This window comes from Hippopotamus amphibius, chromosome 3 (assembly GCF_030028045.1).
Source record: "Hippopotamus amphibius kiboko isolate mHipAmp2 chromosome 3, mHipAmp2.hap2, whole genome shotgun sequence".
In the NCBI taxonomy this organism is placed as follows: domain Eukaryota; kingdom Metazoa; phylum Chordata; class Mammalia; order Artiodactyla; family Hippopotamidae; genus Hippopotamus; species Hippopotamus amphibius.
Window position 1 is genome coordinate 124456203 of NC_080188.1, and position 121896 is coordinate 124578098.

Sequence of the window (121896 nt, forward strand, 5' to 3'; positions counted from 1 at the left end):
GAAAACTCATTAAAATGTGTGTGTAGTCTAAGATATTCCTGGAAGGATATCAGAAATTGATAAGGTTTCTTCCAGGGCAGGGATCTGGGTGGCCACAGGCTGGGGTTGGGGAGTATAGAGGCTTCTCTTTTGTTTTATATCCCTTTATAAATTAAAAAAATTATATATACATAAACACAAACACATTTAAGACCAACAGTGAATGTCTTCCAGGCTGTGGTCCAGCTTCCCAGCTGGCTGGTGTGTGGCCTGCCCCTGCCCCACTCGCTGCACTGCTCGGGGGCACTTGGGCCTCTTTCCTGCCCAGCAGCTTCATGGAAGGTACAGGGACAAGCAGAATCCCAGCCCACCCGCCCTTGCTCTGATGACTGTCATATGGCCCTTGGGTCTGATTTTCTGACACCCTGAACAGATCGGATGAGGTGAAAAGCCACCAGCCCCAGCATGGGGACAGTGCTGCTTCTTCCTGTCTCTACCATGCACGACTGGGTTGCTCACTCTGCCAGCCCCATCTGAAGTCTCTTTAGCTGACAGGGCACAGCAAGTCCTCCTGCTCAGGGAAGCAGGATTGTGATGTCATAGAAAGAGGGCGGCACTGATTGGATGAACCAGGGTCACGTGACTCAAGGCTGGCCACTCCAAAGGGGTCCAGCATCTTCAAGTTGGGGCTGGCCCAAAGGGCTCTGGCCAATGGTCCAGGAGGTAAGTAGCGAAGCCACACTCTCTCCTTCCAGAATGGAGGATGAGGGATACTTCCAAGATTGTCCCCTGAAACCAGAGGAGAATGGAGTAGAGATGCTGAGGGAGGCTGGGTCTCCATGGGAGCAAGACCATGTGGGCTGTGAGAGCAGACGGTCTGCAGAGAGGGGCAGATCCTGATACATGGTCCAGTCTCAGTTCCAGTCCACCTGCCTCCTGACAAGAAAGCCCCCCTATTTGCTGAACGTCTGGAGAATGTAGGTTCCTGGTCCTTGCTTCCCTGCCCACCTTGCTTCCCTGCCCACATGCCCCCCTGTGAGGATGCTAAGGGCCCGCACCCCCACCCACCCCTGCCCAATTCACCCCGGGTGTTACAGCCCACACGTGCATGTCGCATGAGAGATACTCATTTGAGGCTTTGGGTGCGATAGCATTCTGGAGCCTTAAAGAGCAGCCCCTCCACCCCCAGTCAGTCATGGATTCGGGGTTCCCATTGGTCTAGAATAGGTGTCTGAACTGTGGGCGGGGAAAGGGGAGTGCTCTCCCGCCATGCTTGTGGCTGAGCAGGCTCGCGCTGTTTCCAGTGTGTGGCGGGGCAGTGCCTCTGATGACTTGTATTGTCTTGTTCCATCGGCTTTGAGGTTGGTGGAAAACAGTCCCAGTTTTGGGGTCTCCTTGGGGCTCCTCCTCCCTGGGAAACTCCTGCGCTCGGGCCCCGCCACTGTGTCCCGCCTGCCCCACACCACGGGGTTTGGCTAGTAGCCCTACTCCCGCTCCTCTCTGCCCTGAGACTTGGTGAGTGTGGACCGTGACCCTGACCTCAGCAACCACCAGCTGCTCCTGAACCTACCTCTCAAACCCCGATGGCTCTCCTTCCAGGCCTGCTTGTCTAGCCGGCACGTACCCTGGTCCTGCGTAAAGACAGACCAGTTTTCAGGTGAACGTTGATTCATGTTTCGAAATATCTGTGTGCCTGGGCAGCATCAGAGGGAAAACCAAACTCCTAAAGCGATAAAGCCTGGACATCCAGGCAGCAACACAGAGACACCATCTTGACAGAAGGATGGGCTTGGTCAGTCCATCCCAACTTAAAATAAGCTTTTGCTTTAAAAATAGCTCTGTGCTGGTGATGCTGTGGGGTTTCCCTGTTGGTCTTCAGCTCTGGCACAGAGGGGCGTGGGCACAAGCTGAGGCCCGAGGGTCCGCGTGGGGTGGGGAGCGCTCCTCTGGGCCGTCCTGAGGGGGCAGGAGTGGTGGGCTCGGGGAGGGCAGCCTCTGCCCAGGGCCCAGGCCCACCTCCTCAGTCTCACTGTCCTCGTCGGTGCGACCCGGAAAATGGTTCACGGCGGTGGGCCCTGGTGCGGGCTGTCAGAAGGCATCCTTGTCCCGCTCGCCTCTCCAAACATGGCCCGCCCTCCTGCTTGTCCCTCCCTCCCTTCATCCTCCTTCCACATGTTCCTTCTGCCTCTGGCCCCCAAATAGCCACGCTTCCGGAGGGCTCACCGCAGCCAGGGGCATTTGAGAAAGGCTTTTATAGAATCTTTGCAACAACCCTGTGAAGTAGGAATAATTACTCGCAAACGTACACGTGAGGGCACTGATGCTCTGGTAAAGGAATTTCCCCAAGTGGCAGAGCAGGGATCTGAACCTAGGGGTGTCTGACTCCAAAGCCCTAACTTCACAAAATCAATTTCTTTGTTCCCACAAGAAATATGTGAATACATTTTCCTTATTAAAAACAACAACAGTATGGTACTGGCACAAAAATAGAAAGGAAGATCAATGGAATAGAATAGAGAACTCAGAAGTAAGCCCAAACACACATGGGCACCTTATCTTTGACAAAGGAGGCACGCGTATACAATGGAAAAAAGACAGCCTCTTCAATAAGTGCTGCTGGGAAAATTGGACAGCAACATGTAAAAGAATGAAATTAGAACACTTCCTAACACCATACACAAAAATAAACTCCAAATGGATTAAAGACCTACATGTAAGGCCAGACACTATAAAACTCCTAGAGGAAAACATAGGCAGAACACTCTATGACATACATCAAAGCAACATCCTTTTTGACCCACCTCCTAGAATCATGCAAATAAAATCAAGAATAAACGAATGGGACCTCATGAAACTTAAAAGCTTTTGCACAGCAAAAGAAACCATAAACAAGACTAAAAGGCAACCCTCAGAATGGGAAAAAATAATTGCCTATGAAACAACGGACAAAGGATTAACCTCCAAAATATACAAGCAGCTCATGAAGCTTAATACCAAAAAAGCAAATAACCCAATCCACAAATGGGCAGAAGACCTAAATAGACATTTCTCCAAAGAAGACATACAGATGGCCAACAAACACATGAAAAGATGCTCAACATCACTCATCATCAGAGAAATGCAAGTCAAAGCCGCAATGAGGTATCACCTCACACCAGTCAGAATGGCCATCATCACAAAGTCTGGAAACCACAAATGTTGGAGAGGGTGTGGAGAAAAGGGAACTCTCCTGCACTGTTGGTGGGACTGTAAGTTGGTACAGCCACTATGGAAAACAGTTTGGAGGTTCCTTAAAAAACTACAAATAGAACGACCATATGATCCAGTAATCCCACTCCTGGGCATATACCCAAAGAAAACCATAATCCCAAAAGAAACATGTACCATAATGTTTATTGCAGCACTATTTACAATAGCCAGGACATGGAAGCAACCTAAATGCCCATCAGCAAATGAATGGATACAGAAGATGTGGCATATATATACAATGGAATATTACTCAGCTATAAAAAGGGATGAGATGGAGCTATATGTCATGAGGTGGATAGAACTACAATCTGTCATACAGAGTGAAGTAAGTCAGAAAGAGAAGGACAAATATTGTATGCTAACTCACATATACGGAATCTAAAAATGGTACTGATGAACTCAGTGACAAGAACAAGGATGCAGATACAGAGAATGGACTGGAGAACTCGAGGTATGGGAGGGGGCGGGGGGTGAAGGGGAAACTGAGACGAAGCGAGAGAGTAGCACAGACATATATATACTACCAACTGTAAAATAGTCAGTGGGAAGTTGTTGTATAACAAAGGGAGTCCAACTTGAGGATGGAAGATGCCTTAGAGGACTCGGGCGGGGAGGGTGGGGGGCACTCGAGGGGGGGGAGTCAAGGAAGGGAGGGAATACGGGGATATGTGTATAAAAGCAGATGATTGAACCTGGTGTACCCCCCAAAAAAATAATTTAAAATAAATAAATAAATAAATAAAGAATGTACAGGTTGACCAAAAAAAAAAAAAAAAAACCAACAACAACAACAGTAACAACACAACCAACCCAAACCAAACCCAAATCGAAACTTAGCATTAAGGCCAGAGTCTCTTTCCACCATCCTCCCCGATGTAGGTAGTTTCTCCTTTATACAGCTTGGTGTGTGTCCTTTCACATAATTTTTCTCTTCATTTGCATACATTGGTATGGCTACATTTTCAGTGTTGTTTTGTGGCTTTGGGTTTGTTGTAGTTTTTAATTTGGTTCCCTGAGTATAGTTTGTTTAGGAAATGCTTGAATCTTCTCCTTTGTTTACCAGTTTTTGAAATGACACGGTGAGTATTTTGCGTCTGCCAAAGGTGACAAATATATAAACAAACAACATTATGAACACATAGATTTCAATATATTGGATGTGTTTCAATCCATGTTTAGCTATTCTTTTGGATGTTCAAATTGTCCCATCTTTGGCCAGATTGAGTCTTGACTCCCATAGTCAAAGGCTTTACTTTCAACCATGTCTCTCCACTAGTCAGCTGGCATCCTCTCTGCCCCCAGCAGCAGCTCGGCCTCCTGGACAGGGTATGGTTGGCTTACCTGAGTCATGGGGAGGTGGGGTGCTGGCTGGCCTCAGAGTGTTCCTGAAATAGAACTTCTGCATCAAGGGTGTACCTCCCATTCTGAGTGTGCCCGGGGCCACATACCTCCTACTCCTGCAAACTCCAGAAAGGCACTGCCTCACTGCCAACTCTAACCACACTGTGATCCCCAGCGCAGACCTTGGCCTGGAACCCAGACTTGAGCTGCCCCAGGATTGCCTACAATGTTCTAGGATCATTAAGGGCATAATGTTGGAAGTGTTCAGACCTAGGTTTCAGTCTTGCTCTTCTACTCACAGGTACATATCTTTGGCAACTTACTTAACCTCCCTGAGACTCAGTCATCTCATCTGTCAAGTGGGGTAGTGACAGTTCTTACTCCAAAGAATGATGGATAAAGTGGGTCAGGTGTTGAGTACCATGTCTGGCATATTGGGTTTTGCAAGTTGGAGCTCCATCCCGCACGAGAGTCACTCGGGCCCGGGTATGAGGCGGGTGGCCCTTTAGGAGGCATTTTAGTCCTCCTGGGAGTCAGAGATTCACTCCCTGACACACACATGCTCTGTGCATACAATGCACTCACACCCAGCTTGTGCACTGCACTCTGACTCACTCCTGTGCTGCACGCCCACCCACACCGCCTCCTGGACCCCTCTCCTTCTCTTCTTCATCCTCAGAAGAACTCCTTTCCAGCCCAGCCAGCCCAGTAAAGAGAGGGGCTTCTGCCCAATGTGAGGAGAGCGCCCTCCTCCCTCTTTCCTGCAGGTGATGAACAGAGGGAGCCTGCAGGCTGCACTGGGGCTTCTTGAGGGTCAGGTTCTAGAATGTTCCCCGCGAGGGCTCACCTCGGCCTGTCTCTGGTTTTCTTGTCTCAGGCCAAGTTGAGACCGAGACTTGGAGCCCTGATTGGGATTTCTGCCTTTGGCTGTGAGCACTGGGCCTTCTCTTTGGGAAATGGCTGTGTGGTCCATCTCGGTCCCTCAAGTAAGGACAGGGGCTCTGTCTAATCAGCAGGGTTGAGCCGGGGCGTGGGAACGGTTGTACAATCGTGTGCTTGTTCTGGCTTCAGTTCCTGGCACAACGGGCAGCAAGGCCCGTTTGCCGGACGCATCATGCGCCCCCTGCAGGGGCACCAACGGTGAGTCTTCGTCAGCAGTGAGTTCACCGAGAGCCGGTTGACCTTTAGTCCATCAGAGCGTGGGGTTCAGTTCCAGACCACCTGCTGTATTTGGGAAGCATCCCTTCATGGGTCTTATCTGCTACGTATTAGTGTCTCTGGAGGGACACAGAAGACTGAGAAACAGCTACTTCCTTCAAGTAGTTTACAACTGGCTGCACAGTGTAAGGAAGGAGCCTGGGCCTCCCAACTAGACAGAACCAGTTTGGAATCCTGATCTTCTGCTCACTGACTGTGGGACTTGCACAGGTGACTTCCCCTCACGAAGTTCAGCTGCACCCTCTGCAGAGCAGATAAGACCCCCTACCACCTGGGCCGTGCAAGGATGGATTGAAGGAGTGCCTGGCAAGACACTGGCACAGGGCTTGGCCAGGTGGTGGACCAATCCCCCTTTCCTTCTGGATCATCACAGCATTAAAGAGATGCCCGAACCCTGGAAACTACTCAACAGAAGAAAATTGGCCAAATAAATTAGATACCTGCATTTAAGTGCATGTTATGTAGCCATTAAAAGAGCTGTAAACAGCAGGTGTGTGAATACATATGTATGCATATGTGTTTGTATAGATATGTTTACATGCAGATTCAGTTTAAAAATTAGGCTTATTGAGGAACCATTTACAAACAGTAAAATTTCCCCTCTTTCGTATGCAGTTCTTTGACTTTTGACAAACACATACAGTCATGGAACCATCGCCACAACAGAGATACAGGAGAGCGCCCTCACCCCTCAAGTTCCCCCATGTCCCTTTGTTGTCAACCAACCCCTAATCCCCAGCTGCTGTGATCTTTTTTCTGTCCCTGTAGGTTTGCCTTTTCCAGAATGTCATACAGATGGAATCACACAGAAGCTGGCCTTTTGTGTCTGGTTTCTCTACTTGGCAGAACGCGTTGGACGTTTATTTACACTGTAGCACAATGTAGCAGCGACAGGGCTTTGTTCCTTTTTACTGCTGACTGGTATCCCCTTGTATGCATGTCCCACCCTTTGCTTATTCACCAGCTGAAGGACACTTGCATGGTTGCTGATTTTTGACAATAATTCTTACAGCCACTATCGATATTGCCTACAGGTTTGTTTTGTATGCAGGAACACAGAGTTGAATTTCTTTGGGGTAAACACCGGGGAGTAGGACTCGGAGTAGGACTCACATGGAAAGTGAACGTTTACCTGAAGGAATTGCCCAGCGGCGGTCCACGCGCCTCGCAGCCGTGTGGGGGAGGGCGCCCTCTACCGGGGAAAGCACGAAGCCCGTCGCGGAGAGGCGGGGGCTGGGGGGGCGGAAAAGCGAAAACGAACCCAGAAGGAAGAATGGGCGTTGGGGGATCCTCGGGGCCAGATGGAGGAGACCATGTTTTCTCCCTCATGAAAACGAATACATTCTTGGCGACGTATTTCCATGCCGATGTTAATCTTGTTTCCTCCACGCTCCCCTTCTCGGTGGGATCTGCAGCCCCGGCGAAACTTGGTCTCCCCTTCCCGGTTCTGACCCAGCAGAGGGTCTCTCTGCCCCCATTCCCGCTACTATAGCTGGAGCGAGCTGGGGCAGCGACGTTTCGAAACGCCCTTTTGCAAAGAAAAGAAGACCTGTGAACTAAAGTGTAAACACACACACACACAAGTGAATTTAGAAGCTGGTCACTAGATGAACTGGCTGTTCAGAGACTGACATTACACCACAGGCTTCCTGTGAGCCCGGCTGCTTCCAGCAGGTCCAGCGGCCCCTCCCTGAGGATTCCAGGTGACGTCACCTGGCCATCTCATTCCAGCTTCCCGGAAGCCTGGGTGAGGCAGGAGGCCAGGGTCCCCTGTAGAGTTGAATCGGCGAATTTAGAGCTGGGGGAACATGGACAACACCAGGCCCAACCCCTTCAATTTACACACGATGAAAGCAGGTGAGAAGAGGAGGGGCTTGCTTGAGGCTGCGCAGCCAGTGAGCCCAGAACCTCAGGGGACGGTGGCCGGGCATCGTGGGCTGCGGTGGAGACAGAGGCATAAACAAGGCAAAGTAGCAGAGACAGAACCCCTGCCTTTGATGTCACAGTAGGCGTGGGGGGGGGGGGGGCACTGCGGCTGGGGGCGTGGCCGAGGCCGTGAGCACCGCCAGGACTGTTGCTGCAGTTGCCAAGCCCTCCTTGGCCACCAGGCCCTGAGATGGGCTCTTCCTGCAGCCCCAGCGGCAGGGTTTACTATCCTCCCTTTACAGATGGTGACGCACAGGCTCACAGCACTGAAGCAGCTTGTCCACACTCATTCCCTAAGTAGGTGCTGAGTCTCTAGAGCCTGATGGCCACGGTTCAGAGGTGAGATGTGAGCCCAGGTGTGTTCTGCTCCCAAGGCCTTGATCAAGGAAGGCTTCACAGGAGACCTTAACATCTCAGGTGCGTCTATTTAAGTCTTTCGATTAATCTGAAACTGGAAAATGAGCTGGGGATTACCAGGGAACAGGGGCGATAGGACTACAGGCTGAAGGAACTGTGTGAGCTGGGAGGAGGAAAAAGCCTGGCTCATGTCAGCAAACTCTTCGTGTAAAATAGTCAATATTTCAGGGTTTGAGGCCCAGATGGTCTCTGTCTCTGTCTCTGCCGTTGTAGCTCTGTAGCCCCCAAAGCAGCCATGGACAATACGTAGTGCAATGGACAAGGCTGTTTTCCAATAAAAGTGTTTTTTTACAAAAACAAGTGTTGGGGTTGATTTGACCCGCATGCAATAGTTTGCCAACTCCTGGTCTAAAATAATATAAAAAACCACATATCCCTGCACATGTTTTTAGGTGATGTCAAACATTTAGAAAATCATAAATACAGAACATTACAATGATGACATTTTGGTATATTGTACATCGCATACAGGCTTTATGTATATATTTTCTTCATATCCTTGGAGTTGCATATTTAGCTCATTCAATTAATGAAAAACATTTGCTATGTAATTTAAATAACCAGGCCAGACATTACTGTCAACCAATTGGCCACATCAGACTTGATTTCTTTTAGAAGAAAAGCTGACACTTTTTCAACTCAAAGAAACAGAACGTTAAAGCGCATTTCCATGACAACCATCTCCCTTCAGAATTCTCATCTAAAGCAGTAGATAGGTAAGCAGAGAGCCTCCTTGGAGGTGGGTTTGTGGTTACTTATTCACTCCAGAAGTCCTGTCTGCTTGGAAGCTAGGCATTAATATCCCTATTGGTGTCCAGGAATGTTTACACCTTAGGGCATGCACTCTAGATTCAGCATGAGTGAAGATGAAGCTCTTCTTTTGTAAAGTAGGAGAAGGGTTCTGGTGAAAGGGGAGGTGGGCACGGAGAACCCTTACCTTCTGGGAAGGAGGACCCAGGCTGGAGCCCAGGCTGTTAACTGGACATGAGAACCCAGAATGGAGCCCAGGCTGTTAATTGAGGCCCTGTTCCTGACTCTGGGTCCCAGTGGAAACTGCTCCGTGGTGCCCGGCAATGACCTTGCTGATGGGGTCTCCATCCTTTGAATTGAGGAAGTAGACCTCTCTCTAGCTGGGAGGGGTGGCAGGCTGTGGGGCAGAGGCATCTGCCTTCAAAGCATGTCCAAAGGCTGTGCTGAAGCCCCAGGACCAACATGGGAGACCCCACTTTTAGAGAGTGGTTGGCCCTCTTTATGATTCTTAGGGGTTAGGCCTCGAGATTTCAGGAGGGACTGGGGTGTGTGTGTGTGGTCCCTTCATCTGTTAGTTTTTTCTGGCCCTGGCACCTCTCCTTTTTAACTCTTTCCACTGAAGATAACTCACTAACTTGTCTTTCTTTCTCCCTCTCCCCCCTTCCTTGTCTTCAGACTGTTTCTCTAGAAACACTCTCCTCTGTCTCTTTCTCTCTCAGTAAGAACGTGGGCTTGTGAGAACAGCAAAACTCAAGGCACAGAATGGACACATCCCACCTTTTGCACCAAGGGACCATCAAACTCCAGCAGGGCTCTGGCAACATGAGGCCATGTCCCCAGGATGACCCCCTTAGATGCCTGCCTGAAAAAGCTCAGTGCTGCCAGGACCTGAAGCCATCCCTTTGAATGTGATCACCACACGTGTCCCTCCCAAAATTCATGTTGAAGCCCCAACCCCCACTGTGATGGGATTTGGAGATGGGCTTTGGGAGGTAATTAGGTTTAGATGAGGTCATGAGGGTGGCCCCCCCCATGATGGGATTAGTGCCCTTATAAGAAGAAGAGACACCAGAGCTGTTTCTTTCTCTCTTCTCCTTGTGAAGACACAGTGAGAAGGCAGCCATCTGCAAGCCAGGAAGAGGGTTTTCACAGGAACTGAATCCCTGAGCACCTTGATCTTGAATTTCTCAGCATCCAGAACTGCGAGAAATCAGTGTCTGTTGTTAAGCACCCAGTCTGGGCTGTGTTGTTATGGCACCAGAGCTGACTGATGCAGGCTGCTTCCCAGCTGCACTGAGGTGCATCTTGGCTGTTCACTGCTATTCTCAGGTTTCCTCCTGGAGGGCTGTGTTCTTTTTATGGTGTGAGGATACATGAGGGGCAGGGGAGACCTGCCTGTAATGTACAAGAACCAGAACCATCGCCTGCAGGGCCTGGGACCTCAGCAGCTGGAATTGTCTGAGGATTCTCCACCATGAACGTGACTCAGCCACCAGTGACTGCAGGCTCCCAGTTCCTCCTGGAACTCCTGGTTCCTCTGGATTCCAGGAACCATCAGCATGATGACCTCCCTCTTCTCTCCGCATCCTTCCTCTTCCTTGTTGCTTCCACACCTCCGCACTCCTGCTTCCTCACCACTTGGGTTTGCCACGACCCCCCAAGGTCTGATCCCGGAGCCCCTCTTGTGGCTTCTTTTCCAGCATCCACTCAGTTCCACCTCTCAAGCTGCCTGTGACTCCCAGTGCAAGTTCCCGAGAGAGAATCTGATTGGTTCTGCTTGCCACATCCTAGCACCACCTACTGATTGGCTGCCTTGGGGTCAGGTGATCCCATTAGGCCAATCAGCTCTGCTGGCTGCTCGTGGTCACATGGCTCAAACCAGATGTCAGAGGTAGTTTCTTCAGAGAGATTTGTGGGTGAGGAAAGCATTATTGCTGCCGGGGCATCGAGGGGAGAGGTGAGGGCCGGCACCATTGTGTGGCCCCCTCGAAAGCTGCTGGGGGCCTGGGTCTTGTCCAAGGGGACATTTACTGACTGGCATTAGAGACTGGAGCTCACATCTCTCATAAGATCTGATTCTCCAGTCTACCACATTTTGGAAAATAAAATGTTTGATTCCAAATCTTTTGTTTTTTTTCCATGTCTCAAATGTCTGTTTCCTTAGAAACCATCAGGAGCAGTGAGAGAGAAGCAGGAGGGCTCTGTCCCCACCACCTCCACCCCTCACCTGGCCAGATGCCCTGTCTGTGCTGAGGGCCCACAAGGTGAAGAGGAAGAGCTCCAGCACCTGTGAGGGGCCCACTGTAGGTGCAGGACCAGTTCTCTGAGCAAATGCAGCTAAGCCATCAGCTCAGGCACAGCTCTTGGGCCTTCTGTGTGGTCAATAGTGGAAACCACTGGAATGTTCACATGAGCTCACGTTAGATACTCCCCCAAGCCTCACACTCAGGTTATAATGAAAGCAAATCTGAGATCAAATTCCATCGCATACCGAGATATTTTTTCAACATGTGTTCACCAAGGAGGCACTGAGCCATCCATCCAGCCTGTTCGGAAGGCAGAGTGAAGACATGTTCCCCTGTCCTTTCAGGGACTGTGACCACACCTTGCATGAAAGGCTCAAGGCAGGATTCTGGTGCCCAGACAGCATCGGGCAACCCGAAACCCCATCCAGAGCCGGGCACAGGCACACTGGGGATCAAGCTCCAGGTGCCAGCCCTGGAGAAACGGCTCCAGGCTTCTCCCTCAGGCTCTGCGCCTGCCAGGGTGGGGAGGGGCTCTAACATATTTTAGCCAGTTCACATCTCATGAATGGCACTCAGTTTACCAATGAGAGATCCTTTCTAGCCCCTGTTATGCTGATTCTTAAGTCCTTAAGTTTTCCAAGGAAAAACCATTTCCTACATTCAGTGGGCGCATTTGAAAAACATCTCTTGATTAGGGTGGAAGGTAGGTAAGAGCAGCCACCTCTTTCAGACATGCTGCCAGCCTACTGCCCCGGGGTGTGGTTTCTTGCTTAGAAAGCTGACAGAACCTGGGGAGCTCTTGGCAAACACTAACCTCTATGCCTTTTGTTTTTCAAGCAGCAAGAAAATGTGCGTAGGAACTGAGCATGATTCTTTTCTGGAAAATCTCAAGGAAAGATGCTGGCTAGAGTCTCCCAGAGAGCAAAGGCAAGAGGAATGGTGTGGAGAGAGAAGTCTGATGGTGCCAACATCTTTCCTGAGGGCGGGCACAGAGCCCTCTGCCTCCCATGCCTTCCCAAATCTCCCAGGGAAGCTGACCCTCTTGACCTCCCCCACCTCCCACTTCAGCATCCCACTCCTGACCTCCTACTGCCTCCCCCATTCCCACCCTGGCCACTTATTTCAAAGAACCTAGCCACCACAGCCACTCCCAATACCACCCAACAACCCTGGATCCCACCTGCACAAGCCCTCTCACACACACACACTCACACCACAACTTACCCATCCTAAGCTCCATTTCGTCCATGCCCTCCCAGAGAGCTGAAAGCCATGGTAGGACTACTTTCTACAAAAATGCCAATGGCTTTAAAAGAGACTGAATGCAAATGTTGTTTGGGACAGCACCTCAGATGGGACGAAATGCTGAAAACAGAATTCAATGTGGCAAATTTCAGGCCCCAGGGTGGCTATTGACATAGACTGGGGTTGGGGGCCTTCCACCCAAACCTGCGGGGAGACTGATAGGAGTGTCCAGTGATGACGTTGGCGGCTCTCCAGGTGCCCTGGATGTGAGGACAATGGTCCTTTCCCTGCAACAGACGAGATCTCCAGGTGCCCTCAGCATTGCTGTCCCCCTGGCAAGTGGCTCCCCTGAGTGCCTGTCCTCTGACCCCAGGGAGCACAGGGTCTCACCCTGGCAGATAGCTCCGGGGTGCGTCCCGTCGGCTGGCAGCCCTGAGAGTTCCCTTCCTCCTCCCATGTCCCTGTTGTCTCAGGTCTCAACCCCCTTCAGAATTTTCTGGTTATTCTCAGACTTAGAGAACAAACTTATGGTTACCAGCAGGGAAGGCTGGCGAGGAGGGATAGATTGGGAGTTTGGGATTGACATGTACATGCTGCTATACTTACAATCAAATGTCTTTCCATGAAAAACAAAAAACATAGAACATTCTAGTGATTCTGGTGGATGCACACAGAGGGAAACACCCAGGCATCCACGAGGCAGAAGGGACAACGTTGAGGACTTCTCTGTGACCTGCCAGCTCTCCCACAGTTCCCAGAGAGGGGCCGGACATACTGTCTTGCAAAAGTGACAGAATGACGTCCAAAGGGCAACCCGAGTCATACCACGCAGTCCCCAGGATTGCTGTTTCTCCAGCACCAATCACCGTGTTCTTAACCTTTCCCTGAGCTAAAAATCAAGCCGTGGAATACATGGACGCTCTCAAGTTATAGTCCTAAAAACAGGTTTTGCTGAGACCAGGATTGTCCAGAGACTATGAGCTTATTATGAAAAAATAAAGTATGTTTTTATTACTTATATATACATATAGATTTTTTTCAAGCTCTTTATTGGAAAATAATTGCATTACACTCTTATACCAGCTTTTGAGGTACACCAAAGTGAATCAACTGTATTTATACATATATCCCCATACCCCTCCCTCCCGTGACTCCTTCCCATCCTCCCTGTCCTGGCCCTCTAAGGCATCACTCATCATCAAGTTGATCTCCCTTTGTTTTACAGCAACTTCCCACTAGCTATCTATTTTACAGTTGGTAGTGTATATATGTCTATGCTACTCTCTCACTTCGCCCCAGCTTTCCTTCGCCTTCCCCACCAACCCTGTGTCCTCCAGTCCGTTCTCTGCATCTGCATCCTTATTTTTGCCCTGTCACTGGGTTCATCAGTGCTATTTTTTTTTTTAAGATTCCGCATATATAAGTTAGCATACAGTATTTGTTTTTCTCTTTCTGGCTTACTTCACTCTGTATGACAGACTCTAGGTCTATCTACCTCATTACATATAGCTCCATCTCATTCCTTTTTATAGCTGAGTAATATTCCATTGTATATATGTGCCACATCTTCTTTATCCATTCATTTGTTGATGATCATTCAGGTTGCTTCCATGTCTTGGCTATTGTAAATAGTGCTGCAACAAACATTAAGGTACATGTTTCTTTTTAGATTATGGTTTTCTCTGGGTATATGCCCAGGAGTGGGATTACTGGATCATATGGTAGTTCTATTTGTAGTTTTATAAGGAACCTCCAAATTGTCTTCCATAGTGGCTGTACCAGCTTACATTCCCACCAGGAGTGCAGGAGAGTTCCCTTTTCTCCACAACCTCTCCAACATTTATTGTTTCTAGATATTTTGATGATGGCCATTCTGACCAGTGTGAGGTGATGCCTCATTGTGGCTTTGACTTGCATTTCTCTAGTGATTAGTGATGTTGAGCATCTTTTCATGTGTTTGTTGGCCATCTGTATATACATATAGATTTTTCATATTTTAGTGGAATCCAGTTCATGGAAGTCAGCCCAGTGGGCAGGGGCCTGGAACCGGTCCAGCATATTTTTAAGTTTCACAGCAACACACATCTACTGGATGGTAACCTTTATAATGATGATTTCAATTTTTTTAATTTTCACATCAAAATTTTTCTCATAACCACAGAGAGTAATTGTTTCTCATGTATTTGTTAATAAATGTATTAATGAAGTAAACAACTATTTATTGAGCATCTACAGTAAGCCAGGCATCATGAGTGATGCTGGGGTTTGATGATAACAAGCTTGGACAGTCCCAGCTCTTGGGGTACCCACAGTTGTAGCCGGGAGTGGGATATTAATAAAATAACCACATGGATCAGTGTTCAATGGTAACTGTGAGAATCGCCATGAAGGGCAGATACATGGACACTTGAGACTAAACGGGGATGTGACCTGGTCCTGCAGACCAGGCACACCCTGCCCATGACGCTGGAACAGTAGATCCTGGACAGGACATGAGGTCTGGGGAGGTGAGCCTGAGACTACAAGCAAGAAAGCCTCCTCCTCTCTCTGTCATCTGGTTATTGGGCCTGGACTCTGCACAGAGCAGCAGGGCCCATTGAGCCAAAGGGAGCCCTGAAACAAGGTAGGCATGGACCTTTCTGGAACCCCCAAATGGAGGCTGACCTTTCAGCCTGGGAATCGGAGCAAGGCCCCCTTTGGTAAGCAGCCACTGTAAGTGACTCCCCTTGTTCTTCAACCTTCTCATAGTCCTGACTTTCCAGGGGAGTCCTGGGAATTGTTTCAGCCTGGTCTCCACTGTACTGGGGGGATCAAGGGACCTGAGAGCGTTTGCAGGCTTGCAAAGGTAGAGCCCAGAGGAGGAGCATGTCCCTAATCCTCAGCCAAGTGGTAGTGGCTGTGGTGACACCATGGAGGGTGGCCAGATGGAGTGGCCATTCAGGAGGGTCCCTGGTGGTAGAGGTCACTGAAGAAGCAGGAGCATGTGGGGACTGGGCCCTTCTGAGACCACATCCAGCGCTCTCAGGGAAGAAGCAGAGAGCAGACACATAGTCTGAGGCAGGGAATACAAATTTTAAAAAAATTAAAAGAAACAGCTTTATTTTTTGTTTAGATTCACAGCAAAATTGAGGGGGAGATACAGAAATTTCCCATTCATCTCCTGTCCAGCCTCCCAACATGCATAGCCTTCCCCATTATCAACATGCCTGGCCAAGACAGTACATTTTTTTGTTTTGTTTTGTTTGTTTGTTTTTGACACACGGGCTCAGTTGCTCCGCAGCATGTGGGATCTTTCTGGAGCTGGGATCAAACCCGGGACCTCTGCATTGGCAGGCAGATTCTTAACCACTGCGCCACCTGGGAAGCCCCAAAATGGTACATTTCTGTGACAACTGATGAAGCTACACAGACACATCATAAACACGGAAACTCCATAGTTTACCTTATGGTTCACTCTCGGTGTTGTACATTCTACGGATTTGGACACGTATGATGACATGTATCTGCCATTATCGTGTCATACAGAGTCGTTTCACTGACCTCACAGTTGAGGTGGGTAATTCTCAGCACTCAAGGCAGGGGCAGCTGAGCCATGGCAGTTTGAGCAGGAGAGATAGTGTCATCCCATCTGGCAGTGCCAGAGGGGCGAGGACTAGACCTCAGGCAGGATCCTGTGTGCTCGTCCCTCCCTCCCCGCATCTCCAGCGTCCAGTGAGGGGCCTGCCTTGGAACAGGAGCAAAGCAATTTACAGGGAGAGGGCTGAAGGCTCTGCGGGGCCAGGACTCCTGCCCAGCTCCTCTGCTTTCTCATCCCAAGGTGCCCCATCAGCCAGGGCAGGGCCAGAGATGGTCTCCATCTGGAGAACAGGTAGGGACTATTCACTCCATCCCTAAATGTCCCCGGATGTCTAAGACCACGGCCAGGGCACTGACCACAGCAGCCGTAGAAAGGCTAAACGTCTGCTGTGTCTCTGCTTGGAAAGGAAATGGGGCTGGATGCAGACACAGAGCAGACACAGCAAGGCTAGATGACTCCTCCCCACACTTCCTGTGAAATCTGACACACCTCTTCCCGGAACTGGTTGATTTTCAGTAAAGGCAGGAGTCTGGCTTGTTCCCTTCCAGCTGCACACCAGCTAAGGAGCCTGCCCCTCACTGAACCTTCTCTCATTCAGAAACAGTGGGCTACTTGGGAGGGGAGATTTCAGACTCAGAATACTGAAATGCAAGTGCACTTTATAAGGCAAAACAAATGCCCTGGGGAAAGGAGGAGGCACCAGACCCCAGCAGCTGAGGCAGACAAGGTGGGATGCACTCACTTCCCACGTCCCAGGGTCCCCTCCTCAGCCCCTGCCCCAGCTTCTTCCCCATGCCCCCCGGAACACCCACCACTCCTCCCCATGGAGGTCCCTGCCACTCACTGCCCTGGATACAGAGAGGAAGCTCACTCTGCCCAAAGACCTCGCAGTCCTGCAGGAAAAAGAGACTTTCAAACAACAAATACATTTTCCCATGAAACTTTCTCAAAACAGGTTCTGGCAGTCAGACTGAGGCCTTCATAGTAGGGGAGCTGCCCTCTCACCACAGGGTCAGTGATGGAAAGTTTGAGGGCACTCACCACAGCCATCAGGAAGCTAGGGCTGAGTCTGGGGTTCCTCTGTTCCTGCGCCCCGTTTTAAGTTAAACACTAAACATTTTTTAAGAGAGACTAAAGATTTGCTCTAACTGGAAAGGTCAATGATTACCTACCTCAAAATATGGGATCACCAGGGCTTTAAAGCCACCTGGAAGCAGTCAGAGTAGGAGGGAGAGCTTAAAATCTGCCCCTGATGGAGAAACCCGTGAAAAGAAAAGAAAAAAAAAGCCTCAGTGATCACAAAACAGTGACGTTAATAAGCTAAACTCCATGACTGCTGGCTAAGCAAGATTCCTCTGTGCTAACTGGCTGCTGTCAGGACAGTTCCTTGAACTTAACTGCTTTTCCTGGTGGCTTCAGGGTGTCAATGAGCTGGCGGCCAGGCACCTGCTGTCACGCCTACAGTCATGACCACACGAGGGACCTGCCGCAGAAGAGAAGGGGGTCACACTCAACAGCAGGGATCCGAGCAGGGACACATACATACACCAAGACCCTTCAGCTCAGGAAAGCCCCATCCGGCCCTTGTGCTGTTCAGAGCAACCACCGAGGAAATAAATATTGGCAGGGAGGGGGCCATCCAAGAGGGCAGGCCACCCACGAAAGAGGGGAGAAGGTGGCTGGTGGGGAAAGCATGAGTGGGAGGAGGAGCTGTAGGTGTGAAATGCGGGGAAGGGAGGGATCAAAGGCAAGATCAAGGAGGGAAACTCAACGGCCCTGTGGGTGTAATACACCTGCAGGGGGTGGGTGCCCAGATGATGTAGGTCAGGTCTGACCAACTGGGAGCCTGGAAGCCAGTGTAAAGTGGGGGAAACCACCCTTGTGACCTCTCACTACCAGAGCTTGGGGGCAGGGAGCTCGCCTGGACTGTTCTGGGTCCTTGGTGCTCAGCCACCTCCAGGTACATAGTAAGTTCCTGATTTATCTGCTGAACAAATGTCTTGACTCTGAGTAGCACTGAAGCTCTCCTTTTATGAAGTGCAATTACCTCGTTTGTGTGCTGTTGGGGAGGGGGAAATGTCCCCCTGTATCCTTCTTGAATTCTTGTGGCTGAACTAAGAATAAAATTGACTCAACATAGACTCCCAGAGAAAAAGAAAGAAATTTTAATGGGTACACACAGAGGCCTCAGGGAAATGGGGCACCCCCCCCAGTCCCTCCTGAAATCTCGAGGCCTAACCCCTAAGAATCATAAAGAGGGCCAACCACTCTCTAAAAGTGGGGTCTCCCATGTTGGTCCTGGGGCTTCAGCACAGCCTTTGGACATGCTTTGAAGGCAGATGCCTCTGCCCCACAGCCTGCCACCCCTCCCAGCTAGAGAGAGGTCTACTTCCTCAATTCAAAGGATGGAGACCCCATCAGCAAGGTCATTGCCGGGCACCACGGAGCAGTTTCCACTGGGACCCAGAGTCAGGAACAGGGCCTCAATTAACAGCCTGGGCTCCATTCTGGGTTCTCATGTCCAGTTAACAGCCTGGGCTCCAGCCTGGGTCCTCATTTCCAGTTAACAGCTTGGGCTCCGTTCTGGGTTCTCATGTTCAGTTAACAGCCTGGGCTCCAGCCTGGGTCCTCCTTCCCAGAAGGTAAGGGTTCTCCGTGCCCACCTCCCCTTTCACCAGAACCCTTCTCCTACTTTACAAAAGAAGAGCTTCATCTTCACTCATGCTGAATCTAGAGTGCATGCCCTAAGGTGTAAACATTCCTGGACACCAATAGGGATATTAATGCCTAGCTTCCAAGCAGACAGGACTTCTGGAGTGAATAAGTAACCACAAACCCACCTCCAAGGAGGCTCTCTGCTTACCTATCTACTGCTTTAGATGAGAATTCTGAAGGGAGATGGTTGTCATGGAAATGCGCTTTAACGTTCTGTTTCTTTGAGTTGAAAAAGTGTCAGCTTTTCTTCTAAAAGAAATCAAGTCTGATGTGGCCAATTGGTTGACAGTAATGTCTGGCCTGGTTATTTAAATTACATAGCAAATGTTTTTCATTAATTGAATGAGCTAAATATGCAACTCCAAGGATATGAAGAAAATATATACATAAAGCCTGTATGCGATGTACAATATACCAAAATGTCATCATTGTAATGTTCTGTATTTATGATTTTCTAAATGTTTGACATCACCTAAAAACATGTGCAGGGATATGTGGTTTTTTATATTATTTTAGACCAGGAGTTGGCAAACTATTGCATGCGGGTCAAATCAACCCCAACACTTGTTTTTGTAAAAAAACACTTTTATTGGAAAACAGCCTTGTCCATTGCACTACGTATTGTCCATGGCTGCTTTGGGGGCTACAGAGCTACAACGGCAGAGACAGAGACAGAGACCATCTGGGCCTCAAACCCTGAAATATTGACTATTTTACACGAAGAGTTTGCTGACATGAGCCAGGCTTTTTCCTCCTCCCAGCTCACACAGTTCCTTCAGCCTGTAGTCCTATCGCCCCTGTTCCCTGGTAATCCCCAGCTCATTTTCCAGTTTCAGATTAATCGAAAGACTTAAATAGACGCACCTGAGATGTTAAGGTCTCCTGTGAAGCCTTCCTTGATCAAGGCCTTGGGAGCAGAACACACCTGGGCTCACATCTCACCTCTGAACCGTGGCCATCAGGCTCTAGAGACTCAGCACCTACTTAGGGAATGAGTGTGGACAAGCTGCTTCAGTGCTGTGAGCCTGTGCGTCACCATCTGTAAAGGGAGGATAGTAAACCCTGCCGCTGGGGCTGCAGGAAGAGCCCATCTCAGGGCCTGGTGGCCAAGGAGGGCTTGGCAACTGCAGCAACAGTCCTGGCGGTGCTCACGGCCTCGGCCACGCCCCCAGCCGCAGTGCCCCCCCCCCCCCCACGCCTACTGTGACATCAAAGGCAGGGGTTCTGTCTCTGCTACTTTGCCTTGTTTATGCCTCTGTCTCCACCGCAGCCCACGATGCCCGGCCACCGTCCCCTGAGGTTCTGGGCTCACTGGCTGCGCAGCCTCAAGCAAGCCCCTCCTCTTCTCACCTGCTTTCATCGTGTGTAAATTGAAGGGGTTGGGCCTGGTGTTGTCCATGTTCCCCCAGCTCTAAATTCGCCGATTCAACTCTACAGGGGACCCTGGCCTCCTGCCTCACCCAGGCTTCCGGGAAGCTGGAATGAGATGGCCAGGTGACGTCACCTGGAATCCTCAGGGAGGGGCCGCTGGACCTGCTGGAAGCAGCCGGGCTCACAGGAAGCCTGTGGTGTAATGTCAGTCTCTGAACAGCCAGTTCATCTAGTGACCAGCTTCTAAATTCACTTGTGTGTGTGTGTGTTTACACTTTAGTTCACAGGTCTTCTTTTCTTTGCAAAAGGGCGTTTCGAAACGTCGCTGCCCCAGCTCGCTCCAGCTATAGTAGCGGGAATGGGGGCAGAGAGACCCTCTGCTGGGTCAGAACCGGGAAGGGGAGACCAAGTTTCGCCGGGGCTGCAGATCCCACCGAGAAGGGGAGCGTGGAGGAAACAAGATTAACATCGGCATGGAAATACGTCGCCAAGAATGTATTCGTTTTCATGAGGGAGAAAACATGGTCTCCTCCATCTGGCCCCGAGGATCCCCCAACGCCCATTCTTCCTTCTGGGTTCGTTTTCGCTTTTCCGCCCCCCCAGCCCCCGCCTCTCCGCGACGGGCTTCGTGCTTTCCCCGGTAGAGGGCGCCCTCCCCCACACGGCTGCGAGGCGCGTGGACCGCCGCTGGGCAATTCCTTCAGGTAAACGTTCACTTTCCATGTGAGTCCTACTCCGAGTCCTACTCCCCGGTGTTTACCCCAAAGAAATTCAACTCTGTGTTCCTGCATACAAAACAAACCTGTAGGCAATATCGATAGTGGCTGTAAGAATTATTGTCAAAAATCAGCAACCATGCAAGTGTCCTTCAGCTGGTGAATAAGCAAAGGGTGGGACATGCATACAAGGGGATACCAGTCAGCAGTAAAAAGGAACAAAGCCCTGTCGCTGCTACATTGTGCTACAGTGTAAATAAACGTCCAACGCGTTCTGCCAAGTAGAGAAACCAGACACAAAAGGCCAGCTTCTGTGTGATTCCATCTGTATGACATTCTGGAAAAGGCAAACCTACAGGGACAGAAAAAAGATCACAGCAGCTGGGGATTAGGGGTTGGTTGACAACAAAGGGACATGGGGGAACTTGAGGGGTGAGGGCGCTCTCCTGTATCTCTGTTGTGGCGATGGTTCCATGACTGTATGTGTTTGTCAAAAGTCAAAGAACTGCATACGAAAGAGGGGAAATTTTACTGTTTGTAAATGGTTCCTCAATAAGCCTAATTTTTAAACTGAATCTGCATGTAAACATATCTATACAAACACATATGCATACATATGTATTCACACACCTGCTGTTTACAGCTCTTTTAATGGCTACATAACATGCACTTAAATGCAGGTATCTAATTTATTTGGCCAATTTTCTTCTGTTGAGTAGTTTCCAGGGTTCGGGCATCTCTTTAATGCTGTGATGATCCAGAAGGAAAGGGGGATTGGTCCACCACCTGGCCAAGCCCTGTGCCAGTGTCTTGCCAGGCACTCCTTCAATCCATCCTTGCACGGCCCAGGTGGTAGGGGGTCTTATCTGCTCTGCAGAGGGTGCAGCTGAACTTCGTGAGGGGAAGTCACCTGTGCAAGTCCCACAGTCAGTGAGCAGAAGATCAGGATTCCAAACTGGTTCTGTCTAGTTGGGAGGCCCAGGCTCCTTCCTTACACTGTGCAGCCAGTTGTAAACTACTTGAAGGAAGTAGCTGTTTCTCAGTCTTCTGTGTCCCTCCAGAGACACTAATACGTAGCAGATAAGACCCATGAAGGGATGCTTCCCAAATACAGCAGGTGGTCTGGAACTGAACCCCACGCTCTGATGGACTAAAGGTCAACCGGCTCTCGGTGAACTCACTGCTGACGAAGACTCACCGTTGGTGCCCCTGCAGGGGGCGCATGATGCGTCCGGCAAACGGGCCTTGCTGCCCGTTGTGCCAGGAACTGAAGCCAGAACAAGCACACGATTGTACAACCGTTCCCACGCCCCGGCTCAACCCTGCTGATTAGACAGAGCCCCTGTCCTTACTTGAGGGACCGAGATGGACCACACAGCCATTTCCCAAAGAGAAGGCCCAGTGCTCACAGCCAAAGGCAGAAATCCCAATCAGGGCTCCAAGTCTCGGTCTCAACTTGGCCTGAGACAAGAAAACCAGAGACAGGCCGAGGTGAGCCCTCGCGGGGAACATTCTAGAACCTGACCCTCAAGAAGCCCCAGTGCAGCCTGCAGGCTCCCTCTGTTCATCACCTGCAGGAAAGAGGGAGGAGGGCGCTCTCCTCACATTGGGCAGAAGCCCCTCTCTTTACTGGGCTGGCTGGGCTGGAAAGGAGTTCTTCTGAGGATGAAGAAGAGAAGGAGAGGGGTCCAGGAGGCGGTGTGGGTGGGCGTGCAGCACAGGAGTGAGTCAGAGTGCAGTGCACAAGCTGGGTGTGAGTGCATTGTATGCACAGAGCATGTGTGTGTCAGGGAGTGAATCTCTGACTCCCAGGAGGACTAAAATGCCTCCTAAAGGGCCACCCGCCTCATACCCGGGCCCGAGTGACTCTCGTGCGGGATGGAGCTCCAACTTGCAAAACCCAATATGCCAGACATGGTACTCAACACCTGACCCACTTTATCCATCATTCTTTGGAGTAAGAACTGTCACTACCCCACTTGACAGATGAGATGACTGAGTCTCAGGGAGGTTAAGTAAGTTGCCAAAGATATGTACCTGTGAGTAGAAGAGCAAGACTGAAACCTAGGTCTGAACACTTCCAACATTATGCCCTTAATGATCCTAGAACATTGTAGGCAATCCTGGGGCAGCTCAAGTCTGGGTTCCAGGCCAAGGTCTGCGCTGGGGATCACAGTGTGGTTAGAGTTGGCAGTGAGGCAGTGCCTTTCTGGAGTTTGCAGGAGTAGGAGGTATGTGGCCCCGGGCACACTCAGAATGGGAGGTACACCCTTGATGCAGAAGTTCTATTTCAGGAACACTCTGAGGCCAGCCAGCACCCCACCTCCCCATGACTCAGGTAAGCCAACCATACCCTGTCCAGGAGGCCGAGCTGCTGCTGGGGGCAGAGAGGATGCCAGCTGACTAGTGGAGAGACATGGTTGAAAGTAAAGCCTTTGACTATGGGAGTCAAGACTCAATCTGGCCAAAGATGGGACAATTTGAACATCCAAAAGAATAGCTAAACATGGATTGAAACACATCCAATATATTGAAATCTATGTGTTCATAATGTTGTTTGTTTATATATTTGTCACCTTTGGCAGACGCAAAATACTCACCGTGTCATTTCAAAAACTGGTAAACAAAGGAGAAGATTCAAGCATTTCCTAAACAAACTATACTCAGGGAACCAAATTAAAAACTACAACAAACCCAAAGCCACAAAACAACACTGAAAATGTAGCCATACCAATGTATGCAAATGAAGAGAAAAATTATGTGAAAGGACACACACCAAGCTGTATAAAGGAGAAACTACCTACATCGGGGAGGATGGTGGAAAGAGACTCTGGCCTTAATGCTAAGTTTCGATTTGGGTTTGGTTTGGGTTGGTTGTGTTGTTACTGTTGTTGTTGTTGGTTTTTTTTTTTTTTTTTTTGGTCAACCTGTACATTCTTTATTTATTTATTTATTTATTTTAAATTATTTTTTTGGGGGGTACACCAGGTTCAATCATCTGCTTTTATACACATATCCCCGTATTCCCTCCCTTCCTTGACTCCCCCCCCTCGAGTGCCCCCCACCCTCCCCGCCCGAGTCCTCTAAGGCATCTTCCATCCTCAAGTTGGACTCCCTTTGTTATACAACAACTTCCCACTGACTATTTTACAGTTGGTAGTATATATATGTCTGTGCTACTCTCTCGCTTCGTCTCAGTTTCCCCTTCACCCCCCGCCCCCTCCCATACCTCGAGTTCTCCAGTCCATTCTCTGTATCTGCATCCTTGTTCTTGTCACTGAGTTCATCAGTACCATTTTTAGATTCCGTATATGTGAGTTAGCATACAATATTTGTCCTTCTCTTTCTGACTTACTTCACTCTGTATGACAGATTGTAGTTCTATCCACCTCATGACATATAGCTCCATCTCATCCCTTTTTATAGCTGAGTAATATTCCATTGTATATATATGCCACATCTTCTGTATCCATTCATTTGCTGATGGGCATTTAGGTTGCTTCCATGTCCTGGCTATTGTAAATAGTGCTGCAATAAACATTATGGTACATGTTTCTTTTGGGATTATGGTTTTCTTTGGGTATATGCCCAGGAGTGGGATTACTGGATCATATGGTCGTTCTATTTGTAGTTTTTTAAGGAACCTCCAAACTGTTTTCCATAGTGGCTGTACCAACTTACAGTCCCACCAACAGTGCAGGAGAGTTCCCTTTTCTCCACACCCTCTCCAACATTTGTGGTTTCCAGACTTTGTGATGATGGCCATTCTGACTGGTGTGAGGTGATACCTCATTGCGGCTTTGACTTGCATTTCTCTGATGATGAGTGATGTTGAGCATCTTTTCATGTGTTTGTTGGCCATCTGTATGTCTTCTTTGGAGAAATGTCTATTTAGGTCTTCTGCCCATTTGTGGATTGGGTTATTTGCTTTTTTGGTATTAAGCTTCATGAGCTGCTTGTATATTTTGGAGGTTAATCCTTTGTCCGTTGTTTCATAGGCAATTATTTTTTCCCATTCTGAGGGTTGCCTTTTAGTCTTGTTTATGGTTTCTTTTGCTGTGCAAAAGCTTTTAAGTTTCATGAGGTCCCATTCGTTTATTCTTGATTTTATTTGCATGATTCTAGGAGGTGGGTCAAAAAGGATGTTGCTTTGATGTATGTCATAGAGTGTTCTGCCTATGTTTTCCTCTAGGAGTTTTATAGTGTCTGGCCTTACATGTAGGTCTTTAATCCATTTGGAGTTTATTTTTGTGTATGGTGTTAGGAAGTGTTCTAATTTCATTCTTTTACATGTTGCTGTCCAATTTTCCCAGCAGCACTTATTGAAGAGGCTGTCTTTTTTCCATTGTATACGCGTGCCTCCTTTGTCAAAGATAAGGTGCCCATGTGTGTTTGGGCTTACTTCTGAGTTCTCTATTCTATTCCATTGATCTTCCTTTCTATTTTTGTGCCAGTACCATACTGTTGTTGTTTTTAATAAGGAAAATGTATTCACATATTTCTTGTGGGAACAAAGAAATTGATTTTGTGAAGTTAGGGCTTTGGAGTCAGACACCCCTAGGTTCAGATCCCTGCTCTGCCACTTGGGGAAATTCCTTTACCAGAGCATCAGTGCCCTCACGTGTACGTTTGCGAGTAATTATTCCTACTTCACAGGGTTGTTGCAAAGATTCTATAAAAGCCTTTCTCAAATGCCCCTGGCTGCGGTGAGCCCTCCGGAAGCGTGGCTATTTGGGGGCCAGAGGCAGAAGGAACATGTGGAAGGAGGATGAAGGGAGGGAGGGACAAGCAGGAGGGCGGGCCATGTTTGGAGAGGCGAGCGGGACAAGGATGCCTTCTGACAGCCCGCACCAGGGCCCACCGCCGTGAACCATTTTCCGGGTCGCACCGACGAGGACAGCGAGACTGAGGAGGTGGGCCTGGGCACTGGGCAGAGGCTGCCCTCCCCGAGCCCACCACTCCTGCCCCCTCAGGACGGCCCAGAGGAGCGCTCCCCACCCCACGCGGACCCTCGGGCCTCAGCTTGTGCCCACGCCCCTCTGTGCCAGAGCTGAAGACCAACAGGGAAACCCCACAGCATCACCAGCACAGAGCTATTTTTAAAGCAAAAGCTTATTTTAAGTTGGGATGGACTGACCAAGCCCATCCTTCTGTCAAGATGGTGTCTCTGTGTTGCTGCCTGGATGTCCAGGCTTTATCGCTTTAGGAGTTTGGTTTTCCCTCTGATGCTGCCCAGGCACACAGATATTTCGAAACATGAATCAACGTTCACCTGAAAACTGGTCTGTCTTTACGCAGGACCAGGGTACGTGCCGGCTAGACAAGCAGGCCTGGAAGGAGAGCCATCGGGGTTTGAGAGGTAGGTTCAGGAGCAGCTGGTGGTTGCTGAGGTCAGGGTCACGGTCCACACTCACCAAGTCTCAGGGCAGAGAGGAGCGGGAGTAGGGCTACTAGCCAAACCCCGTGGTGTGGGGCAGGCGGGACACAGTGGCGGGGCCCGAGCGCAGGAGTTTCCCAGGGAGGAGGAGCCCCAAGGAGACCCCAAAACTGGGACTGTTTTCCACCAACCTCAAAGCCGATGGAACAAGACAATACAAGTCATCAGAGGCACTGCCCCGCCACACACTGGAAACAGCGCGAGCCTGCTCAGCCACAAGCATGGCGGGAGAGCACTCCCCTTTCCCCGCCCACAGTTCAGACACCTATTCTAGACCAATGGGAACCCCGAATCCATGACTGACTGGGGGTGGAGGGGCTGCTCTTTAAGGCTCCAGAATGCTATCGCACCCAAAGCCTCAAATGAGTATCTCTCATGCGACATGCACGTGTGGGCTGTAACACCCGGGGTGAATTGGGCAGGGGTGGGTGGGGGTGCGGGCCCTTAGCATCCTCACAGGGGGGCATGTGGGCAGGGAAGCAAGGTGGGCAGGGAAGCAAGGACCAGGAACCTACATTCTCCAGACGTTCAGCAAATAGGGGGGCTTTCTTGTCAGGAGGCAGGTGGACTGGAACTGAGACTGGACCATGTATCAGGATCTGCCCCTCTCTGCAGACCGTCTGCTCTCACAGCCCACATGGTCTTGCTCCCATGGAGACCCAGCCTCCCTCAGCATCTCTACTCCATTCTCCTCTGGTTTCAGGGGACAATCTTGGAAGTATCCCTCATCCTCCATTCTGGAAGGAGAGAGTGTGGCTTCGCTACTTACCTCCTGGACCATTGGCCAGAGCCCTTTGGGCCAGCCCCAACTTGAAGATGCTGGACCCCTTTGGAGTGGCCAGCCTTGAGTCACGTGACCCTGGTTCATCCAATCAGTGCCGCCCTCTTTCTATGACATCACAATCCTGCTTCCCTGAGCAGGAGGACTTGCTGTGCCCTGTCAGCTAAAGAGACTTCAGATGGGGCTGGCAGAGTGAGCAACCCAGTCGTGCATGGTAGAGACAGGAAGAAGCAGCACTGTCCCCATGCTGGGGCTGGTGGCTTTTCACCTCATCCGATCTGTTCAGGGTGTCAGAAAATCAGACCCAAGGGCCATATGACAGTCATCAGAGCAAGGGCGGGTGGGCTGGGATTCTGCTTGTCCCTGTACCTTCCATGAAGCTGCTGGGCAGGAAAGAGGCCCAAGTGCCCCCGAGCAGTGCAGCGAGTGGGGCAGGGGCAGGCCACACACCAGCCAGCTGGGAAGCTGGACCACAGCCTGGAAGACATTCACTGTTGGTCTTAAATGTGTTTGTGTTTATGTATATATAATTTTTTTAATTTATAAAGGGATATAAAACAAAAGAGAAGCCTCTATACTCCCCAACCCCAGCCTGTGGCCACCCAGATCCCTGCCCTGGAAGAAACCTTATCAATTTCTGATATCCTTCCAGGAATATCTTAGACTACACACACATTTTAATGAGTTTTCTTTAATCTTATACTTCTATAGAAGAACAATCATAAGCATAAGACATAAGAAATGATAAAATACCCATGCACCAACACCCAGATGAAGAAAAAGGAAAAAACCCATTTCTTAAATAAGCTCCATGACACAAAACGTCTGCACACAGATGTTCACAGCCACATTATTCATGATTGCCCAAAGGTGTCCCAAATGCCACCCACCGATGCGTGGATAAAAATCTTGGGTATAGCCATACAACGGAACATTACTTGGCCATAAAAAAGAAGGAAGTAATAATTCCCGCTACAATGGGGAGGAAACTTACAAGCATGCTGGTGAAAGAAACCAGTCAAGAAATGTAAGGTTCTGTTTATATGTAATGCCCAGAATGGACAAACGTATAGGGATGAAAATTGTACTCATGAATGTTTAAGACTAGGGCCCAGGCAGTGCTGGGAGATGACAGCTAAAGGGTATGGAGCTTCTTTTTGAAGCAGTGAAAGTGTTCGGAAACTGATGGTGGTGATTGTTTCACAACTCAGTGAATATACCAAAACCCACGGAGGTGTAGACTTTAAATGGGTGAACTCTGTGGTATGTGAATTCTATTTTAATAAAGCTGTTATTCAAAAACTTAATCCCATGTTCCTCTCCCTCCTCATACTCTTGTGGCCACTCTCCTGAATTTTGTGCCCATGAATGTCTTGCTTTTTCAAGTTTTTTACACACAAAATGGTATCCCTTGACAATATTTCTTTTAATTTGGTAAAATCAGAATCAAACAGCATACCTTCTGCAGCTTGATGATGTTTGCTCACAACTGGCTTCCGTGTTGATGGCTTGCAGCCGTCGTTCATTGGTGTTCATGGTCTTCCCTCTGTAGAAGGCAGCACAGTTCGCTCTCCTGTCTCGTGTCAGTGACATGGGGCGTGCTCCCAGGGTGTCACCGTTACCGACATAAGTGCCTTGAGCATCCTCACGCAAGCCTCCTGGAGCACCTGGAGGCCCTTCTCCAAGACAGGCTTTCCACCCTACTTGACCAAGACCCACAGAGAGAAATCCACTTTATAAGGCATCAGGATATATATACACACTTGAGGTGTATGTCAACCATAAATTGGCACTTGCTGTGGGCACTTGCCATCTACCTCTACTACAAGGACTAAATCACACGTGCTGCTGCAGCTGCTGACTTGCAACTTCCCCTGAAGGGAATGCAGGGTGGAGACTAGGAATGAGGCACTCTGTGCTTTGGAAAATGGGTGGGACAGGTCTTCAGATAGTTAGATGTTTTCAGGAGCTGATTTTATGAGCCCAACCCTTGCATCTCCTCATATCTAGAAAAGCACTAAATCCCCACATGGAGACCTCTGCTCCTCGTGACTAGCAGAAACCCCCTACAAAAATATGTGTTTGGTTGCAGGTACTTCTCCTTCACCAAGATTGCATATATGCTGATTTTGCCCCCACCTCTTTGGAACAGTGTCTCAGAGCTCTCTGGGATGGAGTCTCCCGGGCTGCAGTCCTCATTGTGCCCCAAATAAACTCAACTCGCAACTCTCCTGTTGTGCGTTTTTTTAAGTTGACGGTTTTGGTGACCATGAATAAGGGACCCCGAGTGGACTTCTCTCCTTCGCCTGAACTCTACCAGGAAGCGGAGCCTTGGTACCAGCGGAGGCCCCTCATGCCCATCCAGTTCCTCGGAGAGTCCAGGCGAATTTGGGCTAGTCTCTCTTGGTTCTCGCATCTTGCATGTTGGTTGATGATCCTGAGTTTTATTTGGTCATGTAGCAGATATCTGCCTCCTCCAGGCTGAAATATATGGGGTGGGGGGGGACTCGCTTGAGTGACATGGGGAATACCCACCCAGGTGAAAGACCTTGAGGGGGACTGAAAGATCCGAGGGTTTGCTGAGTTGTAGGAGACTGAGTGGTCTTGGCTGAGTGGTTAGGTGAGAGACATATGACGCTTTTCCTCAATTCAGCTGCCTTAACTGAATTTGTCAGGATAAAAGTGAAGCTATTACATGAGAGCTTTGTTCTGAGACAAGGAACAAGAATTCCTCCCGGCCAGTACAGCTCTCTCAGGTGGCAGAGATTTACGGGAGCGGCAGAAGCACAGTCCTCATACCACGCAGTGCTCCCATAGGGAAACCCACTCATTAATTAAAACACTTGCTCGCCGGGGGTCGCAATAAGAATTGGCCTTTCAGCTGTCCGAGCACCCGCGGTGGTCTTAGACTACCGAAGGGAGGACCGAGGCACGTAAGAGAGCTAAAGTGACTCTGGGGTGATGCCTACAGAAGTTAAGCTCACAAGCAGCACGCTGGCCCACCACACAATTTCGCTAGTGTTTTTTATCCCAGACAAATTCAACTTTAAAATGGGCAATAGAGCCTCTCACAGAAGCATGGGGTGTCAGAAGGCCAGCCTCTTTCTAACACCCCAGCCAGCTTTATGTACGTAGAAAACCTTATACTTGCAAGTACCTACTTAAGTAGGAAAGTTAGACTAAGGGAGCTCTCAACCTAAAATGACCAAATTGGGGTTCGTTTGATATTCCAAAAAAAATTTTTGCTTGCACAGTTATGAAAAAAAAAAGCCGGCTGTAAGATCAAACAGACGGAATGGAATGCTTACTTTGATTGCTATCTAGAAGCTTCTAAAAGTGGAAATCATAGAGTAACTTCTTTGCAGGACACCAACAATTAATTACTTGAAACTATATCAGACCAACTTTTCAAAACCATTAGAAACAAAACAAAGGAAAACGGGGTATCTGTGAAAATTACGAACCTTCAATTGCGTCAGTTGAGTACACAATGCCAGTCAAAGGTGTAATCCACCCTCGTTTAATTCCCAACCAGTAGAAAAAGCTAGCTTGAAAGAAAAAATTCTCTGCAGAATTCTGACCCTAAGGGAATAAGTCCTACTTGGGAGGACCTGATTTTCCCTCCCTCCACCTTGAGACCAGAGTTCTCAGGAACAAATATCTTATCTAAACCATCTCTAATTCCTGAGATTGAAAAGAAAAAACAAAACAAAACTGGAAGAAGCCCTTTAAAAATTTTTTTATTCCAACTGTTTATAAACTAGTGAGATTTTAATATCGTAATAGCTAATTCATGACTAAGTTTGGAACATGAAGCTTGGAGATCTCTCGTTGTGTCTGTCTGGATAGATGTATGTCTCAGTGTGTGTGTTTATCTTTGGATACTGTTGCTGAGGTTAATTTGTAAATGAGCTCTATTTGATTGGCTTCAGGAAAAATAGGCACTTACAAATCCAACAGTTGTAGGTACAAGAGCTAAATAAATTTCAGGTTCACGTGAACTGGGAAATATTTAGCATCAAATTCATACCTGGTATTAATGTTTGTTTGTTGATCCAAAAACAATCCAAAGCCCACCAATTCTTTTACCACTCCCAGAACCTTCCCTATTTATCTTAAGAGGCTTGTAAGTATTAAAGGGGAAACAAAGTCGTCCTAGGAGGAACTTGCTGGTACCTTGGCGATGCAAATGTCTTATCTGCTCATCTAGGGAACACTTATCACTGCCATCCTTTTAAATGCTAATTTGAAAAAAACAATAGGTAAAGTAATTTAGATCTTGACTTCTCAAGGATAAATAGAAATCCTAAGTGTCTGTTTTGCAAGCAGCAGTAAGAGGGTTTAGCCATCTAGATAGGTGACCTTGGTTTGTCCATCTGTTAGAAGCCCATTTGAATCCAGCCCCTTGTAAGGGATGGCTTTTATGTTGTACCTGACTCAGTGCTGAAATTTTGGAATGGGCACTGAAGCCTCTGTGTTTGTGTGTTCATGTGTATCTATATGTGTGTTGTAGGTGTATGGTATTGCCAAAACGAATTCGTAAAAGAGCTCTACCTAACTGGCTTTAAAAAAAAGTAAGTGCTTCTATAAATATTCAGAAATAGAAAATAATCTGACCAGAATGAATTTCAGGTTCATGTCATCTGGAAAATTCAGTACTAAACTGATATCTGGTATTGAAGGTGGCTTAATCTTGTTGGCTGATTAATATAGACATGTTTCAGAGTCATCAACATTAAGTATAAGTTTTTTTTGTTTTTTTTTTGGCACACGGGCTTAGTTGCTCCGAGGCATGTGGGATCTTCCTGGAGCAGGGATCGAACCCGTGTCCCCTGCATTGGCAGGCGGATTCTCAACCACTGCGCCACCTAGGAAGCCCCAAGTATAAGTTTTATATATATATTTTATTGTGCCTAGGTGTAATGTAAGCTGAATAAAATTGTCATGGCTCGAGTGTGGGCTGGAAAACAATTTCCAGACACAAAGCAGTGTAGGAAAAAGTAGGTTTATTGGAAACAAAGGACAGAGAGAGTGAGAAAGACGCTGGAAAATCAGCGGGATGACTTCCTGGAAGACCAAGGAGAGCTGACTCATTCCCCGGCTGGCAGCCAACTTTTATAAGCCCTAGGCAAAGAAAATTCCTGCTGGGAGAATGGCGTTAATCCATTGGTCCGTGTGCCAAAAGGCAAAGGGTGTCATGACGTGATAGGCCAGGATCCTATATGTTGAACGCCTTCCCTAATATGGGGTCGTGTCGTCAGCTCGCCTAAGTCAAGAAATAGAGCCTGAGTTAGGTTACCAACGTTGCTGGGGTGCAGGGGTTGAGCCAACTCTGGAATTGGGTTGCTAGGCCATAAATTAACTCTGACTTTGGTTTAGGGCTCCACAGACTGCCTATATTTAAAGTGTGCAATTTGATATATTTTTTTTTTAGTAATGTATATATGGCAATCCCAGTCTTCCAATTCTCAGAACCCCTTTTCCTTAAGATCTGCTTCCTGCAAGCAAATGTATCTCATAGGGGCAAGGAGTGCCTGAGCCCCACACGCTCCAAGGCACCCACCTCCTGAAGACTTGCCCTGTGGAGTGCAGCACCTCACCTGCCCTGCCCCATGGCTTCTGGCCCAATATTTCCTGGAGCTGTTACAGCGGCCTAGGTGGTGCACCGGGGGTTGGCACCTCTGTGCCTGTAATGCCCCCCTTCATGGAGCAGGAACAGTTGTCCAGGTTTTTGTTGAGAGACTCTGGGTCTCTCAAGCAGGAGCAGATCACAAGGACTCCCTCTTACTCTGACTGCTCCCTGGTGACTTTAAAGCCCCGGTGATTCCATGTTTTGAGGGTGTAGTCACTGACCTTTCCAGATAAAGCAAATCTTTAGTGTCCCTTTAAAAATTATTTAGTGTGTGATAGCTTTTAGTGCCGGAAGGAAAGGGAAAGTGAAACTCTTAACTTTGACATAAAAGCTCCTGGAAGAGCAGCAGAACCCAGACTCAGCCCTGGCCTCGCAATGGCTCCGGTAAGTCCCCTGAAACGTCCATCACTGACCCTGTGGTGGGAGGCAGCTCCCCTCCCAAGAAGGCCTTAGTCTGGCTGCCACCGCCTGTCCTGTGAAGGTTTCATGGAAAAGTGTATTTGTTGTTTAAAAGTCCCTTTTCCTGCAGGACCACCAGGTCTGTGGGCAGAGTGAGCCTCCTCCCTGCATCCGGGGCCGTGAGGGGCAGGGACCTCCGTGGGGAGGTGGTGGGTGCTTTGGGGGTCAAGGGGAAGAAGCTGAGGCGGGGGTTTGGGGGGGACCCTGGACATGAACCGTGAGTGCATCCCACCTCCTCTGCCTCAGCCACTGGGGTTTGGTGCCTTCTCCACCCCCAGGGCATTTGTCCGGCTAGATAAAGTGCACTTGCATTTCAGTATTCTGAGTCTGAAATCTCCCCTCCCAAGTAGCCCACTGTTTCTGAATGAGAGAAGGTTCAGTGGGGGGCAGGCTCCTTAGCTGGTGTGCAGCTGGAAGGGAACAAGCCAGACTCCTGCCTTTACTGAAAATCAACCAGTTCCGGGAAGAGGTGTGTCAGATTTCACAGGAAGTGTGGGGAGGAGTCATCTGGCCTTGCTGTGTCTGCTCTGTGCCTGCATCCAGCCCCATTTCCTTCCCAAGCAGAGACATAGCAGACGTTTAGCCTTTCTACGGCTGCTGTGGTCAGTGCCCTGGCCGTGGTCACAGACATCTGGGGACATTTAGGGATGGAGTGAATAGTCCCTACATGTTCTCCAGATAGAGACCATCTCTGGCCCTGCCCTGGCTGAGGGGGCGCCTTGGGATGAGAGAGCAGAGGAGCTGGGCAGGAGTCCTGGCCTCACGGAGCCTCCAGCCCTCCTGCTTGCACAATTCCTTTGCTCTTGTTCCAAGGCAGGCCCCTCACTGGCTGCTGGAGATGTGGGAAGGGAGGGAGGAGCACACAGGATCCTGCCTGAATGGAGCTCCAAGTGCAGAGGGGGTGCAGACAGGCACAGGGAATCCCAGCATGCCATGACCATGGGGGCGGTCCCTGGAACCTGGGGACCCAGAGGGTGGCAGCTGACCAGGCTGGGGCTGTTGCCATGATAAAGGCTACTCTGTGCACCGAGGCCTTATAGGAATACGGAGACAGAGATTTTGGAGGAAGAGAGAGATGGCTTTATTTTTCTGCCAGGCAGAAGGGAAGACACAGCAGGCTAGCACCTCAAGAACTGTGCCCCTCTCCCTGGGCCTCGGGAATCAGGGAAGATTTTCTATGTGGGGCTCGCCGTCTGGGTAAATAATAAGAGTCCTGGTGGTGAGGATCTTGCATTCTTTTCTTCGGCAAATTCATGGCCAAAGCTGGCATCAGCAGCACAGTAACCGCGACTGGTGTCCCTGAAGTTATGGGCCCATGACCTTCTTTCTGAAATGAAGAGTGTTACCAAGGAGTGTAGGGGGGAAGAAATGCCAGGATCAAGGTGTAATTCGTATGGCGTTAGTGAGTAATCAGCTTTGTGGAGGACAAGTCTAGCTACAAGTGTTTGTTAGTAGTAACAGCTAGAGAATAATCAAGAGTGTTTAACTCTCTCAGGCCAGGTTCTCTTTCTCCTGTAGCTTGTTGATAGTTCTCTTCATTTTCCTTGCTCTCAAGAGGAAGAAGAAAAATCACTTCTATTTGCATTGCAACACTTATTACTTGACATCATATTACTGATTTCCCAAACTGTCTCCTTTTCGAATCAGTAGCCTCCCTGAGGGCTGGGTCTCTGTCTTGCCTTTATGTCCTGGCTTATTCATGGAAACACCCAGTGAAATTCCCTTTTGAAGATCCTAGGAGACCCCCTAGGTCTCACCAAACAATTAATAGATATCTTTTCCTTTGTTCTGGAAAACAAATGGGATTCATAGGTTGTCACCATGGTGCAGTGTTCTGAAACAGCTTCTCAGTAAGGTCTGGGCACTGTCTTCTGGGAAGATAAATTATAATTACTGCAAAAAGACAGTATGATTATTCTGTAAAATTCATTGAAAAGATTTTTTTTCCTGCCATAGGAGTCGCTTGTTTGCAGTTTTAGTGTTTGTATAAATAGAAATGAACTGCTATAGACCCTATTTCATACCACTGTAGAGTTGTGATTGGCTCTTCCCACTACCCATCATTTTTATCCCAGGGGCTGCCATACGTCGGGCAGTCCACTCTCCCCCCTCATCTTTGACAGAATATCCCAGTCAGGCCCACAGAGTTTGGCGCTGGGATGTGTGGAAAGCCCTATGGGTCTGTTCCCTAAGAACAAGCAGGTAAGCAGGAAAGGATAGAGGGGCTGAAACAAGCTCTGATGGGCTCTGTCTCTAGGTGTTCTAAAGAGATTTAAGGTTGGTTTGGACCAGAGAAGCTCATCACGCCTGATTCTGGTCCAAGTCAGAGTGACCCCCACCTGCAGCACTTAGCACAGTGCCTGGTACCAGGACCTCAGTATGTTGAATGAAAGTGATCTTGAACCTCCCTGAGTTTTCTCTGGCTCTGGGCCACTGTGCTCCCCTAACAGGGCGGGGCTCTGAGGAGTATTTCAGCACCCTTCCCACCTTCCCCTAGGCACGCACGCACACTTCACTCTCCCACACACTCGTAATATGATGAGAAATGTATATTTAGCCTTGGTCCTGGGTTCCTGCCACAGAGCTCCTAAAACTCGAGGAATTTCCTCGAGTGATAGAGGCAAGAGAAATGTCATTTGTCATTCAGTATAAGACCCTTTCAACCTACCAGGTGATCAGAGGGCTGGGGGTTGCATTAATCACCAATGGCCAATGGTTTAATCAATTGTGTCTACACTGAAGCCTCCATACAACCCCTAACTAGGGTGTAGGTGAGAGCATGGAGGTGCTGGAGAGAGGTGGTCCCCGGAGGGGGCACGGCAACTCTGTGTCTCTCCCCCCACAGCTCGCCCTCTGCATTTCTGGTTGTTCCTGCCTTGTATGTTTTCTAGTAAACTGCTAATCTAGCAAGTACACTGTTTTCTTGAGCTCTGCAAGCTGTTTCAGCAACTATCGAACCCAAGAAGAGGGCTGAGGGAACCCCTAATTTACAACCATTTGTTCAGAGCACAGGTAACAATCTGCAGCTTGCAATTGGCGTGGAAAGTGTGTGGGGGCTGAGTTTTCTGGACTGAGCCTCTGGGGTCTGCACTAACTCTGGGCCATTAGTGTCAGAATGTGTTAAATTGAGCGATGCCCAGTCCGTGTGCACCGAGGACAGAATTGCTTAGTGTGGGAAACCCACACATCCAGTGCCAGAAGTACTGGTGTGAGCACAGTGCAGAGGAGAATTTTCCTTCGCTTGTCATACAGACACACACACACACACACACACACACACACACACACACACACACCCTCTCATCCTTGGGATGAGCAGCCGGGGGACATTACTGCCAGAGGCTGACACCAATTCTCTGCCAGGCCCTGAGCCAGGTCAGTGAGTGTCTGTGTGACACCCCCCTATTTGACCTCCCCTGGCAGGATCCCCAGATGGAAACTGATCAACTAACCCGTAGCGTTTGCCTGATGGTCAGTGTGGTGGTCAGGACACTGGGCCTGGGTATCAGGCAGCCTAGCATTGAGTCCTGACCATGTCACTCAAGGGCTGTGTGGCTTTGTGAACATTCTTTTGCATCCCTGAGCCTTGATTTCTTCACTCATAACATGGGGTTTACAGCAGTGCCCACCTCATAAGAGGGTTGTGTGAGTTTATTCAGCTGCGCCTGTAAAACCCTGAGCAGAGTGCTTGGCTCAGAGTAAGAGGTCAAGAAATCATATTCCTAGAAAGAGGAACAATAAGGCAGAAACCCCAGCTAATGAAGAAACTCTTCAGGTGTGCACTTTGCAAGTTGTAATGACAGGTGGGCAGGCCCGTAGACCCTGCAGGTGTGGGACACAGCCTTGTGAAGTGGGACTGGCATTGGACTGGCCGGCATGGCTCAGGAGGATGCCCTGGAGCGCTGTGAGCTGGAGGCCACTGAGCTGCCCCCTTCTAGCTGAGCCTGGCCCCTGGTTCCAAGTCCTGGTATCACCTCTAACAGCCCTCTTCTTGGTTTTGCAGCCAGAGCCCCAGCCTGGAGACCTGATCGAGATTTTCCGCCCTTCGTACTGTCACTGGGCCATCTACGTTGGCGATGGATGTGTGATCCACCTGGCCCCCCAAAGTAAGGGCACCCAGGGCTCCACTGTGCTGGGTGGGAGCAGAGGGAGATGGGGGAGCTTTGGTTCACAGGGGACCCCTACATTCTTCTTGCACCCACCCCCGCATTTGGTTCCTGAATGCTTGCTGTGGGGCAATAGTTTTCAAACTGTGCACCTCGGAACCCCAGGGCCATGCAGAGAGACTGAGTTGGGCTTCCAAGAAGGCAGTTCTGCTTTTCATGTATTTTATATATTATGACTTTGTATAAAATACCTTTGATCCTTAAGTGCCAATCTCCTGGGAAGAGCACAGGTGTTTGGGCAGCAGACTTGGCTGTGAATCCAGCTTCACTTTCCACCCTTGGTTTCCTCATCTGTAACCTGAGGTTAAGAATCCTTGACTTGGAGAATTGTTGTGAGAATTCCCCACCCCTTTTCTCAAACTTTTTACTTCAACTGAAGTATAACCTAAATACAGTAAAGTGCACAATGTAGTCAAGTGTATAGTCAGTGAATTAAAAAGATGTATCCATCCATGTGACCATGACCCTATCAAGATCTAGAACATTTCCCCTCCCCAAAGAGGCCCCCTCGTGCCTCTTCCCTATCCTCTCTCCCTCCCTAGAGGCAGCCACTCTTCTAGGTTCTCCTGCTGTAGGTTAGTTGTGCCTGTTCTAGAAGGTCAGGGCAGAGGAATCACACAGCCTGTGCTCTTTTGTGTCCGGTTCTTTCACTGGCCCGTGAGGCCGTCCCTGTTCTGAGTTTTCCACTGCTGTGTGTCTTCGGTTATGTGAATACCCCTCAGTCTGTTACCCATTCTTCTGCTGATGGGCATCGATGCTTCCAGCTGTAGGCTGCTCTGTGAGCAGCTGCTCTGGACATTCTTGGGTGTGTCTCTTACTGACTAAGAATGGTAGCGAAACAAGAGAACTCATCTGTGTTTACAGAGAAAGCAGAAGTACCCTGAGTAGATGTCACCGTCCCTACGTGATCACCCAACCCACCACCATCTGTAACCACATAATCTGCCTTTTCTTCTGTTTCAATGCAAATGTGCCCCTGCCCTTACTTAAAAAGCCAGCCCCCTAGGAGTGTGCCCTGGACACCCTCCTCTTACTTTCACAAACACTTTGCTGTCAAATTCCCCTCTTCCTTCTGTACTATTCTTATTGGCCTATAAACCACTGGACTATCTCCCACTGATCAAACAAACACCCCTTCTCCCTCACATCCTCCCTGCCTAACTTCGGATAGAGCAGATCTCCTGTTTTCCATGGCCTTTGCTGGTTCCTCATTTCCCATCCTCTCTCCTGTTCCCTCCACCAGGGAGTATTTCTCCCTCCTGGAGCAGCTCTTATCAAGGCTACGTCAATACGATCAATATGGTGGTCGCAGCTTATGGGGCTTCTCTGCAGCATTTAACAGGAGGACCTGTCTCTGCTCTTGCCCTGGCACTGCCTTTCTTCCTTTCCTACTGGGCCCTTCTTTCTTGGTGTCCTGTGGAGGGGGGCTCCTCCTCCTCTCCCATATGCCTAATTCTTACTCTTCCCTCATCCGATCCCTTGGCTTCTAATGCTGGCTCTTTGTCATTGTCTCCCTAAGGACATAAAATTAACTTAGGACTAACCCTGCTCAGCTTCAGACATGTGTAACCTGTTGACTGCTTGGCATCTTCACTTGGGTGTCTAATTGGCATATAGAACTTGATACATCCCAGATGGAGGGCTTCAGTGGACAATACCATCCAGTTGCTTAGACTAAAAGTCTAGCATCATCCTTGATCCTTTTTACCCCATGTCTAATCCATTCGGAAATTGGCTTTATCTCCAAAACAGAGGCCCAATCTGATCACTTCCCAGCAACTCCACGGCTGTGTCCTGGGGTACGCTACCATCTTCTCTCACCTGATGCTACTGCAGCTTCTGGTTGTTCTCTCTGCCTCTTGTCCACTTAGACTCAGTCCTTCCTTCATTGGGCATCCAGCATGATGATTCTAAAGTGTAAATCTGACTGTGTCACTCCTCTGCTTAAAATTTCGACTGGCATTTCCATCACACGAAGAATAAATTTGAAATCTGTGCTGTGGCCTGTGAGCCTGGTGTGGTCTGGCCTCTGCCTGCCTCTCTGACCTTCCTGAAGCTTCCTCTTCTCTCCTCCTGGGTCTCTAGACTTCAAACACTTTGCCCTCCTTGCAGCCTCAGGCACGCCACGCTCCTTTCTTCCCGAGGTCCTTGCCTTTGCTCTACATGCTGCTTGTAATGCTCTTTCCTGGCTCTCAGCACAGCTGCCTCCTCTTCATCATTCAAGTCTCAACTCAAATGCCCATTTCTGGGTGTTACTTTCCCCAACCCTGAGTGAGAGCAGCTTCCCCTGGTCATGCTGTCCTCTGGACTTCACTTAATTTTCTCCATAGCATTGTCAGTACCTGAAAGTGTCTTATTTTTTCTATTTGTTCCTTGTCAGTGTCCTTTCACTAGAGTGTAAACTAGTTGAGGGCAGGTGCACTGTCTAGTTCATGTCTGTCTTCAGCACCTTGGACAAGGCTGGGCACCTATTAGGGCCTCAGTATTGTTTGGCTGCACAGAGTGGGTGTAATGGCTGCCCAGGAGGCAGGGAAAGGCATGACAGGGATCTGGGTGGACAAGTGTGACACCCTTCATGGGGTGAGTGATATACCTGAAAGGGAAAAGATGCTTCCATCTTCATCTTCTCATTTGCGCATCCCAGGAATCTCCTGAAATATATGGAGCAAGGGGGACTGACCTGCTGCTGAGAAAAGGGTGGAAAGTAGAGTTGGAAGGAAGCTTCGAGAACCACCCAATAATAATGAGAGTGGACAGTTGCTGGGCACTCAGCCTGTGCCAGGCACTGGTGGAGGCTCGTTACCTAGTCAGTTTCTTTAATTCTGTCAGGTACCAGTTCAGTACTGTATGCACAGGTCGAACTTACTGGCCCCATTCTACGAGGAATTGGGGACTCAGAGAGTTAAGCAACTTGTTGTGGAGGTGGGACTCAAACCCTTACTCTCTCTCTATTCCTTGCCTTGAAACATGATTCTAAAATGTCAAGTCTGAGGTTTCCCAAAATTGAGTCGTAGACTGTTTGCCATATCTATGTGCCCTTTCTGCAATTGTTTGATATTTTCTTTAATAGACTAACTTCAAAAAGTAAAGTAATTCTTTTTAAAGGAACTTTAAATTCCTATATTGATGTGTGTTCATGAATCCATCTTAGTTGGTATTTGTGGATTCCTAGTGTTGGCTCAGCAAAGTTAAGGGACATGTCAAAACCATGCAGTGATGGGACCAGAATCAGAACCCACAGCTTCTGACTGTCAGCTTGTGTCCTCACTCACCAGGGTGGTACCCGTGGTGTGACGTGTAAGGAGGTCCTCACTCTTAGGTGTTGGTTCCTTGACACGGAACTTGCATCCCTGAGAGTTGGTACCTCCTGAAATTCTGTGCTGCAGGCACCTTGCGTGCCTCGCCCCAGTCCCAGCCCTGCTACCTACCCGCCTTAGGGGCTGAAGGTCAATGGGTCTCAGGAGCTCCCCTGATCCAATCCCCATGCTGACCCTTTCCAAAAACTCAGGGTTCAAACACAGAAAACATCTTTTATTTACTTTGCTGAATTCTTCAAGCATTCCTGCCCTATTAGTAACAAGTCTGAATTCTTCTGATTTCCTAAAATCTCAGGATTGTACTCAGGGCAGAGGGGGTTAGTCCTCTTTGGAAAGCCTAGCAGACAAGGACCTAGAATCTGATCAGGCCAACTTGACTTGCTTGTTGCTGTCACATGGTGCTACAGCGGAGGATGGGTCCTGCCCAGTGTAATAGGATGCATCACCAACTGGGAAGAGCCCTGGGGGTTCCCGATTGCAGCAGGGCCACAGATGCTCTTTGAGGGAGAGTGAGCCTCCTCTGTGATGTTCCCTGGGGTCTCCCTCTTTAGTGCAAGCCCACTTTTCAGCCATCATATCCAAAGCTTGCCCCTCCTCACATGGTGTAGGCTGGCTGCCTCGGGAGGGATGCCCAATCTCTGTGCTGGCATCAACGTTCCCTCCTCACCATCCTGGTCTTTGTATTAAACCCAAATCCCTTTCTTCAAGGCAGTTTTATTTCTGGAAACTTGTTGCCCCTTCCAGCCCCTCAGCCTTGGCCAGAGGTGTGCTGGTGTACCCTGTGGACCTCCCTGGTGTCACACCTTTGGGAGGAGCTGTGGGGCTTTGGTCCCTTTGCTCCAGAAAGGATGGGATCCGCTTCTGCAAATCCATCTACTTTTTCTGCAGTCATCAGCTTCCAGTGTGTCGGGAAAGTGTCGTCTTGGTAGGATCGAAAATTTCACCCTCTGTTTCCTCAGGGAGGTGGCTGTGCTCAGGGCCCATATTTGTACAATGAAGAGGGCCCACTGAAGTGTCACATGGTGTACAAGGCCAGCTTCTCTGGCTTAAAAAAATCACAAAAAATCATGGAACTTTACTCCTCCTCCTTTCAGATAAGGAAACCAGGGCCCAGCGACCACAATTTAGCCAAAGCCACACACCGCTGACCTTTTCACATCTGCGCATCCCCTTGTGGATGTGGTGGATGCCAGGCTGGGGGCTGCTCTGAGCGCCGGTGGGTCGGGCCAGGCCAATCCCTCTTTCCTCATCCTGAATCCACAGTCAGTGTCATTCAAGCTGGTTCAGGCAGAGTCCAGGCGGTGCTGACCAACAAAGCCACAGTGAAGAAGGAGTGGCTGTGCGATGTGGCTGGGAGACACCGCTACCGGGTCAACAACAAGCACGATGACAAATACAGGCCGTTGCCTCCCAGCAAAATCATCCAGCGGGCAGAGAAGCTGCTGGGCAAGGAGGTTCCCTACAAGCTGACCAGCAAGAACTATGATGACCTCATCATCAATCTGCGCTACGAGATCCCCCACAGACACCCGGTGAGTCCTCAGGGTGTCCCCATCCCTGGGAACCACACCATTTCCTCACCTGAGCAGGGCATCAGTGTGGGCTGGGCTGGGGTGGAGACAGGGGCACAAACAAGACAGAATAGCAGGGACAGAACCCTGCCCTCCGGGACGGCACAGTCGGGGTGGGGATGGGGGTGGGGAGACGGGCACCGCAGGCCAGTGCGGTCAGGGGACAATAGCCGAGGGCGTGAGCACAGCCATCACTGTCAGCCTGGTTGTCTGGCCCTCCCTGACCCTGACATGGACCCTTCCCACAGCCCCAGAGGCAGGTTTTATTATCCCACTCTACAGGTAGGGAAACTGAGGCTCAGAGCACTTGAGGATGGCCATTCATTTCATCAAACAAATCTGTGTTGTCTCTTTTCCCGAGAGTGGTCTCCATCTGTGCTGATAGGTGGCAGAGGTGCGATTTGAAGCCCAGGTCTCCCTGACACGGCTTTTCCTGCTTGTAGAAAGCACTGTGCTCAGCCTCACTGTAACCCAAGGGACAGTCCCGGGGGCCCCAGGGGAGGCAGTTTTGCTCATTTACTTACTTGATTTTGGCCATGGGCCTTGTCTTTGTTGAATCTCTTTTTCTCCTGGGAAACTAACTTCCTTCCCATGTTCTCTCACTCCTCCCCTCCCTTTCTGGCCCTTCCCCCACATGCCCTCCTTTTTGGGGGGAACATTGTTCCAAAATGTTCTTAGATGCCTGTGGATGCTAAAGAGTATGTTTTTTTTTTTTTTCCTTTCGGTGAAGGGTGAGCTTAAGACGGGTCAGGTAGTTGGTTTTCATTGCTTTTTTATTTTATGAAATGTGGTCTCTTCTTCCTTGGTCAGTGTGGTGGTCAAGAGCGTGGGCTCTTGGAGTCAGGCAGCACTGGCCTACATCTGGGCTCTATCTTTTTCCAGCTTTATGACCTTGGGGGATGAATTCAAGTTCTCTAAAACTTGGTAAAGTTCAAGTGATACTATTGATCTCGGAGGGTTACTGAGCAAATTAAATAAGACACCATTATGCTTAGTAGAGTGGCATCTCGGAAAATGCACTTAATAAATTGTAACAGTTGAAGGAGTCCTAGTGGTCCTCATCTTCATTCTTTTTCTTGGATCACCCAGTGTCTTGTCCCCTGGCCTGTGTGGGCCACAGTGACTGGCTGGGGAGGCATTCACCAGCACCCCTACAAGGATCATGCCCAGCTTCCTCAATCTGCTCTTAACCAGCCGCATTTACTGCACTGACCTGCTTGTTGGTTAGTTCATCCTGTGCTCTGTGATGCTACAGTAGATGTCTTCCAGTGGGCATTCTCTTATTTTTTTCTTCCATCATGTTATTATTAATCAATTAATATATATGTAAATATACACATGTATATAAATACATGTATATTTGATACATATATATGTACATATATACAACGAATATATATGTACATATATATGAATGTGAAAGGTGATTAATATACAAACTGAGGGGTAGCAAGGACACAGCTAGCTAGGTAAGGACTGGGCAATGCTGCCAATGTTTGGTGAAGAGTCCCAGAATCTCTGGGTCACAGTCTAGTTTCAACTTCCCTGACACTTTGTAACAGCTTCTTCCTGGGAATGCTAGTGGGCAGGTCCATGAGAGGAACATTATGAGTCAGATTACAAATGTGATGTAACCAGAAGGCACCTGGGGGAAGATGGCACTCAGCACATCTATCTAGTGGGGACAATAGCTTTCAGAACCTTTGTCTTGAGTCACATTTAATGCATACTGTCATCCTGGTATCTCTCTTTCCTAGCATCCCTTAGCGATGCCCTTCAGTTCTTTCCTGTATTAATGCTTTTATCCTCTGTAACTCATATCTTTCTCTTTCTTGGAGTACTCTCTTGTTTTGGTGGAATACCATCTCTAATAGATTTCGAGAAAGGATGCATTTTAAAAAGACTGTCCATGCCTGAAAATATCTTCATTTGATCCTTCTAGTTGATTGATAGTTTGACTGGGTATGGATTTCTAGGCTGAAAAGAATTTTTTTCAAAAATGTGAAGGTATTGCTCCATTGTCAGCTACTTTATGCTATTGTTGTCAGGAAATCTGAACTGGTTCTGATTTTTGATCCTTTGTATGTGACCAATTTTATCGTTCTGGAAGTGTAGAGAATCTTCTATCTTCAGAGTTTTGAAATTTCACTATGATAAACCTTGCATAGATCTGTTTTCATGAGCTGTGCAGGTACTTGATGACACTTTTCAACCTGGAAATTCTATTCCTTCAGTTCTGGGAAATTTTCCATTTTCTCTTCTGTCATTCTGGAACTCTGATTATTCAGAGGTGTGCCCCTAGACTGCGCCTCTGACTTTCTTATCTTCTCTCCCTTGTTTTCCAATTCTTGATCTTTTTCAATTAAAAAATGAAAAATGAAAAAATAAAAGAATAAAAAATTACAAAACAAACATTTATTGGTATATTTGGGTATAATCGAAGTTTTTTTTTTTTAATTATTTTTTTGGGGGTACACCAAGTTCAGTCATCTGTTTTTATACACATATCCCCATATTCCCTCCCTCTCTCAACTCCCCCCCCACCCTTCCTCAAGTCCCCCCCACACTCCCCATCCCAGTACTCTAAGGCATCTTCCATCCTTGAGTTGGACTCCCTTTGTTATACAACTTCCCACTGGCTATCTATTTAACAGTTGGTATTATGTATATGTCTGTGAATAAAAATATCAGAAGAAAAAGAGAAACATGCTAAATAAATCTGATTTCATCATGGTTGATACTGCATAACAACTCAGGTCTTAATTACACCTGGCTTCTACTTTAGGAAATTTTCACCCTCCTATGCAGCAATAAACTCTAGAGATTACTATACAAACTTCAAAAGCAGTACATATGAAATATGGGGTGCTATGTTAGGAAGATTTTGTAGATTACTGAAACATCTCCTAATCAGCTCATTTTCAGCTATCCTTTAGTGATTATTAATAGGCTAAAGGACAGATTCAGAAGTTTATATAAGTAGAGCATTTTTTATCAATATAAAATTGTTACATAATTTAGTAAAATATGTATGTCAGTACACACAAATAATATTTAGAGCATTCAAGTACAATTTCAAATCAAGACTTTTTTTTATCATTTCCTCTTTTACAAACATCTTCTTACAAAATGAAACAATACAAATTGGACACATCCCCCTTCTCTTCCCAAGGCTTTAGCCCGATGCACTACCCAGCTACTTGAAAGAGGCAGACCCATGACAACAGAACGAAGATAAAACAGCATCGTCGATTCTGCTAGGCTCCCTCACAGAGCATGAAACCAGAATATACTACAGAACAAAAAGAGATGCCATCAAACTGTTTCCAAAGATTTCCTCTTTCATTTCTTGGCCTAGATGAGGGTTTCTCAGCCTCAGCACTGTTGACATTTGGGGCCATTGACAGTGGAGATAAGTCTTCACTGTCATGACGCGCCCTGTGCCTTGCAGGATGTCTAGTAGCATCCGTGGCCTCTACCAGCTTGATCCCTGTAGTATCCCTACCCCCAGGTGTAGGACCCAAAATGTCTGTAGGTATTGGCAAATTTCCCACAGAGGGCAAGCCTGCCCCCCTTGTGAACTACTGGCTGAGGTGAGGAATGATCATAATACGCGGTGTGGTCAAGTTAAAATGTAGCTTCTGCACTTGTCCGTTCTCACCAGAGAGGGTGGATTTAGTGGGTGCTGGACAACGTCCAACAGTAGTTTTGTCTGTAAGAGCTGTCAAAGCAGCAGCTCTCTTTGTCATTTCACTCATGAGGACATTTTTTTGTGCTAACAGAATCTAGTTGGTCATTATGTTTACTGTGTTTAGCAATTTGAAGCAGACTGGATTCTCCTTCATTGGACTATGTGTGACAAATCTAACTTTCCATTTAGAAAGAGAAGCAGTGGATTGAAACTAAAGTATAATTTGTGTTTTCCATGCCTAATGGTATTCTAAAAAAGATTTTCCTTTTTTCCATCTACGTACCTAAAAATACTCAGGTTTCAGAAATGAAAGCTTATTAACTTTTGTAAATAGTTTTCAAACTGAATAGAACTTTCAATAAAGCAACAAGGAGCTACACTCATGCTGAAGTCTACTCTATGTCAGGTAAACTAGGAAGACAAATAGAAATTAAAGATGTGGCCAATAGTAATGTGTATATTACTTAAAGCTGGATACATTGTAGGGTATTGTTTTAAAGTCACTGTAAATATTAAAGCCAAATTCCTGTGCAAACATTTTAAAAGAATTTCTTCTTTTGTAACCTCTCACAGTCTGCATTCAATTGCTTTCTGAATAACACTACTCTTGTTATATCTACTTAGAACATTGCTGAAAGTGAAGACAGCACATTGAAATTGTCTTTTTCCCAAAAGCAATTCCAGGACTTAACTCAGAGTAGCCGTGCAGCATAAGCAGCGAATTGTCTGCAGTCTGATAGGATTACAGTTTGGCCCCTATAAAAAAAGATAATGGGGGACAATTTCTCACTTTCATAATATTCTGATTGAAGACCTCTGAGGTACACCGTGTAGCCCATTTTCACGAGCAGAACTCCTGTAATTTCAGCACAGTGGCAGGGCTGGACCCAGCAGCCTTGCAACAAGAAAATCATCAATGGCATCTCTCCCAGGAAGATCATTCTTTCCATAAAATCTGCACTCTCAGGGCTACCTAGACACCACCCTCTTGCATTTAGTTACACACTTTGACTCTGTAGAAAGCATGAGCACAAACAATGAGGCTATTGCTGTTTTCCTTGACAAAGTACCTTTTGTGTAAACCGGCTCCATCAGCATTTCTTCTCACACGGTGAGGTTCTGCAAATAACTGGGGGCTTATTGTTCCTACCCCATTATGTGCAAACCATTCCTCCCGCCCTGACACGCAGCTTAGCAAGGAAAACACTGGATACAAGTGGTTTTATGCAGTTTCCCTAGCAAGAACTCAACAGAACCACGGTTGCCACAAAGCCAGGCCTAATTGCCTTTAATTTATCAGGAAGGTCTAAGGCCTGAACAGCACTTGGAGCTTAGGTCAGTAGCTTCATTCAGACTTTTGTCGCCATGAGTTCTGCTGCCAAGGACACCAGGTCTGGGTTCCTTGTGATGATAGTTACACTGGTGTATTTCCTGGCATTTCACACAGCTATGCTGGACACGTTTATGACTTAGATAAGCCTGGGCAATGCCAACATATATATTTTTTTAACCACTGAATCTTTCGAAAAGTGTCTCTATGTTGAGCATGTGGGAGTGTTTCACTGACAATGTATAGAACCTCGGCGAGCTCTGTGCTCAGGGTACCAAGGGCAGAGGTGGTGGTTTCATGGAAGGAGGTGGGTTTGGCGTACCAAGCCCATAGTTTCATCCTTTTCATGATTGAGATTCAGGTACACTGTCTTCACTGGGTTTCTTGGCATCAAATGATGAAGAATCTTTCCCTTTTTGGTTCTTGACTCTGCTAAGCGCCTGGCTTGGATTGAGGCTGAGACGCCTTGATCCATGTTCATGACAGTCTTCAAGGGAACAAGTAGAGCTTTGCAGATTTGGGGCGTTGTGCCTTCACTGGGAACAGCCGCTCAAAGTCGAAGGGAGAGTTTGTTCTTTATTTGCATCGTCAGAGGAGCTGCTGCTCCCAGAGCTGGGCCCTGGATGTGCTAGAAAGTGGAAGAGGGCTGGACCTGCTCGCTGTTACTGCTGATCTGGATCGTGGCCCCTCGGTTTTGTGTCCTTCAGGGTTGCTGCTCTACCTGATAGGCCGTGAAGGGCTGAAGTGTTAGATGTGGGGACATCGTGGCTAAGAGGCTGGGAAGGGAGCTGGGGAAAGGGCCACTGGGCACACTGGCCTTCCAGCCAGACTGCACCTGAGGGCAACACACTGTGTGCTGGGAATGGTTTCTCAGCTTTGGAGTGCATCCTCGACACTCACTAGCAGAGGCTCTTTATCTGCACCGAATCAGAAACTGTCAGTGTTATTCGGGCTCAAGTCCATGGCTACCATGTTTCAGCCAGTGGCAGACTGCCAGGTCCTCGAGTTGTGTCTGATAGTGTTGTGCACATCAAATGCACTTGAATACTGAGGTGAAGGCTGTAGCAAACCTATTTTCTAAAAGCTTGTTAAAAGTAGACAACCCCCTGAAATCTGAAATACCAATAGCAACGCTGGGTGCACCTTTAGGCACTTGAGATAAACCAGGTTGAAGATCAGACATCAAAGGTAAAGGGGAACGTTGCAAACAAAGGAAGGATGAATCTGAGCTGTGTGTGTGTGTGTGTGTGTGTGTGTGTCCTCTCAAAGCAATCACCCATCACTGCACAAAGCCAAGCTCTGTTACATCCGTGCAGGCCTGGTTACCTGCATAATAGACTACCAGCATTTTCTGGTGGCTCTTTGCTAAAATGCTTAATTGTCTGTCTTCCTGAAACTGCCTGCAGTCCTTGCCTCCACGCTGGGATGGTTGCATTATCATCTTCGTGGCTTCCCAGTTTTGTAGACAGGGTCCTGACGTTTGAAGTTAGTGGGTACAATAACATTTTGTATCAGGTTCCTGGGCTTACTTGGCATGCCTCTATTCCTTTGTCTTTTGTTCTTTCTGGATAGGGTTTCAAAATTTAATTTTCAGTTTTTCAAGGTAATACATGCACACAATTTGAAAATGCAACTTAGAACAGAAGACAGGATTCCTCACCACACCCCTCTCTACTCCTCCCAGCCCCCATCCCAAGAGGCAACCACTCTTCTCCCTTTTAGTCATTTATTTTGACATTGACTTATTTCTGAATTTCTAAACAATATGGGGTTACTACTTATGTTCTAATGCAAAAATTCTGGGTGTGCTCTTTTGATCTCTTATCATGGTAAGTGAAGATTAAACTAATTAATACCATCATCTCCCCTCCCTCCCCCATTCTCTCAGTGTAACTTCAAAGTACATTTTTCTTAAATAATATTCAATGTTTTCTTTATTTCTATGCAAAATTTACTCACAGCTGAGGGCTGTAGTCTATTATGATAGGTTCCTTCCTTTTTTGAAGGGGTGTATGGTGTTCTTTTTTTCTTGAAGATAACGATTACCTCTTTTCCTTGTTTAGTTTTCCGTATACGTAATGAAAATTCTTCTTATACCATCCAGTTAGCTCTCAGTACAGTTTTCCACACTTGAAATCACATCAAGTAATCTATCAATTCTAGTATATTTTCCTTGGACACATCCATCCTGGAGATGGCGTTCTGCTGTCTACGCTGGTTGGTCCTTGAGTGACTGCATGCTTCACCCTAGGACTTCCCTTTACTGTCATCCTTGGGATTTGCTTTGCCTTTCTCTGGGATTGGATTCCCTGGCTTCGTGGTCTCTTGCTTTCTCACTTCTCTGCTCTTTCTCTTATTTAGGTAGACCGCATCCCCCAGAAGTTGCCTTAGGATGTACAGCAAAATGGTGACAACAGTCACCTCGATATGCCAGGCTCCAATCTGATTGGTTACTGTGTGAGTTTCCTGTGGCTGCTGTAACAAACCACCACAGATTTAGTGCCTTAAAACAACACTCATTTATTGTCTCGTAGTTGTGGAGGTCAGAGGTCAGAAATGGGTCTCCCTGGGCTAAAATCAAGGTGTCAGCAGGGCTGTGTTCTTTTCTGGAGGCTCTCGGGGAGAATCTGTTTTCTAGTCTCTTCCAGCTTCCAGAGGCTGCCTGCATTCCTTGGCTTGTGGCCCCCTTTCATCTTTCAAGTTAGAAGTGGCTGGTTGCATCTTTCTCACATTGTGCCACTCTGACACTGACGTTTCTGCTTCCCTCTTCCATCAGAAACTTTGTGATTACATGGGGCCCACCAGGAAATCCAGGATAATCTTCCTATTCTAAGGTAAACTGATTAGGAACCTTAGTTCCATCTGCAACTGAATTCCCTCTCTCCATGTAGCATAATATACATACAAGTATTAGGAGTTAGGACATATTCTGGAATTAAGACATGGACATCTCTGGGGGCTATTTTTCTGCCTACCAGTTACTGTCTACACCAGGTACAAACTTATGGAGCTGGGATCTCCTCTTGCTGTTATTCTAGAAAATTTCCATCTATTCTCTCCTGCACCAGGGCACTGTCTTCTATATCTCATGTCCTCTTTTTTGGTTTCCTCCCTCCTTTTGTGGAATCTCCTTCAACAGCTTCCTGACAGAGGATGCATGGAAGGTGAATCTTTTGAGACCCTGTATGTCTGAATTATGTTTCAATTTACCCTCCTGCTTGATTTGATAGTCTGTCTGGGTATAGGATTCAGGTTAGAAATTGCTTTCCTCTAGGATGTTGGAGGCATGGGTCTGTGGTTTCCTTGCTTCCAGCATTGCTCATGTGAAATCTGAAGTAATTCTGATTCCTGATCTTTTCTCTGGTCCCTGTTTTTCTCCCCTGCTCTAGAAGGTGTAGCATCTTGTCTTTAGCTGGTGTTCAAAAATCTCACAGCAATGTGCCTGGGCATAGGTCTGCTTTTCTCCCTGAAGATGGGCCTCAGAGCACCATGTCCATCTGAAAATGTACATCTTTTGGTCCTAGTGAATTGTCATGAATTATCTCACTCTTGCTTCCCCTCCTCTGTGTTTCCTCTGTTATCTCTTCTTGGAATGTTTATTGTTCAGATGTTGGACTGCCTGGATGATTCCTTCATTTTTATCTTTGGCATCTTCTTCATCCTTTTTGCTGTTCCCTCTGAGATTTCCTCAACTTTATCTCCAAGTTTCTATTGAGTTTGTCATTTCCATCACATTTTTATTTTTAAAGAACCAATTTTTATTCTATCAACGTTCCATTACTTTAGTAGCACTGTGTTCTTCTTAATTGGATGCACTCTATTTTCTAATGACAGCTTTTAAAGAGATGTTTTCAGGCAACTAAGATCCCCCATGCCACACAGGCAGACAAAAAATGCAAAAAAGTAAAAAATTAATATTTAAAAATTTAAAACAAATATGAAAAGATGTTTTCTTTTCTAGATGTGGTTTCTTTTGTCCAGATTGCTTTTTCCTATGTGTTTTGCTCTCTGTTTTCTATGTTAGAGGTCCTGCTCAGTTTTCTGGTGCATCTTGGTTGTGTGCTCATGGTTAAGGGTAGGGGGCTGCCTGAGTGAGCTGGGAAGTGGCAATGGCCTGTTGACTTCAAGTGTCACACTTCAGGGTGTTCTGGGTAGACTGGGAAACCCCAGTATTGGTATCTTTTCTTGTTTCCACTTGGGCCAGTCAGATTCCCCAGAAAAGTGTTTCTGACTCTTGTGTGGAGGGTAAAGTACTGGAAGCAGAGAGGGATGGGAGGGCCAAGAGTCTCAAGCTAGCATTTTTACGGCCTCTCAATCCCCTGCTGGGGGTATGATCCTCACATCCTCACTTGCACTTCTGTTTTCAGACCCCCAAATCTTCTGACTTTTGTTGTGGTTAGGGATGGGTCCAGAGACCTAGCACGTGCTCTCTCTCTCTCTCACCCACTTCCAGAGGTACCTGGTGATGCTAATACGTGATCTTTTTCAGAGATTCGGTTGTATATAGGAAGTCCCTTACATACAAACCTTCAAGTTGTCTACTTCTTAATAAACGAACATGTGTTCCATCAACTACTTCAGCTTTTCCTCCGTGTCCTATAGCTGACGATCCTTCAGCTCTACCATCTCCCACCTCCTCTCCCTCCTCCAGTCAGTACCTTTTCTTGCCTGTTCACTCAGTGCCAGCCCCTGTCTGCCAGCTGTTGTAGTGTAGTACTGTACTTCTCAAAGTACTCTACTGTAAGAGCAAAAATGTTTTCTTTATTTTTGGTGTTTGTTTTTATGTTTTTCTTGTGTGAAAAGTATTATAAACCTATGACAGTACAGTTCTCTATAGCCAATTGTGTTAGTTGAGTACCTAGGCTCACCTGCTGGCTTATGACCGAGTTGGACTTACGAATGTGCTCTCGCGAGGGAACTCATTTGTCTGTGGGGGACTTACTATAATTAGGATCAATCCTCGGCTTTTCCCACTGTCTTAGCCTTCAGTGTTCTCTGGGGCCTAGTGGAATTAAGCCTATAACAAATGCCTTACTTTACTTTTCTTTTTCTTTTATCCCCGGGGGCGGGGGGGGGGGAGGGTGCAAAAATTTGCCATGTTAATTTTCTTTTATTTTTTTAAAAGCTCTTTATTGGAATATAATTGCTTTACACTCTTGTTGGAGTTCAGGAAGGAGTGAAATTTGACACATGTCCAATTTTTACCCAGAAACTTACTCTTTCACAGTTTTTTTTTCCTAGTGGAAGCAATACAAGTCAGGTATCTCAATAATTTACAGTATAACATCATTATTCTTCATAGTTCAGTCATTTATTTAAGAACATGCAAAGAGCACCTCTGCACCTGGCAGGACTGGGCACTGGGGACAAAGTGAGGATGAGGGCAAGTGAGGGCTTTGCTGGGACGGAGGTCACAGTTTACTGTAGATTCAATAGCAATCCCTCTTCAACTTCTCACTGGCTTTCAGAGCTCCTGGTTGGCCAGCTAGGATTTCAACCACCTGGCTTCACCTCCCTGTCCTTTCCACGGCCACCCTCTGGGGATCTGTGTGCTTTAAATACTCACAAGGTGAAGTGAGTTTCCCTCTTGAGGCCCGTGTATGTCATTGGCCAGCTAGTCCCATCCACCCTTTCTTTCCCCATCCTGCCCTCCTCTCCCCATTTCCCTGCCAAAATGTGTTGACTCCTGAGTTTGTCAAGAAGGCCGAGAGGCATGTGAGGGTCCCGGAGCTGGATATTCTTCTTGAATGTAGAGCCTGTACTCATATTCCTGACATAGGGTCTGATCCACCCTTGTGTCTCTTGCAGGTCAGAAATGTCATCAACACAGCTTTCTTCGGAGGAGCGATGTTCCTGGGAGCCAGCATGGGAGGAGTGGTGGGCCTGGGAATGATCTTGGGAGGAGTTGCTGGCCTGGCAACCACGCTTGTTCGATCCCTGCGCTGAAAATAAAGGAAACAAAAGCAAAGACCAGACGAGAGTGAGGTCTCAGCAGTGATTTTACACTTTCAGGGGGTCTTGTTTTGCTAGAGGGTTTGAGGTTTGGTTTGTGGATTTCATTCTGTTTTAAAATAACGCTTATTTTCACAGAATAAAATAAAGCCCAGTGAGTGAGGATTTTATTGGGGGAAATGCAGCAAGAACTGCCTGCAGTGGAGTCTGTTGAGGGTGCAGCTGGACTCTGTTCCTGCTGATGCCAGGTCGTGTTCTGTGCTTTTGGTGATTTCCTCTCACTTTCTCTTTGAGGGCTGCGTTCTTTCTGAGCAGGACACAGAGTCCAGCTCCGGTTATCTCAAGTAATGGGTGTCTCTAGTGGTGAGGATACAGGTGGGCAGCAAGGGAGACACACAGACCTGACTGATGGGTGAGAACAAGAACCATTGGACACCCAGGACCCTTGGCCTGGAACTAGACCCAGGCTGGCCCCCAGGACTCAGCAGCGGGAGTCTGTAGACGTCCAGTGGGGTTCAAACCGAACCAAACCTCAGCCACAAGGAAGCAGTAAATGCTCTTGCCAATCTTGTAAACCTCCCCTGCTCCTCACAGCTTTCCTCTGCCTTATCGCTGCCACCCCGCAGCACTCTCCTGTCCTCTCCACTTGGGCTTGTCACAACCCACCAAGTTGCTGATCCAACACCCGCTCCTGGGGCTTCTCTTCCCACATCTGCTCAGCTTCATCCCTCCCCCAAGGCCTCCGAGGTGCTCCCAGCGCCAGCATCCCAGAGAGAATCTGATTGGCTCAGCTCACCACACGTAGCTCATCCCACCAATTGATTGGCTGCCACTGGGTCAGGTGGCCCCAAAAGCCAATCAGCTCTGCCCAGTGGGGCCAGGTCACATGGTATAAGATTGCGTCAGACGTCAGAGGGTAGGAGGAATCGCTGGTCCCATGACTGACTTCAGTGCTGCTGAATGAACCCCCTGGGGAGGAATTAGGGGAGAAGACACAACAATTCATGGTTGGTCCCTTTAGCTCTCCGGTGGTTACTCCCTGGGCTTGGCAGATGTGGAAACTGACCATTTTCCTGAAAGGGGCTTTTGTAGTTTCCTCAGAAGTACCCTGCAGGGGCCAAAGTTCTTGCCTGCAAGGGCAAGTCTTCTCCTCCATCTGGTTGCGAGTGTTTCCTTAGTCAGTCCTGGTTGTCTGGGTACCATCTGTCTGTTGGAATTCTAGACAGAACTTACAAATAGCTCCTGGCCAGCACCCTCCTGCCTCGCCCACATCTGGTCCAGAATAAACTTGTGCCCATTCACGTCCCAGTGTTGCTGTAAGAGTAGTTTTCTCCCAGTGTAGCTTCCTTTCTTCCTTTTTTTTTTTTTTTTTTGTTTGTTTGTTTGTTTCATTTTTTGTTTTGTTTCAGTTCTATTGATATAACCTCTGATGCCAGTTCTCAAGCTCCTCAAACCCAAGGAACATGCGGCAACTTTAAAAGGTGGGTTACTTGAAGCCCCGACTCTCACACAGCATAAGGTGATGTGGACACATGGTATATAAACTTGGAAACTGATCATGTAGAAAAAAGAGGAATGAGGAAAAACAAACACAAGAAAGCAAAGCAAAAACACCCAGTTCCATTAAAAGTTAAAGAAACATAAATTAAAAAATTGGAAAGTGTAGAAATAGCCAGATAAGATGGAAGAACTAGTTCCAAGTATATTGCTAATGACCGTAATTATGAATGGACTAAGCTTGCCAAGTCAAAGACAAACATTACACTGGATTAGACAACTAATCCAGGGAATACTGTTTACAGCAGATGCAACTGAAATATAAGGACGCAAAGACTGAAGTTAAAAACATGGACATTTTAAATGATAACTTGTCTGGTGTCTTTGAGAAGTTAATGTTATTGGGAATTCCCTGGGGGCACAGTGGTTAAGAATCTGCCTGTCACTGAAGGGAACACAGGTTCCATCCCTGGTCTGGGGAGATCCCACAGGCCACGGAGCAGCTAAGCTGGTGCTCCACAACTACTGAGCCTGTGCTCTAGAGCCTGTGACCCACAACTATTGAGCTCGTGGGCCGCAATTACTGAAGCCCACGTGCCTAGAGCCTGTGCTCCACAAGAGAAGCTCCCCCTCTCTGCAACTAGAGAAAGGCCGTTCTCAGCAATGAAGACGCAACACAGCCAATAAGTAAATAAATTAACTTAAAAAATAATAAATTTTTAAAAAGTTAATGTTAGCAAGGAGAAAAATTCAGGGTATAAATTATCCTAGACTAAAAGTCATGTTGGAGACAAAACAACTAAATGTGAAAAACAACTATAAAAGTAATTTGGGATAATTGGGGAAATGTGAATATGCACTGGGTATTCAAGAGTATTAAGGAATAATTCATTTTATTAATGTATAAATGATATGAGGTGTATGTAAAACACATGACCTAATTTAAACACAGATGCAGATAAAGCAAGTATGACAAAACAATAAGTTTTTAGTATATGCAATGACTATATGGTTGGCCGATGTCCTAGTCTTTCCACTCTTTCTGTACAGTAAAAAATGTACATAGCAAACATTTTTAAAATATCTGAAATTTGAACTTGAACATTTAAATAAAATAGGACTTTGAAACTAATTCAACAAATTACATAATAAATTTTTAAAATTAAAAGAAGAGAGATATGATAGGAAAATACTAATTAAAAACTGGTAAATTTGTTAATACTAATGAACTAAAAGCTGGTATTACTCTATTGACCTTAGAAAATACAGGCCTTAAGCCAAAAATGATTACTAGACAGAAAGAAGATAAAAAATGTGACATAATAAGAAATATATTTGGTCTTTGTCCTTGGTTCTTGGCCAGAGCTCCTAAAACCCTTGGAAATTCCCAAGTGATAGGCATCTTTTTTGCTATTCCTAAGGAGCACCTTTTGGTCAACCTGTTTGTCCTAATGAGGTGACTTAGGGTGGGGACCCTAAGATAGCCTTAGGATGGGGCTGGTCATCAGTAAGAGGAAGGAATTAGAGGGTTGGAACTTTCAGGCTCCTGATCTCTAAGAAGGGGAGGTGAGGGGCAGGGGCACTGAAGACTAAGTTCTATACAAACTCTTGAACAAGGAGACTTGATGAGCTTCCTGGGTGGTGAACATGTCGAGGTGTCGGGAGAGTAGGTGCCTGATGAGGGTGTGGAAGCTCCTTGCTTCCCTCTGCCCCCACACTTTGCCCTATGCATGTCTTCCATTTGGTTGTTCCTGAGTTGTATCTGTTATCATAAACTGGGAAACATAAAGTGCCTTCCTGAGTTCTGTAAGCTGTTGTAGCAAATTCTTGAATCTTAGGAGAGGTTGTGGGAACCCCTGATTTTTAAGACATTGACAGAAGCACAGGTGGCCGGGGACTTGCAAATGGTGAAAGGCATATGACGGCCAAGGAGGGCAGTCTTAGGGGGCTGAGCACTTAAGCTCTGAGGTCTGTGCCAACTCCTGATCGTTGGTGTCAAAATTGAACTGAATTGTTGAACACCCAGCTGGTGTCTGGAAACTCAGAAAATTAGTTGCTCGTGTTGAAAAATGCTCCAATAAATTTCTGATGAAAGTTTCAACTCACTGGGAAGGTGTAAAAATTCTAACTTGTTTGCACCTAATAAAAATCCTAGAATAGATAGTGAGACTTTTGGCCTATTGTAAACAGGAAAGGAAAAATTCACCATGATAGTGGGAAATCTAAATACACCTCTCTCAGGAACTGATAAATCAAGGAGGCACAAAAGTCAGTAAAGATACAGAAAATGTGAAATTTTTACCAAGAAGCTGATTTAATGAACAGACATAGTACAATTGTGAATACAGATTCTTTCTGACCACACACAAAGGAATGCTCATGAAAACTGACCATGTTCTCGGCCTTGAAGCAAGTCTCAACCAAATTCAGTGGACTGGTGACATAGAGACCATCTCTTCTAACCATAATGCAATTAAGTTAGAAATCAATAATAAAGAGATAGCTAGAAAAACTCTATCCTTTTAGAAATTTTAGAACATATTGTTAGGTAAATTATGAGTTGAAAAAGAAAACACGATGAAAACTAGAAAATATTTAGAACTGGATGATAAATTCTATTTTTTTGTAGCATGAATTCTTACTTGAAGAAAGAAAAAGGTACAAATTAATGTTAATCATCCAATTGAAGAAGATAGAAGAAAGTTATACGGATGGCCAACAGGTACGTGAAAAGAGGCTCAACAGCAGTCACCATCAGGGCAATGCAAATCAAACCTACCATGGGGTATCACCTCATGGCTATTTTCAAAAAGGCAGGAAATAACAAGTGTTGGTGAGGATGTGGAGCAAAGACAACCCGCCTCCACTGCGGGTGGGAATGTAAATTGGCGCAGCCTGTATGGAAACCATCATGAAGGTTCCTCAAAAAATTAAAACTAAAACTACCATGTGATCCAGCAAATCCCTTTCTGGGTATTTATCCAAGGAAAGGGAAAATGGTTTGAAATTAGACGCCTTCTTCCAGGTCTCTGTTGAGATGCCGTGGAGCCAGGATTTGGAACCGAGCTCACAAGGTCTGAAGGCCCAGCTCTCTCTGCTGACAGGTTGACACAGTGTGGATCATTTACAAACAGGTTCTGTTTCAGACATTTCTACTACACCCTGTCACTTGGCACATTTTCAAAACAAGAGAGGGTTTATAAGAAATTGCAACTCAAATGATACAGGAAAAGCCCCATTCTACAGTAAGTAGAGGTGTATGCTATTCTATTTCCACAAAGGGACAAATTAATCAGTTCATCAGAACATGATAGTGAGCTTAGTTTACCAAAGAATATATCTCTAAGCTGAAGGCTGATTGATTGATTGATTGATTGATTGATTGATTTTCTTTTAAAAAGTGTTTTATTGAGGTACAATTGACATAATAAACTGCATATATTTAAAGTGTACAATTTGATTTTTTTCTTATTAGTGGTCTGTTTTACACTATTATTGTATATATGCCAATCCCAATCTCCCAATTTATCCCACCCCAAACTCCCCACACCACACTCCCCTCCCCCTACGCTTTCCTCCCTTGCTGTTCATATGTTTGTTCTCTACATCTGTATCTCTATTTCTGCCTTGCAAACTGGTTGATCTGTACCATTTTTCTGGATTCCACATACATGTATTAATATATGATATTTGTTTTTCTCTTTCTGACTTCACTCTCTATGACAGTCTTTAGGTCCATCCACATCTCTACAAATGACCCCCCTTCATTACCTTTTATGGCTGAGTAATATTGCACTGCATATATGTACCACATCTTCTTTATCATTCATCTGTCAGTGTACATTTAGGTTGTTTCTGTGACCTGGCTATAGTAAATAGTGCTGCAATGAACATTGGGGTGCATGTGTCTTTTTTTTTTTTTAATTTTATTTATTTATTATTTTTGGGGGGGTACACCAAGTTCAATCATCTGTTTTTATACACATATCCCCGTATTCCCTCCCTCCCTTGACGCATGTGTCTTTTTGAATTATGATTTCTCTGGGTATATGCCCAGTAGTGGGATTGCTGGGTCATATGGTAATTCTGTTTTTAGTTTTGTAAGGAAACTCCCTACTGTTCTCCATAGTGGCTGTATCAATTTACATTCCCACCAACAGTGCAAGAGCATTCCCTTTTCTCCACACCCTCTCCAGCATTTATTGTTTGTAGCTTTTCTGATGAGGCCCATTCTAACCAGGGTGAGGTGGTACCTCATTGGAATTTTGATTTGCATTTCTCTAATAATTAGGCATGTTTAGCATCTTTTCATGTGTTTGCCATCTGTATGTCTTCTTTGGAGAGATGTCTATTTAGGTCTTCTGCCCATTTTTGGGTTGGGTTGTTTGTTTTGTTTTGTTTTGTTTTTTTGATATTGAGCTGCATGAGCTGTTTATATATTTTGGAGATTAATCCTTTGTCTGTTGGTTTGTTTGCAAATATTTTCTCCCATTCTGAGGATTGTCTTTTTGTCTTGTTTATAGTTTCCTTTGCTGTGGAAAAGCATTTCAGTGTCATTAGGTGCCATTTGTTAATTTTTGTTTTTATTCTCATAACTGTGAGAGGGCAGTCAAAAAAGATCTTGCTGTGATATATGTCAAAGAGTGTTCTTCCTATGTTTCCCTTTAAGAGTTTTAGAGTGTCTGGCCTTCCATTTAGATCTTTAATCCATTTTGAGTTTATTTTTGTGTATGGTGTTAGAGAGTGTTCCAATTTCATTCTTTTACATGTAGCTGTCACATTTTCCCAACATCACTTATTGAAGAGAATATCTTTTCTCCATTGTTTATCCTTGCCTCCTTTATCATAGATTAGTTGACCATAGGTGCGTGAGTTTATCTCTGCCCTTTCTATCCTGTTCCATTGATCTATATTTCTGTTGTTATGCCACTACTATATTGTCTTGATTACTGAAGCTTTGTAGTATAGTCTGAAGTCAGGGAGTCTGATTTCTCCAGCTCAGTTTTTTTTTTCCCCCTCAAGATTGCTTTTTCTATTCGAGGTCTTTAGTGTCTCCATACAGATTTTAGGATTTTTTTGTTCTGGTTCTGTAAAAAATGCATTGGTAATTTGATAGGAATTGCATTGAATCTGTAGATTGCTTTGGGTAGTATAGTCATTTTCACAATATTGATTCTTCCAATCCAAGAACATGGTGTATCTCTCCATCTGTTTGTGTCATCTCTGATTTCTTTCATCAGTTTTCTGAGTACAGGTCTTTTATCTCTGTAGGTAGGTTTATTCCTAGGTATTTTATTCTTTTTGTTGCAATGGTGAATGGGACTGTTTGCTTAATTTCTCTTTCTGATCTTTTATTGTTAGCATATAGGAATGCAAGACATTTCTGTGTGTTAATTTCACATCCTGCAAATTTACCAAACTCATTGATTAGCTCTAATAGTTTTCTGGTGGCATCTTTAGGAGTTTCTATATATAGTATCATGTCATCTGCAAACAGTGACAGTTTTTCTTCTTTTCCAATTTGGATTTCTTTTATTTCTTTTTCTTCTCTGATTGCTATGGCAAGGACTTCCAAAACTATGTTGAAAATAGTGGAGAGAGTGGACATCCTTGTATTCTTCCTGATCTTAGATGGAATGCTTCAGTTTTTCACCCTTGAGAATGACCTTTGCAGTGGGTTTGTCGCCTATGGCCTTTATTATGTTGAGGTAGGTTCCCTCTATGCCCACTTTCTGGAGAGTTTTTATCATAAATGAGTGTTGAAGTTTTCAAAAGCTTCTTCTGCATCTATTAAGATGATCATATGGTTTTGCTTCTTCAATTTGTTAATATGGTGTATCACATTGATTGATTTGTGTATATTGAGGAATCCTCGCATCCCTGGGGTAAATCCCGCTTGATCATGGTTTATGATCCTTTTAATGTGCTGCCGGATTCTGTTTGCTAGTATTTGTTGAGGAATTTTGCATCTAAATTCATCAATATTGGTCTGTAATTTTCTTTTTCTGTGGTATCTTTGTCTGGTTTTGGTATCAGGGTGATGGTGGCCTTGTAGAATGAGTTTGGGAGTGCTGCTTCTTTTGAAATTTTTTGGAAGAGTTTGAGAAGGATGGGTGTTCGCTCTCCTCTAAATGTTTGATAGAATTCACCTGTGAAGCCATCTGGCCCTGGACTTTTGTTTGTTGGAAGATTTTTGGTTACAGTTTCAATTTCATAACTTGTGATTGGTCTGTTCATATTTTCTATTTCTTCCTGCTTCAGTCTTGGAAGTTTATACCATTCTAAGAATTTGTCCATTTCTTCCAGGTTGTTCATTTTGTTGGCATATAGTTGTTTGTTGTAGTGTCTTATGATGCTTTGTATTTCTGTGGTGTCCATTGTAAGTTGTCTTGTTTCATTTCTAATATTATTGATTTGAGTCCTCTGCTTCTTTTTCTTGAAGAGTCTGGCTAAGGGTTTATCAATTTTGTTTATCTTCTCATAAAACAGCTTTTAGTTTCATTGACCTTTGATACTGTTTTCTTTGTTTCTATTTCCTTTATTTCTGCTCTGATCTTTATGATTTTTCCTTCTACTAACTTTGGGTGTTGTTTCTTCTTCTTTCTCTTGTTTCTTTAAGTGTAAGATTAGTCATTTATTTAGGATTTTTCGTTTCCTGAGGCAGGATTGTATTACTATAAACTTCCCTGTTAGAACTGCTTTTGCTGCATCCCACAGGTTTTGGATCATCATGTTTTTGTTGTCATTTGTCTCCAAATGTCTCTATTTTTTTGACTTCCTCTTTGACTTCTTCAGTGATCTCTTGGTTATTTAGTAGAGTTTAGCCTCCATATTTTTGTGGGGTTTTTTATGGTGTTTTCCCTGTATTTGATTTCTAATCTCATAGCATTTTGGTCACAAAAGAGGCTTTCTACAATTTCAATTCTCTTACATTTATCAAGGCTTGATTTTTGACCCAGGATGTGATCTATGCTGGAGGATATTCCCTGTGCACTTGAGAGGAAAGTGTAATCTGCTGTTTTGGGATGAAATGTCCTATAAATATCAATTAAATCTATCTGATCTATTGTGTCATGTAAAGCTTGTGCTTCCTTATTAATTTTCTCTCTGGATGATCTGTTCATTGGTGTAAGTGGGGTGTTAAAGTCACCCACTAGCATTGTGTTACTGTCGATTTCCTCTTTTATAGTTGTTAGCATTTGCCTTCTGTATTGAGGAGGCCTGATATTGGGTGCATATTTATTTATAATTGTTATATCTTCTTCTTGAATTGATCCCTTGATCATTATGCAGTGTCCTTCCTTGTCTTTTGCAACATTCTTTATTTTAAAGTCTATTTTATCTGTTATAAGTATTGTTATTCCAGCTTTCTTTTGATTTCCATTTCCACATAATATCTTTTTCCATCCCCTCACTTTCGGTCTCTATGTGTCCCTAGGTCTCAAGTGGGTCTCTTGTAGACAGCATATATACAGGTCCTGTTTTTGTATCCATTCAGCCAGTCTGTGTTTCTTGGTTGGCACGTTGAACCCATTCACATTTAAGGTAATTATCAATATGTATGTTCCTAGTACCATTTTCTTAATTGTTTTGGGTTTGCTTTTGTAGGTCTTTTTCTTCTCCTGTGTTTCCCATTTAGAATAGTTCACATTTGTTGTAGGGCTGGCTTGGTGGTGCTGAATTCTCTTAGTTTTTCTGTGTCTGTGAAGCTTTTGATTTCTCCATCAAACCTGAATAAGCTCCTTGCTGGGTAGAGTATTCTTGGTTGTAGGTTCTTCCCTTTCATCAGTTTAAAAATATTGTGCCACTCCCTTCTGGCTTGCAGCATTTCTACTGAGACCTTATGGGCGTTCCTTGTAAGATATTTGTCATTTTCCCCTTGTTTTAATAATTTTCTTTTTCTTTAATTTTTGTCAGTTTGATTAGTATGTACCTTGGCGTGTTTCTCCTTGGGTTTATCCTGCCTGGGACTCTCTGCACTTCCTGGACTTGGATGGCTATTTCCTTTCCCATGTTAGAGAAGTTTTTTTCCTTTTTCTTTTTTCTTTCTTTCCTTTTTTTTTCTTTTTTATTAACTGCATTGGGTCTTTGTTGCTGTGCATGGGCTTTCTCTGGTTGTGGCGAGCAGGCTACTTTTTTGCAGTGTGCTGGCTTCTCGTTGTGGTGGCTTCTCGTTGCGGAGCACGGTGTCTAGGCACATGGGCCTCATTAATTGTGACACACAGGATCAGCAGCTGTGGCTTATGGCCTTAGTTGCTTCGCAGCATAGTGGATCTTCCCAGCACAGGGATTGAACCCATGTTCCCTACATTGGCAGACACATTCTTAACCACTGCACCACCAGGGATGTCTGCAAAGTTTTCTCTTGTAAACACTTCAGGTATTTTCTCTGGTTCTTTCTCTCTCTCATCTCCTTCTGGGACCCTTAAAATTTGAACGTTGGTGTGTATAACTTGTCTCAGAGGTCTCTTACGTTGTCTTCATTTCTTTTTATTTATTTATTTATATATTTATGTATTTGTGTATTTATTTATTTATTTTACTTCTTTTTTAAAAAATTGAAGTATAGTTGATTTACAAAGTTGTATCAGTTTCATGTGTACAACAAGGCAATTGGTTTATACACATACATATAAACATACATGTATTTATTCATTTTCAGATCCTTTACCCTAGTAGATTATTACAGAGTATTGAGTAGAGTTCCCTGTGCTATACAGTAGGTTCTTGTTGGTAATATATTTTAAATATAGTAATCTGTGGGTGTTAATCCCAAACTCTTAATTTATCCATTCCCCCAAAATTTCCCTTGGTAGCTGTAAGTTTGTTTTTGAAATCTGTGAGTCTGTTTCTGTTTCATCAATAAGTTCATTTGTATCATTTTTAACAATTGGATTTCACATATGAATGATATCATATGATATTTGTCTTTCTTTGTCTGATTACTTCACTTAGCATGAGAATCTCTAGGTCCATCCATATAGCTGTAAATGGCATTATTTCATCCTTTTTTGTGGCTGGGGAATATTCCATTATATATATGTACCACATCTTTTTTATCCATTTCTCTGTCGATGTACATTTAGTTCACTTTCATGTCTTGGCTACTGTAAATGGTGCTGCAATGAACATTGTGGTGTGTGTATCTTTTTGAAGTATGGTTTTCTCCAGATATATACCCAGGATTAGGACTGCTGGATCATGTGGTAGTTCTATGTTTAGTTTTTTAAAGAACCTCCATACTGTTCTCCATCGTGGCTCTACAAATTTACATTCCCACCAACAGTGTAGAAAGTTTCCCTTTTCTCCGCACCCTCTCCAGCATTTATTGTTTGCAGATTTTTTTTAATTCCATATGCATGTGTTAGCATATGGTATTTGTTTTTCTATTTCACTCTGTATGACAGACTCTAGGTCCATCCACCTCACTACAAATAACTCAATTTCATTCCTTTTTATGTCTAAGTAATATTCCATTGTATATATGTGCCACATCTTCTTTACCCATTCACCTGTTGATGGGCATGTAGGTTGCTTCCATGTTCTGGCTATCATAGTGCTGCAGTGAACATTATGGTACATGTATCTTTTTGAATTATGGTTTTCTCAGGGTTTATGCCAAGGAGAGGAATTACTGGGTCACATGAGGGTTCTATTCTTAGTGTTTTAAGGAACCGCCATACTGTTCTCCATAATGGCCATATCAATTTACATTTCCACCAACAGTGTAGGAGGTTTCCCCTTTCTCCGCACCCTCTCCAGTATTTATTGTTTCTAGATCTTTTGATGATGATGGCTATTCTCACCAGTGTGAGGGGATACCTCATTGTGACTTTGATTTGCATTTCTCTAATGATTAGTGATGTTGTGCATCTTTTCATGTGTTTGTTAGCCATATCTATGTCTTCTTTGGAGTAATATCTATTTAGGTCTTCCACCCATTTTTGAATTGGGTTGTTTTTGTGATATTGAGCCGCATGGGTTCATTGTATACTTTGGAGATTAATCCTTTGTCCGTCGATTCGTTTGCAAATATTTTCTCCCAACCTGAGGGCTCTCTTTTTGTCTTGTTTATGGTTCCTTTTGCTATGCAAAAGCTTTTAGGATTCATTAGGTCCCATTCTTTTATTTATTTATTTTTATTTCCATTATTCTAGGAGGTGGGTCAAAAAGAATCTTGCTTTGAGGTATGTAATAGAGTGTTCTACCTATGTTTTCCTCTAAGACTTTTACAGTGTCTGGCCTTACATTTAGATCTTTAATCCATTTTGAGTTTATTTTTGTGTGTGATGTTAGGAAGTGTTCCAATTTCATTGTTTTACATGTAGCTGTCCAATTTCCCAACACGATTTTTAGAAGAGGTTGTCTTTTCTCCATTGTATATTCTTGCCTCCTTTGTCAAAATAAGGTGCCCATATGTGCGTGGGTTTATATCTGGGCTCTCTATCCTGTTCCATTGATCTAGATTTCTGTTTCTGTGCCACTACAATACTGTCTTGATCACTGTAGCCTTGTAGTATAGTCTGAAGTCAGAGAGCCTGTTTCCCCTAGCTCCATTTTTCCTTCTCAAGATTGCTTTGACTAGTCAGAGTCTTTTGCATGTCCATGCAAATTGTAAAATTTCTTCTTCTAGTTCTGTGAAAAATGCTGTTAGTAGTTTCATAGGGATTGTGTTGAATCTGTAGATTGCCTTGAGTAGTATAGTCATTTTGACACTATTGATTCTTGCAATCCAACAATATGGTGTATCTTTCCATCTCTTTGTATCATCTTTGATTTCTTTCATCAGTGTTGTATAGTTTTTGGAGTACAGGTCTTTGGCCTCCTTTGGTAGGTTTATCCCTAGATACTTTATTCTTTTTGATGTGTTAGTAAATGGGATTGTTTCTTTAATTTCTCTTTGTGATCTTTCATTGTTAGTGTATAGGAATGCAAGAGATTTCTGTGCATCAATTTTGTATCCTGCTACTTTACTAAATTGATCGATTAGCTCAAGTACTTTTCTGGTAGCATCTTTAGGATTTTCTCTGTATAATAAGTCATCTGCAAAGAGTGACAATTTCATTTCTTCTTTTCCAATTTGGATTCCTTTTATTTCATTTTCTTCTCTGATTTCTGTGGCTCAAATTTCCAAAACTGTGTTGAATAATTGTGGTGAGCGTGGACACCCTTGTCTTGTTCCTGTTCTTAGAGGGAATGCTTGCTGTTTTTCACCTTGAGAATGATGTTTGCTGTGGATTTGTCATATATGGCTTTTATTATGTTCAGGCAGTTTCCATCTATACCCATTTTCTGCAGAGTTTTTATCATGAATGAGTGTTGAATTCTGTCAAAAGCTTTTTCTGCATGTATTGAGATGATCATATGGTTTGTGTCCATATGATCCATGTGATTTTTTAATATGATGTATCACATTGATTGATTTGTGTATGTTGAAGAATCCCTGCATTTCTGGGATAAAGCCCACTTGATCATGGTGTATGATCTTTTTAATGTGTTGTTGGATTCTGTTTGCTAGTATTTTGTTGAGTATTTTTGCATCTATATTCATCAGTAATATTGGCCTGTAATTGTCTTTTTTTGTGACATCTTTGTCTGCTTTTGGTATCATGCTGATAATGTCCTCATAGAATGAGTTTGGGAGTGTTCCTCCTTCTGCTATATTTTGAAAGAGTTTGAAAAGGATAGGGGTTAGCTCGTCCCTAAATGTTTGAGAGAATTCACCTGTGAAGCCATCTGGCCCTAGGCTTTTGTTTGTTGGAAGGTTTTTAATCCCAGTTTTAATTTCAGCACTTGTGATTGGTCTGTTCATATTTTCTATTTCTTCCTGGTTCAGTCTTGTAAGGTAGTACTTTTCTAAGAATTTTTCCGTTTCTTCTAGGTTGTCCATTTTATTGGCATATAGTTGCTGGTTTTAGTCTCTCAAGATCCTTTGCATGGTGCTGCCACTGGGGCTCCTGCAAGCCAAGCAGAGAGCTACTGCTGAGTCACACGCAGGAAGAGGAGCCACTGTTGTAGCCTCTCTCTCCCCACACACCAGTGCCTGCAGACAAACAATAAAGGAAGCTATCTCCAGGGCTGGCTGCCATGTACCAGTCAATGAGTGATAGAAAATGCCTCAAGGGGTGCCCTTGTGTGCCTGCAGCTGAGTGCCAATAAGTGACTGGCCAGGGCTGGCCATCACTAGGGCCATATCGCTTACACCTGTGGCTGCAGGCTTCCATGAACATTTGGTGTCACTCCCAGGGCTCCCACAATCCAAGCAAGGTGCTACTGCTGACTCAGATGCAGGGGGAGGAGTCACTATCATACCCTATCTCTTCCCACACATTAGCACCTCAGACAAACAATAAAGGAAGCCCTCACTAAGGCTGACCCAGGAGCTCCAAGGCAGCCTCAGGACTATACTCTTGTGGGCGGACCACATGCAGAAGTAGGGATAAAACCAAAGTTGAACACCAGGGACAGGAGGACTAAAGAAGAAGAATGGAAATCTTTCCATCAGCTGTACAAGCTGAAGAATAAATCCCTGTGACCAGCGAAGTAGACCCTGTATCTTTGGAATATCTGAGTAGACAATGAATGTTCCCACAAGTGGAAAAGGTCTAGCTCTGGCAGCTGTGGACTTTGAGGGCAAGCACATGCAGGAATTGGGCCAGATCAGAGCCTCAGTGGACCCCACAGGACCCACAGCATGTCTAGAGCCCAACCCAGAGGCAGAGGAGGGCCTCTTGGGGAGGCGGAGGTGGCCTATGGCTCAAGGTGTGTACAAGGACACTTACAGATGAGACCCCAAGGAAAAAGAAGTATTATTTTTTTTTTTTTTGAAGCCAGGAATATGACTTTATTTGAAAACTCGGCAGGCCAGTGTCTCCAAAAAACCTTCTTATCTGGGTCTGGATGCTAGTTTTCTTCTTTTATAGCATCAGAGAGGGAGAGGTGGGGAAATAAAGTGAAAAAGATTATCAGTCTTACAAAACATTTCCTGGAATGACTAGCCTTGGGGAAAGGATATATTAATTTCACAGATGGGTAGGGTTCCCTGAGGCAGGCCATTGTGTATGATTACAACAATGAAAAGCAAAAGTTAGAGACAAAGAAATAGATCCAACATGCAGTGCGATTTACCTCTTCCCTGTTACAATTCCGCACTGTCAATGTCCATTCCACAAGCTTGTGGAAAAGGAGGTGACAACATTCTAACTGTCCCGTCAGTCAGTGTCACCATCAGTGTCAGTGTTCCAAATGTTGAAATTTGTCTTTTGTTCCACTTTGGAATTGTCTACTTTCCACCTGCAGATTTAAAAATATTCACAACCTAAAAGTTGAGAGTTATCAGAAATTTGAGGGCTTCAAGCTCAGGAGGCTGCATCTCAAGTTAAGGAATTTAGCATTTTTCTATGTATGGGAAGATGCAAGGGTCTGGGCTCACTGAAATCTTTTTTTTTTTTTTTTTTTTTTTTGATATGTACCATAGCTATCTGAGGCCTGTATCCTGTTTTTCTTTTTTTACATTCTGAGTTTCCTCAGGGTTCTCTGGCTCATGTTGAAGGGCTGCAATTGCTGATGACTGATCCTCTCCTCTTGGTCAGGAATTTGACCAATATTTGGAAGACATTTTCATGACCAAATTTTGTCCCACGGTGCTGGGAGGCTCATCCCACTTCAGGTGAACATCCTTGGTATGCCACTACAGGTGTTAATTTTTGGATTAGGCCCTATTGATAATTAAAGATTCTCTGGATTCTCTGTGCAATTATGATCCAGGAGACATTTTCCCTTGTTTCTTCTTCCCATACCTAGAATCACATCACTACAATTATTTCAGTCTATTTCCTAAAGATGTTTAGCCTTAGAAGCTTTGTTGGAGGCCTGCTTACATACTACGTGCTGTAGGAGACAACAGTCCTATAAAATAGACAGGATATAAGTAATGCAGCTAGTAACATTGACAAGGGCATAGTGCAGCAGGGAGACACAAAGCACTAACAATTTGGAAACAAAGAACAAGTTAAAACAATGATCAGCATAATAGCAAGTCCACAGGAGAGCCAGCTGGAAACACCAAATTCTGGCATGATCAGGTAGAGAGAAAAAGATAAATGTTTCATCTTTGTTTACAAAGGTATACATTCTCAACTTGTAGGTCACAGCGTAAGAGAAAAGGTTTTTTTTCTGAAAAACGAGGATTAAAGCCAGTATATGTCCCAATGTCATAAAATTATAAATCATATTTACCAGTTTAGTTAGTCCCATTAATCCCTGTTGATCTGGATGAAATAATCAGGTTTTCTATTAGTTCTGTCATTTGTCACACAGTCCAGTGATACTACCTTAAGGCTATCAGAAACTTATATTTGTTAAAAAGTTTCTTTTTGTCAGTCTTCTTCAAAATCTTTATTTTGTAAAAGCATCAGGATAAAACTTAAAATAGCATGGTTAAAAATTTGAGTACAATGCAGTTAGGAGGAAAATTGGGTATAACATTTTAGAATAACTAGTATTATGATTGATACAAATTATTAGTAATTCTATTGCTTTGATTCATTCTGTTGTTGGTTCTGCCTTTTTTTTTCTTTTTTCTAGTTTCATGGGATTTTCGTGTCTTATAGTTTTTATCTGTTTTATTTTTATTTTTAATATGTTTCTATTATTTCTGGTTGGCTTTTCTGTTGTGCTGTGTTCTTTTCCCTTATCTTTTTTTCTTCTTTTTCTTTAATATTTTTTATTTTTTTCTTTTTCTTCTTGTATTTCCATTTATAGTTTGCCTTTCTGTTGTTCCGTGTTTTATCCTATTTTATTTTATTTTATTTTATTTTATTTTATTTTATCTTACTTTATTTTTAAACATTATTATTAGTCCGTTCTGTTTCCCTGCTTTAATCTTCAGTGGACACACTGCTTTGTTTTATTTATTTATTTAATTCAATTATTGGCTGCCCTGGGTCTTCATTGCTGCATGGTGTTTTCTCTAGTTGTGGTGAACAGGGGCTACTCTTTGTTGCGGTGCATGGTCTTCTCATTGCGGTGGCTTCTCTTGTTGCACAGCACAGGATCTAGTTGCACGGGCTTCAGTTGTTGCAGCACCCAGGCTCAGTAGTTGTGGTGTGTGGGGTTAGTTGCTCCATGGCATGTGGGATCTTCCAGGACCAGATATTGAACCCGTGAACTCTGCACTGGCAGGCGGATTCTTGACCACTGCACCACCAGGGAAGTTCTGACTGCCTTGGTTTTTCTTTTTAGGTTTTGTCTTTTTCTCAATTCTAATTCTAATGGTTTGATTTCATTTTGGGGTTCTTCAGTTTATCTGGTTGTTCTCTCACCCTTTGTTATATTGGGTCCTTCTTTCTATATTTATTGTTTGATTTTGTTTTCACCATTTCTCTGAGGTTTGTTTGTCATTTGTTTCTTTACTTTTTTCTCTGTTTCTTTCTCTTTTCTATTTTTAATTTTTTTAATATTTCCATTTCTATGTTTCTCTTTTGTTATTCTGTCTTCTTTCCTCTTTCTCTTTTTTTAGTATTTATTTTTTAAAAATTTATTATTATAGTGTTATCTTTCTTGTCGGTTTGTTTTGTTTCTTTACATCAGTCTTTAGCTGGCACTCTGGATTGGTTTTGGGGTTTTTTTTAATATGTTTGTTTGCTTGTTTTGAGTTTTTGTGGTTTTCTTTTTAATTGACTGATTTTGTTCTGGGGTTCTTTGGTCTGCTTTTTCAAGTGCTTTATGTTTTATTTGGTCCTGTTTTTGTTTCTCTTGTGTCTATATGTGTTTCCTTCTTTCAGTATTTGTTTTATTTAACTTTTTACCATTAGTGTGGTGCCTGGTTAGTCTTTTTTATTACCCTTTTGCCAGGACAAGGGACATGCATGCTCTTGATTCCTTGACCAGAAGTTGGGCCTGAGGCTCTGGGGTGGGAGAATCATGTCCAGGATTCTGGACCACTAGAGAATCCCCAGCCACAGAGGAGATTAATCACTAAGAGCTCTCACAGAGGCCTCTATCAGAGTCCAAGTCCCAGTTCCACCTGATGACCTGCAGCTCCCAGTTCTGGATGCCTCAGACCAAACAACAAATAAGAGAGGAACACAAACCCACCCATTAGCACACAAACTACCTAAAGTCATAATAAGCTCACAGACACCCCAAAACACACCACCTGACACAGCCCTGCTCATCAGAGGGAAAAGACTCAGCTCCACCTACTAGAATGCAGGCACAAGTCCCTCACATCAGGAAGCCTACTCAAGACAGTGGACAAACTACACACAGGGGGCAGAGAACAAAAGCAAGAGGAACTGAGACTCAGCAGTCTAGAGAAATGAGGCCTCAAATACTGTAAATTAGACTAAATGAGAAAACAGAGAAACATTCTTTCAGGCAAAGGAACAAGACCAAATAAATGAAGAAGAAATAGGCAAATTGCCTGAAAAAAAATTCAGAGTAATGATGTAAAGATGATCAAAAATCTTGCAAACAAAATAGAGAAAATACAAGAAACATTTAACAAGTTCTTACAAAAAATAAAGAGAAAACAAGCAGTTGTGCAGAACACAATAACTGAAGTTAAAAATACTCTAGAAGGAATCAATAGCAGAATAACTGAGGGAGAAGAACCAATACGTGAGCTGGAAGATAGAATGGTGGAAATAACTGCCACAGAGCAGAAGAAAGAATAAAGAATGAAAAGGATGGAAGAGGGTCTCAGAGACATCAGGGACAACATTAAGTGCACCAACATTCAAATTATAGGCATCCCAGAAGAAGGAGAAAAAAAGAAAGGGTCTGAGAAAATATTTCAAAAGATTATAGTTGAAAACTTCCCCAACATGGGCAAGGAAATAGTTAATCAAGTCCAAGAAGTGCAGAGAGTCCCATACAGAATAAACCCAAGGAGAAACACACCAAGACACATAGTAATCAAACTAACAAAAATTAAACACAAGAAAAAATATTAAAAACAGCAAGAGAAAAGCAACAAATAACATACGAGGGAACCCCCATAAAGTTATCAGCTGATCTTTCTGCAGGAACTCTGCAGGCCAGAAGGCAGTGGCAGGGTATATTTAAAGTGTTGAAAAGGAAAAACCTACAGCCAAGAATACTCTACCCAGAAAGAATCACATTGAGATTCAATGGAGAAATGAAATGCTTTACAGAGAAGCAAAATTTAAGAGCATTCAGCAGCACCAAACCAGCTTTACAACAATTGGTCAAGGAACTTCTCTAGGCAGGAAACACAAGAGAAACAAAAACAAACCCAAAACAATTAAGAAAATGGTAATAGGAACATACATATCAGTAATTACTTTAAATGGAAATGGATTAAATTTTCCAGTCAAAAGACACAGACTGGCTGAATGGATACAGAAACAAGACCGATATATGTGCTGTCTACAAGAGACCCACTTCAGACCTAGGGACTCATACACACCAAAAGTGAGGGGATAGAAAAAGACATTCCATGCAAATAAAAGTCAAAAGAAGGCTGGAGTAACAATACTCATATCAGACAAATTAGACTTTAAAGTAAATTGTATTACAGTAGACAAGGAAGGAACACTACCTAATGATCAAGGGATCAATCCAAGAAGAGATATAACAATTGTAAATATCTATGCACCCAACATAGGAGCACCTCAATACATAAGGCCAATGCTAATAGCCATAAGAGGGGAAATCAATAGCAATACAATAATAGTAGGAGAGTTTAACACCCTACTCACACTAATGGACAGATCATCAAAACAGAAAATAAGGAAACACAAGCTTTAAAAGACACATAAGGCAGATGGACTTAATATTTATAGGACTTTCCATCTGAAAACTACATAATGAAAATAAAAAACTAAAGAAAAAACACAAAAAACAAAAACTACAGAGTACACTTTCTTCTCAAGTGCACATGGAACATTCTCTAGGGTAGAGTACATCTTGGATCACAAATCAAGCCTTGGTAAATGTAAAAAAATTGAAATCTTATCCAGCATCTTTTCTGACCAAAACACTATGAGACTAGATATCAATTACAGGGGAAAAAATGTAAAAAATACAAACACATGGAGACTAAACAATACACTATTAAACAATTAAGAGATCTATTAAACAACTAGAGAAAGAGGAAAAAAGAACCGCAAAGTTGGCAGAAGGAAAGAAACCATAAAGATCATATCAGAAATAAGTGAAAAAGAAATGAAGGAAACAACAGCAAAAGTCAATAAACCTAAAAGCTGGTTCTTTGAGAAGATAAACAAAATTGATAAACCATTAGCCAGACACATTAGGAAAAAAAGGGAGAAGGTGTCTTCATTTCTTTTTATTCTTTTTTCTTCATTCTGTTCCACTGCCGTGATTTCCACCGTTCTGTCTTCCAGGTCACTTATCCGTTTTTCTGCCTCAGTTATTCTGCTATTCATTCCTTCTAGTGCATTTTTTATTTCAGTTACTGTATTGCTTATCTGTTTGTTTGCTCTTTAATTCTTCTAAGTCTCTGTTAAACACTTCTTACATCTTTTCCATCTTTGCATCCAGTCTTTTTCCGAGGTCCTGGATCATCTTCACTATCATTATTCTGAATTATATTTGAGGGGGGAGGTTGCCTATTTCCACTTCATTTAGTTGTTTTTCTGGGGGTTTGTCTTGTTACTTCATCCCATACAAATCCTCTGCTCTTTCATTATGTCTTTCTGTGGCTGTGGTTTTCATTCCTCAGGCTGCACAATTATAGTTCTTCTTGCTACTGCTGTCTGCCCCCTGGTGGATGAGGTTATCTAAGAGGCTCGTGCATGCTTCCTGATGGGAGGGACTGGTGGGGGGTAGATCTGGGTGTTGCTCTGGTGGACAGAGCTCAGTAAACCTTTAGTCCACTTTGCTGATGGGTGGACCTGAGTTCCCTCCCTGTCAGTTGTTTGGCCTGAGGCAACCCAGCACCGGAGACTACAGGCTCTTTGGTGGGGCTAATGGTGGACTCCAGGAGGGCTCATGCCAATGAGTACCTCCCAGAACTTCTGCTACCAGTGTCCTTGTCCCCAGAGTGAGCCACAGCCACCCCCTGCCTCTGCAGGCGACCCTCCAAAGGGTCTAGCAGGTAGGTGTGGTTCAGTCTCCTATGGGGTCGCTGCTCCTTCCTTTGGGTCCTGGTGTGCACACTACTTTGTGTGTGCCCTCCAAGAGTGGGGTCTTTCTTTCCCCCAGTCCTGTGAAAGTCCCGCAATCAAATCCTGCTGGCCTTCAAAGTCTGATTCTCTGGGGATTCCTCCTCCCATTGCTGGACCCCCAGGTTGGGAAGCCCGAGGTGGGGCTCAGAACCATCACTGCAGTGGGTGGACTGCCATGGTGTAATTGTTCTCCAGTTTGGGAGCTGCCCACCCACCAGTTATGGGATTTGGTTTTAATGTGATTGTGTCCCTCCTACCCTCTCATTGCAGCTTCTCCTTTGTCTTTGGATGTGAGGTATCTTTTTTGGTGAGTTCCAGTGTCTACCTGTCTATGATTGTTCAGCAGTGAGTTGTGATTCTGGTGCTCTTGCAAGAGGGAGTGAGCACATGTTCTCTTCTCTGCCATCTGGAACCAATGAAGGCTGGTGTTTAAATAGAAAAATGGAGAAGCCACATGGACCAGTGACCACCCTCCCATGATGATGGCCATGGTAATAACTGTAATCGAATCCTTCGAAGCTGTCTTCCATAAACAAATCAGGTCAGGGGAGGGAGTGTAGGCCAAGCTACAACTTCCCCAACCAGGTTGGGGTCTTCCTGGGGTGAATCCAGCCATGGCGAGCTCCCGTCACAGAAGGCAGACACTAGACTTGCTGTCACTTGTGGGGCTGCTGCCCATTCTAGGAGTGCCAGGGACTGGAGCCCAGGGAAGTGCCCCAGGAAGTGCGCAGGGTTTGTCCAGGTGTGTGCGCATGTGAGGTGTGAAGATACTGAGTGTGTAGTCAGCTGATTGTGTGTGTGTGCAGGTGGTTTTCTGATTCTGTTCGTGTGGACACATGTGCCTCGTGGGCACATTCAGGGTGTCAGAGCACCAGGTGTAACCCAGGAGAACTGGGAGTTCGCTGTTTCACCCTTTCACTCTTTTCAGAATGACCCTGGGGACCCCAGTGTGTCCCTCATGCCCATCAGGTTCATGGCCACGTGACACATGATTCCTTTCCTCAGCTTCCCCCATATTCTCAAGACACTCATTGCCGATGCTGTGCTCTTACCACCATTCCCAGGAGGAGCCTGTCTTCCTCTACACATAGGTAACTGCAAATCCCAGAATACATTTGGCAGGAGAAGAAGGTGTACAGATTGGTTGGGATCCTGTATCCCCTGAGGAAATTCTTGTTGGAGGGATGTGTCACCCTGTATTAGAGAAAAATGTTCAATGTCCCCATCAGAATATTTTTGGCTCCAATATACAAAACTAAATGTTCTGCAAAGGATCCAATTTTGTGTTCTGCATACAAGTGTCCATGAAAAGGAACCAGCCTCCTTGAAGAAACAACTGATTCCAGGGTAGGGACAGGGAAAACACAAATACGAACCTGGATTGTATTGTTATGTCGGAAAGTAATTGTTACAGGTTGCATTGTGTCCCCCCAAATTGCTATGTTGAGTCCTAACCCCTAGTACCTCACAATATCGGATTTTGGAGACAGGGTCTTTAAAAAAATAATTAAGTTAAAATGAGGTTACATGGATGGGTCCTGATCCAACTAATGTTCTTAAAGAAGAAGAGATTAGGACACAGACGCACACAGAGGAAGACTATATAAAGACACAGGGAGTAGGTGGCCATCTACAAGCCAAGGAAGAAAGGCCTCAGAAGACACCAACCATGCTGACACCTTGATACTCGACTTCTGCGCCCCAGAATCATGAGAAAATGAAAATCTCTTCTTTAAGACACTCTGTTGCCTGCAATACTGCAAACCGCTCTTGCGGCTTCCACCCTGGACTCAGCAGGGCTACTCTCAGCACAGGAACCAGATGTAGTCTGTGAAGACCAGTGGAGTCAATCACATCACTGCTGTGCTCTCACCCGCCAGGTGTTCCCATCTAAGTCACATGAAAATTAATAGCCTGGGACTTCCCTGGTGACACAGTGGTTAAGAATGTGCCTGCCAATGCAGGGCACATGGGTTCGATCCCGGGTCTGTGAAGATCGCACATGGTGTGGAGCAACTAAGCACGTGCACCACAACTACTGAGCCTGTGGTCCTCAATTACTGAAGCCTGTGTGCCCATGCTCCTCAACAAGAGAAGCCACCACACTGAGAGGCCCATGCACGGCAATGAAGAGTAGCCCCCGTGGGCCACAACTAGAAAGCAAAGCTTTCATGCAGCAATGAAGACCCAACGCAGCCCAAAAATAAATAAATAAAATAAAATAGTAAAATATATCAAAAAAACAACAACAGTGCTTCCTGAGAGAACAACCTGCTCCCTGGCTCCAGAGACCCTGACAGACACATGCAGTCCCAGGGCCTTTGCACCATCTGCTTCCCTGCCTAAGACACTCTATCTACATATATGCGAAGGGCTCCCTCCCTGGCTCCTTGAGTTCATTACTCAGAAGTCACCCGCTCAGGGAGGCTGTCCCCAACCACAGCTGAACATACCCTGCTCAGGGTGTATCCATGCCAGAAACTGCTCAAGTGCTGATCAAACCTGACAGCAGGGCCCCCATGGAGGACAGAGGGCAGGAGGGATGTGGCAAGAGTCACTCCCCAGATTCAGACACACATGGGGAGCAGCTGTGGGGAGGGGCACAGACTTTGGATGTAGGACCACCTGACAGCTTTAACCTGAAGATGGGCTTTAGAAACTAAAGTCCAGTGACAGGGGTTATTCCAGCAGAGCCAGCAATGACCAGAGCACCCATCACTTAAAGAGAATGTAACTGAGATGAAGAGAGGGAGGAAATTGCCCAAAGTGACACTACCTGAAAGAGACAAGTCCTTGCAGCTTTCTTTTCCTTTATCCTTTTTCCTTTGTGAATGTGGCCACAATGCAGGGGGGAAAACAGTAAGTGGCTCACACTGGTTTTACAAGTAAAGCTCACTTGGAAACAGAGTGGGCTATGCCAGGCTTGGGGCCAAGGTCAGGGGAACAAGCAGACAGTGGACCAGTGTATCTGGAGCTCTGCCTGGTCAAGGGAATCTGGGCCATGGGTGATGCTGGGAGAGGCCGTTCCCCTCCTGAGTCCCCCAGGCGTAAGCTCTTCTGATGGTGCCTCTACCCACATCCACAAGCCTGCTGCATCCTCTTCCCATCTCCAGTGAGTCAATCTCCCCCATTTTCCCTGCCAGATCTTACAGGGAACCAGTCTGATTATTGGAAAACGGGTTCCAGTCTCTTTGTAGTCTTGGAATAAGCTATTTGTCACCATGGATGGGAAGTAGGTGAGTGCATCCCATGTGCTGGTTGTCTAGTCAAAGCCACCTCTCCCCTGGACGCACACACACACCACTGTCATTCACCTTCTCCCCGGCTCACAGCCCTGCTGTTCATTGGGCAGCAGGAGCCCCTCCAAATCCGGTGGACGCACCATGAGTGTTCTGAGCCTGCCAAGGAAGCCCCTTTCTCTTTGCCCAAGATGGGTTTGGAAGAAGTGTAACCCAGTTCTGGCCAGTGAAGAGGGGAAGCAGGACAGCCAGGGGATCCTGGGGAACACTGTACTCCGGGAAAAAAAAAAAGACAAGCGATAAGAAGCACCTTCCTTTAGTGCTTTTGAACCTCGCTGGGTGAAAAAGTGCATCTTGAGGCTGCTGCAGCCCTGGTGACCACGCTGGGTCTCACTGCAGACACAGCACCAACCTGGTGCAAAATCCTGGGTCCTTGGTGGCTTGGGGAGCTGCTGAACTGAATCTGAGGCATCTGCCTCTGTCTTCTTGTGACGGAGACAGTGACAGTCCAGGCTCTAAGATCTGTTTCCTGCAGCCAAATGCATCCTACAGGGGCAAAGAACTCTTTGGCCGCACATGCTCCAAGGCACCCAGCTCCTGAAGGCTTCCTCGTGAAGTGCAGCACCCCGTCTGGCCTGCCCCATGGCTTCTCACCCAATATTTCCTGGAGCTGTTACTATGGCCTAGGAGGTGCACTGGGGGGTGGCACCTCTGTGCCTCTAAGTGCCCCCCTTCCTGGAGTAGGGACAGTTGTCCAGGTTTTTCTTGGGAGAGATCTTGGGTTTCTTAAGCAGAGCAAATTAATAGGACTCCCTCCTACTCTGACTGCTCCCTGGTGACTTTAAGCCCCGGTGACTCCGTGTGTTGAGGTTCATAGTAATTGACCTTCCCAGTAAAAGCAAATCTTTAGTGTCCCTATAAAAACATTTAGTGCTTAATAGCTTTAAAATAGTGTCAGAAGGAAAGTGAAAGCGAAATTCTCAACTTTGACATACAAGGTCACGTAAGAGCAGCAGAACGCAGACTCAGCCCTGGCTTCGCAACGGCTCCAGTGAGTCCCCTGAAACGTCCCATCACTGACCCTGTGGTGGGAGGGCAGCTCCCATCTGAAGAAGGCCTCAGTCGGGCTGCCAGAGCCTGTCCTGAGAAGGTTTCATGGGAAAGTGTATTTGTTGTTTAAAAGTCCCGTTTCCTGCAGGACCACCAGGTCTTTGGACAGAGTGAGCCTCCTCTCTGCATTCGGGGCCGTGAGGGCCAGGCACCTCCGTGGGGAGGAGTGGTGGGTGTTTTGGGGGTCAAGGGGAGGGAGCTGAGGTGGGGGCTGAGGCGGGGGGACCCTAGACATTGGCCATGAGTGCATCCCACCTCCTCTGCCTCAGCCACTGGGGTTTGGTGCCTTCTCCACCCCCAGGGCATTTGTTTTGCCTTATAAAGTGCGCTTGCATTTCAGTATTCTGAGTCTGAAATCTCCTCTCCCAAGTAGCCCACTGTTTCTGAATGAGAGAAGGTTCAGTGGGGGGCAGGCTCCTTAGCTGGTGTGCAGCTGGAAGGGAACAAGCCAGACTCCTGCCATTCCTGAAAATCAACCAGTTCTGGGAAGAGGTGTGTCAGATTTCACAGGAAGTGTGGGGAGGAGTCATCTAGCCTTGCTGTGTCTGCTCTGTGCCTGCATCCAGCCCCATTTCCTTTCCAAGCAGAGACACAGCAGACGTTTAGCCTTTCTACAGCTGCTGTGGTCAGTGCCCTGGCCGTGGTCTTAGACATCCGGGGACATTTAGGGATAGAGTGAATAGTCCCTACCTGTTCTCCAGATGGAGACCATCTCTGGCCCTGTCCTGGCTGATGGGGCACCTTGGGATGAGAAAGCAGAGGAGCTGGGCAGGAGTCCTGGCCCCGCAGAGCCTCCAGCCCTCTCCCTGTAAATTGCTTTGCTCCTGTTCCAAGGCAGGCCCCTCACTGGCTGCTGGAGATGCGGGGAGGGAGGGACGAGCACACAGGATCCTGCCTGAGGTCTAGTCCTCGCCCCTCTGGCACTGCCAGATGGGATGACACTATCTCTCCTGCTCAAACTGCCATGGCTCAGCTGCCCCTGCCTTGAGTGCTGAGAACTACCCACCTCAACTGTGAGGTCAGTGAAACGACTCTGTATGACACGATAATGGCAGATACATGTCATCATACATGTCCAAATCCGTAGAATGTACAACACCGAGAGTGAACCATAAGGTAAACTATGGAGTTTCCGTGTTCACGATGTGTCTGTGTAGCTTCATCAGGTGTCACAGAAATGTCCCGTCTTGGCCAGGCATGTTGATAGTGGGGAAGCCTGTGCATGTCGGGTGGCTGACAGGGGACGTACGGGAAATCTCTCTATCTTCTCCCCAGTTTTGCTGTGAATGTGAACAAAAAATAAAGGTGTTTTTTTTTTTTTAATTTTTAAAAAATTTTTATTCCCTGCCTCAGACTATGTGTCTGCTCTCTGCTTCTTCCCCGAGAGCGCTGAGTGTGGTCTCAGAAGGGCCCAGTCCCCACGTGCTCCTGCTTCCTCAGCGACCTCTGCCACCAGGGACCCTCCTGAATGGCCACTCCATCTGGCCACCCTCCATGGTGTCACCACAGCCACTACCACTTGGCTGAGGATTAGGGACATGCTCCTCCTCTGGGCTCTACCTTTGCAAGCCTGCAAACGCTCTCAGGTCCCTTGATCCCCCCAGTACAGTGGAGACCAGGCTGAAACAATTCCCAGGACTCCCCTGGAAAGTCAGGACTATGAGAAGGTTGAAGAACAAGGGGAGTCACTTACAGTGGCTGCTTACCAAAGGGGGCCTTGCTCCGATTCCCAGGCTGAAAGGTCAGCCTCCATTTGGGGGTTCCAGAAAGGTCCATGCCTACCTTGCTTCAAGGCTCCCTTTGGCTCAAAGGCCTCTGCTGCTCTAAGCAGAGTCCAGGCCCAATAACCAGATGACAGATAGAGGAGGAGGCTTTCTTGCTTGTAGTCTCAGGCTCACCTCCCCAGACCTCATGTCCTGTCCAGGATCTACTGTTCCAGCGTCATGGGCAGGGTGTGTCTGGTCTGCGGGACCAGGTCACATCCCCGTTTAGAGTCTCAAGTGTCCATGTATCTGCCCTTCATGGCGATTCTCACAGTTACCATTGAACACTGATCCATGTGGTTATTTTATTAATATCCCACTCCCGGCTACAACTGTGGGTACCCCAAGAGCTGGGACTGTCCAAGCTTGTTATCATCAAACCACAGCATCACTCATGATGCCTGGCTTACTGTAGGCGCTCAATAAATAGTTGTTTATTCGTTAATACATTTATTAACAAACAGATGAAAAACAATTATTCTCTGCGATTGTGAGGAAAATTTTGATATGAAAATTTAAAAAATTGAAGCCATCATTATAAAGGTTACCATCCAGTAGATGTGTGTTGCTATGAAGCTTAAATATCTGCTGGACTGGCTCCAGCACCCTGCCCTCTGGAGTGACTTCCATGAACTGGATTCTGCTAAAATGTGAAAAATCTATATGTATATATAAGTAATAAAAACATACTTTATTTTTTCATAATAAGCTCATAATCTCTGGACAATCCTGGTCTCAGCAAAACTTGTTTTTAGGACTTGAGCGCGTGCATATATCCCAAACTATTCCTGATTTTTAGCTCAAAGAACGTTTAAGAACACTGTGATTGGTGCTGGAGAAACAGCAATCCTGGGGACTGCGTAGTATGCCTCAGGTTGCCCTTTGGACGTCATTCTGTCACTTTTGCGCATGTCCGCTCCTTCTCTGGGAACTGTGGGAGAGCTGGCAGGTCACAGGGAAGTCCTCAACGTTGTCCCTTCTGCCTCGTGGATGCCTGGGTGTTTCCCTCTGTGTGCATCCACCAGAATCACTAGAATGTGCTATTTTTTTTTCATAGAAAGACATTTGATTGTAAATATAGCAGTGTGTACATGTCAATCCCAAACTCCCAATCTATCCCTCCTCGCCAGCCTTCCCCGCTGGTAACCGTAAGTTTGTTCTCTAAGTCTGAGAATAACCAGAATATTCTGAAGGGGGTTGAGACCTGAGACAACAGGGACATGGGAGGAGGAAGGGAACTCTCAGGGCTGCCAGCCGACGGGACGCACCCCGGAGCTATCCGCCAGGGTGAGACCCTGTGCTCCCTGGGGTCAGAGGACAGGCACTCAGGGGAGCCACTTGCCGGGGGACAGCAATGCTGAGGGCACCTGGAGATCTCGTCTGTTGCAGGGAAAGGACCATTGTCCTCACGGCCAGGGCACCTGGAGAGCCGCCAAGGTCATCACTGGACACTCCTATCAGTCTCCCCGCAGGTTTGGGTGGAAGGCCCCCAGCCCCAGTCTATTTCAATAGCCACCCTGGGGCCTGAAATTTGCCACATTGAATTCTGTTTTCAGCATTTCGTCCCATCTGAGGTGCTGTCCCAAACAACATTTGCATTCAGTCTCTTTTAAAGCCATTGGCATTTTTGTAGAAAGTAGTCCTACCATGGCTTTCAGCTCTCTGGGAGGGCATGGACGAAATGGAGCTTGGGATGGGTAAGTTGTGGTGTGAGTGTGTGTGTGTGAGAGGCTTGTGCAGGTGGGATCCAGGGTTGTTGGGTGGTATTGGGAGTGGCTGCGGTGGCTAGGTTCTTTGAAATAAGTGGCCAGGGTGGGAATGGGGGAGGCAGTAGGAGGTCAGGAGAGGGATGCTGAAGTGGGAGGTGGGGGAGGTCAAGAGGGTCAGCTTCCCTGGGAGATTTGGGAAGGCATGGGAGGCAGAGGGCTCTGTGCCCGCCCTCAGGAAAGATGTTGGCACCATCAGACTTCTCTCTCCACACCATTCCTCTTGCCTTTGCTCTCTGGGAGACTCTAGCCAGCATCTTTCCTTGAGATTTTCCAGAAAAGAATCATGCTCAGTTCCTATGCACATTTTCTTGCTGCTTGAAAAACAAAAGGCATAGAGGTTAGCGTTTGCCAAGAACTCCCCAGGTTCTGTCAGCTTTCTAAGCAAGAAACCACACCCCGGGGCAGTAGGCTGGCAGCATGTCTGAAAGAGGTGGCTGCTCTTACCTATCTTCCACTCTAATCAAGAGATGTTTTTCAAATGCACACACTGAATGTAGGAAATGGTTTTTCCTTGGAAAACTTAAGGACTTAAGAATCAGCATAACAGGGGCTAGAAAGGATCTCTCATTGGTGAACTGAGTGCCATTCATGAGATGTGAACTGGCTAAAATATGTTAGAGCCCCTCCCCACCCTGGCAGGCGCAGAGCCTGAGGGAGAAGCCTGGAGCCGTTTCTCCAGGGCTGGCACCTGGAGCTTGATCCCCAGTGTGCCTGTGCCCGGCTCTGGATGGGGTTTCGGGTTGCCGATGCTGTCTGGGCACCAGAATCCTGCCTTGAGTGAGCGTTTCACGTTCCTCTCCCTGATCATACTGTTATGGCTACTCTTCTGAATTGTGCCTTTTAATGTCCTGCTTGTTAAAAATTTTTACACATAAAAAGGCATCCCTTGATGATATTTTTTTTTACTTTGGTAAAATCAGAATCAAACAGCATACCTTCTGCAGCTTGATGATGTTTGCTCACGATTGGGTTCCGTGTTGATGGCTGCAGCCGTTGTTCATTCGTGGTTCATGGTCTTCCCTCTGTAGAAGGCAGCACAGTTCGCTCTCCTGTCTCACATCAGTGACATGGGGTGTGCTCCCAGGGTGTCACTGTTACTGACATAACAGCCAGGAGCGTCCTCACACAAGCCTCCTGGAGCACCTGGAGGCTCTTCCCCTAGCGGAGGCTTTCCACCCTATTTGACCAAGACCCACAGAGAGAAAGACACTTTATAATGCATCAGGATATATATACACTTGAGGTGTATGAGTAAACGTCTTACCAAAACCTTTACCAAAAAACACGATTCACTCTGACAAAGCCTATTCTCTATCGTTCTGTTTCACTGAATGATTTTTAAAATATTGACTATGACCCACTAAATACAAGTTATCACTCACTAAAGGGTCACCAGAGTGCTGCATTGTAGCCCAGAGGTGTAACTGCTCAACATTTAAATATTATTAACATAGTAGCTGTAATATAGGACCTTTTAATTCACATTTGTATAATTACTTATGAGGTGTCCCATTTTGTCGTGTGTTTATTGGACGTTTGTATTCACTCCTCTGTGAAACGCCCGTTAGTATAAGTACCCACTTTTCTGTTGGGTTGTCTCTTCTTTATTGATTTGTATGAGTTCTTTATATATACTGAATACTAATCCTTTGTCAGCTTTTGTGTTAAAAATATCTTCTCCCAAGTATTGCTAGTCTTTTCATTTACTTTATTATTCTTTTTTTTAATTCATTCATTCATTCATTCACTCATTTACTTACTGGCTGTGTTGGGTCTTCATTGCTGTACACAGGCTTTCTCTAGTTTCAGAAAGCAGGGGCTACTCTTCACTGTGGTGTGTGGGCTCCTCATCTTGATGGCTTCTCTTGTTGTGGAGCACGGGCTCTAGGCACACGGGCTTCAGTAGTTGTGGCACATGGGCTCAATAGTTGTGGTTCATGGGCTCTAGGGCACAGACTCAACAGTTGTGGTGCACAGGCTTAGTTGCTATGCGGCATGTGGGATCTTCCTGGAGCAGGGATCGAACCCATGTACCCTGCATTGGCAGGTGGATTCTTAACCACTGCGCCACCTAGGAAGTCCCTACTTTATCATTCTTATTTGATGGAATCAAATTTACCTTCTTGTGCTTTTTTTTCCCTCTATTATTTTCTTCTTATGAACTACAGAAAGGTCATAAAGATGTTCTTCTGTGTTTCCTTCTAAAAATTTTGTACTTTTGCCTGTGATGGTGAATTTTGAGTTGACTTGTCTTGGCTAAGTTATGCTCAGATAGCTGATAAACCGTCATCTCTGAGTGTGTCTGTAAGGTTGAGTCCAGACAAGACTGAGCATTTGAATTAGTAGGCTGAGTAAAGATCTGCTCTCACCAATGTGGGCGGTGTGAAATAAGAAACTGGAATCACTTATGTCAAGGGGTTTTTAAATGGAACCAGGCAGCCATTAAGGAGGTGGACCTTACCCTTACCCTCCCTGGATGGAATCTGAACTTTTGTACTGGGTAAAACCACAAATATTTCAAGGACTCTGCAAAAATACCTGCAACCTATCAGAGCAACAGACTTTTACCTGGCTCTAGTCATAGCCTTAAGCAATCCTGTTCAGCCATAACCAGCTTCTGCATCCTGCTCCCATTAAATTTTTTTGCAATTTGTCTTCTTCTTTGTCTTAAAAAACCCCCCTGACTTTTTTCTCTTTAAAAACCCCCTGACTTTTACTCCCTGATAGGACACTGTTTAGGTCACTACCCAAATGGGTGCCCTGCATTGCCGTTCTTTGATCCCAAATAACTGCTTTCTGCCTGATTGTTGCCTCCTAGGTTTATTTGGGTTGACAATGAGCATCATCCCATCCACAGAAGGTCTGAACAGAACAAAGAAGGTGAAGGAAGGACAATCTCTCTCTCTACTTGAGCTGGGAGGTCCATCTTTTCCTGCTCTCCGACATCAGAGTTCCTGGTTCTCTGACCTTTAGACTCCAGGACTTACATCAGCAACCCACCCTCCACATTCTCAGGCCTTCAGCCAAGAACTGGGACTTTGACCATCGGCTCCCTTGGTTCTCAGGCCTTTGGACTTGAACTGAATTACATCACTAGCTTTCTGTTCTGTGCTTGCAAAGGGAAGACTGTGGAACTTCTCAGCCTCCATAACCACGTGAACCAATTCCTGTAATAAATCTCCTCTTGCATCTATCTATCTACCCATCTGTCCCTGCATCTATCTATCCATCTATATCCTGTTGGTTCTGTTTATCTGGAGAACTGCAACTAATACATTGCCTTTCACGTTTAAGTCTGAAATCCTCCCCAAACTGACTTTTTCTGTACAGAGCAAAGTCTATATGATTATGCAGTTGCTTGAGTACCATTGATTGTTTGAGGGTCAGCAAACTATAGCCCACAGGCCAGATCCAGCCCTTCCCCTGTTTTCATACAGCCCGGCAGCTAAGATTGGTTTTTGCGTTTTTAGATGGTTGAAAAAAAATCAAAAGTTAATATTTCATGACCCATGAAAAGTATATGAAAGTTAATTCTCAGTGTACATAGATAAAGCTATGTTTTTATTTTTTACAAATACAGTTTTATTAGATACACACCGTGTATTACACTATATAGACATGAATTGTCTATGGTGGCTTTCCTGCTACAACAGCAGAGTTGAATAGTTGGGTTGCTTTGTGGCTTGGAAATATTTACTTCCTGGGCCTTCACAAAAACTGCCAACCCTGAATAGTTCATCCTTCCTCACTGATCTGCAGTGTCACCTTTGTTGTAAATTAAGGTTTCATGTATTTGTGGTTCTGTTTTAGAGGTTCTACTCCATCGCATTCGTCAGTTTAACCATCCCTGCACCAAAAATGCACTATCTTGATCACAATAATAATTTATAGTGAATCTTGATATTTGCTAGTGCAAGTCTCCCTGCCTGGTGTTTCTTCTTGGCAATGAAAAAGCAAATCTTGCCTCTTTACCTTTTCTAGGTCCACTTTAGAATCCGATTGCAAATTTTAGGAAGGCCCCTGCTTGAATTTGGTTTGGAATTGCATTGAATCTAGAGTTGAATTTTGGAAAGAAACTGACATATTTATGATATTGAGGTTTCCCATCCATGAATACTGTGTCTCTGTCCAATGACTAGGTTTCCATCAATATCCTTCTATATTTTCTCCATAGAGATCTCATTCATGTATTGCTTGAATATTTGGTAAAAACTCATCTGTAAAACCATCCAGGCATGCCACTTCTTTGTGGGACAAATTTTAACTACTGATTTAATTCCTTTAGTGATAATAGGACTGTTCAGATTTTTTTTTACTTATTCTTGGTTCAATTTTGATAACGTTTTTCTTAGAATATATTAATTCCATCCAAATAGTCCAACTTATTGTCGTGAAGTTATTTATTGATATTTCTTGTTGTTTGATCTCCTTAGCATTTGTCATTATATCCCATTTTGACTTGTGCATTCTCTTTTATATGCTTATTTTGATTCATTTCTTTTGCTTCATAGCTTTTTACTTTCTTCCTATTTTTTTCCTTCTGTCTCTTTCTCCTTTTTTTTTTCAGCCTTTTTGTTTTCAGGTATAATTGACATACAACATTATCTTAGTATCAGGAACACAACATAATGATATAATATTTGCATATATTCCAAAATGATCACCACAGTAAGTCTAGTTAACATCTGTCATCATACATAGTTACAAAAATTTTTTTCTTGTGATGAGCCCTTTTAAGATATATGTCCTAGCTACTTTCAAATATGCAATACAGTATTATTAACTACAGTGACCCTGTTGTACATTACATCCCCGTGACTTATTTATCTTATGACTGGAAGCTTGTACCTTTTGTCCCCGTTCACCCATCTCGCCCACCCCCAGCCCCACCTCTGACAACCACCAATCTGTTCTCTGTATCTACAAGCATGATTTTTTTTAAGATTCCATATATAAGTAAGATCATACAGTATTTGTATTTCTCTGTCTGACTTATTTCACTTAGCATAATGCCCTCAAGGTCTATTCATGTTGTCACAAATGGCAAGATTTCAGTCTTTCTTATGACTGAATAATATTCCGTTCTCTATACATACCACAATTTCCTTATCCATTTACCCACTGATGGGCACCTGGGTTGTTTCCATATCTTGGCTGTTGTAAACGATGCTGTGACAAACATGGGGCTGCACATAGCTTGTCAAGTTATGTTTTCCTTCTCTTTGTATAAATACCATACCCAGAAGGGGATGGCATGATCATATGGTAGTTCTATTTTTAATTTTTTGAGGAAATTTCATGCTGGTTTCCATACTGGCTGCACCAATTTACATTCCCACCCGCAGTGGAGGCGGGTTGTCTTTGCTCCACATCCTCACCAACACTTGTTATTTCCTGTCTTTTTGAAAATAGCCATGAGGTGATATTTCTTTGTAGGTTTGATTTGCATTGCCCTGATGATTATTCATGTTTAGCATCTTTTCACATACCTATTGGCCATCTGTATGATGTCTTTCTACCTTCCAAAATTGTATGATTACCTCATTAATTTGCACCTTTCTCTTTCTTAATGTAAGAATTCATGCTACAAATTTCTTTCTAGGTATCCCTTTAACAGAATGACACAAATACTGATCTCCAGTATTTTCGGTACCATCCAGTTCTAAATATTTTCTAGTTTCCATCATGTTTTCTTCTCTGACTTATAATTTATCTAACAATGTGTTGTAAAATTTCTAAAAGGATAGGGTTTTTCTAGCTATCTCTTGATTGATTTCTAACTTAATTGCATTATGGTTGGAAAAGATGACCTCTGTTACCAGTCCCTTGAAATTTGTTGAGACGTGCCTCAAGGCCAAGGACCTGGTCAGTTTTAATGAGAGTTCCTCTGTGTGTGGTCAGAAAGAATCTGTATTCGACAACTGTACTATGTGTGTTCATTAAATCAGCTTGTTGTTAAGTTTTTCAAATTTTCTGTATCTTTACTGACTTCTGTGTCTCCTTGATTTACCAGTTCCTGACAGAGGTGTATTAGGTCTCCCACTTTCATGGTGAATTTGTCATTTTTCTCCTTGCAAAAGGCCAAAATTTTCACTATTTATTTTAAGACTTTTATTAGGTACAAACAATTTTAGAATTATTATACCTTCCTAGTGAGTTTAAACTTTTTTCAGAAACTTTTTGGAGCATTTTCTAACACCAGTAATTAATTCTCTGATTTTCCAGACACCAACTGGGTTTCAACAATTCAGTTCAATTTTGACACTAACCCCTGGGAGCTGGCACAGATCTCAGAGTTTAAGTGCCCTAAATGTGCCCTCCTTCACCTACAGATCCTTTCACCATTCGCAGGACCCAGGCCACCTGTACTTCTGTCAATGGGTTAAAAGTCAGGATTCCCACAACCTCTCCTAAGGTTCAATAATTTGCTACACAAAACTCAGGAAGGCATTTTAATTATGTTTACTGGTTTATTATAATGGATACAACTCAGGAACAACCAAATGGAAGACATGCATAGGGCAAGGTGTGGGGGCAGAGGGATGCAAGGAGCTTCCACACCCTCATCAGGCACCTACTCTCCCGACACCTCGACATGTTCACCACCCAGGAAGCTCATCAAGTCTCCTTGTTCAAGAGTTTGTATAGAACTTAGCTTTCAGTGCCCCCGCCCCTCACCTCCCCTTCTTAGAGATCAGGAGCCTGAAAGTTCCAACCCGCTAATTCCTTCCTCTTTCTGATGACCAGCCCCATCCTAAGGCTATCTTAGGGTCCCCACACTAAGTCACCTCATTAGGACAAACTCAGGTTGACCAAAAGGTGCTCCTTAGGAATAGCAAAAAAAGATGCCTATCACTCAGGAATTTCCAAGGGTTTTAGGAGCTCTGGCCAAGAACCAAGGACAAAGACCAAATATATTTCTTATTACGATACACTTTTTATCTTCTTTCTGTCTAGTAATCATTTTTGGCTTAAAGCCTGTATTTTCTGATATCAATATAGTTATAACAGCTTTTTGTTAATTAGTATTAACTAATTAATCCATTGTTAGTTAGCACTTGCCTAGCATATCTTTCTTATTTAATTTAAAAAATATTAATTTATTGAAACAATTTCAAGTTTCATTTTCTTTAAATTTTTAAGTTCAAATTTTAGGTATTTTTAAGATGTATACTATGTAAAATGTTTAATATACAAAAAGTACTAGATAGACTAGTACAGTGGCCACCCATATACCCAATGCATAGATTAAAAGCTTATTTTTGTCATATTTGCTTTATCTGCATCTATTTTTAAATTAGTTCATGTGTTTTACATAAATCTCATACCATTATCACACAATAAAATTCATAATTTCTTAATATTCTTAAATAGCCAGTCAATATTCAAATTTCCCGTGATCCCAAATTGCTTTTGTACATGTTTTTCACATTTAGTTGTTTTGTCTCTGACACATCTTTCAGTCTGGGACACTTTATACACACCCTCAATTTTTCTCCTTGACAACACTAACATTTTAAAGACATTAGCTGAGTTGCCGTGTAAAATGTCCATGTTTTTAACTTCAGCCTTTGTGTCCTTATATTTCAATTGTGTCTGCTATAAACAGTATTCCCTGGACTAGTTTTCTAATCCAGTGTAATGTTTGTCTTTTACTTGGCAGGTTTAGTCCATTTTTATTTATGGTCATTACCCATGTATTTGGAATTAGTTCTGTCATCTTATCTGGTTTTTTCTACACATCCAGTTTCTGTATGTAATGTTTATTTTTTAATTGTACTAGGTGTTTTTTCTACCTCATTCCTCTTTTCTCTACATAATTAGTTTGGAGGTTTCTTCTCCACGCATTGCATTACTGTCTGCCGTGTGAGAGAGGGGACTTCAAGCAACCCACCTTTTAAAGTTGCCCCATAGGTCTTAAAGATGGCGGCGAAGTAGAGAGACGTGGAGTGCATCCCTCCCCACAGATGCATTGGGAATGCACGGAAGGACGCAGTAATTCTCACAGAGAACCAGCTGAACACCAGCAGACGGCCTCGGACACCGGATGGGACTGCGGGGAGCCCGACATAGCCGGTAGGGAGGCATCTACGAGGGCTCAAAGAGGGTGAAGTGGCGGAGCTGTGGCAGACGGGAGGGAGTGAGAAACATTCAGAGGGTCCGCCGCGCAGCTCAGCGTTCCCGGACCAAGACATCGATCCGCGGCTGAACGGAGGGTCCAGGAGCGGGAGTGTGGGAGCAGGAGAGCTGGTTCAGTGTGGGAAACATTGTTGCCGGACCGAGAGGACAGGAGGGAGGAGGCCCGCGGAGAGGAGTGCCCGTTCCTGAGAGCTGCCCGGCCATGATGGCGGCTGGAGGCTGCAGGCTCAATGGCGGCTGGGAGGAGCCACGCGCATAGCCTCTCTCTCTCTTTCCGCGCCTCTGCAACAGGCAGTGGAGAGACGCCCTGCGGGCCACCTAAGGCGCTCAGGGATAACAAGTACCCTCAGGCACTCGGGTGGGGCTAGATTAAAACCCCTTGCAACGCCAGCAGCAGGGAGGCTGCCAAGAGAAAAAAAAAAAAAAAGAAAAGAAAAGAAAAGAAAAAAACCCCCAAGAGAGGCCCAACTCTAAGACTTTCTGTTTATGCCTGAGCCACCGGCGCCCTCTGCAACAGGCACCTCCAAGCCTGACTGAGACATCAGTGCGCCACTGCTCACTCCCTCCCAGGAGAAGGAGCCACTGTTGTACCCTCTCCCTCCCCACACACCGACGCTTACAGACGAACAATAAAGGAACCTCTGCTGGTCACAGAATAACGCAAAAAAACCCAAGGACAAGCAACCCCAAAAGTTTGGACAACCATGAGGAAACAAAGAAACACCATGCAGGCAAAGGAGCAAGAAAAAAACCCACAAGACCAAATAAATGAGGAGGAAATAGGAAAAATGCCTGAAAAGGAATTTAGAGTAATGATAGTAAAAATGATACAAAATCTCGATAACAAAATAGAGAAAGTACAAGAAAGAGTTCATAAGAACTCAGAAAAACAAACAGCAATGGATAACAAAATAACTGAAATTAAAAATACTCTAGATGCTATAACCAGCAGAATGACTGAGGCAGAAGAACGAATAAGTGAGTTGGAAGATAGAATGGGAGAAATAACTGCCACAGAGCAGGAAAAAGAAAAAATAATAAAAAGATTAGAAGACAGTTTCAGAGACCTCAGTGATAACATTAAGCGTACCAACATTCGAATTATAGGCATCCCAGAAGAAGAAGAAAACAAGAAAGGGTCTGAGAAAATATTTGAAGAGGTTATAGTGGAAAACTTCCCCAACATGGGAAAGGAAATAATTCACCAAGTCCAAGAAGCACAGAGAGTCCCATACAGAATAAACCCAAGGAGAAATACACCGAGACACATATTAATCAAACTAACGACAACTAAACACAAAGAAAAAATATTAAAAGCAGCAAGAGAAAAGCAACAAACAACATATAAGGGAAAACCCATCAGGATAACAGCTGACCTTTCCACAGAAACTCTGCAGGCCAGAAGGGAATGGCAGGATATCCTGAAAGTCCTGAAAGAGAGAAACCTACAGCCAAGAATACTCTACCCAGCAAGAATCTCATTCAGATTTGAGGGAGAAATCAAAAGCTTTCCAGACAAGCAAAAGTTAAGAGAATTCAGCACCACCAAACCAGCCTTACAACAACTGCTAAAAGAACTTCTCTAAGTAGGAAACACAAGAAAAGGAAAACACCTACAAATACAAACTCAAAACAATTAAGAAAATGGTAATTGGAACACACATGTCAATAAAGTTGCCCCATGTCCCTTGGGTTTGGGGAGCTTGAGAACTGGCATGAGATGTTACATCAATAGAACTGAAACAAAAAGAAAGAAAACTACACTAGGAGAAAACTACTCATAACAACACTGAGGCATGAATGGGCACAAGCTTATTCTGGACCAGATGTGGGCCAGGCAGGAGGGAGCTGGCCAGGAGCCACTTGTCAGTCCTGTCTAGAATTCCGACAGACAGAAGGTCCCCAGACAACCAGGGCTGACGAAGGAAACATTCGCAACCAGATGAAGGAGAAACTTGCCCTGTGGAGGGAAGGACAATATTGGTCCCAGCAGGGTATTTTTGAGGAACCCACAAAAGCCCCCTTCAGGCAAATGGTCACGTTGAGCATCTGCCAAGCCCAGGGAGTAATAGCTGGAGAGCTCAAGGCACCAACCACAAACGGTCGTGTCTTCTCTCCAAACCCCTGCCCCCAGGGCTCAGCAGTACCTACGTCAGGCATGGGACCAGCCACATCCCCACCCCGTAAGGCCTGAGGCAGCCTTGTACCATGTGACCTGGCCCCATTGGGCAGAGCTGATTGGCCTAGTGGAGCCACCTGACCCAGTGGCAGCCAATCAGTCTGCAGGCTGAGCTATGTGTAGTGAGCTGAGCCAATCAGATTCTCTCTCGGGAGCTGGGAGCACCTCGCAGGCCTCAGGGATGAAGATGAGCAGATGTGGGAAGAGAAGCCCCAAGAGTGGGTGTTGGATCAGCAACTTGAGGGGTCGTAACAAGCCCAAGTGGAGAGGACGGGGGTGTGCTGTGGGGCGGCAGCCATAAGGCAGAAGTGAGCTGTGAGGAGCGGGGGAGGTTTAACAAGATTGGCAAGAGCATTTACTGCTTCCTTGTGGCTGAGGTTTGGTTCGGTTTGAACCCCACTGGACGTCTACAGACTCCCGCTGCTGAGTCCTGGGGGCCAGCCTGGGTCTAGTTCCAGGCCAAGGGTCCTGGGTGTCCAGTGGTTCTTGTTCTCACCCATCAGTCAGGTCTGTGTGTCTCCCTTGCTGCCCACTTGTATCCTCACCACTAGAGACACCCATTACTTGAGATAACCGGAGCTGGACTCTGTGTCCTGCTCGGAAAGAACGCAGCCCTCAAAGAGAAAGTGAGAGAAAATCACCAAAGGGCAAGAGCACAACCTGGCATCAGCAGGAACAGAGCCCAGCTGCACCCTCAACAGACTCCACGCCAGGCAGTTCTTGCTGCATTTCCCCCAAGGAAATCCTCGCTCATTGGGTTTTATTTTATTCCATGAAAATAAGCCTTATTACAAAACAGAATGAAATCTGCAAACCAAACCTCAAACCCTCTAGCAAAACAAGACCCCCTTAATGTGTAAAGTCATTGCTGACCAAAGAGTCCCTTCAAGTCATTGCTTTTGTTTTTTGTTTCTTGAGAACATGACTCCAAAGAGGCTCATGGCTGCCAGGCCCAATCCTGCGATGCCAACTGCCATGATGGTATCTCTGACCTGGAAGAGAGAGGAGCGTGGATCAACAAGAACATCCAGCTCAGGGACCCTCACATATCCCTTGGCTTCCTTGACAAACTCAGGAGTCAACAAATACTGGCAGGGAAATGGGGAGAGGAGGGCAGGATGGGGAAGGAAAGGGTGGATGGGGCCAGCTGGCCAACAACATCCACCAGCCTGAAGAGGGAAACTCACTTCACCCTGTGAGTATTTAAAGCTCACAAATCCCCAAAGGGTGGCTGTCAAAAGAACAGGGAGACGAAGCCAGATGGTTGAAATCCTGGCTGGCCAACAGGAAGCTCTTAAAGTAAGCGTGATGTTGAAGAAAAAGGAATCGCTCTTGAATCTGCAATAAACTGTGATCTCCGTCCCAGCAAAGCCTTCACTTGCCCTCATCTTCACTGTGTCCCCAGCACCCAGTCCGGCCAGGTGCAGAGGTGCTCTTTGCATGTTCTTAAATAAATGACTCAACTATGAAGAGTAGCGATGTTATATCTTAAATTATTAAGACACCTGACTTCTACTGCTTGTACTAGGAAAAAAAAAAAAAACCTGTGAAAGTAAGAGTAAGTTTCAGGGTAAAACTTGAACATGTGTCAAGTTTCACTCTTCCCTGAAATCCAACTAAAAGTAAAATAAGGCATTTGTTTTAGGCTTAATTCCACTGGGACCCAGAGAACACTAAATGTGATAAAGGCACAATCCCCCAAATCAGCACAACTGTATTTTTCCCACTAACACTGTCATGAACATGGATCAAGAAATCTCCCCCTAAAACCAAGCCAGGCATTTAAGCAGAATCAAGAACTGAAAAGGAAAAGATTCATCATTTGATGCCAAGAAATCCAATGAAGACACTGTATCAAAAATCTCAATTAAAAAAAGGATGAAGCTGTGACCCTGGGACTCAAAACCCACATCCCTACATGACACCACCAACTTTGCCCTTGGTACCCTGAGCACAGAGCTTGCCTGGGCTGTATATGTTGTGGCTGAAAAATTCCCACATACCCAACATAGAGAACACTTTGGAAAGCTTCAATGGTTAAAAAATACATATTTTGGTACCGCTCAGGCTTATCTGATCCAGAAATGTGTCCAGCATAGCTGTGTGAAATGCCAGGAAATACACCAGTGTAACTATCATCACAAGGAACCCAGACCTGGTGTCCTTGGCAGCAGAACACAAGTCGACAAAAGTTTCAATAAATCAACCGACCTAAGGTCCGAGTGCTGTTCAGGCCTTAGACCTTCCTGATAAATTAAAGGCAATTAGGCCTGGCTTTGTGGCAACCGTGGTTCTGTTGGGTTCTTGCTAGGCAACCTGCATAAAACCACTTGTATCCAGTGTTTTCCTTGCTAAGCTGCGTGTCAGGGCGGGAGGAATGGTTTGCACATAATGGAGTAGGAACAATAAGCCCCCAGTTGTTTGCAGAACCTCACCGTGTGAGAAGAAATGCTGATGGAGCCGGTTTATACAAAAGGTACTTTGTCAAGGAAAACAGCAATAGCCTCATTGTTTGTGCTCATGCTTTCTACAGAATCAAAGTGTGTAACTAAATGCAAGAGGGTGGTGTCTAGGTAGCCCTGAGAGTGCAGATTTTATGGAAAGAATGATCTTCCTGGGAGAGACAGCGCTGCCTTCAGATGCCATTGATGATTTTCTTGTTGCAAGGCTGCTGGGTCCAGCCCTGCCACTGTGCTGAAATTACAGGAGTTCTGCTAGTGAAAATGGGCTACACGGTGTACCTCAGAGGTCTTCAATCAGAATATTATGAAGGAGAAAAACTGTTCCTCATCATTTTTAAAGTGGGCAAACTGTAATCCTATCAGACTGCAGACAATTAGCTGCTTATGCTGCACGGCTACTATGAGTTAAGCCACGAAATTGTTTCTGGAAAAAGGCAATTCTAGTGTGCTTTCTTCACTTTCAGCAATGTTCTAAGTGGATCTAAGAAGAGTAGTGTTATTCAGAAAGTAATTGAATTTATAGACTATGAGAGGTTATAAAATAAGAATGGTTATAAAATATGTGTACAGAAAGTTGGCTTTAATATTTACAGTAATTTTTAAATGATACTCTGCAATTTATCCACGTTTATGTAATATACACAATACTATTGGCCACATCTTCAGTTTCTATGTATCTTAAAATTTTATCTGACAGAGTAGACTTCAGCATAAGTCTAGCTCCTAGTCGCCTTTTTTAAGTACTATTCATTATGAACGCTTATTTACAAAAGCTTACTAAGTATACATTTTTTGAAGCCCGAGTATTTTTAAGTAGGTAGATGGAAAATAGGAGAATCATTTTTAGAATACTATTAGGCGTGGAAAGCACAAATTATATTTTAGTTTCAATCCATTGCTTCCCTTTCTAACTGGAACGTTAGATGAGTCAGATATAGTCCTTTAAAGGAAAATCTAGGCTGTTTCAAAGAGCTGAACACAAATAAACATAATGACCAGTCAGATTCTGTTAACACAAACAAAAATGTCCTCATGAGTGAAATGACAAAGAGAGCTGCAGCTTTGATGGCTCTTACAGAGAAAGCTACTGCTGGATGTTGTCCAGCACCCACTAAACCCACCCTCTCTGGTGAGAAGGGACAAGTGCAGAAGCTACATTTTAACTTGACCACACCGGATATTATGATCATTCCTCACCTCGGCCAGTAGTTCACGAGGGGGCACAGGCTTGCCCTCTGGGGGAAATTTGCCAATATCTACAGACATTTTGGGTCCTACACCTGGGGGTGGGGTTGCTGCTGGGATCAAGCTAGTAGAGGCCACGGATGCTACTAAACATCCTGCAAGGCACAGGGCGCGTCATGACAGTGAAGACTTATCTCCACTGTCAATGGCCCCAAAGGTCGACAGCGCTGAGGCTGAGAAACATCATCTGGGCCAAGAAATGAAAGTGGACATCTTTGGAAAGATGTATAAATGGCACTTCTTTTTGTTCTGTAGTGTGTTCTGGTTTCACGTTCTGCGAGGAAGCCCAGTAGAATTGTTGATGCTGTTTTACCGGTGTTGTGTTGTCATGGTTTTGCCTCTTACAGGTGGCTGGGTAGTACCTCGGGCTAAAGCCTCAGGAAGAGAAGGGGGATGTGTCCAATTTGTATTGTTTCATTTTGCAAGAAGATGTGTGTAGAAAGAGTGAATGATAAAAAAAATATTTCTTGGTGCTTTCACCCTCTCAAGATTTGGAACTGTATTTAAATGCTCTAAATATTATGCGTGTGTACTGACATATGTATTTTACTAAATTATGTAACAATTTTGTGTTGAGATAAAATGTTCCATTTATATTAACTTATGAAACTGTTCTTTAGTCTGCTAATAATCACTAAAGGGTAACTAAAAATGAGATGATTAGGAGATATTTTATAAGTCTACCAAATCTTCCTAAAAGAGCACCCTAAATTTGATATCTTATAGTTCCCAAATGTGTACAGTAATCTCTATTTGCAGTTTCTTGCGTGGTAGGAGGGTGGACATTTACCTGAAGTAGAAGCCAGGTGTAATTAGCACCTCAACTGTTATGCAGGACCACCCATGAGATCAGATTTATTTAGCACATTTCTCTTTTATGCTGATATCATCACTGCTACTTTTTTTTTAAACTTCTATTGTACCCAAATCTACCCATAAATGTTAGTTTTCTCATTTAAAAAGATAAATAATTGGAAAACCGGAGACAGAAGATGAGAAAATCAGAGGAGCAGTCTAGGGGTACAACCTCTGAATAATCAGAGTTCCAGAATGACAGAAGAGAACATGGAAATCTTCCCAGAATTGAAGGAATAGGGTTTCCAGACTGAAAAGTGTCATCAAATGCCTAGTACAATTCTTGAAAACAGATCCACACAAGGTTTATCATAGTGAAATTTCAGAACACTGAAGATAAAGAGAAGATTCTCTAAGCTTCCAGAAAGATAAAATTGTTCACATAAAAAGGATCAAAATCAGAACCAGTTCAGACTTCTTGACAACAACAGCATAAACTAGATGACAATGGAGCAATAACTTCACAGTTTTTTAAATTCCTTTCAGCCTTGAATTCCATACGCAGCCAAACCATCAATCAAATATGAGGATAAAATGAAGACGTTTTCAGGGATGCACGGTCTTTTTAAAATGCATCCTTTCTCAGAATCTATTAGAGGTGGTGTTCCACCAAAATAAGACAGTAATCCAAGGAAGAGAAAGATGTGAGTTACAGAGGATAAAAGCATTAACACAGGAGAGAACTGAAGGACATCTCTAAAGGATACTAGTAAAGAAGATAGCAGGATGACAGTATGCAGCAAATGTGACTCAAGTCAAAGCTTTTGAAGGTCATTATCCCCACTAGATAGATGTGCTGAGTGCCATCCTCCCCCAGGTGCTTTCTGCTTGCATCGCATTTGTAATCCGACTCATGAGATTCCTCTCATGGACCTGCCCACTGACTTTCCCAGAAGGAGGCTCTTATAAACTGTCAGGGAAAATGAAACTAGACTGTGACCCAGAGATTCTGGGACTCTTCACCAAACATTGGCAGTATTGCCCTATCTTTACCTAGCTAGGTGTGAACTTGCTACTAGTCAAATTTTGTATTAATCACCTTTCACACACATCTATATGCATTGTACATATGTACATATATGTATGTGTAAACATATGTATTATATATACATATATTTATACACATTTTTGTATATTTACATCCATATTTATTGAATAATAATAACATTATTGATTGAAGAAAAAAATAAGAGAATACCCAATGAAGTTATCGCCTGTATCATCACAGAGCATAGGATGAACTAACCAACATGCAGGTCAGGGCAGCAAACACAGCTGGTTAACAGCAGATTGAGGAAGCCGGACATGATCCTTGTAGGGGTGCTGGTGAATGCCTCCCCAGCAAGTCTCTGTGGCCCAGACAGCCCAGTGGACAAGACACTGGGTGATCCAAGAAAAAGAATGAAGATGAGGACCATTAGGACTCCTTCAACTGTCACAATTTATTAAGCGCACTTTCTGAGATGCCACTCTGTGAAACATAAGGATGCTGTCATTTAATTCACACAGTAACCCTCCAAGACCAATAAGATCACTTGTACATTACCACGGTTTAGAAAATTGAATCAGTCTGTCTGCCAGGCCATGCTCTTGACCACCACAGTGAACAAGGAAGAAGAGACCAGATCTCAAAAAATTAAAAAGTAATGAAAATCAACAACCTGATTGATCTTAAACTCATCCTTTATGGAAATATAAAAAAAATTAGAGTCTTTTGCATCAACAGGCATCTAAGAACTTTTCCAAACAATGTTCTTACAAAAAAAAAAAGAGAGAAGCAATTACATTCCAATAAAGAGCTAAATAGAAGGAGGGGGGGCTGTGGGGAAGGGTGAGAAAAGGAGAGGAGAAAGTGAGAGAAAATGTGAAAGAAGTTAGTTACTAAGGTGAAAAAAAATTGAAAAAAGAGAGGAGGCATGGTCAAAATCAACTAAGTAAATAAACCTGCATCCTTGGGTTACAGCACCACTGAGCACAGTGCTGTATATAAGCAGGAAAAGCCGTGTCAAAAAGACCTGGGCTTCAGATTCTACCTCTGCTACCTATCAGCACAGATGGAGACAACTCTCGGGAAAAGAGACAACACAGATTTGTTTGATGAAATGATTGGCCATCAACAAGCGCCCCGAGCCTCAGTTTCCGCATCTGTAAAGCGGGAAAAGAAAGCCTGCCTCTGGGGCTACAAGAAGGGTCCATCTCAGGGTCAGGCGGCCAGGGAGGGCTGGGCAACCGGGCTGACAGTGATGGCTGTGCTCACGCCCTCGGCCATCACTCCCTGACCGCACTGGTCCACGGTGCCCGTCTCCCCACCCCCATCCCCACCCCGACTGTGACGTCCCGGAGGGCAGGGTTCTGTCTCTGCTATTCTGTCTTGTTTGTGCCCCTGTCTCCACCCCAGCCCAGCCCACACTGATGCCCCGGTCAGCTGAGGAAATGGTCTGGTTCCCAGGGATGGGGACACCCTGAGGACGCACCTGGTCGCTGCGGGCGACCCCGTAGCGCAGCTCGTTAACGAAGTGCTCGCAGTTCTCGCTGGTCAGCTTGTAGAGAACCTCCTGGCCCACCAGCTCCTCTGCCCGCTGGACGATTTTGCTGGGAGGCAACGGGTCATACCTGCCATCGTGCTTGTTGTTTACCTGGTACCGGTCTCTCCCGGCTACGACGCACAGCCGCTCCCTCTTCACGATGGCCTTATCGGTCAGCGCAGACATGACACTGGCCGCACCAGCCCCCGCGATTTCGCCTGTGGATTCAGGATGAGGAACAGAGGGATTGGCCTGGGCCGGCCCACAGGGGCTCAGAGCAGCCCCAGCCTGGCATCCGCCATATACACAAGGGGATGAGCAGATATGAAAGTGTCAGAGATGTGTGGCTTTGGATAAGATGCTTGTGGTCTCTGGGCCCTGATTTCCTTATCTGAAAGGAGGAGGAGTTAAGTTCCATGATTTGCTGTGATTATTTTTAATCTAGAGAAGCTGGCCTTCAACACCCTGTGACACTTCAGCAGCCCTCTTGATTGTGCAAATATGGCCCTGAGCATACCCATTTCCATGGGGGAATGGAGTGTGAACTTTTTGTGATCCTACCATGACTGCACTTCCATGACACATACAAAGCTGATTACTGCAGAAATGGCAGATGGATTTGCAGAAGCGGATCCCATCCTTCTTGGAGCAAAGGGACCAAAACCCCAAGCTCCTCCCAGCGGTGTGACACCAGGGAGGTCTACAGGGTACACCAGCACAGCCCTGGCCAAAGCTGAGGGGCTGCACAGGGGAACAGGCTTCCAGAAATGAAATTGCCTTGAAGAAAGGGATTTGGGGTCATTACAAGGACCGGGATGGTGGGGAGGGAAAGCTGATGCCCGCACAGAGATTGAGCATCCCTCCCAATGCAGCCAGCCTACACCATGTGGGGAGGGGCAAGCTTTGGGTATGACGGCTGAAAAAGTGGGCTTGCACTAAAGAGGCAGACCCCAGGGAACATCACAGAGGAGGCTCACTCTCCCTCAAAGAGCCTCTGTGGCCCTGCCGCAGTCGGGAACCCCTAGGGCTCTTCCCAGCAGGTGAAGCATCCTATTACACTGGGCAGGACCCATCCTCCACTGTGGCACCATGTGACAGCAACAAGCAAGGCAAGAGGGTCCGATCAGGGTCCAGGTCCTGTTCTGCTATGCTTGCCAAAGAGGACTAACCCCTCTGCCCTGGGTACAGTCCTGAGATTTTAGGAAATGAGAAGAATTCAGACTTGCTATTAATAGGGCAGGAGGAGCTTGAAGGATTCAGCGAAGTAAATAAAAGATGGTTCTGCGTTTGAACCCGAGTTTGTGGAAAGGGTCAGTGTGGGGACGGGATCAGGGGAGCTCCTGAGACCCATCCACCTTCAGCCCCTAGGCAGGTGGGCAGCAGGGCTGGGACTGGGGCAAGGCAAGCAAGGTGCCTGGAACAAAGAATTTCAGAGGGAACCAACTCTAAGGGATGAAGTTCAGAGTCCACACCTAAGAGTGAGGACTTCCTTATACTTTGCTCCTGGGTGATACCGTGCTGAGTGAGGACACAGGCTGACAGTCAGAAGCTGCGGGTTCTGATTCTGGTTCCATCACTGCATGGTTTTGACGTGTCCTTTAACTTTCCTGAGCCAACACTGGGAATCCACAAATACCAACTAAGATGGATTCACGAACATACATCATTATAGGAAGTTAAAGTTCCTTTTAAAAGAATGATTTTCCTTTTTAAAGGTAGTCTAAAGTTAGTCTAAAGAAAACACCAATTATACAATTGAAGAGGGGCACATGGACATGGCAAACAATTGATGACTAGACCTGGGGGAACCTCAGATTTGAGAGTATAGCGTCGTGTTTAAATGCAGGGAATAGAGAGTCAGACAGCCAGGGTTTGAGTCCCACCTCCACAACTTTCCTGCTATGTGACCTTGGACAAGTGGTTTAACTTCTGAGTCCCCAATTCCTTGTAGAATAAGGCCAGTAAGTTCTACCCGTGCCTACAATACTGGACCGGGAGCTGCAAGGATGAAAGACACTGACTAAGTAAGGTGCCTCCACCAGTGCCTGGTACAGGGTGAGTGCCCAGCAACTGTCCGCTCTCGTTATTATTGGGTTGTTCTCTAAGCTTCCTTCCAATTCTACTTTCCACCGTTTTCTCAGTAGCAGGTTGTCAGTCCTCCTTGCCTCACCTAATTCACGGGATTTTTGTTAAGCTCTAGTGAGAAGATGCAGATAGAAGCATCTTTTCCCTTTCAGGAGCATCACTTACCCAATGATGGGTGTCACAACTGTCCACCCAGATCCCCTGTCATGTCTTTCCCTGTCTCCTGTCCAGCAGTAACACCCACTCAGTGCAGTCAAGCAACACCAAGGCCCTACTCTGTGCCAGGCCTTGTCCAAGGTGCTGAAAACAGACATGAAATAGACAGCTCACCTGCCTCAACTAGTTTACACTCTAGTGAAAGGACACTGACAAGCAGCAAATAGAAAAAATGACACTTTCCGGTACTGAAAATGCTATGGAGAAGATTAAGTGAAGTCACATAGAAGAGGATGACCAGGGGAAGCTGCTCTCACTCAGGGCTGGGGAAAGCGACACCCAGAAATGGGCATTTGAGTTAAGACTTGAATGATGAAGAGGAGGCAGCTGTGCTGAGAGCCAGGAAAGAGCACCACAAGCAGCATGTAGAGCAAAGGCAAGGACCTCAGGAAGAAAGGAACGTGGCATGCCTGAGGCTGCAAGGAGCCCAATGTGGCTGAAGTCTAAAGACCCAGGAGGAGGGAAGAGGAAGCTTCAGGAAGGTCACAGAGGCAGGCAGAGGCCAGACTACGCCAGGCTTCACAAGTCACAGCACAGATTTGAAACATATTCTACATGTGATGGAAACTCCAGTCGAAACTTTAAGGAGAGGAGTGACATAATCAGATTTATATATTAGAATGATTATGGTGGCCACCCAGTGAAGGAAGGACTGACCATAAGTTGACTAGAGGCAGAGAGACCAACAAGAAGCTGCAGTAGCATCAGGTGAGAGAAGATGGTAGCGTACCCCAGGGCACAGCCGTGGAGATGCTAAGAAGTAATCAGATTGGGGGTCTGTTGTGGAGATAAAACCAATAGGATTTCCTGATGGATTAGATATGTGGTGAAAAGGATCGAAGATGATGCCTAGACTTTTGATCTAAGCAACTGGATGGTATTGTCCACTGGAACCCTCCATTTGGGGTATATCAAGTTCAACATGCCAATAAGACACCCAAGTGAAGATTCCAAGTCAGGAGGTTACACAAGTCTGAAGCTGAGCAGTGTTAAAATCAAGTTAAGGTAATGGTCTTAGGGAGACACTGACAAATCAAAGGTGTTAGTAGCCAGGGGACCAGATGAGGGAGGAGTAAAAAAAATAGGGATAGGGACTTCCCTGGTGGTGCAGTGGTTAAGAATCCGCCTGCCACTGCAGGGGACACAGGTCCCATCCCTGTTCCAGGAGGATTCCACATGCCTCGAAGCAACTAAGCCCAAGCGCCACAACTGCTAAGCCTGTGCTGGAGAGCCCATGAGCCACAACAATTGAGCCCACGTGCCACAACTACTGAAGCCCGTACACCTACAGCCTATGCTCCACAGCAAGAGAAGCCACTGCAATGAGAAGCCCGTACACTGCAACGAACAGTATCCCCTGCTCACTGCAACTAAAGAAAGCCCACTCACAGCAACAAAGACCCAACACAGCCAATAAATAAATAAATAAGTAAATTTATAAAAAAAAATTAGGGATATGGGAGAGGAGGAGGAGCTACCACTCACACAGGACACTAAGAAGGAGGGCTCAGTGGGAAAGGAAGAAAGACAGTGACAAGTGAAGAGCAGAGAGAGCTCACTCGTGTTAAATGCGGCAGAGAAGCCAAGTAAGCTGGGACCACGATATTGATCGTATTGACGTAGCCTTGATAAGAGCTGCTCCAGGAGGAAGAAATTCTGCCTGGTGAAGGGAACTGAAGAGAGGATGGCAAACGAGGAAACAGCAATGGTCATGGCAGACAGGAGATCTGCTCCATGAGAAGTTAGCTAGAGAGGATGCAAGGTCGAGGGAGTGTTTGTTTTATCAGTGGGAGATATTCCAATGGTTTCTAGGCCAATAGGAATAATACAGAAGGAAGGGGGGAATTAGAGGGCAAAGTGCTTGTGAAGTAACAGGAGGGTGTCCAAGGCACACATGTAGAGGCTGGCTTTTTAAATAAGGGCAGGGGCACATTTGTATTGAAACAGAAGAAAAGGCAGATTATGTGGTTGCAGGTGTTGGTGCTTTGGTTGACCAGGGTGGGGATGGTGACATCTACCGTGGTTACTTATGATTTCTCTGTAAACACAGGTGACATCACTCATTTTGCTACCATTCTTAGTCAGCAAAAGACACACGCAAGAATGTCCAGAGCAGCTGCTCACAGAGCACCCCACAGCTGGAAGCATCGATGCCCATCAGCAGAAGAATGGGTAACAGACTGAGGGGTATTCACATAACCGAAGGCACACAGAAATGGAAAAGTCAGAACAGGGACGGCCTCACGGGCCAGTGAAAGAGCCAGACACAAAAGAGCACAGGCTGTGTGATTCCTCTGCCCTAACCTTCTAGAACAGGCACAACTAACCTACAGCAGGAGAACCTAGGAGAGTGGCTGCCTCTAGGGAGGGAGAGAGGATAGGGAAGAGGCATGAGGGGGCCTCTTTGGGGAGGGGAAATGTTCTAGATCTTGATAGGGTCATGGTCACATGGATGGATACATCTTTTTAATTCACTGACTATACACTTGACTACATTGTGCACTTTACTGTATTTAGGTTATACTTCAGTTGAAGTAAAAAGTTTGAGAAAAGGGGTGGGGAATTCTCACAACAATTCTCCAAGTCAAGGATTCTTAACCTCAGGTTACAGATGAGGAAACCAAAGGTGGAAAGTGAAACTGGATTCACAGCCAAGTCTGCTGCCCAAACACCTGTGCTCTTCCCAGGAGATTTGCACTTAAGGATCAAAGGTATTTTATACAAAGTCATAATATATAAAATACATGAAAAGCAGAACTGCCTTCTTGGAAGCCCAACTCAGTCTCTCTGCATGGCCCTGGGGTTCCAAGGAGCAGGGTTTGAAAACCATTGCCCCACACCAAGCTGTCTTCTTGTAGCACTCAGGAACCAAGTGCCAATTGTGGAGGCGTGGGGGGGAGGTTGGCAAGAAGAATGTAGGGGTCCCCTGTTACCCACAGCTCCCCCATCTCCCTCTGCTCCCACCCAGCACAGTGGAGCCCTGGGCGCCCTTACTTGGGGGGGCCAGGTGGATCACATATCCATCGCCAACGTAGATGGCCCAGTGTCTGTAGAAAGGGCGGAAAATCTCGATCAGGTCTCCAGGCTGGGGCTCTGGCTGCAAAACCAAGAAGAGGGCTGTTAGAGGTGATACCAGGGCTTGGAACCAGGGGCCAGGCTCAGCTAGAAGGGGGCAGCTCAGCGGCCTCCAGCTCACAGCGCTCCAGGGCATCCTCCTGAGCCATGCCGGCCAGTCCAATGCCAGTCCCACTTCACAAGGCTGTGTCCCACACCTGCAGGGTCTACGGGCCTGCCCACCTGTCATTACAACTTGCAAAGCGCACACCTGAGGGCTTCTTCATTAGCTGGGGTTTCTGCCTTATTGTTCCTCTTTCTAGGAATATGATTTCTTGACCTCTTACTCTGAGCCAAGCACTCTGCTCAGGGTTTTACAGGCACAGCTCAATAAACTCACACAACCCTCTTATGAGGTGGGCACTGCTGTAAACCCCATGTTATGAGTGAAGAAATCAAGGCTCAGGGATGCAAAAGAATGTTCGCAAAGCCACACAGCCCCTGAGTGACATGGTCAGGACTCAATGCTAGGCTGCCTGATACCCAGGCCCAGTGTCCTGACCACCACACTGACCATCAGGCAAACGCTACGGGTTAGTTGATTAAAGCTGCTCATCTGGGGACCCTGAGGGGGCGGGGGGGGGGGTCAAATTGCAGGGTGTCTCACAGACACTCTCTGACCTGGCTCAGGGCCTGGCAGAGAATTGGTGTCAGCCTCTGGCAGTAATGTCCCCTGGCTGCTCATCCCAAGGATAAGAGGGTGTGTGTGTCTGTGTGCGGGGAGTGGGGTGTGTGTGTGTGTGTGTGTGTGTGTGTGTCTGTATGACAAGCGAAGGAAAACTCTCCTCTGCGCTGTGCTCACACCAGTACTTCTGACACTGGATGTGTGGGTTTCCCACAATAAGCAATTCAGTCCTCGGTGCACACGGACTGGGCGTCCCACAATTTAACTCAATTCTGACACGAACGGCCCAGAGTTCGCGCAGACCCCACAGGCATAGTCCTAGAAGACTGAGACCCCCACACACCTCAGACAGCAATTGCAAGCCCCAGGTTGTTACCTGTACTCTGAACAACCGGCTAGAAATTGGGGGTTCTGACAACCCCCTCCTTAGGTTCGACAGTTTGCTGAAACAGCTCATAGAACTCAGGAAAACAGTTCACTTGCTAAATAAGCAGTTTACTAGAAAACACACAAGTCAGGAGCAGCCAGAAATGCAGAGGGCGAGCTGTGGGGGGAGGGAGGCAGAGCTTCCGTGCCCCTCCGGGGACCACCTCTCTCCAGCACCTCCATGCTCTCACCTACACCCTAGTTAGGGGTTTTATGGAGGCTTCAGTGTAGACGAAATTGATTAAACCATTGGCCACTGGTGATTAATGCAACCCCCAGCCCTCCGATCACCTGGTCGGTTGAAAGGAGCTTATGCTGAATGACAAAAGACATTCCTCTCGCCTCTACCACTCGGGAAATTCCTCGGGTTTTAGAGCTCTGTGGCAGGAGCCCAGGACCAAGACTAAATATACATTTCTCATTATATCACAATGAGCGTGTGTGCGAGAGTGAAGTGTGCGTGCGTGCGCAGGGGAAGGTGGGAAGGTTGCTGAAATGCTCTTCAGAGCCCGCCCTGTTAGGGGAGCTCAGCCGACCAGAGCCTGAGAAAACTCGGGGAGATTCAAGATCATTTTCATTCAATATATTGAGGCTCCATTACCAGACATTGTGCTAAGTGCTGCATGTGGGGGTTGCTCTTACTTGGACCAGAATTAGGGGTGATGAGCTTCTCTGGTCCAAACCAACCTTAAATCTCTTTAGAACACCTAGAGACAGAGCCCATCAGAGCTTGTTCCAGCCTCTCGGCCCTTTCCCACTCACCCTCTTGCTCTTAGGAGACAGACCCCTAGGGGTTTGCCCACTTACCACCGCCAAACTCTGTGAGCCTGACTGAGATATTCTGTCAAAGATGAAGGGGGAGCATGGACTCCCCCTTGTATGGCCTCCCCTGGGATAAATATGATGGACAATGGGAAGAGCCAATCACAACTCTACAGTGGCTGTGCAGCAGGGTCCATGGCAGTTCATTTCTATTTATAGAAACACTAAAACTGCAAATGAGCATCCCCTATGGCCGGAAAAAAAAATCTTTTCTCTGGAATTTTACAGATGAATCATGTTGTTTTATTGCAGTGATTATAATTTATCTTCCTAGAAGACAGCACCCAGACCTTCCTGAGAACCTATTTCAGAACACTGGACCATGGTGACTTATGAATCCCATTTGTTTTCCAGAATAAAAGAAAAAATATATATTAATTATTTGGTGAGAATTATGGGGTCTTCAAGGATCCCCAAAGGGGAATTTAACTGGGCTTTTCCATGAATAAGCCAAGACATAAAGGTAAGGCAGAGACCCAGCCCTCAGGGAGGCTACCGATTTGAAAAGGAGACAGTTGGGACATCAGTAATATGATGTCAAGTAATAAGCAGCCATTAGGTACACAGACCCGAGGAGCTCCCTGTGTCGCAGGCAGATACCAATGAAAGGAGACCTACACAGAGAAACATGCTTGCAAACTATACATATATATTTATACACAAACACACACACACACACAGAGCGACTAAAATATCTACAAAGGAACTCAATTTATAACACTAAATACTGATGCTAAGTGAAAGAAGCCATACCAATAACATGCATGCTATGTGATTCCATTTACATGTCATTCCAGAATAGGCATCACCATAGAACAGAAGTCAGTGGTTGCTAGGGGCTAGGAGTCAGGAAAGGGGTTGACAAGAAAGGGGCACGAGGGAATTTCAGAGCAATTAAACTTTCTGTACTATTCTGTACTTGATGGCGGTGAATGGTTCCTCAGTTTTCTGTGTTTATCAAAACTCATCGATTAGTAAAGCATAGGCAGACAGATTTCTGTGTTCTGGGGAGATCTGTGAAGAGTAATATATCAGCAATATTCTATGAAACCAATTGCCTAGGAAAAGCATGGAAAGGCACAAAGCTATCACAGATATATGTGTTTAAAAGGCATATGAAAAAGTAAAATAAAAATAAATATATTTATATATTATAAATGTTATAAATATAAATAAATATCTTTGCATTTAAAAAAAAACAACTCATCAAACTGAACACTAAAAGCGTAAAGTAGACCTTAATTTTTTAAACACTAATTTTTTAATACATAAAATGTTTTAATTGTTTAGATTATTTTATTTTTTAATACCAAAGTTTTTAAATTTCTTGATTATTTACTTATTTTATATCTTTACTTTAAATCTTCTATTTGGAGAATTCATATTCTTTTTACTTTTTTTTCTCCCCTGCTCTTTATTGGAGTATAATTGCTTTACATTGTTGTGCCATCTTCTGCTGTATAACAAAGTGAATCAGCTGTATTTATACATATATCCCCATATCCCCTCCTTCTTGAGAAGCCTCCCTCCCACCCTCCCCAGCCCACCCCTCTAGGTCATCACTGGATCATGGAGTTGATCTCCCTGCGTTATGGAGCAGCTTCCCACTAGCTATCTATTTTACATTTGGTAGTGTATCTATGTTAATGCTACTCTCTCACTTCGTCCCAGCTTCCCCTTCCCACCCCACCCCCCGCTATGTCCTGAAGTCTGTTCTCCACATCTGCATCTTTATTCTTGTCCTGTCACTGAGTTCATCAGTACCATTTTGTTTTTTTTTTTTAGATTCCATATATATGCATTAGCATGTGGTATTTGTTTTTCTCTTTCTGGCTTACTTCATTCTGTATGACAGACTCTAGGTCCATCCACCTCACTACAAATAACTCAATTTCATTCCTTTTTATGGCTGAGTAATAGTCCATTGTATATATATGCCACATCTTCTTTATCCATTCATCTGTGGATGGGCATTTAGGTTGTTTCCATGTCCTGGCTATTGTAAATAGTGCTGCAATGAACATTGCGGTACATGTTTCTTTTTGGATTATGGTTTTCTCAGGGTATATGCCCAGTAGAGGGATTGTTGGGTCATATGGTAGTTCTATTTTTAGTTTTTTAGGGAAACTCCGTACTGTTTTCCATAGTGGCTGTATCAAGTTACATTCCCACCAACAGTGCAGGAGCGTTCCCTTTTCTCCTTACCCTCTCCAGCATTTACTGTTTCTAGATGTTTTGATGATGGCCATTCTGACCATGCTGTGAGGTGATACCTCTTTGTGGCTTTGACTTGCATTTCTCTAATGATTAGTGATGTTGAGCATCTTTTCATGTGTTTGTTGGCCATCTGTATGTCTTCTTTGGAGAAATGTCTATTTAGGTCTTCCGCCCATTTGTGGATTGGGTTTTTTGTTTTTTTGAGCTGCATGAGCTGCTTATATATTTTGGAGATTAATCCTTTGTCAGTTGTTTCATGGGTGAATATTTTCTCCCAATCTGAGGGCTGTCTTCTTGTCTTGTTTATGGTTTCTTTTGCTGCGCAAAAGCTTTAAAGTTAAAAACAAAAAAAAACAAAAACAAAAAAAAAAAAAAAAAAAAGCTTTAAAGTTTCATTAGGTCCCATTTGTTTATTTTTGCTTTTATTTCCATTATTCTAGGAGGCAGGTCAAAAAGGATCTTGCTTTGCTTTATGTCATAGAGTGTTCTGCCTATGTTTTCCTCTCTTTATAGTGTCTGGCCTTACATTTAGATCTTTAATCCATTTTGAGTTTATTTTTGTGTATGGTGTTAGGAAGTGTTATGAATTCATTCTTTTACAAGTAGCTATAAATTTTTAACTTTAAAAAAATGGATATCTACAATTTGAAAGCAAAAAAGCTGTGATTTTTTTTTTATATTCAGTCATATTGCCTGTCCCTTGTAAGGGCAAAAGGCAAATATTTCCAAATATGCACTAGCTTAAAACATGACACCACTCAAGGGAATTTCTTTTTTAAAATGAAGTGAAAGGTAGTGGACTTGCCCATGGAGCTCTATGCACTAGTTAGAAGCTAGAACTCGATGTTCATGTGACCATGTGGGTAATCTTTTAGATACAGTGCTGAGTGAAAAAATTAGATTGAGCTCTGCAAAATACCACTTGTATATATTAAAGATACTCACACACAAGCCAATAATACACATATTATAAGAACCATACCTGAAAAAATAATTTTCAAAAAGCAACAACAGGACTTCCCTGGTGGCACTGTGGTTAAGAATCTGCCTGCCAATGCTGGGGACACGGGTTCGATCCCTGGCCCAGGAAGATCCCACATGCGGCAGAGCAACTACTCCTGTGAGCCACAACTACTGAGCCCATGTGCCACAACTACTGAAGCCTATGCACCTAGAGCCAGTGTTCCGCAACAAGAGAAGCCACTGCCATGAGAAGCCCGCACACCACAACAAAGAGTAGCCCCCACTCGCCACAACTAGAGAAAGCCCTTGTGCAGCAATGAAGACCCAACACAGCCAATAAAATAAATAAATAAATAAATTTATTTTTTTAAAAAAGCAACAACAAAGGAATCTAAAGAACACATATTAAATATATTAGGATGCTACCTAGCTATTGGGAAGATGGAGAGAGGAACGATGATAAAAGGGAACTTAAAAAAAACAGAAGACAAGGGGTCTTGCAGGGACGAGTGAGGACAGGGTGCCATGAACAGAGGATATAAATAATTCACACTCTTTCACTAAACTCTAACCGGAGAAACAACTGCTTAATGATACACACAGCCAACTGAGCTGAATCAAGATTAAGAACTTGAGAAATCATGCTATAAAACTAGAAGTATTAGAACAAAAGTCATTAGGTCAAATTTGTGCCTCTGCTTATTACTGTATGCAAGTAAAGAATGATCTTTACATTTTTCAATGGTTGTGGGGAAAGTCAAAAGACAGAGTATTTTGTGACACATGAAATTATATGAACTGCAAACTTCCGTGTCTATGAAGTTTTACTGGCACACAGCCAACCCCATGATTTACCTTGTGGCAAAGGGTGCTTTCTCTCTACAGCAGCAGAGCCGTTGCAACAGAGACCAGAGATAGTAAAATATTCACTCTCTAGCCCTTCAGTTTGCATCAACAGTCATCCCTCCCTCACGCAGCTTGATCCCCAGTCCCAGAAACCTAGTTGTATCCTGTGGTCAGATGGTTCTTCCCCCAGGAACAAGGTCAGCCAGCAGAGAGCCAGAAACTCTCCAGAGCACAGTAACCAGGGCTTTCCCACACAACACAGCCAATGAGAAAGACACAGCTGAGACTCTGCGCCCACGGGATTTCAGAACAAAAAGTCTTTATCCTCTCCACAAAGGCACAGTTTACAAAGAGCTGTGCAACAGCCATTTTCCTTAGCAAGCAAATGGAGAACAATATCGGGCCTCCGCAACTCACACTGGAAAAACCACCTAAACAACCGTTAACAAGGACCACTTAAATAAATCATCTTATATGTAGATACAGCCAATAGAGAGAACAACTTGGATATACACAAGCAAACATAGAAATAATCGAAAAAAAGTAACTTGGAAAACATGATCCCATTTTTGCTTAAAAAACATTGTTGTACATTCATATGCAAAATGTATGAGCTGAGGAAAATACAACAAAGTGTTGTTTATTATATACAGTGGGGGTTGGGATTCAGAGACTTTTATATTTTATGTTATATTATTTTATTGGTTTCTTACCAATGTGAATTATTTTTCTAGTAAAAACTTTTAAAAGAGTTTTAGATGGGAAAAAAGTCCTTCATATTGATGAAGTTGCAGTTTTTTAATTGAAAAAGATGTCTATTTCTGTCACCAAAACTTCTTGAAACCATCTCCCATCTGGAGCCTGTAAATATTACCATGTCAGTGATGCTTAAAAATCATTAACACTTAAATGTAACACAAAAAACCATCAAATAAAATTTTAAATAGTATGGGTGGATGTGTACCAGATCTTAGAATAGAGGAAGACATTCTAAAGATAAAGGCCAAAGAAAAAGGCATTAAAGCAAAAGATTAAAAGTTGTTGAAGTTCTTATTAAAAGTTTCTATCACTGCCTGTTACATTCATACTCCCTTTTAAAAGAAAGTGACCACCCATAATCCCAGCTGCTCAGGCAGCTATATTTTATACCCTGTGACAACTGCATCCCAGCTTCCACCAGCTGGAACAGAAAAAGGCACAGGCCACAAGCAGTTCAGCATCCTGTGATCCTTCATGATAAGTGGGCCTGGGCCAATCAAATTCTCTATTTCTCTCTCAAAAATTTGAACCAAGTAATGAAAAAAATAAAAAACAGCTTTTGGGAGAGAGGCTAAAATTGAAAAGTCATGACATAGAGAAGGCAAGGGAGACTGCAGTGAACCACAGGCCAAACCAAGGATGGAGCCCTCACACCCACTCTGACCGAGTAGAAGACCCCTGCTGACAGTGGGAGAGAAGGAAGCAGGCACACCCAGAACAGCTGGCTGAGTCACACTGTGCCGGGGCGCTAGAGGGGAGATGCACAAACTCCAGCTGCCCAGTGCCTGGAATCACCGTGATGCTGAGCTGCCGCCCAGCCCCTGGGAGCCCCAGCCTTATTACAGCTCCTGTACTCAGATTTTCAAGAGAACCCCCTTACTGCTCCACATGTGTCCTAAGAATAAACCTTCTTTACTTGAGCTGGTTTAAGTGGGCTGCCGGTTACTTACAACCAAATGAGCCAGACCAGGACATTCTGTGCATTGAAAAAACAGCACAGACAAACGACCATGCCCACCTGGAAGAAAACGAGAGCTTCAATATATACAGAGTTTTTGTGAATCAATAATAAATTTAAACATCAAAATTGAGAAAGGGTATAATAAATAATTTTAAAAGGAGAAGTTCATATTACCAGTAATACAAGAAAACATATTCTATCTCACTAGTAATCAAATAAAAGTAAATTAGGGACTTCCCTGGTGGTGCAGTGGTTAAGAATCCGCGTATCACAACGACTGAGCCCACGCGTTGCAACTATTGAAGCCTGGGCGCATAGATATGTCCGTGCTATGCAATAAGAGAAGCCACTGCAATGAGAAGCCCATGCACCAAAACGAATAGCCCCAGCTCTCCACAACTAGAGAAAGCCCACGTGCAGTGACCAAGACCTAATACAGCCAAAAAATAAAATTATATTAAAACCTGGTTTCAGGGCTTCTTAGGTGGCACAGTGGTTGGGAATCTGCCTGCCAATGCAGAGGACATGAGTTCAATCCCTGCTCCAGGAAGATCCCACATGCCGCGGAGCAACTAAGCCTGTGCGCCAAAAAATTAAAAAAAAAAAAACAAAAAACCTGGTTTAGGGGAAAATTAAAATACTAATACTAAATATAGGAAAAGATGCAGGTACACAGGCATCCTTAGTCACTGATGATAGGAGTATAAATCAGTACAACTTTTCTGAAGGTCAGTTTGGCAATTTGTATCGCTAACTTTAAAAATATTCATATCCTTTGACCCAATTTCTATTTATAGACCAGATCTTAAGGAAATAATATGAAATGCCTATGAAAGACATCACAAAGTCACATCTAATGGCAAAACATTAGATAACTAAATATCCCACATAAAGAGATTAGTTAAATCTTGCCATGTTTATATACTAACACGCAATTGAGTTATGTTTTAAAAATTATCTTTTAAAAGAATACTAATGGACAAGAAGTGTCTATAATACAATGGTTAATAAAAAATCCTGTACAATCAACAACTCAGTTTTTTAAGTAAAAAAAAAAAAACAAAAAGCTTTACAAAAAATGTTATTTTTTTAAACTTGGTTCAAAAAAGAAAAACAACGCATGAAAAAAAAAACTGTGGAAATACATCAAAACATAAACAATGTTTATTACTAGGTGATGATATTTGGGGTATTAATTTTCTTTTTTAATTCTTTTCTAGTTTTGGAAATGTGTAAATACATGTATATTTGTTTTAGAATCAGAAAACAGCGTAAGGCTTGAGAAACATCACTGTTCAATTTGAGGTAATCCACACAGTTACTATTGTGTAACAAAACAAAAGCACACAACAAAAGACTAGAAAGATAGATACCAACATCCTAACAGAGATTCCCTCCAGGTGCTGGGGCTAAGTGTGGTTATTGTGATTACTTTGCTTCCTTGTTTTTCTGCATTTTCCAGCTTTTCTGCAGTGAGCATTTTTAAATTTGTAACATGGTCCACAACACTTCATTATGAAAATTTTTCAAACACTAGTTTGAATTTTCAAATATTCGAAATGAAAGCATTTTTCAGTAAACATCTGTACACCCACCACCTATACTCTGCTGTTATGCTACTGTATTTTTGCTTTATCACAACTATGTCCACCTATTCATTTCAGCTGCATAGCATCTTTAAACTCTTCTTCTGAATGTAAGTGATTGGTGTTCTGGGAGAGGCAGAAGTAAAGCACTGAGGGAGTCCAGGACAATAACAACAGTGACAACTGCACTAAGACAAGCCTGTGACGTGCTCTAGAACTCACTGGGTTCCTGACTCCAAGCCTGCAGTCTTTATCCCAAGCTGTGGGGCTCAGACACACAAATTGCAGTAGAAGGGGTTGCTGGCATGCAGAATCACCCTGCCCTTAACAAACTCCCCATCCTGCCCCAGGGAACTGGTGTAACTGGTCAATGACACCCTTGAGAATCCCTTCACCTTGGGGATACCCACCTCTGCCTGGGAGGGTCAGAGAACTCACTCATTAGCTCATTTATTCAACAGATGTTCACAGAGCCAGGCACTTGGGCTATGCCTATGGACAAAGCTAAGATACCTTCTTCTCAGAGCTTTTGTTCAGTATCAGGGAGAGAGTCAGAAATTTTTTTCTAATTTCTTTAAAGCCTTAGTAAATGAGTTAATCATCTACAATATTAGAAGAGATACCAAATAAAAACAAAAAGAAAGAAAGAAAAGGTAGGGCAGGGTTAAGGGGGCTGGAGTGGGATGGGAGGGGGAAGGCAGGAGGGAATTGCCATAGTAAAAGGGGGTCAGGGAAGGCAGAGAGTGGGTCCTGCAGATGTTGAGAACATCCAGGCCAAGGGGACAGCCTGAGCAAAGGGCCCAGGTAGCAGTGTGTTAGAGGCACAGCCCAGAGGCCAGCGTGGCTGGAGTGGATGGGGGAGGGGAGGAGGGGAGCGGGGAGGGGGGAGAGAGAAGTTGTTGGCTGAGACGAGATGCGGGCAGCAGGGGATGAGAAGTAATGGATTCTGGATTTCTTTGAAGGTAGAGCCAACAGGATTTGCTGTTGGAATGAGGTAGGGTGTAAAGGAAAGAGGAGTGAAACATGACTTCAAGGTTTCTGGGAGGCTGAATGGGCAGGCTGCAGATGGGGAGGGCATGCTGGGTTGAAGTGTCCACCAGGTAGCCACCAGGACAGGCAGGGAGGCAGCTGCATGCGTGAGTCTGGAGGTCAGGAGAGGGGTCTGGGGTGAGGTCACTGTTGATCTTTAGGAGAACAGCTCCTATTGGGAGTTGGAGGCAAAAGCCCCGCTGAAATGGGTATAAGAGAGACGAGGAGGATAGGACGTCCTCCTAGAAAGGCAGCAGCTGAGATTCTGTTGAAGTCTTGAAAGATAAAGGGGAAGTGCATGTGGTGGAGACAGAATTCAGACCCAAATCCTACACTTTTTTTTTTGTCACACCTCGCGGCATGTGGGATCTTAGTTCCCCAACCAGGGCTCGAACTCACCCTCCCGCCCCCCCCGCCCCTCCCCCTCCCCCTTGCATTGGGAGCATGGAGTCTTACCCATGCTTCCCAAGACCACCAGGGAAGTCCCAAGAGTGTTTTTTTTTTAACTCAAGGCCACTAAGGAAGCATTCCAATCCGCCTACACTCAGCACCATTTAGCCCCATCATCAGAAGTTTGCAATTTTCTTTTTTTTTTAATGAAATATTTCAGGCGTACACAACATACAGAAAGTAGGCTAATGAATATGGCTGCTCTGTGTTCCAATCAGGATGTATTTGGCTATAAGAAACTGCTTACTGATTACAGCCTTAGGGCTCTGAAGCAAGACACCCTAGGTTCAAATTCCGGTTCTACCACTTCCTAGCTGGTTACCCAACTTCTCCCAGATCCGTTTCCTCAGCTCTAAAATGAAGATAATGACAGCACCTGATTCATGATGTTGTCCTGAGGATCAAACAAATTAATATTTACAAAACACTCAGCAAATACTACCTGGCACATAGGTAGTGTTCTGTAAACGGCAGTGTTTGCTGCCACTGTTCTGGGAGGTGCTTTTATTATTTTGGATTTGGAAGGTCACAGACAGCTCCAGGACCAGCTGGAGACACTGTGGAGGTTGTGAAACCCAGCCTGAAAGCAAGTTCCCCTTGTCCCCAAATCACATGCTGCGGTGACTGTGGACATCCCTCACCTCGCCCACTTCATTTCTGATACTCTGGGGAAAACATCTAGAAGCATAGAATTCAAAAACAAAACCAAAAATCTGAAGTCCAGGGAGAGTGCTGAGAAGGGACTTTCCCAGCAGAGAGTCGGGAGTTTTGATGCCAAGGCTTTAGCAAGAAAATAAACCCCCGAGGAGCCCACCGTCAACCCTGTCTATCTGAGGCTGCAGTGTCAGAAGCAGGGCCCGGTCCACCCTGGGTGAGTCCCCTCTGTTCTATTGCTGTGTAACCTGCAGGAATCATTTAACCTCTCTGAGCGTCTCTGGTAAGACAGGGCCGTTAAAACCCACCCAGCGGAGTTGTGAGAGGAATAAGTGAGATAATGGGGGTGAAAGCTGCAAAAGCACTTTAAGCCTATTAGAGGGTTGAGACCCTGTGCCTCAGGCTGGGTGGATGCAAAGAATTCGAGGTGGGGGCAGACTCCCCAGCATCAGCCCACTGAGAAGGTAGAGGAGGGGTTGGGCTGACACGTCACCTCTTCCCTTGCCAGCCTCTGGGAGAGGTGGGCACCGGTCCAGCCCCAGCAGCCCAAAGGTCATGGATATCTTGGAAAAAGGAGCCAAAACCCATTCACCCTCCCAGGCTCTTGACCTCCAAGCTCCAGACCTGTTCTACACGTTGAACTTCACCCCACGGGAACCAGGACTCCCCCTGAACTCATCTGGGAACCACCACCGCTGTCACCAGGCACTCGTCGGGTTTCCACAAGTTACCTGGAATCTTACCAGCAGCACCATTTACTGACTAGAAAACAGCACAGAGATGGCAGGTAACTTGCCCAAGAGAACTCCCTGAGGAGCAATGCCAGGATTACACAGCAGGTCTTCCTGAATCCAAAGGCCAAGTTCTTTTCACCACGCCCAGTAATTCACATGAAGCTACTGACATCTGATCGGCATCCCCAAGGTGAGCTTTGCCTCTACGTCCCTGTGTTCTAGGCCTGAAATGCCCTTGGCTGTCCACTGGCAAATTCCTACTCTTCCTTCATGTTTCCACCTCCTCAGTGAGTCCCCTTGACTCCCCAGCGGAGAGTGTCTATCAGCCGCAGCCCTGTTTATCCGATAATATAATTGTTGAGCTGAGCCCCCGGGAAGGAGTGATCAGTTTCCCTGCCCAGCGCGCCAGCTACACTGAGCAGCCAGCCTGGTACAGACAACACTCTCAGCAGAGGTTTGTGGGCAAGAGGGACACACTGTTTCCTCCTCAAGCCCCTCCCAGCCTTGCCCCTGCCCCCAAAGTGCAGATGAACCCCTGCCCTGCCCGAGGCAGCCGCTTCTCCCCACTCCCCTTTGCACCTTAACTAGCTCCACCGAGATCTGTCAGGTCATCAGGCACACCTGGAGGGTCATATAGGAGTCGATAAGGGAGTCTAGAGTCCGAGATCACAGCAGGCCCATTGATTTCTGCAAATCTGGAGCCTCGGATGCCCTTTGGGTCTCTGGCAGCAGCTGCTCAATAAGCCACAGGCTTAAGCGCAGGGTGGGTGGAGAAGGGAAGGCAAAGCTCCTGGCCCACAGATTCTACTCAATTTAAAACACAGAAGGGAGAGAAACGGTCAGCACTGGCCCTGACGGGGAGGCCTCAGGGCTGGACTCCACATGGTAGACACGCAGCCTCTCCGTCCCAGGGAGGTCCTGACAGCTGCTTTCACAACAGCTAACATTTGTCAAGCTCTAAGAGCCAGGCAAGGGCACACCCAGCGTGGGAAAGTGAGAGCTGAATCCTCTGGGTGCAGACAAATAGGGGAGAGTTGTCCCTAGAGAATTTTAAAACAATGAGAAGACACAGCAAAAGTCAGCCTTCTCTTTATTATCACCATGGGCGAAGCCTTTTAAACAATATCAGTGATACTGGTCTAAGTTCTAACTCATGCAGTTCCTGTTGAGATTTAATAATATATATGTGAGTTTTAATTAGTACACTGTCAGTTCTTATTCTTTAAGAAGCTTACTCTGCTACATGGAAGTCTAATCAGAGAACACTCAGATATACAGTCAGCCCACACACACACACACACACACACACACACACACACACACACGCACACAGACAGACTCGGCTATATGTGTCTGTTCCAACAGTAAGTTGCGAATGGCTCAGAATGGTTCAAGTTCACTTTCGGCACAGTTTGGGCCGCCAACCCCTGTGGTCCTAAATTTTTCTGTTTAACCAGAAGACAAGTCTTCTCTCTCAGCACAAGAAAAGTGTTTGAAAGAGAAGTGTCTGAAAGTCTGGATCAGTTTCACCAAGAACTAGACTCTTATTCTAAAACAATGGATTAAATAAACGTCAAAGTTCACCATCATTCAGCCATTTTCTGTGATGTCTGCCAAAGAAGAAAACCTGGGGAAAATTTTGCCAAATAAGATAAAAACTTACAATGACTTTTCTGGTGAAGATGTTTTAGTGAAAATGTTTTAAATGTGGATATATTTAAAAGCCACTAGACTGGATAAACAACAAGGTCCTACTATATAGCACGGGGAACTGTATTCAATATCCTGTGATAAACTACAATGGAAAAGAATATGAAAAAGATATATAGATATTTATCTATAACTGAATCACTGTGCTGTACAAAAGAAATTCACACATTGTACATCAACTCTACTCCAATAAAATTTTAAAAATAAAAATAAAAAATCGGGAATTCCCTGGTGGTCCAGTGGTTAGGACTCCATCCTCTCACTGGCGAGGACCCAAGTTCAATCCCTGGTCAGGGAGGTAAGGTCCCACAAGCCACATATTGCGGCCTCCCCAAAAAAAAAGAAAGAGAGAGAGAGAAATACCTAGAGGTCAGCAAAAATAAATAAAAATAAAAAATAAAGCCACAATATGTCAATTGTATCTCAATAAAAGTTCTTAAAAAAATTTAAAGAGAAAAATAAAGCCACTAGAATTAATTTTTTAGACATAGGCAGCATTGCTATTTCTCCAATTTATTATGAGATGGGATTTTATCAATCTCTGACAAAGTTATCCTAATGTTTAAGGCTTTTCCTATTTGTATATCTGTTATTTCATATGAGAAAAGCTTTTGAAATTAAAACTAATAAAAAGTGTTCCTCTTGACATACACACACCACTACAAGGGTGAGTCAAAACTTATCTGCATTCTGGCTGTAGAATTTACAGAAGTTTTAATATAACTGGGGTGCGGATAAGTTCTGACTCACCCTCATATACATAAAATAGATAAGGAGCTACTGTGTAGCACAGGCAACTCTGCGGAATACTCTGTAATGACCTATATGTGAAAAGAATCTAAACAGTGGATATATGTATATGTATAACATACTCACACTGCTGTAAAGCAGAAAGTAACACAACATTGTAAATCAACTATACTCCAATAAGAAATTTTATTCAATAAATAAAAATGTTTTGTGTTCAACTGTGAATAAAGACAGGTTGACAGATCTAGCTCTCCTGGGTGTTGAACATGAATATACAAAGAAGATCTATTTCGTCAGAGACAAGGACAACTTTTCATAAATTAAAGTTCATAACAGAAACTGTAACGGCATTGTTATTCACTACTGTGACCAAGCTACATGTAAGGATGTTTTTGTCAAAAATACACTAATGCAATTACAAACTATTAACCCACTACTTCTCTTTTTCTCTATAACACCTACTTTATTTTTCAGTTTTTATTCTTTCACTGGTATGATTTCATATCCAAAGCTCAAGGGAAGAAACTTGACTGTGTTTCTTTTCTGGCCATTATTACTATGCATTTCATGATTATTACTGAAAATAATGTCGTTCGGTAAAGGAGAGGGATGTTTTTAAATGACCACTCCAGGCATCAAATATGCCAGGTGCTAAGCCCTTTACACGGATTAAATCTTAATCATAATAACAACATAATCATAATCACAGCAATGAATTACAGTTGAGCACTTAATATGTGTGTGAAGCACTTCATAAGTATTAAGTCAGATAATCCTGGCTCTGGGGAGCAGAGTGGATTTGAAACGTGATCAAAGTGCCACAGCAAGGTGCTCAGCAGGAACACAATCCCAGGGGGTCTACCTCAACAGCGCGGCTCAGAACCTCTCTGCAGCGGGTCCTGCTAGGCTGAAAGGAAGCATTTGCTAAGCCGCTTGATGAGCTCTGAACCACATCACAGGTTAGAAATAGGAAAAGGGAGAGTTGGGAAATTGCTGGGAGGGTGGGTCCTGAGGCGCATCAGCTGAGACCACAGAAGGACCCTGTGATCAGACCCAGGCGCGCGCGGGGTGGGGGAGGGGGCAGCAGGTGCAGCCCCAGACACTCAGCCCAGGAGCCCATCCAAATGTTCTGGTCTGATCGCCGGGGCCTGTTTCAGGCAGGGCGGCCTCCAAACCTGCCCACGCCAGTTCTCACACTGAGACAACTCCAACGGATACCCACCGACCTACATCTCTGGCCAGTGGAGGTGTGGCCCCACATCCTCAAGGACCCTCTCTCTGAAGTGAGACTCAGACCCACCGCAACACGGCCCCCACCCCCAGCCCACGCCCGCCGCACTTACAAAGGGCGCGTGCATCCTCTTTGGTGACGCGGGCGATGGGGGGCCCTCAATTTCAGGCTGGAGTTGGCTTTCTCAGCTGCGGAAACGCCTGGAAGCAGGGGGAAGCAGGGATTCATTGTACAGAAACAGCAAACAGCGTCCCCAAGACCCCAGGGGACAGTGGCGTCTGGCGGGGACACCGTGCCCTGCCCGGTTGGTCTCCAAGCCCTCCCAGAACCACCGGCTCACTCCCTGCGAGTTCCCCGCCGGACCCCTCCCTGGCCCTGCCCTCGGCTGCGAAAGAACCGAATCCCGTGAACGGGGACAGGGAGGTTCACCTGAAACCGGAGAAGCCGGGCGACGCGGCGACGGGGAGCGCGATGCGTGTCACCCGCGCGGGCGTCGCGCCCCAGAGAGTCAGCGGGGCCCTCCCTCCCCGGCCGCGGCCCTGAGCTGCTCCCTAACTTGTTCACTCCCCTCTCACCCATGTTCTCCATCCCCCACACAGCCCGGGACACCGAGAGAGTCACCCCAGGCGCCTCACCCTTGCGGAAGGGCCGGGAAGTACCGCTCCACCCACCTCGCCGACTTGATGCGTAGCGCGGCCTCCACGGCAAACGGAACCGGATAAATGGCCGCAGAGTCCCGGCCAGCGTGAGGTCACCCGGCCCCTCCTCCTCCCCGTGTGACTGGCTCATGAAAGCCTCGCAGAGCTCCCTGCCCGGGCGACGGGGACAGCCTGCTCCTGCCTCTGGGGCAGGCGGGCCAGGATGCTTCCGGCTCACCCCCAACCCTCCCCGCACACGCTCCCCCGCGCGGAGGTGCCCCCCGACCCCAGCTCAGGGCCACGGCCTGCTCACCGCGTGGAAGCACGCACGCGCTGTGGCCCGCTCAGCATTTAAGATCTCGTATACACATCACACAGGAGTGTCATCAATCTGCTTACCTCCTCCACTCAAGTGGGCTTATTCTGTAGTTTTAAACTACAGTAGGCCCCCGGTATCCGCTGTGTCTCTTTCTGTGGTCCATTGGATAACAAACCGGGAGAGGCGAAACCATGCATAAAGCTGGGACTGTCTCAGGGTTCCGTACTTCCTGCGGTTTCAGGCATCCGCTGGGGGTCTTGGAACATATCCCCCTACGATCAGTGGGGACTACTGTATATTATGCTTTAAAGCCATTTGAAGGAAAGGGCTCAGCAGAGAGAAAGTACTTTTAACTATTGGGTCTTAAGCCATCGGATATCCCCAAAACCTGGCACCAACCTGGCACACAGTAGACATTTCAGGAAAGAATGAATGAATGAATGAGGGAATGAACGAGGGAATGAATGACCCAACCCAGGCCCCTCCTGTGCACTGGGCTGTGACTCTGCAAGGGAAGAAGCAGCTCCTGTTCATCTCTGTTTTCCTGCCCCTTCACGCCCACACTGCACTTGGAATCAGCACGCCTGAGCCAAATCCTGGCCCTGGCTACCGACAGGGTTCAGGGCACCCTTCCCCCCTCAGCCTCAGTTTGTTCATCTGTCAATGGAGTGGTGATGATACTGTACAATATATGATATATAGAAATATATTCCATCAGGGAGGCGAATAAAGTGG

At 45.4% G+C, this 121896-nt stretch overlaps 2 protein-coding genes and 1 long non-coding RNA gene across 8 annotated transcripts; 1 reads left to right on the forward strand and 2 right to left on the reverse strand.

The window, feature by feature from the left end:
- The first annotated feature begins 32942 nt into the window (after positions 1–32942).
- Positions 32943–53127, forward strand: LOC130849730 (phospholipase A and acyltransferase 3-like). 2 transcript variants are annotated; one of them, XM_057728866.1, is made up of 4 exons: positions 32943–32984; positions 37063–37165; positions 41806–42074; positions 52943–53127. In XM_057728866.1, the coding sequence occupies exons 1-4, from the start codon at positions 32976–32978 to the stop codon at positions 53078–53080; spliced, it is 519 nt and encodes a 172-aa protein (XP_057584849.1). In that variant the 5' UTR covers positions 32943–32975; the 3' UTR covers positions 53081–53127. The 2 variants fall into 2 exon arrangements, with proteins under 2 accessions (XP_057584849.1, XP_057584850.1); XM_057728867.1 differs by having other exon boundaries at positions 41821–42074.
- Positions 53128–77675: 24548 nt separating this feature from the next.
- On the reverse strand, positions 77676–90492 carry LOC130849311 (uncharacterized). Its single transcript, XR_009052714.1, has 3 exons — positions 82557–90492; positions 79796–81932; positions 77676–79369 (listed from the first exon to the last, which is right to left on the reverse strand). It is a non-coding gene; the product is annotated as an uncharacterized LOC130849311 (long non-coding RNA).
- Positions 90493–91119: 627 nt separating this feature from the next.
- Positions 91120–120993, reverse strand: LOC130849784 (phospholipase A and acyltransferase 3). 5 transcript variants are annotated; one of them, XM_057728944.1, is made up of 5 exons: positions 120876–120993; positions 120317–120404; positions 104322–104424; positions 98976–99244; positions 91120–92931 (listed from the first exon to the last, which is right to left on the reverse strand). In XM_057728944.1, the coding sequence occupies exons 2-5, from the start codon at positions 120329–120331 to the stop codon at positions 92830–92832; spliced, it is 489 nt and encodes a 162-aa protein (XP_057584927.1). In that variant the 5' UTR covers positions 120332–120404; positions 120876–120993; the 3' UTR covers positions 91120–92829. The 5 variants fall into 5 exon arrangements, with proteins under 5 accessions (XP_057584927.1, XP_057584926.1, XP_057584930.1 ...); XM_057728943.1 differs by having other exon boundaries at positions 120840–120946; XM_057728947.1 differs by lacking the exon at positions 120876–120993 and adding an exon at positions 120780–120817.
- Between the last annotated feature and the right edge of the window lie 903 nt (positions 120994–121896).

What these genes read in the sequence shown, in the direction of transcription:
- LOC130849730 (XM_057728866.1), top strand. An exon ending in GATCCACCTGGCCCCCCAAA is followed by an intron (nt 37,166 to 41,805) that starts GTAAGGGCACCC and finishes CTGAATCCACAG; the next exon opens with TCAGTGTCATTCAAGCTGGT. An exon ending in AGATCCCCCACAGACACCCG is followed by an intron (nt 42,075 to 52,942) that starts GTGAGTCCTCAG and finishes TGTCTCTTGCAG; the next exon opens with GTCAGAAATGTCATCAACAC.
- LOC130849784 (XM_057728944.1), bottom strand. An exon ending in GATCCACCTGGCCCCCCCAA is followed by an intron (nt 99,245 to 104,321) that starts GTAAGGGCGCCC and finishes CTGAATCCACAG; the next exon opens with GCGAAATCGCGGGGGCTGGT. An exon ending in GGGTCGCCCGCAGCGACCAG is followed by an intron (nt 92,932 to 98,975) that starts GTGCGTCCTCAG and finishes TCTCTCTTCCAG; the next exon opens with GTCAGAGATACCATCATGGC.